Source organism: Emydura macquarii, unplaced genomic scaffold (assembly GCF_026122565.2).
Source record: "Emydura macquarii macquarii isolate MOO-44397 ecotype Brisbane River unplaced genomic scaffold, CSIRO-AGI_Emac_v2 contig_2768, whole genome shotgun sequence".
In the NCBI taxonomy this organism is placed as follows: domain Eukaryota; kingdom Metazoa; phylum Chordata; order Testudines; family Chelidae; genus Emydura; species Emydura macquarii.
The window spans coordinates 16,556,503-16,673,114 of NW_027132905.1; the positions used below are offsets into that span (position 1 = coordinate 16,556,503).

The 116,612-nt window shown below is 46.9% G+C and overlaps 1 protein-coding gene and 1 long non-coding RNA gene across 2 annotated transcripts; one reads left to right on the plus strand and one right to left on the minus strand.

The window, feature by feature from the left end:
- Positions 1 to 327: 327 nt before the first annotated feature.
- SH3PXD2B (SH3 and PX domains 2B) lies at positions 328 to 105,767 on the minus strand. The gene is made up of 13 exons (XM_067566351.1): positions 105,407 to 105,767; positions 88,583 to 88,663; positions 56,515 to 56,590; positions 38,457 to 38,533; positions 34,012 to 34,103; positions 20,538 to 20,563; positions 14,852 to 14,986; positions 13,113 to 13,217; positions 10,183 to 10,300; positions 8,118 to 8,344; positions 7,308 to 7,357; positions 6,557 to 6,682; positions 328 to 3,328 (listed from the first exon to the last, which is right to left on the minus strand). The coding sequence occupies exons 1-13, from the start codon at positions 105,476 to 105,478 to the stop codon at positions 1,802 to 1,804; spliced, it is 2,712 nt and encodes a 903-aa protein (XP_067422452.1). The 5' UTR covers positions 105,479 to 105,767; the 3' UTR covers positions 328 to 1,801.
- A 179-nt stretch (positions 105,768 to 105,946) lies between these two features.
- LOC137165358 (uncharacterized) lies at positions 105,947 to 107,944 on the plus strand. The gene is made up of 2 exons (XR_010923347.1): positions 105,947 to 106,755; positions 107,280 to 107,944. It is a non-coding gene; the product is annotated as an uncharacterized lncRNA (long non-coding RNA).
- The last annotated feature ends 8,668 nt before the right edge of the window (positions 107,945 to 116,612 follow it).

Consider the following 116,612-nt stretch of genomic DNA (forward strand, 5'->3'; position numbering starts at 1 on the left):
TGTTGGACTTTGCTTTAGATGGAATTCTACACAGATTCCAACAATGGAAACTCTATCTGCGGAGTCACTTCTGCAGTGCTTACTGCTGCACTGAGCATGGGGGCGGGAGGAAGGAAGGAGTTCTGATATGGCCAATGGTAATCCTCAGTAGTGAGTTTAAAACTCTTCTAGGATAGAAAAGGCCCTGCCCTGAATCCACAACGAGTTGAGTACTAAAGGAAAAAAAGTGAAGTGAGGGAGTTATAGCTAATCAGATGATATCTACTTTGCTCCTGGGATCAGCAGCACTGCAAGCAAGTGGGGTTAGGCCAGGCAGGCAGGAGGATGAATATGTTAAAACACACTTTATTTTAAACTGAAACCTCCAAGCACACCGACATATGCACAGACATGGGGACACAGCGGAAGTATCTCAAGAACAGTGGGAGAGACAGATGAAGAAACAGGCAGACTAGCCATTTCAGAGAGAGTTTAACAGGCCCAGCATGGTTAGGGGATGAGATCTCTTTAAATGGGAAGCAAGGTATCGACAACAGGCACTATATTCTCCCACCCCATGCTCTCCCACACCAAAGGAGAGCAAAACAAGGCAGAGCCAGGTCAGTGATTTAACCTAAGAAAAAGGGAACACCTGAGTACCAGAAAAGCCACAAATGCTCCTCATCCTTGTTCATCTCCAGGGGTTAAGCCCACACCCTGGATTGTACTAGATGATCCCAGCACCCACTAGTACAACTACCTTCTCGCTGCTGCCTGCCAGGCCTGGAGCAGTATGGCAATAGATCAAGGGAACAATTTCGTTGGGCAGTCCAGTATGAAATGCAGAGGTGAAGTCTGTGTTGGGAAGAGGGGCAAGCATTCTCACAGCACCCTTTTCTCCCAGTTTCATTCAAGACCTCTTTGCTGAGCCCACTGTGTAACATGATGCATAGTTCGCTCCAGCCACTGAAATGAAATGGGACATTGCTTGCCTGCATCACCATCAGGGTCCTGGCCCAGCACAGAGGATCTTCTATTCCATTAATATATCTTTTTAAAAAAAATTTAAATTATATTTAAATTAACACCCATCATTGTAGAGAAAACAACAAGAGGTAAAAGTACTGTGTTTGATGGTACAAGCAAGCAAGAAGGCACAAACTTAACTAGACTGTGACACATGGCCGTTAATGAGTGTGTCTATGCACACAAAGCTACATGGACCTGATTTTGCAGGACTATTTCTCCTTGTCCCCATGGTTTCCTATGGATCTCGCGTATGGCCAGACTCGGCAATATGGTGTCAGACATTTGACAGTGACCCTGAGCCATCGGGAAAAGCAACTCCTTTTGCTGTTTCAGATTTCATTTGGTGAGTGAAGCTGGCTTAATTTCTTTCCCTGGATAGAGGCTGAATTTTTTCTGGTTTCCCTGTATTCTTGGCAAAATTCTTGTATTCTAAGGCTTAGTGGGCACCAATAACTTTCCTAGGATGGGGACAGAATTGCCTTTGCCAACGTACGCCAAGAAGCTTGTTGAGAAACGACTTCCCATGCCCATCTACAGGGGCTGGGCTGCCATAGATGGACAAAGGAGGGAAGTATTTCCTGTGAAGGGAGGAGCAGACAAGAGCAGGAATGAAGGCTTAGCTGTGTCACGTCAAGCCTGCTTCTTGAATTCTGCCTCAGGAATGGCACAAATTGGAATGTACAGTACCCACATATTTTTTTAAGCCAGCCTCATGGAAAACTATAAATTAATAAGCTAATTAAATACTCGGGTGAAAGAACAGGAGCCTCCAACTGTATAAACCAAGGGCAGACTATGGCTTCTTCCTTAGATAATTGGAGGGAATCCAGCCCTCCCAACAAGGTCCCCCAGTTAGGACCTTGCAAAACCACCAGCCGCTGCTGTTCTTCTCACGAACTTCAAATAAGGTCCCTTCTTTAAAGCTACTGGTCTCTTCATCTCCTTCGAAATCTGCCACAGCCACATAGAGGGCTTCTTTGGAGATGTCTGGATTGGTGACGGGAACAGCTGTCCTCTCCTTGGCTTCCCCTCTCTCCATGGCCTTGGGCGCTACCTTTGGGCCTAAGTTGCTTTTCACCGTGGCTTCATCTTGGCACACAGCAGGCAGGAATGGCTTGGCCTTTGGTGGAACCAGCATGGGCCGGCCAGGCACCGAGGCAGCTCTGATTTCAGGCACTTCCCTCTGTGGGGCTTTCAGCTCTGAAGTGGGGCAAGAGGAAGAGGATATCACTTTCTTTGGAGGAGGTGGTCTCCTGGGTGGTACCACCGGCCGCTGAAGTGGTGGCTCTCTGGGAGTTGGGGAGCCACTCTTGGGCTCATTGTCGGCCGTCTTTGATGGGCCAAAGGGAGCTTTGGGTGGAGCCTCCTTTGGGATCTGGCTGTCCTGCTTGGTTGGGGGTCTGTTCTCCACACTCGGTCGCTCCTGAGGCCTGCCAGAAGCCTCTGCTGGGAGCGCACTGTTATTGAAGAGATTTTCACTAGCCATGGGGTCCTGCTCAGAGGGTTTCTCTTGGGACTTTGCAGGTCTGAGCTTGCTTCTGAGATTGCCAATGTCCAGTTTATCATCTGCCTGAGGTGGGTCAGTCCTGGGGGCTGCAATTGGCTTTGGCCTGATCTGAGGTTTTGATTTCAAGAAGAGATTTTGGGTCATTGGCTCAGACTTGTCCTCCTGGGGCTCAGCTTTTGGCTTAGGTGGCTTGACAATGGGTCGGAGGTTTGGTTTCTTCACTTCCTTGGCCGACACCTTGTGCCCACACTCCAGGCCCATTTCATTTTTCAGCTGGAACAGTTTGCCCTTTTCCGTTTTCAGCTCTGGCTTCTTGCTGTCCCTGGGAGCGGCTGTCTGCTTTGGAGGGATCATTGGCAAAATCATGCCTGGAGGCTTGGGTGGAGGCCTCTGCCTCTCCATTAACTCACCTTCAGATTTAATGATCGATTCCTTCCTGGGTGGGAGGCTGGGCTTCTCCTCTGTATCCTGATCAGAGATCTCCTCATACCCAGAGGCTAAATCGATGCTTTCCGATGGGGTACTTTTGAGAGCCTCTTTCCCCTTCCAGTCTTTGGCCCATTTCGTTCCACAGTCCATACCATTAGGTGGAGCTTCAGGCAGAGGCCTGGATGGCCCAATGGCTTCTTCATTAGCATTGTTCTCCACAGTTGCCTCGCCGAGCTGGGCCATCTCATTAGGCAATGGAGCTAGAAAGTTAGGTCTAGAAGCGTTGCTAGTTTTCTTGTATTTATCAATAAAGGTAGCTGGGGCCCAGCCTTCCTTTTCTTCAATCTGAATGTACCACCAGCCACTCAGGTTCTTCTCGATCACGTGGAAGAGGAACAAAACCATGAAACAAAAACAAAACAAAATGAATTCTTTGCATCAGTCTTCCGGGCTGAGGATGCGAAGGAGATTCCAAAACCTGAGCCATACTTTTTAGGTGATAAATCTGAGGAACTGTCCCAGATTGAAGTGTCATTAGAGAAGGTTTTGGAACAAATTGATAAATCAAAAAGTAATATGTCACCAGGACCAGATGGTATCCATCCAAGAGTTCTGAAGGAACTCAAATGTGAAACTGCAGAACTACTAATTGTGGTATGTAACCTATCATTTAAATCAGCTTCTATCCCAGATGAATGGAGGATAGCTAATGTGATGCCAATTTTTTAAAAAGGGCTTCAGAGGTGATCCTGGCAATTATAGGTAGTTACAGTAAGCCTAACTTCGGTACCAGGCAAATTGGTCGAAATTATAGTAAAGATCAGAATTATCAGGCAAACAGATGAACATGATTTGTTGGAGAAAAGTCAGCATGGTTTTTGTAAAGGGAAATCATGCCTCATCAATCTACTAGAATTCTTTGAAGGGGTCAACAAGCATGTGGACAAGGGTGATTCAGTTGATATAGAGTAGGTGGATTTTCAGAAAGCCTTTGACAAGGTCCCTCACCAAAACCTCGTAAGCAAAGTAAGCTGTCATGGGATAAGAGGGAAGGTCCTCTCCTAGATCAATAACTGGTTAAAATATAGGAAACAAAGGGTAGGAATAAATGGTCAGCTTTCAGAATGGAGAGAGGTAAATAGTGGTGTCACCCAGGGGTCTGTACTGGGAGCAGCACTGTTCCCCATATTCATAAATGATCTGGAAAAGGAGTAAACAGTGAGGTGGCAAAATCTGCAGATGATACAAAACTACTCAAGATAGTTAAGTCCAAATCAGACTGCAAAGACTTACAAAGGAATCTCACAAAACTGGATGACGACATGAAAATGGCAGATAAAATTCAATATTGATAAATGCAAAGTAATGCACATTGGAAAACATAATTCCAACTATACATATAAAATGATGGGGTCTAAATTAGTTGTTACCACTCAAGAAAAAGATCGTGGAGTCATTGTGGATAGTTCTATGATTCTATATTCTATTATTCTAATTCTCTGAAAACATTCACTCACTGTGCAGTGACAGTCAAAAAAGCTAACAAAATGTTGGGAATCATTAGGAAAGGGATAGATAATAAGACTGAAAATATCATAGTGCCTCCATATAAATCTATGGTACGCCCACAACTTGACTCCTGCATGCAGATCTGATCACCCGATTACAAAAGATATATTGGAATTGGAAAAGATACAAAAAGGGCAAAAAATGATTAGGGGTATGGAACAGCTTCCATATGAAGAGAAATTAATAAAATTGGGACTGTTCAGCTTGGTAAAGAGATGACTAAGGGGGGAATAGGATGGAGATCTATAAAATCATGACTGGTGTGGAGAAAGTAAATAAGGAATTTGTTATTTACTACTTCTTATAACACAAGAACTAGGGGGTCACCAAATGAAATGAATAGGCGGTAGGTTTAAAAGAAACAAAAGGAAGTATTTCTTCATGCAGCACACAGTCAACCTGTGGAACAATTTGCCAGAGGACGTTGTGAAGGCCAAGACTAGAACAGAGTTAAAAAAAGAATTAGATAAGTTCATGGAGGATAGGTTCATCAATGGCTATTAGCCAGCATGGGCAAGGATGCAAAACCGTGCTCTAAGAGTGCGTAACCTCTGTTTGCCAGAAGCTGGGAATGGGTGACAGGGGATGGATCACTTGATGACTTCCTGTTCTGTTCATTCCCTCTGACGCACCTGGCACTGGCCACTGTCGGAAGACAGGATACTGGGCTAGATGGACCATTGATCTGACCCAATATGGCCATTCTTATGGTCATCACATCTTAGGCTATGTCTGCACTGCAGCTTATGTCGGCATAACTTACGTCACTCAGGAGGGTGAAAAAATCAACCCCTGAGCAACATAAATTACACTGACAAAAGCGCCAGTGTGACAGCGCTATGTCGGCGGAAGAGCTTCTCCCACCGACATAGCTTCTGCTGCTCACAGGGGCTGGAATAGCTAAGCTGATGAGAGAGCTCTCTCCCCCTAGTTTAGAGTGGCTATATTAGAGTTTACAGCTGCATGTCTAGAGTAGCCACACCCTTAGAAATGCTTCACCAGCCCTCTCTGCACAACAGCTGCCTATAAACCAAAAGGTTTAAAAGGTGTGGCCAAGAAACGGGTGCTCACCCTCTTAACCTCAAACTATGAGCACTTAAGGGAGGCAGCAGATACAATGGGCCAACAAATAATAACAATACCACCTAGCTCTTCTATAGCACTTTTCATCTATAGCCCTCAAAGCACTTTATAGAAGGCAGAATTGTCATTATCCTCATTTTACAGATGGGGAAACTGAGGCACAGAGACTTTGCCCAAGCTCATCCAGCAGGGCAGTGGCAGAGCCGTGAATAGAAGAACTCAGGTTTCCAGAGTCCCAGTCCAGTGCTGCAGGCACTAGGCAACACTGCTGTCACCTCTACAAGCCCAGTATCAGAATTTCATATAGTCACAGGGGAAGTGAGGTTAAATCTAGTTTTTACCAGTGTATGTTGAGCCACATCAAAATACTGCACAGTTGGACATGGCTGGCACTGCAAGAGCAAATATGCTGGCAAATATGCAGCAAATATGCTGGCAAAACTGTAGCCCAGGCCTGTGATTAAGTGAATGAAAGCTCCATCTCTGGAGAGGGGAGGAACCTGCTTCTATTAGTCAAGAGGCTTCCAGCTGCCACTGGTGCAGGCACACACAGCATCCTGGCACTGGGCCACACACGAGTCCACTAGGGCACTGGAGGGTCAGAGGCTCCAAAATGCCATGAGATGTGCAGGATTTCCTCCATGTACTGGAGGCTCATGTTGCCTAGGTAGTAAGTGGGCATTTACACTGGCATGGAATCAATCCACCAGTGCACACATGGGGCCTACCACCAGGATTCAACCTCTCACTGGGGCAGCTGGAAACCAACCCAAGGGCTAACAGGACTTGGGAGTGAAGAGACATACGCCCCACCTGGCTAGAATCCACCCCACCCAAGGAAAACCTCAATGGGGGTTAATCAGAAGGTGATCCCAGACCCACTCCTGGTGAACTGAGATAGTGACTCAGAAGAGGAGAAGTGAACGGGAGGGAGGGAGGGAAGATGGCGTGTAGTCTCACCTCCACTTTCATTCCTGCCTGGAAGCTGATACCATCAGGGATGGTGGTCTGGAAGTCAGCAATGGTGTAGTATTCTTCTTCCACTTGGGGAGGGACGGGAGGTTTAGGCAGGTTCAAACCACGCGGCTATTGCAATAAAAAACAGACAATCATTCAACTCTCTCTCGGGAAGAGGTGTTTGAATGCTTACATAGAGGGCTCACATTGGCTAACCAGCAAGAGAGAAGCAGGCTGCCAAAGAGCATCACTTGGTGCACAGAGTACCCTCACAGATAGAGCCACTGAACCCATTTTCAGGCTGAATGCAAAATTGTCCAGATTGCTTTTGATGGCACATCCAACACAGTTACTAGCCCTGTTGGCTTACGAGCCCCAGGGTAAGGGAGCACATTTGCAAACAAACCGTGGCAAGTTGTGGCCTGCAGGAGAAACAATTCATTCACATCCAACCATCCCCTTGACTTGAAAACAAAACAACTAAGTTTTGCTTCAAGAACAAATATGACCAGATAAGTTTTATGGCTGCAGGGAGCCCTTGCCCCCGCATTAGATCCATCTGCACACAACAGAGCCGCTGCACATGTAGAGATCCCAAGCAGGGAGAGTGAAGGAACCAGATCCTCCCATTCCTTCTGCCCCAGAAGCTTTGTTCTCCTGGATTCAGAGCCAAAGAAGACACAAATGTTTCTGGCAGAGAGAGTTTTCCCCGGGGAGATGGCAGGGGGACAGCTGGGTCCAGGAGGACACTTACTATAGTGAGATCTCGGCGAGGAGGGGGCCTCTGCCTCATCTTTGGCGACTCTGTAGAAAAACAATTCCAGGTTCCATTGAGGTTCAAGGCACAGCATCCAGACATGTTCCCAAAGGACACATTTCGGAGGAGAGCAGCAGCGAGCCCCAAATCTAAATACAGGAGGGCTGCCTTCTGCTCTTCGCTCCCCACAGGGTGCAGCTAGCCTGCCCTTCTGCTTCTCATTCCTCCCAAAGCAAACTGAGTCAGAAAGTACCTTATCTGTTCAGGAACTACAGAGACCTAGGGCCTTTCCAGCACACCCAGCTCTTTACAGAGATGCCAGTGGAGCCCAGTCAGGAGTGAAAGCTGCAGGGTACAAGTTGGCTTGCATGGGGAGCGGGATGTTAGTGCCCTTGCCTTATCCACATAGAAACCTGTATTCAAACACTGTTCCAGTCATGAACCTTGCAGGAAGGATCCAGAAGCACCCACCCACAGCTGCCAAGGGGGAATGAGATGTGCCTCATTCATGAGAAAGGAGAACTGGGAGACTTGGCAGGGGGGGCGCAGAGCCCACATCTGACTCTGCCCCATTAGAGAGATCTCAAGATAGAGCAGTAACTACACAGAACAAGCCTCACTGGATCCCAGGCCAGTCTTGCTGATCCACACTAAGAGCCTCGTTCTCAACAGTCACGTCCAGACGTAGCGGCAAAGCGCCCAGCGCCCACTGAAGGGCAGCTGGCTTTCTCCTCTGTGCCCTGCTGCACTGTTCAGCTACACAGCCAGGCTGCAGGAGCTGCATCAAACACCCCACTGCCCACTTACTGCGTCGAATGTCTGCAGGGGGTAACGGTCGGCCATCAAACCGCCCATCTCTTTGGTTGTTGGGCCCGTCCTTCTCTCGGCCAGTCGAGTTCTGCTGCCGGGGAACACCATCCAGATCCAGGGCACAAGACTGCGTGGATGAGCCAGATCCAAGTTTCTGTGTAAACATCTCCCCACTTCCTTTCTTCAAGTAGGACGCAGGGGCCCAGCCCTCTTGACCCTGATACCTGTAACAACAGGAACCTTCCTTCAGCCCCCTCCCGTGGGGCTCTTGCCAGTGTTAAACTCTTTTACTCTGACACCTTCCTCCACCTCAGAGCTCTACCTGCTCCAGTAAGCCGACCCACTGACGTGCCCAACTGCGTTCGAGCAGGGAAGTGGCTGGGCCAGGGGATCAGTCTCAAGCCATACAGCTCTAGCTGGCCGGCTGAAATGCAGTTTGGGAGGTGCTGACTAAGACCCGTTTCCATAGGATACTGGCCTCGGTGTGAAATGAGCTTGTTTGGTTTCAGTCCCAGTTTCCAGGGGCCAGGCATCCACATAACAGAAAGCTCCGCCACTGACTGGCTCCCCCTTTGCTGGCAGCCTCAGCATAGGCATCTGGGACCCAGGGGGCCATGAAATCACCTTTCCTCGCTCACCGTCAGGAATGGCTCAGGTCAGATCAGGAATGAGGCACAGTGGCAGGGCAGCACAGGGGGGAACTGAACAGTTGCTGCTGCCCATTAAGTACCTGCTCTTTGAATTAAAATACAGGCATTCAATGTGCAGGGCTGTCAGTCTGGCTCCTGTCCCAGCACTAAATTCACATGACGTCTGGTGGAGAAGCCAACCCCACGCTCGGATTGAAAAGAAACATCCCCAGAGGACCTCTGCCATGTACCAGGGTCTTGCGCCAAGCTCTGGAGACCTCTCCCCGCTGGCTGGGGTGAAGTCATTGGGCTCAGATGGCACCAGCTGCTGAGCTTGTAATTGGCTTGGGCTTTTCACAGCAGCTTTTCCCAGTTTAATAAATCAATGTGCATTTTTTTGGCCTGGCTGCTGCCAACGCCACAGTTTCAGTGCAAGGTTAAGAAAGTCAAGGCGTCTTCCACCCAGCTCTGCACATGCCCTTTGCTAGCCTGCAAACACCTTCCCAGCCTCCGAGACTATATGACCTTTAGCCTAGGATGCTCAGAGATTTCTGGCCTGTGAAACAGGCTGAGTACAGCAGGCCTGGCCTGGATGACAGCATTCAAGAGAAACCTCATTATACAGTTGGAGGTTCTAGCCTGCATAGGTGGACATATGTACATTCACCAGCACACAGGCATTTGCCATGACAATGATGCATGCAGGAACAATAAGGGGCTGCTACAGAGTGGGCCCTTAACCACCACCCTTTTCCCTTTCCTGAAAAACAGACAGAGCAAGGCTGGCACATTAGCATCTATTCTTCATTGCTCTAATGTTAGTTCCTTTGGCATTTTAGCAGTCGTAATAATACTTTTCATTTACCTGACACTTTTCTGAAGTGCTCTGAGATCTAGGGATGAAAGATGGTCATGGATCATGATCATGGCACCCATTTTACAGCTTGGATAACCAGAACCCCGAGAAGTGTCTTGCCCCAGATCACACAGTGAGTTAGTGGGAGGACTGGGAACAGCACCCACAAGTGCCAACTCCTAGTATTGCTCTCTATCTACCTGCCAATGCGGTTTCCCTAACATATTGGACCAAAGCAGGGGTTCTGAAACTGGGGTTCATGAGGTTATGGGGGGGGGGGGGGCGGTTGTGAGTGGTCATCCCCCTGTGCTTGCAGGTAAGGATGCCTTGGCATGGGTGGGGTCATCACTTTTGTGTGGGGGTTGTCACAGCCTGAAATATTTTCAAAGGGGGTCCCAGTAAAAAAAGTTTGAGAACCCCTGGACTAGAGGATGCCACTCTCTAGGACTTTGGGGAAAGCCCCCCTCACAAACACCCTAAAAAGATTGTTCAGATTATTCCACCCACAGACTCAAGACTCCCCTGTGTATAAACCCCATTTGCATCCTGCAGGAATTAACAGGAAGGAAGATAATACCTGATTTTCCACCAGCCCTCAAGGTTTTTCTGGATCACCTCTACCACGGCTCCTTTGTCTAGGTTAATTTCATCCTCGTCTCTAGCGGTATATGGGTAAATGACCGTGTACTTCTCCTCTGTTGAGCACAAAGCACAGTGTCATAAATGGATCATTTTAGGAAAACCAAAATTCATTAGAATAGAAACCACGCTAAGAGCGCTCACACAGACATGCATACACACTCACTTGGAACAGGAATGAGTTCTGTATTTGTCTGTAAAACACATTCCTAAATGTCGATGGCTTTGCTTTGAAATGTACACACGCACACCAGTTCACCAACACACTGGACAGGGTCACTTAGTCCCAATCTGCATTCCATGCCGCAGGACAGACTTGGCCCAGGCAAGGTTGTCTTAGCCCTCTGAACAGTTCCCATTTTCACTCAGGGTTTGTCCTCTGTCATTTGTAAAGCCTCAAGGATCCACTCCATTCTTCGCTGCCTTGAATCCCTACATAACAGCCATGACCCCTTTCAGAAACCCAGCTCTCTTGCCACTCCTTTAGCCCACAGCCAACCTGGGGATTGTGCTTCAGGAAGTCCATTGCTTTAATCTAAACTTCCCGTCTCACATCCACCCGGTCACTGGACCAACCTGATGCGCCATGATGCTCTGTTAGTCATAGTTCAGACGGGGGCACCATGGAACAATCATTAAAAAACACATACAGAAATAACGTCTCATGCGGAGATCTCAAATCTCTCTACAAAGGTAGATCTGTACTAACAACCCTTCTACAGAGGAGGAACTCGGGCACAGAGCAGGGAGGTGATTCGGCCAAGGTCACATAAGGAGTGAGAAGGAGAGCTGGCAACAGATTCCTAGTCGGGTGCTCTATCTCTTGGACTAATCCACTGTGGGCAGGGATATGGAGATCTTATTTCTAACAGGGAAGGAGAAGCAAGGACAAACACCCTGCTAGCAATGCCCACTTTGTGAACAAGAGGCTGTTAGACCAACAAGCTGTCCCTTGTTTCCTCATCTCCCCCATGCTGTCCCTGACTTTGAGAGGCTTGCATTAAGCCAGTGCTGGAATAGGATTGGGGAAAAACTCAAAACCCAGAGATGCTGCAGCATCATGTTTCTCCACCCTACAGTTTTCCCACCTCTGTATCCCTGGAACACAACTGCCCACAGGAAAACTGGAAGCTCATTTTCTTTCTGACTCTCCACTCGCTTTGCACAATGAGTCAAAGCTAAGAAATGTCCTATCACATCCAGAAGCTCTGAGCTGAGCCCTCACCGCCTAACCTCAGCTAATGAGCTAAGATCCAGGGTCACAGCCCAGCGTGCAAGCACTGTCAAGCCCAGTCAAGCACTGCAGTTGCCAGGAATCCACATACATATGATGTCAGGAAGCAGAAACTCCAGGTTCAGGCCCAAAATAGATAGGCCTCTACTCAGAGAGCTCCGGGAGCAGCCAGCAGAGGGAATGTTTATAGATGTGAGCAGGTTTGACAATACAGCCAGCAGAAGGCAGCAATGCACAACCCGGCACAGCTGGAATGCAGAGGGGTGACACAAGCAGAGTTCACCACATGCAAGGCATACACACACCAAGGCTGCAGCACATGCAGACAGATATGGGCAAGGCTCCAAGCACAGAACAAAGACAGCAGAACAAGTCTCTACAACGTCCACCTTGACCCCATCCACTGGTGTACAAGTCCCCAAGAGTCCGACGGCGGCCCACATGCCTGGGCAGAGACCAGTATCTCCACGGGACTGGGAGGAGCATGTCAGGGAAGCAGGAGAGGGACAAAAGAGGACGTAAGGAGGCAGCACATCAGACCTTATAGACTTGCCTGGGGACAGAGGACAGGGATGACACCATGGAGTTGACAGATTGTACTCCCCTGGTTTTCAGGTCCTCTCCACTCCACCTCCTCCCCAGCCTGGGGGGTAAACCTAACTATGGAGCTAAATTAAGCTCAGACTTTCTTGGAGCTCCAGTTCCTAGAGAGATCAGGATTGTGTTGTATGGGAGACTTAATAAAGGGTGAGGCACTTCTGAGTTATCTCAAATAAAGCTTGAACCCTTATTATTCCAACCACATGTACCTCTATATTCATCTTTCTCCTGCCTGCCCCACACAACACTCTGATAAGGGGAAGGCCATAGCTCAGGGGTGGCCAAACCATGGCTCACAAGTCTCATGTGGCTCTTTTACAGTTAAAAAAGCCCCCTCTCATGGAGCCCCCTCTGCATTCTCTGCCTCTCAGACTAGGGGGCCCCACTCATGCTGAAGCCCTGGGAGGCACACCCCACGGGGCTGGAGCCCCAAGCCCCGGCAAGCACCTCTTGTAGGACTGGAGCTCCAAGATCAGGGCAGACGCCCCTAGCCCCACCACAAGGCTAAAGTCCTGAGCTCCAGCAGATGTGTCCTGGTCTTGAACTTCTGAAGTCTGTTGTATGTGGCTTGAAGGGTCAGTAAGTTTCACCATCCCTGCCATAGCTTATGTGAAATAGGACAGGGACAGGGCCCGGGTGCAGGCTCTGCTATTCTTATTAATAGCAAGTGCACAGTTACATAGACAGGGGGATCCAAATTAGGGCTTGTGGCTCAGCTCAGGTTGCAGGACTGGAGGTGGTACATATAGTCCCTCTGCAGGCGGGCTGTGGGGAGGAGACGGCCACTCATTCAAACCTATCAGCCTCCAACTGCTTTGCAAGTGGCACTGCTTGCTGCAGTTCTCATCTTGACTCATGGTGGGAAGATAGGTAGGATAAAGCCAGGCTTTGTTAAATGACCTGATCCAGGGTCACTTGTGAGTTTGTTGCTCTGGGTTCCATCCTGCTAAATGTGAAAGGTTTAAGCAGTCCAGGAAGTCCCAGGCACACTGGGAAAGAATGATGGATCAGCTCTTCTCAAACTAGCTTCTTACCTTCTTCGGGCTGCATTGAGAATTCATCCTGGACACCATCCTGAGCTTCCAGGCACGTAGCCGGGACCCAGCCTTGCTCATCAGATGTGCTCACAAACCACCAGCCTGAAAACAAGCAGCAGACCCTTTAGCTGGGAGCATCCCTTTGGACACGCACCCTCTCAACCACCAGCTGACAACTGTTCTCCCCAACCAGTCAGGAGTCTGCTCAACCATGCGCCTTGCCTGGTCTGTATAAAAGAGACTGGAAAGTGGGTCTACATGTGTGTGTGAACCCCCACCAAAAGGGCAAACAGCCGGATGAGCAGCACTGACCACCACAGGGATTTACAGTTTGAAGGGAAAGTGGTCAGGCTTTAAAAGACCACATTCCCTGCCATATGCCACTTGCAGCAGCAAAAATTCTTAAAAGGGAATGGACTTTAACATGTACAGTAATTTACTTTTCTTCTTTACGCTGTTTGTTTTCTTTCTACACGTTCCTCAGCTTATTATCCAAGCCTGGTCTAATTAGCAGAGATGAATGAATTTGGTTGCAAATAAAAAAATTCTCCACTGGCTCCCACTCCTTGTGCATTCATGGAAGCAGTGAATTTGAAAGATTATCTGTGGAAAGCAAATTCAGAACTCAAACATGAGTATTCTCACTGGAAACCTAACTAACCATAAGTCACAAACAGGACCATGTGACCTTGTGTGTCCAATCAAAATCAATCAACCCCACTCCATTATCAAACACTCAAGCCATTTGTTCAGAGAATCTAAAGACCAAACAACGCTTGTAAAAACAAATCTGTGAATAATTTAGAATAACAAGAAAATTAGAAGTAAAAATCAGCAGTTGTCCATGTACAATCTGCTAACAGAAAAGCAGAGCTGAAATCTGATTTTTATATATAAATTTAACTTTTGCTGCAGTGTCATCTTTCTGGTTCTCAAAAATTAGGAGCTAGTACAATTAATCTTCTTGTGTTGGGGTTTCCAAAATGTTCAAGCTATTTTCAGGTTTCTTTGTTAAATCCATGAAGTAATTTCTATCCCATCTGTAAGTGAATTCTCTTTTTAAACAAATCCCCAAAACTGGGCCTAGACCACTCAGCGTAGTTCCTTCGAAGTAATTAACTTGAGGCTTGTGGGTTGTTCGGTCGACTTCAGTGGGACACCCCTGTACTGCCGTCAGTGGCTTGCTGGGTTGGCGTTTCATTTTCCACTCCACCCCTGTCCATCTCCGCTGAAGTCACCAACAAGGGGGCTGACTGTGGGATGATTTGTTTCAGGTGGACATACGGGCAAAGATATTTGGAAACAGGAGCCTAAAGTTTGGCTCTTAAATCCACAGTTAGGCTCCTAAATAAGTGGTCCAATTCTCAGATGTGCTGGGCATCCACAACTCCAACTGAATCAGCTGGGCGCTCAGCACTGTGGACAGTCCAGCCCATAATTTAGGGGCCTAAATCTTGACTATATCCACTAGGCACAGCCATTTCATGCAGGCCCCCAACAGCCTTCAGATGACAACTTGCAGTCACTACCGACATGGGCAAGCTGAGAGCACATCCTTAAGAGACCCATTGGAGCTGTCTAGAGGCCCATTTGCTCAAGTTATTTTTATTTCCATGATGACACCATGGGACAATCAACCACGGTGTTGGGGACCCTGCTCTGCTAGGGATGGGGTGGATTCAAAACCCTTTTCCAGGCTACGTCTCTGGGTCTACAGACACTTGGACTCTCCTTACCTGATTCATTCTTCTCAATGATATCCACCACCTGACCCACGCACAAGCTGATCTCAGTGCTCTCCTGCTTCTGGTAATCTGCCACCACCACATACTGCTCCAGGACCATGGGATCTATCGATGCCAAGTCACCACCTATACGTGGGGAACAAAACACGATCTGTGCACCTAGTCACCAGTGGCTCATGACAGCACATACCACCAACCAGCTCCCTGGCTACTGCTGGCCTGCAAGAAGCTACAAGAGCAGGGCCCTTTGGACCCCAGCGTGAGAAAGGTGAGACAGTCAGAGCGAAGAGGAGGAGAATATGAATGGTCAGGTGAGATCAGTGCAGCCAGGTGAGGCCTCTTAACTTGCTCCCCACCTTTTGTCTGCACTCTAGAGGTACACAAGCAATCCCACCACCACAGATGCAAACAGCTGCCTGGTCTCCTGTGGTATTAACGTCATTGCAGGGAAAACCAAGGGAGGCTTTCACTGATGCCTGGATTCATTTCTGGACAGGAGAATTGGTTCCAATGAACTGAGAAGCAGCCTGAACCTCAACCTAGACATTTTGGAAGTTGGTCAAAGCTTAAGAGAATAGAGTAGCTTAAAATCTGGTTATTTTCTCACTGCTGCTGCCTGTCCTGGATCCAGGCAGAAATGACAAAATACCCCAAGCGAGGCTGTTCTGATGGGGCATCCCGTCCAGTTCTGCACACTCACAGGCCAAGATTTTCAAAAGCGACTAGTAATTTTGGGAGCCAAGATGAGACACCCCAAAAAAGGCTCAATTTTCAGAAAGCGCAGAGCATCTGCCCTCTGAAAATCAGGCCCCTTTAAAGTACCTTAGGTTGTTCACTCAAACTCACTAATCACTTTTAAAAGTCTTGACTTGGGGGTTTGGAAACAGCAGCTTCATGAGCATCCACAGGACAAAACAGAACCTCCCCTTCTTTGCCTGACTGCTTAACCTTATATATTTCAGAGACTTCCTCATGCCCCCCCACCCTTTGAAATCCCTCCACAGACTCACTCCCCTGGTTTGCTTTTCACTGCTAGTCCCCACTGCCCAGTCCTTCCCCCTGACTGCAGTAGAACTATATTTAAAATATACAAAAATAACCAAAGACAATACAAGGAAAGCAACTCACTGATGGAGGAAAAGAAAGGGGGGGAAAGTATTCACGTCTCACTCTGCCCATCCCATCCAACTCTTTTCCCATTGCCTCCCCTTATGATGTCATGTGTGAGTAGCTCTGTAATTTAGGGCCTGATCTAATCAGCCCTCTATGCACATAACTGCCAGAGGACTCATTTATCGAAGGCTTGCAGGGTCAGTCCCTTACATCAGAAACTCCATGGGCAGGGACTCTGTAGTCTGAGGCCTAGTGAATTTCAACTCTCCATGCTGGACAGGGAAAATGCAGCCAAATATGATCAATATGTGTAGGGAGCATAAGGCTTGCAGGAGACTTTTCACTATACCCCACTAATGCCCTGTACATGGTTAGCCAGTATAACTTGCACCCAGTGGCAGATATTAGGGTCTCTGCTACCATCCTTCATGGCCTTTGGCCAAAGTAAAATATGCAGAGTTATTTCCTGTGGTAACAACATCTGGCATTACAAGAGCTCTGAGTTTGCACTTCTGGAGTATGAAGCTTCAGCAAACAAGAATTTTTAAAAAACCCCAAGAATTCAGCTGGCCTTGCAGTTTAACATGTGCCTTCTCGCTCATGTTCCAAAGCATCTTCCTGCCCTGCTGGACGTGGGACGAATACGGACAGGATAAGAAGACAGCAAAATGCTCACTATGGTAAGAAGAGGCTGGCAGCTGGAGAGTGAGATATTTATACAACCAAAAGAACTAAAACCAAAACCCACCGTGCCCACTTCCCGGCAGAAAAACAAATGCAGAAAAGTTTTGGCCTTGCTCAGAATATTCTCAGCCTCTAGGGGGCAGTATAAACTAAGATGAGCTGAGTCTGGCCAGCAGATGGTGCCTGGAATGCATCATTTTGGGGGGGGGGGGGAGAGAAGGAATGTAACTAGAACTGGCAAGAGAGAGCAGGGCTATATTGATTTCTTTAAACACTTTTTCATTTGTTAAAATGCTCTGGAAACAGATCCACTGCCATTGCTTGATATTTATTACCAGTGCAGCTCTCTGTGGAACGTGGGTTCGGTGCAAATCAGTTGCATTTTGGAAATGGAGTTCTATTAACTCAGTTTGTTCTTATAGATCATAAAATTCTACCCACCCACATAAATGGCACAGCTGTTTGCCTATATGTTATCTGACTGGAGACAGTTATAGCGAGTGAGACACTGTGGCCAAGAGGACTGAAGATAGGAGCTCCCGAATGCTACTCCTGGGTCTGCCAGAGATTCCTTTTTCAGCCTCAGGCAAATCACTTAACCTTTCTGTGTCTCAGCTTCCCCATCTGTAAGATAATACTTCCTATCTCTCCAGGATGTGGTGAGGATTGACTAATATTTGCCAAGTGTTCTGGAAATGGAATAGTGCCACGCAAATGTTGTTTATTATAGCCAGAGTGTTGCTAAAAGCAGAATTTATAGATAAATACATAAAATTTAGATAAAGCTTGCTGAGGGGCTTTGCATATATTCCAGCTATTGTCCTCAAGTCTCAGATGAAAGACCCTTCCAGACACATAAATTCTAGCCATCCACCCCTCAGCAGAGTGGCTATGACATTACAAGGGGATAGGATGACCATCTACAAATCTCAGAAGGGTGTTTATCCCCAGGAGGAAATGGAATTCTGTAGGGAGTGAAGGTTATGAATAGGAGTATTGGCATGAAATGCAACAACAAAATATTTAGGCTGCATATCAGGAAAAGGAGACCTGTTAGACAAGAATTATCTCCCAAGGGAAGTGATGGGAGAACCTGAGAACTCGAGAAGTTTAAAACGCAACACAATAAACAGCCAGGAGACTATCCTAAAGGGAGAACATACTGTAGGGAACAAAACTGGCAATATGGTAATGGCCAAAGTTGGGGGTTTGGGGTGAAGACCTAGTCTATCCCAAGTTTCTGGGATGCTATGATCAATAGGCAAGAACCTCCTCTGTGCTGGATTCTTAACATTTAAAGGCTCCTCTGGGAAGCCATTGCTGTAACAGAAGTTTAAATGGAAGATGTATTTTAAGACAGTCCTAGTCAAAGGAACAAAAGGCAATTTTCCATGTGTCATGCTATAAAGTGCTCCAGGTGAGCAGGGCAGTGCAGAGGTTCAGTTATTGTTAATCGGAGCTTCCCCATGCCAAATACAGGAGGCAGTCACCAGGGTGAGTTAAAAACAACCCTCCAAAGTGAACTGAGTGTGCTTTGAGTTCTGGACCCAAGTCCTCTCCTGCCCTACCTGCCCCTTTGAAAGGTTCCTATTTTAAACTGAATGGAGGATTTAACCAGTCAATGAGGGCAGACACATCAAAGAGGGAAGAACCCTCTGTCCTGCTTCCCCAGACATAATTACATCCCTTGTCCTGGGGCTATTTGCAGCTTCAACAAGCAATTCTGGCACCTGCACTACCTATTAAACCAGAAATGGAAAGCAGTAAACAGCTGCAGGCGGAAGAGGTGGGAGTTAATTCCAGGAGCTCCTTCTCGTGGGGTAATTATCCACAACCACAAAAATACAATGATGAGTTAACAATAAAAAGTCCTATTCCTGGATAAGCTTGGGTCTCAGAAATAACCATGCCATAGTTCTATGGTGTAAGATGGGGGAGCAGCAGCTAGACAGGTGTGCCTGGGGGAAAGTTTAAGGTAAGTTCTTTGCAAAAGAACTCTGGGCCAAATAATTGTAACAAGGAATGCAGAGACTTTCATGAACAGGCATTTACAGACACAAGCATATGGTTCAGTAAGGGGGTGCTCACTGGGGCGACAGGTCCTGATCCAAAGCCCACTGAAGTTTTTGGATCAGGCTCATAGTGCTCACCTTTAAAGGTAAGCCAAGAGAATTAACTCAAGGAGGTAAGTACAGCTTCTCTCAGCTGGGCCAGGAGAAGCTGTCTCCTGTAAGGTGCTGCCTGTTGTTTTCACCGAGCTTAAGTCCCAGCTGTGTTCAGCTCAGGATGCACACACACGGCAAGCCCAGCTACCAATCTCAGGACGGCTAAATGGGTAGGTCTACTCTAGTGACACGCCACCAATAACCAGACACAGCACCACTGACTGAGAGTCACAAAGTCAACCTCAAAAACTGTGGAGGTTCAGTTCAGTTGCAAGTTTGGACACTTACCCAAACTACTGAGACCTGCCGACCCAGGCTAGGATTTTCATGAGAACATCCCCATTGTGACCCTGAGGCGTCATGCCTGAGAACAGAAGCTATCTCAGGAGGTTCTGACACTTTCACTTCCAAACAGAAGCAGGAAACAAAAAAGTGAAAATAGCATTTTGGCGAAACTCTTTGTTCACTTGCGGTTCTCCAGGGCCTTGGATATGGTGGGGGAGCAGAAAGCGCTGACCCACGGCAAAGCTCTGTCAACCCATCTGATATATCACACGCCTAGGCCCATTCTCCAGGACAGGGCTTGCCTGCCATCTGCAGCCCCACATTTCCAGCCCAAAACAAAACTTCTGCCCTCAGCCTGTTGGCCTTTGGGATAGTCCCTCCAATCTGCACATATTGTACTGAGCTGCACAGATGTTCAGTGTTTAGCAGGAGACTCTGGTATGGGCCTTACACATCCCGAATGGACAGTCACAAAAACCCACTGGATATTCTTTTCCCAGTCTCTCCCCATTCCCCCCCATGTCAACCAGCAACAAAACAGAGCTGTGGGGTGTGAGATAGCTTCTTGCAAGAGCCCCTGATTTCCCCACACAGAAACAGCCGGTGTCGCCCAGCAGAAAGGCAAAGCAAGAACAAGACCCAAGCGGGGAGCGGCTGTTACTACCTCTCTGAAGGAAAGAAGCCGTTCTCTGGATAAACCCTGATGAAGGAACAAAATGATGGAGAAAGAAAGCATGAGGGAAGGGGAAAATAAACATGGAGGTGAAGGTGATAGTGGGGATGGTTCGATCAACAACAAACAATCCTGTAGCCCTGAATAGGTGGAGAGCAATGTGCTCCAGCTATTCCCCTTCTGCTCCCCCAACTGCCCAAGCACATCCCTATTCTGAGGTCTGCAAGGGGGAATGGAAGAGGGCTGTTCCACTGTCCCCATGTCACCAGAGGATTCCCCCTGCCCTTTATATGCAATCTGCTCTAGAAGGGCAGAGGCGGTCCATTTGGAGGCCCCTATACACCTTCAGAGCCACCATACTGGAGGCAGAGAAGAGCCTAGAATTGGAGCTCACGTGTTGCATTGAAACACATGGATGGGCTGCTGGGAAATCAGCCTCCTGTTCACACTCATCCCTTGCCCACTCTCTCCCACCAGCATCTGTGGTGAAGCAGTAACTAAGTTAGGGAGCAGGGGAAAGGAAAAATCCAAGCAGAGAGGCACACTCCACTTCTGTGACTCCAGATGGAGCTCCTAAGAAGATGACCACCAACCTCTATCCCACCACTTATTGGTGCTGCAGCTGATCAATGGATGTGTACAAGCTGGTGTCATGGACTCTTCTCCCCATTCCCCCATGAGCATTGGACAGGTTACAAGGGCAGCAAGACAAAACGCAGGTGTTACTGAAATTAAAGAAGAAAAAAATTGTCCTTACCAGACTTCTTCTTTCCAATGGGCTCCCTGAAAAGGAGAGAAAAGGGAAAGATCAGCAAAGAAAGGGGATACACTGAGCCATCTGACTTTGAGCTAGCATGTATCAGTGTGGTTTAATGGTTAGAGCAGAGGCCTCGAGACAGCACACCAAGTTCTTGGTTTCGCCACTGACTCACCACACGACCTTCTGCAAGTTGCTTTTCCCCATGGAGGACACCCAGCATGATCAGCCTTTCAAGCATCCTGTTTTTCCCACTCACATGGATTCGTTTCAGGGAATCTTTTTACACAGTGAAGTTCAGTTCTTGAGAGGTTCCCAACTTGCCCTCTCTAACTGCCTGGCCTGGGAGACACAGCTCTGACATAGTGGCTTGGAGAAACTGGCCAGGAACTAGTGTTGCTCTGACCAAGACATTTCCAGCAGTGGAAGTCAAGCTTGTATGTCAGCAGTGACCCAATGTGAGATTTTAACACAAACAGACTCCTGCCGAACATGGACACAGCTGTGAAGACAGCTGGAGACTCACAGATTCTAAGGTCAGGAGGAATCATTGTAATCATAGTCTGACCTCCTGTGTTACACAGGCCGTGGAACTTACCCCAAATAACTCCCAGAGCAGATGTTTTAGAAAAATATCCAATCTCAATTTTAAAATTGCCAGTGATGAAGAAGCCACCACAACCCCTGGTAAATTGTTCCAATAGTTAATTATTCTTGCTGTTAAAAATATACATCTTATTTCTACTCGGAATTTGGCTAACTTCAACTTCCAGAAATTGGATCACATTATACCTTTCTCTGCTCTGAAGAACCCATTATTAAATATTTTTTCCCCATGCAGGTACTTGTAGATCATAATCAAATCACCCTTAACCCTCTCTTTATTACACTAAATAGATTGAGCTCCTTGAATCTATCACTATAAGGCATGTTTTCTAAGTCTTTAATCATTCACCTGGCTCTTCTCTGAACTTTCTCCAACTTAGCAACATCCTTCTTGAATTGGGGGTGCCAGAAGTGGACACAGTATTCCAGCAGTGGTCACAACAGATCCAAATGCAGAGGTAGAGATTCTCCCATATATGTATCCAATGATTGCATTAGCCCTTTTGGCCACAGCATTGCATTGAGAGCTCATTTTCAGCTGATTATTCACCATGACCCACCAAATTTTTTTACAGAGTCATTGCTTCCCAAGACAGAGTCCCCCACATCCTGTAATTATGGTCTATGTTCCTTAGTCCTAGATGTATGCATTTACATTTAGCCATATTAAAATGCATATTGTTTGCTTTGTGCCCAGTTTACCAAATGATCTAGATCGCTCTGAATCAGTGACCTGTCCTTTTAATTATTTACCACTCCCTCTTTGTTATCTTTATCAGGAAGGATTTTATGTTTTCTTGCAGGGCATTGACAAAAATGTTAAATAGTACAGGGCCAAAAACAGATCCAGGCGAGACCCCACTAGAAACACATTTGCTCGATGATTATTGCCAATTTATAATTACATTTTGAGATCTTTTTAATCCACTTAATGTGTGCCATATTAATTTTACCTCATTCTAATTTTTTTAAAATCAAAGTGTTATGTGGTACCAAATGAAACCTTACAGAAATCTAAATATATTACATCAACACTATTACCTTTATCAAACAAATCTGTACTCTCATACGAAAATATCAAGTTAGTTTGACAGGACCAATTTTCCATAAACCCATATTGATTGACATTAATTATTCTACCCTCCTCTAATTCTTTATTAATCCAGTCCCGTATCAGCCGCTCCATTATCTTGCCTTGGATCAATGTCAGACTGACAGGCCTATAATTATGCAGGTCATCCCATTTACCCTTTTAAAACATTGGCATAACATTAGCTTTCTTCCAGCCTTTTGGAACTACCTCAGTGTTCCAAGACTTATTGAAAATCAGCATTAATGGGTCAGAGAGCTCCTCTGCCAGTTTTGAGCTCTGCCGATTTAAAAATGTCTAACTATAGCAACTGCTGTTTAACATCCTCCTGAGATACTAGCAGAACGGAAGGAGTATTATCATCATATGATGAAACTACATCATCGGGGTTTTTTCCCCCAAACATAGAACAGAAATATTAATAGTACACTCCTGGAGGAGGAGCATGGCAATTTCTCAGCATGTTGAGATTCCCTCAGGGACAAGAGACAGAGATTGGGAATGTACTGGGGGAGATCAGATTTTTGAGTGACAAACCAGAACACATTGCTAGAGACTACTAGCAGGAGCAGGAGTACACAAAGCTTTTGGGAGCAGAGGGTCAGAGCAGGAGTGCATTTCACAAGGGGTGCAAGAGAGTTTGGTTGGTAGAGGGTGGAAATAAGGTAGCAGGAGGGTTTGTTCTGGAGTTGGGGAAGGTGTCGGCAGCATGAGGGGGGAGGGAAGGGGAGAGGATAATGACATATCCCCAGGCCTTCCAGTCTCACTTCCACCATTTTAACTTTACTAAGGAACTTGGGGCCAGCTAACTCAACGCTGGGGCCCATACAACACTGAGTACAATAAGGTCTAGGACATTTCAGCATTTAAAAGACAGCCAGGATGCCAGGGCAGGCCCAAAAAAACCAGCATGTTCCCAGTAACCTGGGAACCGGCCACCTTTAGCTGTAAGCAAATTTGTCAGCATCTTCATCAACTGCTAGTTGTCTGTCCAAGAGGGCGACCCTGTGCCTGACACTTGTGGTAACTACTGGTCTGTGGGGGCAGAGACTGTTTTACAACACATAGCACAGTGGAACCCTGATCCCCCACTGGGGCTTCTAGACCACCCTGGAATATGAATTAATAACAACCAACCTACCACTGGGTCACAGGTAAAAACTGGCTTTCCCTCTTCCCAATCCACAAGTGAATCCTAGCCCATCTGTATGAAGAAGTAGGATCTCTGCATATGATGCATCACTCCTTCTATCCTAAAGCAGGAGTAAGATACACGCATGTGCATATGCTTGCTTCCAAGGATGACAACATTCACAGGCCAACCTTGCAACACAGGGAACCTTCCCCAGACTCGCAGTTTCCTGACCACTGCTGGAAAGTGACAGTCAGTAGGCCCGAGAGTTGCTGAGACTGCATGAGAGGCTGGGGCCCCGAAGCATAGGGCGGCCAAATGGCCACTTCCTTTGCTTGTGAAGTCCACTAGCAAAACAAGCTCCTCTCCCCATTTGGTCTAGGGCCAACTGACGAGGCAGCTCCAGGATCAGTAAGAAAGGGAGCCAGGGCTGGGCTCCACTTTGTTTTCTATCAAGCTTATCAACATTTTAAGAACTTCATTACTGCAAATGTAAAATTTTATTCCCTGGAGCGCTGGGGTGATTCAGGGACTCAGTCTGCTGCCTTCAGAGACCAGCCTTTCATCCTGTCAACATGTGTTTCCAATCTGCTGAGTGAACGCAGAGCCCACGTCACAGCTCCAGAGGTACCCGCAAAGGAACTCTCCCTGACCCTGCCCTCCACTCGGCCTAGCCTGGCCCAGCTCTAAAAGGAAGAAGGTGATCGGAAGGAGAGGAGGGCTGCGGAAGCCACTCTCAGCCAAACCGCTACGGACCAACAGGGAATGTCTGCTTGTTAACCCTTCGTAGGCCAGGCCCTGATACATCTTCAGGTTTCATCTTCTCACGGCCTGCATGTACACCTCCCTGCCACAAATAAAGAGGGTGGCCCAAGAGTCACAGGACAGTTGGGATATCCGCTTGCCTCAGGCACGAACATGGTCTAAAGTCACAACACGGTGGGAAAGCGGGAGATCTGGAAGGGTTGGCCCTGTTTATTCTGTGTCTGACGTTCCCACCCTCATCACTGCTGTCTCCAGAACCCCAGCACCTGCGGCCAGAGAGGAAACACACACGGCCATATTTCCTTAGTCCAGTGCCCAAGGTGAGTATTCCTCCCCTCTGCACTGTTCCCACAACCGCTCACCAGGAGCCTCATTGCCCAGTCGCATCTCCCACTCCCCCACACTCAGACCATCACGGATTAACCCTCTCTTTGGCCCTAGGCAGAGACTGAAGAGGTTGCCTGACAAAGTGTTACCCTCTCCCTCTGGGGGTGGGACACCGGGTCCCAGGGATTAGAAGCCCAGATAGGGCAACACAAAACCAATGTTTCATCAACAATCATCTTCAAATTCCATTCCATCTTCTTCTTAACACCTGCCTGGTGCCCTTCTAGCCACAGGCAGATCTATCACTGCTCCCTGCCCATCTCTAGCTTCTTAGCTATAATCCTGTGCTGAGGAGTCGACTTCCCACCAGGCTTCCAGGCTTTGCAGACTGGGTCCCTGATGGAAGGCAAAGCCAGGTGCACACCAGCAGCCTGCCTACCACCAACTGCTACCCTCCTTCTCTGACAGCAGCTCAGTTTGCTAGGCATGGAGCTGTGGGGAGAAGGGAGGGAAGCAAGGCCAGCATTGCACTGCTATGAATGGATCTCAGTAAGCTTTTGCAGGAGGGCAATGTGCCTTTCCTCTGACTGGACAGTTCTGGAAGGGCAGAGTTACTAGCTTTTCCATCATCATCATCTGCTAAAAGTGTTACCCTAGCTCATCCTCCTCCATCTCCTTCCACCAGCTGCTCTGTCTGGATGAAGAGGGCTGAGGGGAAAGGAAGCTGCAATATCACTTTGCTGCTGGGATGTCTTTTGGCATGAACACAAAGAGCGGCAGGTCTGAACACTAGCAGCTCTGGCCCATCACCTCAGAGAGAACAAGAGCTCAGACAAGACAGGAAACAGCAATAAGCTCCCAGCATCCTGCAGCATCTCCCCTTCCCCCCATTGACTGGGGAAAGCCAGGTGGCAGAAGCACACACAAAGGCCTCCTAGAAAGCCAGAGATTCTTCTAATCAGTGAAAGGGAGGGGTTGTCACCCCTCTAATGGAAAATTCCTTTAGCCACATCAGTACAATGGCCATAGAGCCGGGCTGACTGGACCCAGCAATCAGGGCTGTAGCACACTTACCAGCAGCTCTTTAAATTGATGCACTGAGCCACAATAATGAGATGTGTGACTATAAGCTTTACTGATAATGTCTGCACTGCATGGGAATCCAGCCAGCACTGACTAAACTCCCAAAGTCCTCCCTCAAGATGGATTTTCTAGTTTCTTCTGGTTTCTTTGGTTGCTCTAAAGTCCTGGTCAGGAGTATAGTGGTGAACGTTCTCAGGACAACAAGGGTAGCTCCCTTCGTTTATTGTTTTAAGTCAACAAAGATGCATTACTTGGGGTTGGATGTATTCTGTTGAGTCCACTGCGCTTCCTGCTCCTAAAAGAACTTTTTAATTATTATTATTATTACCAATTCCCATCCTCCCCCTAATTTGGAGAGGAGGGGAAGTGTTTTCTAGGCATTGTTTTTCCTAGTGGAATAAACCTACAGAAAAATTGGAACTTTTCAGAGTAAAAGGAATCACATCATAATACAAGTGCCCTCAAAACAGCCATGAGGAAACGGTTCACTTGTTATCCTGTTCAAGTACTGCTGGTGCTAACAGAGTTCTCACAATATCTACCCAACCAGTGCAGACAGGGCTTTTGGACATGGTGGTGCCTTAACCTAAGGAAGCTGGTGTTAGAGCATGCGCCTCACAGAGTAAAACAGAATCCCTGTCCACATTGGGTAAAATAATCTGTGCTACAATCCAGCAAGCTATCCCCATGGTTAACCAGAGACGCAGCTAGCACGGTTCTGCTCTCACTGCAGACTTGGTCTAAACCGAACTCTATTCCAGTTCCAAGAGGCTGCCCTATTAGAAAAGGGACCACACTCTAGTCATGTCCAGTTCATTCGTTTCAATGAGGAGGTCCCAGTGCAGCATTCTGTCTTCGGCGGTAGAAGTGAGGAATGTTGGACTCTGTCCCATAAGGGACTTGGTGCTACTGCCACCACTGCCACCTAGGGGAGATCTCCTTTCGTTGAAGTGGTGGAGGCCTGCAGTTTTGGAGTTGACAATTCCAGTCCTTGCTCCTGGAGTACATGCACTTACACCCCAACATTGCTCTCTGTTTGCAGCAGAGGCTATTCGTTACACCAGCTATGACTTCTCTGGGTACCAGAACAGATCTCAGATGCCACTGAATACATCCAACTGGCCAATGAGAACCCTTTGCCAAAACAATATTAGTTACCAGATTAATGGACTCTACCATATTGGTAAGGATACAAGGATACCAAAATGATCTCTTCCACAAGACTCTTGCAGGAGGGACCCCAGCATCCTTCACAAAGATCCAAGGATCACTCCCTTCCCACTCCTGTACCCACTGGGATCTGGCCTGAGAAACTACATCCAGCTTGCCCCCCAAAGCCATGGCCTCATGTCTGAGGGGTGCAGGGCAGCTGCTAGCATTTCCATGAAGGCGGATAAGCACGTGGAAAGCTATGAGGGAGAAGAAAGAGAAGGAACACGCTTCTGGTAGAAACTAGCTACATGTTTGTAGCTGAGATTATAGGGGGAGGAGGAAAAGGTTTTGTTCCCTGTTCTAGATGAGGAATGTGGCGTCCATGTAGCTAGTGTTCCCTTTTGCTGCTTTGATCAGAGCTCAAACAGTCTAGCTTTACCTGCTGATTGCTTCCAGGGTAGTAGCCGGAAGCAGGAACTTTCAAGCGCAACATATAAAATAAAGTTTATACATTCAGCTCACATCAGCCCCGACTTTTATTGTGACTCCATTCTCCTGCTGGCTCTCCCACCTCTGATTTATTGGCACTACTTAGTGCCTGTACTCCCTGTCAGGCCGGCTGCAGGAAGCAATCATTTACTGTGGTTATCATTGCAGCTTCTATCAGACCTCGCAGCGCCGGAGCTTCTGAATTAATACAATAATGAAGGGCTGCTGAAGTCACCACCAGGCATGCCCGAATAGGCCTTCATCATCTAGTCAGGCCACTGCTCATTATCATGCGCCTTCCATCCAGGGCTGCTGCAGGCAACACCCACCAATTACAGAACTTTGCTCCTTCCAGAGCAGCTGCCCAAAGGGATTCTGTCTGCTATCTGCCTCTCAGAAACATCAGCTCAGCCATCTCCAGGCTCTCTCTATACAGGCCTCCTTGCACTCAGGATGGGAAGAAGCCATGGGTGCTACAGCTGGTCTCCCCTCCATACCCTGTACACCACACCAGCAACAAGCCCAACCCTATTCTCAGAGATTAGCTGTTCTTCTGCAACACTGCAATTAAATGGAAACTATCAGCCACAGGGTGACTTCGGGGGGAAAGCAGGAGACATTTACCAGGGCTCTTCGCTTGTATTTAGGAAGGGAAGAAAGAAGTTAAAATATTTGTCCAGGCTTTAAATGCCCTCAACTGCCCCACTGCCAGTGGAATTAGCACTGTGATGTGCATCCCCTCATCAACACAATAGCGTCTGGGGCACTGCCTCAAAACATCAATGATAATTTATGAGTGCCTAAGAGGAATTTAGCTAGTCAAGCTAGCAAGACTTACAGGAGTCAGGATAACCTGGCTAAAGATGAGCTGTTCCTAGTAATGCTGGGAGAGGGAAGGCAGCCCTGCATATCAGCTGCACACAAACCTTAGTGAAATGCTCAGCATTTGCAATGCAGGATTTTTAATGTAAGTGGGAGTTGGAATTTGATTTCCATTTACGATTCCACTGCCTTTGATGGCAAATGAGGGTAGGAGGCACTGAAGGGGCTGCTACCCTTAGTAGCTTTCAAGTTTCTCCAACCTTTATACAGTAGGCACAGAAGAACCCAAGGCAAACAATGGAATGGGAAATGCTAAAGAAGGCTTTGTATTAGTTATCCTTTGCCTACAATCTGATTGTGTGGTTAAGCTAACAGAGCTGTAACCAGCTGGAAATCTTCAGAAGTTCTAAATGCTAACACAAGGTGTCAAAAACTTCTCCCAAGGAAATTCTGCATTCAGGAGCTAATATTCATACACAGAAGGGATCAGTACTTGATTAGGGCAAATGGCTTTGAAGATCAGAATGGCCAACAGCCTGTGGCCAAAGCAATCTACACAGTGCTTTTCCCGAAGCACACTGTTTGCTCAGCAGCAGGGGAGGGATGCTTCTCATATGCCTATAAAGTAGGTTAATCAGGTTTGAGGTTTCTTTGCTTGCCACCACATGCCCACCAACCGCTCACAGCCCACTAGGCTAAAAGGACTGCTGTGGTTCTCTGACTGTATACAAGTCTGGGTGGCACCTACAAACACACGGTACAGGCTGGGAAAGACAAGTAATGAAAAGCAAAACTCAGCCTGCCAATCAGGCTTCTGGTTCAGGGCTCTGGTAACTGAATTCTGGTAACTCTGGAATTCTGGACATCCATTCCAAAGCCAGGACCAGCACAGATTTGATCACATTATCAAAAGGTCCAGGTCTACTTGCAGGTCCAGAGCTCCTCTCCTTCCTCAAAGACCCTACATAGAAGAGGCAGGAGCTGTGGCTGCAAATTAGATGCAGATAACACTTCAGAATTTTTAGCAAGGCAAACTCTGGCTTCAGTCCTTATCTCACTTCTTAAAGGGACTGAGTCATTAACGGCTAGTTAAAGAATGGACGTGCTTTGACCACTGCCCTGAATTGCAGGTCCTGTTTTAAAAGTTGTGTTTTTTATTAACACACCATTGTATGCCTGGGGAGCACAAACCAGCCTTTTAATCCTCCGCTTCAGAAGTCGTACTAAAGACAGGGTAAGGGGCAATATCTTTTATTGGACCAATTTCTGTTGGTGGAAGAGGAACAAACTTTCCAGCTTCACACAGCTCTGCAGATTGTCTCAACTTGTATTTAACTTAGACATGCTAGTAACCTTTTCCAGACCTGCAGAAGAGCTGTGTGAAGCTCTAAAGTTTGTCCCTCTTCCGCTAACAGAAATAGGATTGACAGCGTCGCTTTAAGAGTGAGTGTCACCCCTTATTAATATTGCTGGGATAGCAGAGTACCCAAGAGAATAGACCCTGAATGTGGAAGCCCCCTTGTTTGTGTATAAGGTGAGGTTAGGAGATAGTCGGCTCCTGGAGAATGGAAAGCTAGCAAGGTGACTAATCTTTTTCCCTGTTGCTTCCCTCTTGTACAGAGGAAAGGGGATTATTTTAACAATCACTTAGGATATTTCTTCACTGTAGAGTTAACCGGTTCCTGCACATTGGAGCCTTGAGGTTCAGCTGGTGAGGATCAAATTCAAATGCTGAATGCTTTAACTCAGCAATGTCTTGCTTCTTGCCCGGGATTTTTCCAGCCTCACTTCAGGAGCTCTCTTCTGCCACTAGAAAACTCTTTCAAATGAGGCAAGACTAGCACACAGAAGGATTCCCTGCAAGCAACCCTCTCATCCTCCACCTACCCAGCCCAGAGGCCCATCGCAGTTCTGACCTCACAGCACATGCTGGGAACAAGAATCCAACAACTTGCCTCTTTCTAGGGCTGCAGTTTCATCCTAACAATTGCGAGAAACCCCCACCCCCTTCCCTACAATCCATGTGGTGCTAGGTCTGCAGAGTGTTTATTCTGTCATGGTACTTGAATGCCTTCTGTCCTGATTGGCCCCTCCTCCCAGCCCCAACCAATCCCTTAGGACTCAGAGCTACAGCCATCATCCCTTCATTCATTTCACTGGGCAGAATCATATGCGAAATGAGTTGGGTGGGTCTCAGTGCAGGGCCCAATAGACAGCTGTCCATGTCATAAAAGCCTCCAATCATGATTGCAAGTGGAGAATCCAATAACTGGATGGGCGATGAGGACTCAACTCCCTTTTCACCCATTAGGAGTGGTCCCTCCAGGGTATGGGAGGAGGCTAGCATGCGTGGGGTAAAAACTCAGTCTGTTCACCTCCTCCAAACTGTTACAGATGCACCAGGCTCTGCCTAGGCTCTACTTCAGGCTTTGTCCCACTGTCCAGCTGGAACAAATGGGAGGTGGAGGAGAGAGGGATGAGCACTAAGGCTATTTTGACACTAAACTGTTTCCCCCTCACACACACATTTTCTACTTTTGCTGCTGCCAGCTATAGTATCATGTGTGCAGAGCAGTCCCAGGGTTTGAGCCACAGGTTAGAACACACAGTGGTTAGTGTTGGCAGACAGCATGGCCAGTCGACATTAGTATTCCCATCGCAGATAGCATGGCTAAAGCCTGCCTCATTGGTAGCAATGGTGGGAAATTGTATGGAAGAAATATCTTGTGTAGAAGAAGCCTAAAGGAATTTAGGAACAACTCCTGAGAGTGGAGAACCAACCCACCAAAGGCAGCAGCAAGAGGAGCACAAACTAGAGGAGGCTACAAACAGATAGATGGAGGAACGGTCACAACCTTCCTTCCTTCTCAAAATGCTACCTGCTGCAGTGACTAAATTCACCACTAGCATGAAGCGATCCAGCTTCATGGAAATGTACCTGCTGACACGAGCACTGGAATTTGGCTCCAGGGTCTGGGTGCTATGAAGTGTGGGAGATCTAGGGTGGATATTAGGAAAAGGTTTTTCACTAGGAGGGTGGTGAAGCACTGGAATGGGTTACCTAGGGAGGTAGTGGAATCTCCATCTTTAGAGGTTTTTAAGCTGCGTCTTGACAAAGCCCTGGCTGGGATGATTTAGCTGAGGTTAGTCCTGCTTTGAGCAGGGGATTGGACTACATGACCTCCTGAGGTCCCTTCCAACTCTAATATTCTATGATTCTAAGTAGGTGGATCTCTATCCCTGCCCACCGAGATACAGGAAGGTAGGTGGCACATGCAGCCCCAAAGACACAAGAGCTTCTCCTCTCACCAAGGACCAGACCCTGCTCCCATTGAAATAAATGTGAGTTTTGCCCTGAAGATTAAATGGGAGCAGGAACAGGCACTGAGATATTAATGAGAGAAGAAGGGGACTTCCCCTCAGCCAGAGGCTCCAGAGGGGAGAGGGTAGGAAATCAGGGGGCTAGTGGTGCCACCAGAATGACTGCTTTGCTTGGCACAGAGCGTGCTGACTTCTCCATTTTTCTCTTCCCAGCCACCACTGCACAAAAAGCCGCCTTCTTATTCCTTTCATGGCCTGGCTCCCTTTCAACTTCCCAGAGAAAGTATTTATCTCTTTTATGAATGATGACATCCGGCCAAACCTCAGGCACACCACTATATCGGATCCACCCCAGCCGTCTGTCACTGGCTTTAAATCACTCTTGATAACCTGGCAGCCTGTCCACGTGGGGCTGGCAAAATGGCTCCCACCAATCTTGCCAGGGGAGAGCCTCAAGGACTTTTATTAATTAACATTTTGAATTGTAGCTAATAAATACACCCGGAGCATTCAGGCTGGGATATGAAACACAACAGAGACGTCCTTGAGACACCACAGCAGCTCACTGCTGGAGGCAAACAGACAGGAGTGGTCCGTTAAGCCATTGTTAGTATTGTAAAAGCCTGCCCCTCCTCCTCATGAAAGGACAGGGAATGGGGAGAAGAGAGCACGCTGCCTCTGCTAATTCCATATACGGCACAACCTCACTCCCAAACTGCATGTCACCAGGAGCAGTTCATCCTGTAGCCAAACGTTTACAGATGCAAGCAAACACATGTGAGCAGGGCTGTGTATAGGTGCAGACCGGAGGCACACAAGCCAGAGCGCTGCAAGAGACACTCCAAGACTGAAGCTTTGTTTACATTTCGGGTCAATGCCTTTGTTCTCCTTCGTGTTTAGCTCCCTCAAATAAGCACAGATCAGGTGCAGAGAAGAAAGTTTGGAGCAGGGGAGAGAGATCTTTACATGCCAGGCCTGCAGGAGCAATACCTCCAAAGCAGAGTCACCCGCGGGCTAACAATGGAAACAGAGCTCCTTTTAAGGAGCCACCATCCCACGCTGTTTCAGATTTCTGGGGTTCTATGTGTTTGAATTGGCCCCTGGTTTTTGTTACAGCCACCATCCCCTACGCCAAGTTCATGTCCCACAGATAAGGTAAGAGTGGATAATGGGGTGCACAGCAGAAGAAAGAGGGATGACAATCCTCACACGCACCCCAAGCCACCATCTGTGAGCATGTCTCACCAACAGGTTCGCTGGGTGGATCTGACATTCAACTCCATCCCAAAAATGCAGCAGACAGTCCTGATTTTATTTACAAACTGTCCATCACGGAATCAGTCGATGTTGGAAGAATCACACAGACATCACCTCCCCCACCCAACACCAGAAACTGGGATGCCCCAAAACATTGGGAACCCCAAACCTCTTGCCCCAGAAGACTCCTAGGTGTTCATACCACCTGAGACACTGCTCATATAAATCAGTCGTCTTAGGTTTCTCACTCACTCCTGGGCTGCCGCATTAGCTGATGGATGACTGAAGGGGTGAGAGGTTAATTGGTGAACAATAGCTTGGGGAGGATGGATGAGAATGCCAGCTGACAGCAAGCTATTAGTTAATGGACTCTGGGGCCCCGGGACCAATCTAATCAAGTGACTGCTGGCTGGGGAAGGAAGGATGACAGGACAAGAAAATAAAAACAGGAGGCTAAGGAGAAAAATAAATAAATAAATAAACTAAAGGGGGAAGATACAAATGGAACAAGCATAGCACTTAACAGGAGAAATGAAAGACTCAATGTTCCTCCACAGAGAAAAACAAAATATTTTTAATCCCCCTTCCCCATACAAAACAATGTCAGCTTATTTGATTGTGCAAGAAAAGGCAGTAAATCATTCAATCTTCCTCCATTGCTCAACTTGAAGTAGAGCTTCATACACAGTCTAAATAAGGAGAGACAGCAATAGCTGGGGAAGAGAAGGAGGTTGGTGTTTGTTTTATGCTCTGGGTAATTAATAGGGGCTGGAACAAGTAGCTCATAGTCACAAGACTAGTAACTACACAGGGTTGCGTAAGACACGCAAGAGTCCCTGCACATGTTCCTTGTTTTGAATGGAAAGCAAGAGTCAGGCATTGTTGTGGATGGCCTAGGGAACTGGCAACGGGAGAGTCATAGAATCATAGAGAGTCTTTTGCTCTCTAGGCAGGAGGTTATTAATAAATGGAAGTTGCTCCTATCTGATGCCCGCTTGGCAGTTCCCACAGGGAAGGAGTTTGGGTTTCCCAGGTGACGGTATCACAAAAAGCAGCACCACTATTCGCATGAAGTGGCATCTGGGCCGGCAAGCTCAGCACCAAGGCCAAAGATTCAGTGGGTCCTGGAGAAAGCGCTTCCCCCTCATCACTAGCGGTGGACGTCCCACAGGAGGGTTGAGGCACACTGGTGGGGAGCACTGCGTGGAGAAAGCTTGTACAGCCCCAAGTTCTGCGGCTAAACAAAGAACTTCACTCTCTGAGGATCTCAAACCAGCACCTTTCATGAACAGGTGGGGGATTTGGTCATGGATTGCAGAGCCTCTTTGGAATGTCATGGTGCTTGAGGGGGCTTTATCTGCGGCCAGGGATACAACCATCGCCACAACAGTTCTGAGGCGCAGCCCCACAGCTCGCCGTAACCGACTTACTCTTTGGGGGGATTCAGGTCTTCGGGTCTCGTCTCGAAGAACTGAAGAACCTCCTCACACTGAGAGATGTAGGGTGGCAGCTGGATCAGAGCCTGGGAATGAAACACAGAGATTGATAATATGAAGCTAGAGACTAGTCCCAGGGTCTGGAAGTGCTTGGGAGGAGCGGCCTTCAGTGTGCGTGGATAGCCAGGCACGTACAGGAAAGGCAGCTCGAAGAAACAGGCACCATGACGCACAGAGTTGTGGCGAGAGCTATAGTGATTGCCACAACGCACCAGAATGGAGTAAGTCACTTACAGCCTGAGGCTGCATCTCTGTGTAAGATGACCGGGTGTAAAGGGGAGTAAGCAGTTCTTGATCTGCAAGCCAGGCTACTTTTGCCATTGTAACCGTTCGCCCCCACCATCCAGGGTATCCTCAGAGTCCCGTAACAGCTGCCTCCCCATCAAAATAGCCATCCTTCCAGTTAAGGCCTGGCTGAGACTCCCCAAAGCTCATCACTGTCCTGTGTGCAAAGAGCCACAACCCCACTGAAAGGTACAAGTAGTACATGCCTTTCAGGGCAATAGGGCCTGGCTGTGATGCTCCTGGTTAGGTTCAGGGCCTATGGGTGCTTTAGAGATCATGTAGAGTAGAGTCCTCTGCCTCTCAGAAACCCTCTGCTGAGCAACTGCTATTGAAGAAGAGGTTGTCAGAGGGGCAGAAGGGGAGCCCACAAACCCGGGATGAGAACATGAGGATCCGTTTGCAGAGCAGAGGCTGGAGAGCTTTGGTTAGTGCTATCATCAGATGACAGCCTTGGAGGCAGGAGTTAATGAACTGCACCTCATCCTTCCCCCTCTCCTCAGGAAGCCTTCTGCAGCCAGACAGATTTTAGAAGTGGGAGAGCGAGCAATAATGTAATGGCCTCTGCAGAAGGTAGAGGGGATGGTGCCTAGAATACCAACGGTTCCTTTGGGCCAGAGCCATCATTTTCTGTTCCTGTATCTGCCTAGTTGGGGCTGGAGGGGAGGCAGGCCTGGCCAGGGCTCTGTAGTACATATCCAGGCGAAGGGGACACATACAAGCCCACAGTGCACATTGTTTTTTTTTTGGGGGGGGGGGGAGGGGGGAGCATGAAAGTGACTGCTGTCACAGAAAGGTTTGAAAGCAGGGCAACCCTTCAGCCCTGCTCCCCCTGGTTGACTAACAGACAATCCTCAGCTTCACACCCACAATTCTCCCTCAGCCACACCCACCATACCCAGGGCCCTGAGGCAGGAATAGGAGCAAAACTGTAAGAAACTCAGTTCGCCCCTGCGTCAGAGGCACAGTCTTGTGTGCAGAGCCCAAAGATCAGGCCTGAGTCTTTATTGCCCCATCAGCTGTGCTCCCACAGCCTTTCCCAAAACAGACCTGCCATTACACAGACACTGATCATCAACACAACAGGGACAAGCAGAGCCATCAAGCAATGGGGTTGATAAGAGGCCTGACAAGGAATCAAGACAACACAAGAAATAGGATATAGAAACAACTGCCCACTCTGAATATTATGGGTGCAGGCAACTATTCAGGTTTCCTGCTAACAACATTTCCACTGAGGTGCCATCCACAGGAACATCATTTCCATTCCCGGTGCTCTAGGCAGAATCACTCTGACCCTGGGAAAATGACCCTCCGCAGCCCAGAGAAGGTTCCACCCTTAGAGCACTGGAAGTGAGGGCAGAAAAACACAGCTTGTCCTAGGAGAACAGAAACTAAGGGCCATTTGCCTTGCGGTTAAGTGCACGGCTCTGCCATGTAGGAGACTGAGAGGATTCATTGCCCTCCACCAGGCTAGGAAAGGCTGGGAACACTTTCGAGGTGATGTATTCCGTCACCCAACTCATTCTTAAGGGCAATTTGAAGAACAGCAAGCTCTAAAGGGAAGCCTATCCCATCTTGTCTGGTTCAAAGCATGGCAGCTGGGGCAAGAAGCCTGGCAGGGAAAGGTTATTCATACAGGACAGATAGGAATGACCTATTCGGCTGGATGATCTATTTTCCAGGAGCTGATGCAGGATTGCACTCTACAGGGCATTTTCTAGAGCTCTGTCCAGTTCATTTTAAGACTCTCAAGCGACCAGCCATGGGAGAGGATCTCACATTCACAACTCTTTTATCAGATATCCAGCCAACATTTTCTCTCTCAAATCTCCTAATGTTGTTACCAAGCCAGAGGAAAGGGTTATGTAGTGTAGGGCATAGGAGAAAAACTTGGAAGAAATGGGATGAAAATTTAGGCCCCCTTTAGAAAACCCTAAAACAAGCTACATACACTGTATTTGACTCAAAGTCAGATTAAAAAGAGCTAATCTCACAAGCTCCCTGATCATTTTTTGCTGCCCTTCTTTGACCTCCCTCTAATTTGTCAAGCTCTTTCTGCTAACAAGAGCGTATTCCGGGTGCAACTGCAATACGGCTTTATAAAGAGGAAGTGGTCGCTCCCTGCTTTGTGGGGAGATGCCTTTGCATGTTTTCAGTCCAGGATTTCACTGGCCTTCTTTGCAGACAAGAAAGGAGGATTTGCAGAGCTTTCTCAGGGAATGAACCCTTCCTCACCTTTTTCTCGGGAAGACAAAACAAAGGACAAGATATTTATCTAGTATTTTGTGGGGGATCTGGTTACGCTGTATCCCCGTAATGCTCAGCACTCACTAAACACCACCCTGACCACAAGCTCAGGGATTTTTTTTGCTGAGAGTGGATATTATACGCCCACTCTGGTGGTGCATGTGAAGTCAACCCAAAATAACAGAAATGCCAGGGACAGCAGGGACTGTGGCTGAGATGCAGAGCAACCAGCGCCCATGGTAATAGCACGGGCCAACTCTGCCATGCACACTTCTATGGTAGTGTAACCCTTCCTGCCCCACTGGCAGCTTCACAGTTAAGCAGCAGGAGCTGGAAGGCCAGGCATAGCGCACACTTTATTACTTGGTAATGCATTAACTGGAGGAGGAGAAAGCTGTTGTCTAAGTGGGTCATATAACATCAGCCATTATGTTCCAGTTATTAAATCAAATGGATTCATTATATTTTATGCCATTAACAGCATCTTTCCGAACAGAGAGCTGCAGCCTCTGATCACTTAGGGACTTTTTCCCTCCCTAAAATTAAATTTATGGGCAGACGTGTGTCTGTGAGCTCGCATGTTTTAGTGTCCCTGAAAACAAGGGACTGATGGCACTGGCAAGGCACCCCCATGACCTCCCCAGTTTTGACAACATGCCTCAAGCCTAGCTGCAGTTCATCTCTACTGTTCCAACCCTTCCTGCTACCCTGCGGTAACTCAGCCAATGCACCTCAGCAGCTTTGACCTGCAGCACCACATGTTAGCCCAGTGCTAGGACTCCAGACATGTTTCCTGATACATCTTGGTCTTGACCTTCAACACCCTTTGCTATTCCAAACCCAGGGCCCTTCCCTCGTAGCTTTGGTCAATGCACCCGAGTCTTAACCTGCATCACTCCCTGCAATTCTCTTCTATTCAGGTTCTTATACTGTGCACAACCCCATAGTACTGAGCACTGTGCAGGAGGGCATTAACCAAAGCTACTAACGTCTGCCTGTTGTGTTTATCCTCTCCCGGGAGAGAGGTGTTTGCAGTTGAGTGTTTTGTTCTAGAATTTTTATTTCTCTCTCACTCTCACTCACACACACGGGTCATGGGCTGAAGCCTGAGAAAGCTCCACCTTGTGCACAGAGGAGTTTTAACATTATTGTATAAAGTTCCATGTTGCCCAAGGAGCAAGGTGCTCCACTGCTGGCACCCCGCAAAGCTCTGCCAATACATGTCAGTCCATGCCACAGAACCCTCTCTTACCCCCTAAGCAGAGACGGTGCCAGTTCCAGTTCTGTGATGGAGATCCATCTTCTAAGGATGAGGACTGAACTCTGCTCAATAGTGATCACACTGGAAACCAGCTATCCCAACAGGATAGGCTAGCTAATGATTTTAACCTCTAGCCAGCAGAGCCCCTATCAAGCCATTTGCTTCTGGTTTGCAGCTGAGAAGGGATTTTTTTTTTTAATTAATAAAATGACATTAAAGAGAATGACTGTGGAGAGTACAAAGTGAGCAACTGAGTCACTACCACACAGCAATCTTTAGGCATCCAAAACCACAATACTGACCCCCCACTTTCCCTGAGACGGGACCAATGGGATGTTTTTGCATCTGCATGGAGTGGATGCACTGCACCAGACTCAAGTCCACAGCTACTCCCATGGCAGGAGGTGGTACATTAGCACAAACCACTGCTGGTGGAAGTGCACGATAAAAGATTTTATGGCAGCAACCCCGTGCACTGCCCCCTCCCAGAATCTGAACCAGTATCGCCAACACAGAGGGACCAACTCAAATCATGCCTATATCACAGGCTTGGAGACTTCAGTTTGAGGCAGAAAACTCCCTTTACCTTGCAGTATTCATCAATAGGTATCAGACGCTTGACTGCAACATCCCGGATGTGGCTTCTGCGGAAGAGGATCTTCCCTGCCGTGAGAAAGAGAAACAAGAGCAGTGTAAGTCATCATGGCTGTTCCATCAGACTTCATCATATCCCTCAAATCAACTGATCAGGATCTATTCTCAATGTAAGCAAAGACGGGTCTTGCCAAGGGCACCCTGCCCACACCGAATACCCTCCTTCTCACCCACTAAGCACACTTTTGGAGAGATGAACATGTGAAATTAGGCATAGGGCATGTCTATACTATACTACAGAAACTCCACTGGCATAATTAAGTCACCACAGCTATGCCAGTATAATCCCAGAGTGCAGATGCAGCCCACACCACCTCCTTGGGCGACAGTAACTATGTCCCCTTGGTGTATGAGCCTCACTTTCCTGAGCAATGTAGCTAGATCGACAGAAGCATTCTTCCATTGACCTAGCTGCCTTGACACTGGGGGTCAGGTCAGCATACCTCTGGTGCTCAGGGGCATGGATTTTTCATATCCACAAGAGCTGTAACTATGTCAACCTTCGTCTTAACTGTAGACCAGGTCACAGTTAACCCCTTTGTAAAGGCAAGTGTGGACACTCCCCAAACATTTGTTCCAGGCTACTAACATTCGCTTTTTACCTTAGATCTAAACTGGAGGTAAGACTGTGTAGTGTAGACAAAACCTTGGACAGAAGATGTCTCTCTTTGTAGCTCCTGAATAGAGAGGATCCCTACAGTCATACATGTGGGATTGCAGATCAGAGTCAGATCCGATTGGGCTTTCCTTCTTGTCTGGGGTTTATTTTTATTATCCTTGAAAGGAATCCTTCAGCTACTCCATTTCCTCCCCTCTCACTTGTGGCTCAGGCCATTTTTCTTTGAAGTCTAATGAGTCCTAAAAGCTTCAAGCTGCCTTTGCTGAGCACAACTTCTTCAGTGTTTAAAGAGACAGAGGCCACTAACAGAGATAATGAAAGAGATATGCATATACACAGAAGAGAGAAACCTGCCTCCACAATGAGCTAATACAGACACAGATCCCAATTCAAAGTGTCACAGCTCAAGTCTGCATTATCCAGCTCTTTTAAATCCCAGCTGTTAGCTGTCATATTGTAATTTAAAGCACTGAAGCTACTGCCCAATAGCTGGGACCAATAACACTTGTCTCATAACTTCCACCCTTCAAGGAAATTGGAGCTTTCAGGTTTGATGGTGAGATAATCATAAAGCAAGAGCCAACTCTACCCCTGAGTTAGGGTGAGTTTTAGAGCTTGTGAAAAGTGAGGGACTTGCACTATTGGCGGGGGCTGTGGACGCTACCTCCTTCGCCAAGCTCGGTTGATGCACCTCAATCCAGGTCTGCAGCCCCCTCCCCAGCAAAGAATAAGCAGTAGGATTTGTTTTTAAAAAGAACTGTACATCAGCATCCAGCTGGGAACTGAAATTAGACCAGCATCATTAACACCTGAGATATGAGATGCCTTTTGAATCCACTCTCAAGCCCCAGAAAGAGATTTAGCCCCAGCACTAGGATACCTACCTCCACTCATCTCTCCATCACCTCCACCCACACTTTGGAGTTACCCATGGTTTTCCCTACTTTCATTCCCCAACCCCAAGATCACCACCACACCAGCAGAGATTGGCCAGGGGAAGGATTTACCAACCCTATTTTCACTCACTCGAGTGATCATTGTTGAGCACCCTGAAATAGCTAGCTTGGAAAGTATTTACTGCTAAGGTACCAGGGATGGGAGGGGCAGGAACTACCAGACTCTAGTTTTTCCTTGTGAGTACTATTTTTTTCCCCCTGCAGGCAAGTAAATTATCAATAGTTTTTCATTCACATCAGCCATCAAGGTAATATCATGGATAAGCAAATTTTCTGCATGGATTCTTATTTTAATGCTGATTTCACACAAATGAATGAGTCAAAAAGGTTTTGTTGCCAATGATTAGAAATCAGAGTTTCATTTGTAAGTTGTCAGTGCACCGAGATGTAATTGCTAATGGGTACATTATAAATGTCTAAACCAAACAAACCTCTGGGAGGAACATTTAAATGTTTACAAACAAATAAATGGAGATTTAAAAATTATTCCAATGGCTGAATACATAAACCTCCAGAAATTCCCTTCCCTTCTCACGTTTGCTTTCCTCCCTGTTCTGATGCTTCTAAAACAGAAAATTTATTTTTTAATAAAAAAGTTGATTTACATCTAAATGCCTAATTAGCAAAAAAGCAGAATCTCTTCATACTGCCAAGAACAGTTCTGAAACCCTCATTTGTTGATAGAGAGAGAGAGAGAGACAAAATGTTGGCCTGGAGAAGTGATGTAGACCTGAATAGGCATCTATTGGAGGTCACATTGTACAGAGGACACCATTTGTTCTAAAATAGCAATCTCCATGTGGCAAAAGTGCTGTTCCACTGCAACCCAGCCCCACTACACCACTGACTTGGAGAGAAATGGTGGACTTATGGTTCAATCAGTGGGATGGGAACTGGGAGAGCTGGGTTCAGGATTTTGCACTGGGGCCTTGGACACACATCACATGCCCATATCTGTAAAATGGGGATAACAATGCTGCCCTGTGAGACTTAATTAAGTGGTTTGAGAGCCTCAGATGCTAGAGAAATCCATAGTATGAATACAGCAATCACAATGCTTCTCATCAGGTTCCATTCCATCGCTACCTTGCAGTCATTTGGCTGCCTCAGAGTTTTTAAGAGCCCTTAATATGGTACTTAGCTCATTCCCTATCCTACATCCTACCCATCTTCTGAGTGGTTTATTTCGTCTCCCCCCTTGCACCAAATTCCTTCATGCCCAGGGGAGCAGAAGGGCTGCAATAGGCACAGTAGTGTGGGATTAGCTTCTGTAAAGCCTGTGCCTTAAAGAAAATGCAGCAGAGAAACAGGGAGATGGGCCAAGGCAAAAAGGAAATTAACTTTGATGAATACATTGGCTTGTTGGAATAGGGCCAGAAGAGCAATAAGTAAAATCAAAAGGGTAGAGCTAGACACAGGTACATTGCAGAACAGGGCAGGATTACTGGGTCAGCCATTGGAGGATGTATACTGGCTCCAATCAGTAAGGCAATACCAGGTAGAGTTATTGGAAGTAACAAGTTTGCACTATAGGACACCAGTGGAGGAGGGGAAAAGGGCAGGAATTGTGTCTCACCAGTAGAACAGTTTCAAAGTTGACAACAAGGTGGCTCTGCAGCATGATGATAGACATGGACGTTGGAGACAAAGCAAGGAACACCATCTCCAGTGCAGAGCTCCATCAGGCCAGACAAGAGCAAGGACAACTCCTCCATGGAAAAGTTTTGGAGTCTGGCTCCTTGCTTCTTATCCCCCAAACTCAACAAAATTTAATTTGATTAGAAAAAAAATGAATCTCTTGTTTATAAGCATCTTTGGACAAGACTCTTTAGTTACTATTTAATATCAATGTCTCTGTGTAGAGATGCTTCTAGAATCAGAGAAATGTAGGACTGCAAGGGACCTCGAGAGGTCATCTAATCCCGTTCCCTGCACCGAGGGAGGACTAAGAATGATCTAGAGTGACCACCTATGACGCTAGGCCCGAAAAAGCCAAGCAACTTTATAAATTGCATGGCCCAAATCTGACCTTTAAAGATATATTATAGGAAAATACAATGGTGGTGAGGGTCATGCCTCATAAGTTGACTAGAGCTTTGATATGCAAGTGTATTGTTGGTAGTTATCTGATGCTGTTTACATATCCTCGTGTTAGAGGTTAGCAGTGTAAATAAACTGCTTTCCTGTCTATCACTGTTCTATGTTCAAAAGGAACATATGAACATTACATTCAAAGTTCCATCTAAACAATACTATTGTTTGTATTTCTCTTTGAAGTTTACGTAGTAAATAACTGTAAATGGTTGTAAATGTCCAATTACCTTGTGCTTATGTAACTAGTTATCGGTGTGCAAAGGACATAGGAGATGATACCGCAGAGTCCCAAGTAATCATCTATTAATTGTTCAAGGAGGCACCTGCTGTCAAGAAAATATCGGTCAGTCTGCATGGATCTATAAAAGACTCTAGTGGACTGATCCTTTTTATCTGAAATCTGTCCAAGCTTGTCAGGGAAAGTTTGGATTGCAAGATTGAGATCCCAGCACCAGCCTGGAATCACCCTGCTAAGTCTCATGGGAAAATTTGAACGAACTCTGCACATGGACTATTTAGTCTTCGTTTCTCTGGACTGGATTTTTAACAAAGAAGCTCTAAACAAGGACTGATGACCCCCAAGATGTTTGGGTAATTTCAGAGACTTTGCAATTTAAGAACTTTGCAACTCAGTTATAATCTCTACTTTGAAACTCACCTAAGAGCTTTATTTTCATCTGTGTATGTATACTGACCATTACTCTTTCCTTTTAAAAAAAAAATAAATATTAGTTTAATTAATAAGCATTGGCTTTAAGCGTGTATTTGGGTAAGATCTGAACTATTCACTGACCTGTTTGGGTAATGTGTCCGATTCTTTGGGATTGGTAGAACTTTTTTACATAAGATGGATAAAGATTTTCAGTGATTCCCATCATATTTGACTTAGCTGTCTAGATGCTAGCCCAAGGGCTGGAGAGTTTTAAAGGAACTGTGTTTTGTCTATTGAATGACCAGTGAGGTCATCAGAACCAATTTGTTGCTGGCTTGATATATTTTATGGAAGAAAAACCACCAGTATTTAGGGCTTTGCCTAGACCCATTCTTTGCAGTTTGCCCTGTTTAAGCTATCTCAACGTGGCTCCCTTGGAAGCCAACATCTCTGACAGATGTTTGTCTAACCTGCTCTTAAAAACCTCCATTGACAATCTGGCCAATTGGAAAGCCCTCTGTGTTTCCACTTGACAGCCACCCCAGACTTCAGTGATTATTAAGGGTTGAGGGTTGGGGTGTTTTATTACGTGTGTAAGTGCTTGAGCCTAAGTAAAAGTATACCTTCAAAGTAAGAGCATGCTCGTGTGGTGCTTGAGCCTACATAAAGGTATAGCTTTGTAGTAAGAGCACTATTGTGTTTACTGTTTCTACCAGTCCATCCATCGCGTGGACGGCCGTGTCTCCATTTGATTTATTTCCTGACACCACCTTGAACAAAGTAAAATCACCATGAGCTTTGGTTTGGCAGAACTCCAGGTAACAGAATGGAGATTCCACACCCTCCCTAGGTAATTTATTCCAGTGCTTAATCACCCTGGCAGGAAGTTTTTCCTAATGTCTAATCTAAATCTCCCTTGCTGCAATGCAAGCCCATTACTTCTTGTTCTATTCTCAGGGGTTAAGGAGAACAATTTATCACCTTCCTCTTTATAACAACTTTTTACATACTTGAAGCCTGTTATGTCCTCCCTCTCTTCTCCAGACTAAACAAACCCAGTTTCTTCAATCTTTCCTCATAGGTCATGTTTTCTAGCCCTTTAATCATTGCTGTTGCTCTCCTCCCGACTTTCTGCAATTTGTCCACATCTTTCCTGAAGTGTGATGCCCAGACTTGGGCACTTCTCCATCTGAGACAGGAATATAAGTGCAGAGTAGAGTAGAAGAGTTACTTCTCATGTCTTGCAACAGAATTACATTGTTGACTCATGTTTAGTTGGTGATCCACTATAACCCCTAGCCTCCACGTCAATGAAGGAAACAGGGAAACACCATTTTGTGCTTTTCCTGCAGATTGTGATTGGGTGCTTCAACTGGTAAGGTCAGCACTAGAGCATGCTACATTTAGAATTTACATTTACACTAAATTCCAGCTGTTTCCAAAGCTCACAATCACCAAAGAGCTGAAAGGAAATTTATATCTACATTTTCACATTTATGTACCTATAATTCATGCGTGCAATTAAGGCAAATGGCCAGTCAGTTACTTTGCTTGTGCAAGTGGCGAGAGACTAACTGTACAAGCAAATACACTAACACAACACAGGCACATTTTTGCATGTGTAATTATGAAATGCTAGGCTTATCTTCTACCATCCACACAAACATGGACTAAGCTGATCTTGGAGAAATGGACGAAGAGAATGCACCATGGTAAGTGATTGTTCCTCTGAGGTCTCCTTCCATTGACTGGCAAGCACTCTCAACTTCCACTGACCTCAGCGCCTTGCAGGTTTAGGCTCTTAATGATCATGAAAGTACCTAGCAGGGAACAATTTGATTCCATTTTACGGAACAATGGGACAAAAAGGACCATTCTGTGCGTGTGTGCGCAGATAATGCTATTTTTTAAAAAGTTCATTTTTATTTGGTTTCACACAGTTTAGGGACATTTATACTGATATACTGGTATAGCTGGTGAGTTATGATATACTGATGCAAGTGTAATTACCCTAGAGTATCACACATTTTTTAAAAATTAGTTTGATTGGGGGGTGGGGGAGGGAATTAAAAGTTATGCAATACGATCGCATCCACTTACAAAGAATGAAAACAAACACATTTATATCCTTACCCACATTTTGACCTGAAAAGTCCAGGTCATACTAGCTCTCATTTCATTTTCATGATGAAGCTCAATAAACCTGAAAAGGACAAAGCTGAAATATTTTTAATATATTTAATATATTTTTAAGACTTAAAAAGAAAAAGTCTTATCCTCACAGTTCTTTACTGAAGAAAACATGAGGGGGTGATGGGGAGGAACTGAAATTAATATTTGTTCCTTTACCAAGCTCCCTTGCCTGCGCTCTCACCCCACATCACATTTCACGTGCAGCAACAAACCAGCAAGCATAGTTGCTAGAGAGCACCAGGTCACATACATTGGTTTGTTATTGTAGAGTTGCTCTGGAGGGTTGAGCATTAGTTTTTATTAGGAAAAAATAAATCACCACAAATCGGTAACTGTTCAAACTGATATCAGGACAAAGGTAGAGGAAAGTTCAAATATGAGGCCCATAAATCTTGGGAAAAACCCAGCAACCCCAAAACAATACAATAAATACTTAACGCCTATACAGAGCTTCCCACACATCTCCAAGCGGGAAGTATAACTAACCCAGGGGGTTTTGCAATAGCAACTCACAACACATTTCTCCTCACACCCATCATCATGACAGGAAAAGAGCAGACGGAGAAATGGGGAAATCAGCATCTGTACACCATTTAGTATAGACTCAGAAGGTGTTTGAAGGACAATCTATGCAAATCTTTATTCTGCTGTTCTCCCCCTCCCTCCCCGACATCCTTTCAAATCAAAGCTAAGTATTGTAACTTTCGTGCACTGTACAGCACCCAGCTGTCAAGAGCTACCATTCCAGCTCCAACTGCTGCCAAAAGTTATCCGTACTACTCAGAGATTAAAGGGGTTTCTGCCAAAACAAATGAGGCTTTTAGCTACCTGAAGAAAAGATGAATTCAAAAAGAAAAGGAGCAGAACAAACCTCTGATGATTTTTTGTGCTGATTCAAGTATTTTTTTTTTTTGGTTTTTTAAAAAAAGCGTTAGAGTCAGCACACACACACAGATAACGTAGCTACTTGGGTTTGCATTTCCCTACCAGTGGGTTCTATGCACTTACAACCCACAGAGCTAAGGATGGTCGGTCAGAACAGCTGGGCGAACAGGAAGTTCTTAAAGGGGGACCAGAGGAGTGGGTAGCCCTGCTACGCACAAAACCCACCACGAAGTCTATCATTTGGCCACATCTGTGAGCTCCTAAGCCAGCATGAAGTAGCCCGTCTCTTCAGCCCAGCAGAGTCAGGGCAGACAGTGGTCAATCTCCGAGACACAAGGGGGGTGAGATAATATCTTTTATTAGACCAACTTGTGTTGGTGAGAGACACAAGCTTTCAGGCTTGCACAGAGCTCTTCTTCAGATCTCGGCATTGGACTGGAATCACAGCTCTGGCCATGCAGCTATTTCATACTCTCCCCCGCCCTCTCTGACGTTCCCCCAGGGCTATTTGATACAATCTAAATAGCTCTGAAGCTTCCTTCTATTTCCTTCCTTTCCTTAACTGCAATGAACTACTGAAAATAAAAGGAGAGAGACTTTATGGCTCTTTGCCCCAGAGGGATGGAGAAGCCTGTAAAATCTCAGGAGGGCACCCCTATGAATCCTAGGTCAAAATCAGCTGCAGTCTTGAGACCACACTCTCAGCAACTGGAAGCACCTTCCACTGGACACAGCTCACAAAGTCTTTCATCAAAAAATGATCCTTCCACTCCCACAGAACTCTGTCTCCTACACTTCACACACAGACCAATAGCTTCTTTCCACTGAACGGCTCCCTTCCTCCCATCTCATCCAGAAGGTGTCCCACACCTCTGCCATCCACCTCAATCCCCAGTGGTCATGCACACACTAAGGCCAGGGCCCTTGCAGATACCAAATCAGGAACTCTGAGTCCTGGGCTGCCACGAGAATCAAGGCTGACACATCACTGTCATGGAGGCTTTGTTTTATCCGCTGGCCACTATGTCCCTGCAAATCCCCATGACCGCACATACCCCTGTGGACTCTTCAACTAGTAGGTGGCTCTGAGAGCAGAGCAGAAGCCCCTCCCTCCCATTCACGCTGACCATCCTGTCTCTCTCAGATCATTAATCGTAATTGTGGGCGTGCTTTACATCCAGAGGTGGTGCCGGCGGGCAGGAGTCAGAAGCACTGGCAAAATCCTGGGAGCGGACAGTAGGGATGGTACGGAAAGAGGGAGGAGAGATGGCACAGGCAAGAGCTGTGTGTGGGTCTAAACCGGTCAGCTGGTGGGGGGGTGTCACTGAAGGTCGTGATGGAGATACATCTGCAGAGCTGTTGGAGACTTACACAGAAGGATCACAATCTGCCTTTAGAAGACATGCTCAGAACACTACACCCATCCCCTCTCTTCCCTGCCTCCCTCCACAAAGGTTCACAGAACACCCATAGCCACTTCCTCAGTACCGGAGGCAGGGCAGCGGAGGGAGGAGCCGAAAGCAGCAGACAAGCAGCTCTTCTGTTAGTAATTATGCAGCAGTTTTCAAATGCTGCTAACTGTCGGAGTTGCTGAGTCCTTATTTAACATTAGCTGCCGCCTGGCCTAGTGCCCAAACCCAGAGATTCACATGCACAGGCCTGCAGGACAAAGAGACTGCCCGATAACAAAAGAAGGCATATGCAGGCAGGGAGACAGCCGCCTTCCTGCACTTCCAACGGACTGCTCGGCAATGGGGCACTCCCAGCATACACAGGTCTGACTGGGCAAGTGTGACAGAGTGAGGCAATTTTCTTACGTTCTTAATGGTTTGCGGGAAGAGGGTGTGTGACTCGGTTTCCCTGTTCAGTGTTGCTTGTTTAACGAGGGGGTGGGAGAGGGTGTTTGTTGTTGCAGGGGACCAAGTGTGACCTTGTTTAGCAGGCTGGACCAGACAACAGCCTGGATGCTGTGGAACTTAGCAACCAGTGACCTGGAGGCTGCCCCATCTTGGAAGCCAGCCATTTCAGGCCACTGGGAGGACAAAGAAGCTGAGAAAAGAGGACCCTGGTGATCTGAAAAGCAGCCACAGCCAGTTCTGGCCAGTGGGGGCCGAAAGGCCGGAAGAGAGGGGGCCCAAGTGCTCTGTTTACCTAGAAAAGGAGGAGAACAGAGGAGGGGCTTTTGTGGGGGGTGATAAAAGATTGGTTGGCTAGGAGGAGGGGGCTCTTGGACTAGGGACAAAGAGCAGCCTGAGCCCATCGGGACTGGGACAGGACCAGTTGGACTGTGCTGAGACTTTCCAGGCTTGGAGGCCCTGAGAACTTCCTGTGCTATGTTGAGATGTTCAATAAACACTTCTGTTTTATGCTGGCTGAGAGACACTGCAGTCTGGAGACCGGGGTTGCATTGTTCCCTCTGGGTGTGGAGGCCCCGGGAGTGCAGAGCAAGTAGTCTCCCTGAGGGGGCCCAGAGTGAGAGACAGGCATGCTGGTGGCTCAGAGAGGTGCGGTACCAGGAGGCGAAGGAGTGTGTGACCATCGAGAAGGGCCATCACACTGAAGGGGGACCCTCCCAGGGACCACATGGAGCCGAGAGCGCACGGGTCCTGCAAGTCCGTGACAGCAAGAAGCAGAAACAAAAATGGGGGAACATCTTTCACCACCACTGTAGGGTCTGAGCCCTGGCCATACTACAGCTTCAATAGTTGCTGCCACAAGGGGAGCTGGCATAGTGGGCACCGCCAGTGAGCCACCACTGGCCAGCATTAATACAGCCAGAAAAGCTTCATCCCCAGCAGTTGAGAACCCAGGGAAACAGACATACCTTTAAAAAAAAAAAAAAAAAAAAAGTAAACTCTGCTGGAGTCATAAAATTTCCCTTCTCCCTTTACAACCCAATGGCCAGGGATCTTGCCTCCACAAACGACTGGAGGAAATGCCCTAGATAGCCCATCAAAGCCTCCTGGCTCTTGTTTGTTCCACTGATTTACTGAGCAGATAGTGCTGTAGCTGTGAAGTGACCCAAGGCATCCCCTTCTACGGCAAGCATACAATCTTAAGGTCTCGCCTATCCAGCTCAGGAACTGGGAAATGTCAGAGGTGAGGGTGGGAAGGGCTGACAGGCAATTACCCCCAGCGGTGCAGGAGACTTTTGTGGGCTGCCCGCCTGCCCCCAGGGTGAGAGATTAGCCCTAAAAAAGGGCCAGGGTAAGCGAATGGGGCTGTGTATTCTGTTCCATCCCATTTCACCTCTTGGGAATTCTCAAGCCACAGTCAGAGCCATACTGGGGAAGTGGGAGTGGAGGGAAAAGAAAGTTGCGGAGGCATTTCTGTCAGCAACATGGTTGTGGCTCCTAGGGAGCTGAAGGCTGTTATTTGATCCTGAGCAAGCTGGAGGGGCAGAGAACCATAAATGCATCACAAAGCTGATCAGAGCCGTTAAAGAAGCCAGATATTTTGAGAGTGGAAAAATGTCTGACTCTCCTTTTACCCTGAAGGACTCCCTCCGACTCGGAAAGAATTCGCTTCTCCACACCTTTCAAATCACATCCAGATTTCCTCTGACACAGGCTCCAATTCACTTTAAAAAGCACGCACAGTTGGTCCCCAGAAGCAGCAGCAGCAGCTGCTAGTTCCACTCTGTGAATGGGCAGGCATGTGGAGGACATAACACTTCCCACAGCCTCCATAGGAGCTTTGGACTTAGCAGCAGGCTAGCAAAATTTCTGAAGCAAGTGGATCCCCTAGTCCTGCAGTAAAAGGGAGGGACGGAGTTTGCATGGGGCTCCCTGCATTTATGTCTGTTCCTGGTAGCGCCATAAACATGGAGGTTTATAGGGATGTGTGCTGAGACCTAACATGATAGGAACACTCTAAAGGATCTCAGGGACACCCAGAACAGGGCCAGCTACAAGTCATAGCATGTTAGTGATTAGAGCGTCATACTGGAATTCAGTTCTACTCCCACTCGCATACTTGAGACTTGTAAAGGTGGAGAAAACAGGAGCACCATATAACCACTCTGGGAAGACCGAGGAAAAGACTCCCCAGTGCTGTATTTTCAGCCAGAAGGATGGATGGAGGCATGAGCTTCCAGAAAGGGAGGGTAAGAGGAGGGGCTCCAACAGATCTGCTGTCCATCATTCCCCCCAAAAACAGGCCTATATCAAGATAGTGAGACAATAAAATGCATTATTTAGGGTGGCTCAGTGGAGAATGTATTTCACTTCTATGCATTCCAGGAGATAAGAGTTGGAGGCAGACCTCAGTATTTCTGCTTCCTGGGCAGTGAAGAGGGATTCACTCGGGTGTATTGCCTCCACCACTGGCAGATTCATTGAACAGTGATAATGGGACTTCCTTTCATGCATCTAGACTGTGAGGAAGGAGCCCAGCAGGAGACCACTGCAGAGATAGAGGCTGAACAAGGACAAAGAATAGAAGGGAATGGCAGTCTTCTACCTAAGAAAGTCAGCGGGAATCCTGGCAAGCCATCAAACTCCGCAACTGATGTTGAAAGCTCAAAAAAGTGGAACTGCATGGAGAGATCTGCTTAAGACTTCACCAACAGTCCCACCCACCCAAGTGCTCACCATCTGCACAATGGCAGCAAAAGGTTTATGTGATCATATCCTCTAAGTTGTTAGGTTGGGTCTGACTAGTAGTCCGATCACAGGCCTACAACTCAGGAGCTCTGTTCTATTGCCAACTCCAGAGTATTGTGTCTGGAAACAGGGAATGATCATATTCATCTCCTAACTCCCAGGACCGTTGTGGGGAGCTATTAGTATCTGAAGATAAAAAGTTCCCAAAATGAAAGCATTGTTCTGATGCTGGATCAGAGAGGGATGGGTGAGGGGTAGAAAGGAGAGGACATTCTGCTTTTTAAAAAAATTGATCCTTTTCTTCCTTTGGAGTTTGCTGCTGTCTTTTGCTTAAGCTTCCTAAAAAGCAATTTCACGGCCAAAGTTAGCTGAGCCTCAAGCAACACCTCCTTGCAGAGATTCATGTTTCCAGAAAATCAGACTGGCTGCAATAGGCTCTGGGCCACTTGGATTGTGTAGAACGTGGAAGGCTCCACCTTCCTTATAAAAGCTGTTTCCTGAAAGATCTGGCACATTCTTCACACAACTGGCCCAACTTAGCTCATTTTTGTCTTGTTAATTCTTTCCTGGGGTCCCCATCTCATCGTCCCTCAGCCAGCAAGCATGTAACCCTTAGTGTGCAAACTTCTCCAGGCAGGGACTGGGCCTTTGTGTGTATATTGCACCGCACAGAATTGATACTCAACAACCAACAACTGTTCACTGGGGACTTTGTAGAGACGGATAGATTTCCAAAGCTTTGCACAATCCCCCGCATAACTCTTCATATTCATTACAGTCAATGCCACTCCATTCCTCCTGCCATAAAAGGCCGGGAGCTAGGCTTGGCCAGAGGTATGTCATGGGTCATGAGGGCAGCATCCCTCAACACAATAATTACGTGAAGGAGCTGTCATTGACTTGAGGCCAGCAAACAAGCAGCTAGGCGTCCACCTCCAAATTCTGTCGCATGGCACAAATGAAGTTTTCAGCATACTGCCTGAATGCTGTCAAACTCTGCACCACGCAAGCCTTGCAAACCATATTCTTCTTATCCTATTACTGGTATTACAGTAGCTCCCAAGACAGGTGAGTGCTGTCCAGAGACACAGCCAGAGAGAGAGAGAGAATCTCTGTTTCAGAGAGCCCATGGTCTACCCTTGTTCTTCCTCTCTGTTTCGCTTAAAAACTCAACTTTGCTGCTGTTCCATCTGTTTTAGAATGGGGTGGGGTGAGGTAGACTGAGAAGAGAGGGAGGGAATTACATCCATTGCAAGGATACTCTCTGGGAAGAGCTGAGACCTACTTTAAAGTCTGAAGCACCAAGGTCTCCTCTAGCCACTTCCAAGAATGAGTCAAATCCAAGAAGGAAAATAAAGATACGGGATTTAAACAAAAACAAAAGAAGAAGAACAAAATTCCTCTCGGTTGGATGCTGTAAAATAAGCATTAATAATTGGGACCACTTCCCCCTCCAGGAAAACATTCTGACAGTCAATAAAGGACGGGCATCTCCTCAGTTCCTGCAGGTGACCCTGAGTTCAAGAGAATTACAGCTTTGCTAAGAATGCTACAGGCAGCAGGATGTATAGGATAGCAGGAGAGATTTTTCAGGACTTCAGAGGTCACATGTCTAATGTTACCATAGAAGGCTTCCCAGAAAGCAGCTTATTTCAATCAGCCCATTGGAGCCAAACCACCACTGGTAATGAAACTCAGATGCTAAAATGCTCCTCAAAGGGGGGAGGGAAGAAAAGCAAGCTATAGATGTCACCGGTTTCTCAGGCCTGAACCAAGGAAAAAACCCAGCAAGCCTAAGTTTCACCATATATTGGATCCAGGAGTTGCAGAGGAAGTGAGACTCTGCTCTGCCTCACACCTGGCCCCTTCTGATTATGTGTCTTGATGGAAACCCCACAAATCTGTAGGTTTACAGTAAGTAAAACATGTTGCCATCTCCAGCTGGGAAGACGAGACCTGAACCAGAAGGAATGCAGCACAATTCCTGTACCCGACAACTCTACCAGTTACTAGGAGACTTTTCTAAGCCAAGCCAAGAGCTTTCTCAGGAGGGCAGACCCTGCCCATAAGCCACCTCATCAGGTACATAAAACCAGACAAGTAACTCCATAAGCCAACTCACTAGACAGCTACAGTCTCATTGCTACACATGCCAAACATGGCAAAGGGGGCACTGCAGAAACTACAGACCTCACGCTGCTTAGCAGCAACTACCCCCAAGCAAGAGGATTAAACAGCCCCGTGTGGTTAGACAGATGTGAGTCTGATGTACCTAGTGAACAGTGTGCAGGGGCCAGCTGGGACAGTGTCCCCCTGTAAGATGTTCACACCATAGCCACCCTTTGCTCTGTGCCACCACGTGAAAGCAGGAGAGGCAAAACCCAAAGATGTTCATTATCCTCCATCCCTATCACTCTGCTTCTGTGATGGACATGCAATAGCTACAAGTGTCAAGGTAAGTCTCTGGGAGGAGGATGGACAGAGTGACTGCAGCCTGTAGAGAAGCATGGGGAGAACATGAATACAGGAGAAAGATGTGCCGTTCTAGGCAGAGACTTTTGTACCCAGAATCAGGAGATGGGGCCTGTCTCCAGAGTACAACCTGCTTTCGCCTCTGCTCCCGTATTAGCTCCTCTTGTCACCTGGCAACTCAGTGAGGTGACTTGAGAGGAAGAGGTGTGAAGCACCTAAAAAACAAGTCTTTTTGGCATTTCTATAGCACTCACGACCTTAATACATAGCTCAACTGGTATTATAATACCTCCTCCTGAACCCAAACACATCATCCTCATGACCCTCTGGAACTATGTAGGCCTTTGTCCAAACATCACCACCACAACCAAGCCCATTTGCAATAGAGATGGACCTCATATTGGACATCCTGAACTCATGTGCACTTGGACTCTGAAGAGATTCAGAAACAGAACTGGTAAGATGCATCTCAGGCCTTCAGCTCTGGAATTTGCTTTCCCCACTTGCACTGGACTTTTGAAACCTTCTGGACACGCTGCAAGGCCCATCTGACTTCCACAGCTTTGAGGATCGAAGGGGGTCCTGGGACTAGGATGAGCTTTCTTGGTGGTCAGTGTCAGACAGGCTGTTTGGCTGTACCTGGAGATGGATTCTTTTTGTCTATTGCATGGGGGTCCAGGGCATGGGCTGCACACCTGTTACTGCCCTTTTATAAAGTCAAAATAAGTGCACACACAACCCATGGAGAGAGGTCAGTATGGCTGCCCTCTGTCACCTCATGGCTCAAGGCTCAGGCTCTACCTCCTGACAGCTCAAACCCTTTCACACAGTTGAAATCCCAGTGGAAAGTAATTTAATAGAGGGGAACTTTTCCAGTCTGAATGAGCAGCAATGAAATCAACGAGTGAGGCTGTGAAATGCAAAGTGCTCGCGGCAGCCTTTCTGGAGCCCAATCACTGCCTTTGAAAAATAGCAGCGCTTTGGTGGGAGCGAGTAAGGATTCTTCACAAGTGGAGAGCAGCCAATCTATATTCCCTATTTTTCCAAGTCATGCCCTCTGCCAATTTGGCTTCCCCCGCTGGCAGGAAAAAGTTGCACATTAGTGCCTTTTCCTCTGTACTAATGTCAGACTTGCTCTGGTTTTGCTGATGCTACAGTCAGGGGAGAAGCCAGAACCAGAAACGCCTCCATGGGAAACTCAGTTTCTTAACTACAAATATGCTCTGGCCCATTAAGAGGAGTAAAACAGAATCTTCATGCCGCTTGGAGGAAAGAATCGCCATTACATATGTCTACACTGCAATAGGAGGGTTGATTGCTTGCATGCCCACGCTAGCCTTAATCTAGCTAGCATGGCTAAAATAGCAGTGAAGACATGGCAGCATGCCGGCATGGGTTAGGAACACAAGTACATACCCAGAGTCTCCAGTGTGCTAGTACAACCCGCACTGAAGCCTGTGCCACTGCATCTTCACTGATATTTTTAGCAACACTACCTAGATTAAAGCTAGCGTAGGAACGTCAGCCCATGCTGCAGTCACAGGTGTGACTGCAGTGTAGACAGCCCTTAAATGTCTGTGTTTCCAGAAGACGTCATAATGACTCGCACTAAACATGCTGCGTTCATTGGAAGCGTTTACAGCATCACCTATTTTCATTAGCTCCTTGGAAAGAGAGTTTATGCAGTCACGTCTACCGGCTGTGGATGTGTGAAAGACTCTTGGAGCCCCCCCTCTGGGCATTTTAGGGCTCCCTTTTCAAAGGCAGCAGCAATGTGTCATACACAAAACAACCACATGCACTCAGTAGGTCCAAAATGGTTACTTTGGACACATGTATGCCCATTTGCATAGCTACCAGTTGGATTTATGGGGCAGCTACTGCACCATAGACACCCCGATTTGGAAAACTGACCCTTAACACTGCAGGAGAACGTCACAGCCGTCTGCATGTTTCCGTTGGACGTTTCTTGTGGGATTGCTTTTCAGGTCTCTCTGCACTTTAACTGGAGTTACACTCAACTCCAAACTGCGCAGTACCGTTCCTTGGGAACCTACACCACAGCTAGACCTGGGCTCTGTTGGGTGTGTCGATACTGAAACCCACTGATCTGTCCTAGGGGCGATCTACAGAGAGTTTGTGTGGGTGGGATTGCTTAACTAAAACGTGGGTGTCTTCTGGGGGCAGTGGCTACGTATTTACCATTCAGGATGGGCGGCATCCAATGCCTAAATCAGGGGTTCCCAAACTTTCTGCTGGCATGACCCCGTTTTAATGAAGTCTTTCCTGCCGGGACCCCAGAGAACGGAGAATCCCATTTTGAAGAACAATACGTCATCCTCCACACACTATGATTTTGCATGCACCCTGTGTGTGAGGTCACAATGCATGGAGGATGCCAGATTGCTCCACAAAATGGTGTTCTCCGCAGTGTGACCTCAGACATATGATGTGCACAAGTTCATGCTGTGCAGAGAATGCCAGTTAGTAGGGCAAAATGGTGTCCTCTATGCATGGGCGGTGTCTGGGGGGAGGCATGGGGGAGCATTGCCCCCCAAAATTTATAGGGTCAGCGCAAAACAGGCTGGCAGTGCTCCGGTGGCTGGGAGCACTTGGGCTGGTGGCGCTCCGGGGGCTAGGGCGGACCGGGCAGGGCTAGCCTGGGGGCAAGGTGGGTTGGCATTATACGGCGCGAGCCAGCAGCGCTCCAGGGGCGGGGGTGCTCGCTGGGGATGGCCAGCCACCAGCCAGCCTGGAGTTGGGGCGGGCTGGCGGTGCTCTGGTGGGTTGGGGTGGGCTGACGGCACTGGGGCATGGGAGCGTTCGGGCCGCCTGCCACTGGTGCTGAGGTGCTCCAGCACTGGGGCCACCCAGCCGGTCTGGCTGGTGCCTAGTGGTGCTTGGACCACTCAGGGTGGGCCCGGGGTTGTGATGGGAGTGGGGGTTGAAGACTCGGGACTTCGGGCAGAAGGGGCGGTGCCAGAGGCTAGCCTCCCCAAACAGACTGAGGCAATTCACAAGCCGCCCATAGTGGCTGTCCCCCCAAATTAAGCAGTGAAACACCACCTATGCCTCTATGCATCGTGATCTTGCATGCATTGCCCATTCGAGGTCATGTTCTCCAAGCAACATGATGTCTTTCGCCAAGAAGAGATTGCCATGACCCCATCTGCTGATAGTGCGACTCCATTTGGGGTTGCAACCCACACTTTGGGAACAGCTGGTCTAAATATTGCAGAAAGTCAGAGTTCAAAGCTGATTGTTGGCTGCAGCCGTGAGCACTGAGGGGTTTATTACTACATGTGCATATTACTAAAAATACTCCCATGTTCATTTTAATGGGGAAGATGCAGGCATCTGAAGTTTCAAATTCACAAATTATTCAAGACTCCAACCTTTAAATCATACAGCGTGGGCATTGGGATTTGGTAACAAGACCTTTTCTTGGTCCGTCCCCACCTGAATATATTATGTCCAAACCAGAGTTCACCTTCAATGGAGTCCATGCTACCCACCTGGAAGAAATGGGATGATCCTCTGTTTGGGGTCCTTCTGCCCTCCTTCCATTGGGAACTTGTCCAACATCTGCATCTAGAAAAAGGGGGACCACAAGATGGCATTTAAAAACTAAATGTTAAAGTAACACAAGACAACTCCTCCGCAGGAGGAGAGACTGCAATGAAGGCAATTCTCTGTCAATACAGGTTAGTCTTGGATGTTTGCACATAACCCCATTAATCGAGTTAGGCACCAAGGGTAGGGCTGACACCACGTCCCCACAGCAATGAGAGAAAAGTGGCTGCACATTCCAAGGGGCTCCAGCAATGCCAGGGCTCAAACGGCCCCCCCATAATTTTCTAGTCTTCCTTTATTTCCCAGCTGCAATTGGCATTTCACCATTTATGCGCTTATGCAGTTTGCATTGGACTCAGTGTGGACTGGGAACTCAACCTGCATTTTTATAACAACTAGCTTCCATCCTGAAGGATCTCAGAGTAACTTACAAACATACATATTGGGCTGAAAACCATGACAACATCCCTCACGACTACGGACTACTCTGAAAACCCTCTAGTAGATTGATGTAAAAGGACTCCATCCATTCCTGCAGTTTGTAGAGTTACAGGGTTTACAGGCACTGGCTGGGACAGCAAGGTGGGAGAGACCAGAAGAGTTAAGATTCACCCTCCTTATTGTAAAGCTATTGTATCACGACCTCTCTACTCCAGCATACATCTGGCTGTATCCTAAGGAGCAGGCTCTGTTACAGTACAGCACGCTGAGCGCCCTCAGCTCCCCGTGAGAGTGGACGGTACTCAGTTCCTCACAGTTGCTCCAATCATGTTGCAGGAAGGGATTCCAAGTGCATCATGGCGTCCATGGGCTGTGTCATAACCTGAGGCAGTTTAGAAGTAAGGACAGGGCTCTCTTCAGTCTTTCATTTATGTCATCTTGTCCAGTTGGATCAGTGGTCCTCAGGGGTGGAGAGTAACGTTCGAGGGGGTGCGGCAGGGCCTAGGCTAGCTCCCATAGACGGGTGAACAGAGAGAACCACTCAGCCCTGCTCTGCTCCCAGCTCCACTCCCAACCCTGGCTCCAGACGCAGCTGTGCCACGGCCCCCTTCCCAGCCGTGGCCCCCAGCTCTTGGCCCCAATTGCAGCCCCCAGCTCCTGCCACAGCCCCACTCCCAGCTGTGGCTCCGGTAAGAGGGGGTGCGACAGAAGACGTTTGGGGACCACTGAATTAGACAATTTGAGCGTGGCCTTTCTTCAGCAAAGGGAGAGTGTGCAGAAAAGGCTTCGTTCTTTCTTTTTTTCTTTTAAAAAGGGTGCGGATTTCTAAGACCTCTAGATGGGGAAGCACTTTAGTTCTCAACTTGTAAAATCAGCAGCATTGTGTGTGCATGCACACATGTGCACACATACATATGTATCTGCAATGGGGGACAAAAAATAGGGACAGGTCTAATTCCCTTGACTCTTCTATTAATGTAAGGGATTTTAGCTATAAATGCAGCTGACAGCTACCATTCAACTCTACAGTAAAGAGACACTGCAACCAACTTCCACTCTATTGCAGCCAAAGAACACATGCACCCTGCTAAGCAAGTCAGCATGGCCTGGGGGAATAAGCACAAGATTGGCAGTCAGAAGGCTCAGAGTTCTAATTCTGGCTCAGACACTGAGTCATTGTATGGATTTAGGCATGTCACTTAACCCTCCTTGTGACTCGGTTGCTTCCATTTGCATAAATGGGAGATAATGAAACTCTCCTATATCACCTCTGACCCCTAGCTCTGTGCTTTAACCACAAAGCCATCCTTTCTCTTCCCTCATTTGCACCAGTCTCCAATGGTGGAAGCACAGCAGTGTCCCAGTGTCATGTCTGGACTCAAATGGGCAACCTCTTGGTATTCATGTAGAAAAGTACAGAACTAAAAACTCCATTAATGGCCCAGTTCCACAGACAACAGAAATCCTATAGGGAGCAACAGGGCATCACATGGAAAATCTAAAGTCCATTTAATTTCGAGATCCATTTTCCATCAAAGCATTGTAAATTGGCACAGACAAAGGTTAAACTATAAGATGAAATATTACGTTTTATGCATCAATTAAACTCTGATGACCCATGATGAATACAATAAAACAATTGAAGAGTGTTGCTCTCATAGACTGCAAATAAGGATTTATCCGTAGTAACACCCACGGAGAAGAACAGAAAGGACGGATGGTCCGGTGGCCTGAGGCTTGGCAGATCTAGGTTCAATTCCCCGCTCCACCACAGCTTCCTGTGTGATATTACCCAGGCCAGTCTCTTTGCTGGAGTGCCCTCATTTGTGAAATGGGGATAATACTTCCCTATTTGGCAGGGATGCTGTGACAGATTAAAGCTCTGGTTCTCAAATTGGGGGTTGCTATGCTATGTGGGAGTCAAGGGCTGTGAGGCCCGACCCTGGACAGGCATGAGGCTGTGAGCTCACAGCGTTGCCAACCGCGTAGTTGTGAACCCTGACCCCGGCCAGCTGCAGGGCTGTGAGCGTCCTTGCTGCCTCCTGGTGAAGGAACATCATGGGAGGGGGCAAGCGGTGACACAGATACTGCTCACCCACCCCCCAATGTCCCCCTGCATCCAGGTCCCCTTTTCCCACTTGAGTTGTGCTGTGAGGCGACTATCAGGAGGTGCTGCTCCCTGTTCTTCCCTTATGCAGCCTAGGTGGGGAAAAGGGACCCGGATGCATGGAGCGCTGGTGCTGCTCTTCACTCCCCCCCCCCCCCCACACACACAACCCCCTAGGGGTGCGTGAAGGAGCAGCATTTGAAGGGGGCAACCAGCAGCAATACCAGCTGCTCTGTGCATGCAGGTCAGTTTCCCCAGGTGGGCCCGCGGGGTGTGTGTGTGCAGGGGTTGGGGCAAAGCGGGAGTAGAGAGCTCATGAGGGCCAAGTGGAAAGGAGGAGTGGGAAGCTCCTGGGGGCGGGGGTGGCGCCCCTGAGGGCCGAGTTAGTGGGGGAGGGTGTCCCTGGGAGCCAGGGGGTCACACTCAGGGGCTTGCTGTGTGAAAGGGGTCACCAAACACAAAAAGTTCAAGAACCACTGGATTAAAGATTGTGAGGTATTCCAACTGTAAAGTAATGGGGCCATGTAAGTACCTAAGATAGGGTTTTTAATTTGTTTTATAAACAACTACTTGCAGCACTTCAGTCACTGTGAGAGAATATTAAACCTGTGATGTTTTTGTAGGACCTAGGCAGAAACAGTGCCATGCTCCCCTGCTGGCTTTGCAAGCAACAGCAGCAGTCCACAAGCACTTTCAAAGTCTGTGCTACTATTAACTGAGGTGCAGAAAACAAACAAAAAGTAGCAGCATTTATTTCAAGCTCCACGAGGAGAAACGTACACAGACGCACACTACAACCTAGGTAGAGAACGGACAAAAAGCAGAAAAAACAAAGGACAAATCAAAATCAAAACAATTAAAAAAACCATAAACAAAAAGTGTTCAAGTACTCCTTCTAAAATGCAGATCTCAAACACAGACACACATATGTTAATCGGGAAAGGGAAATCCTTAAAGGCTCTTTTCAGGTTTGGACTTTATGAGTTAGCAACACAGCAATAATCAGAGATTGCTGGGACGTTACCAGAAGGCACAAAACGGGCAAGGCTGCGTGTGGATTCATTTCCTCAAACAGAGTGACCACAGGCCTGTCACAGTAAGTGCCATTCCAGAGTTATTGAGCGTGTAACAGCCGCCTGTTGTTCCTTCTCCTCGTGAAAATAAAGGATTACACAGCATCTCCATTAGCCCACATTACAGCCTCATTGTGTCACCGTTAACCAGAAAGGAATAGAATGACTGTAACCTTCTTCTTCCTGTTTGGAAGGGCTATTAAGTTGATGACTGACACAGAGGTAAGTGATACAAATCAAGCCACCGATACAGCGCATCTGATTACAGTTATGTAATACAATACTCAGCTCTCTCGAGGCCTTTTCATCTCACATTTTTGAGATCGAGCACAGCGCTCCTGAAAGAGAGAGAGACTAATAGCACGAGAGCCAGGCATGTTGCAGGCGGACCCTCTAGCATTACTGCAGTGCCCTTCATTCTTCCATTCTTAAAATCCCATACAGTTCAGCTATGCCACTTCAGTCTTGTCTTGCAGCACCCCTGCTATTCCAGATCAGGTTCTCAAACAATAGCTGCCAGTATTGCAAATTTGTCCCATATTCCATGATGGATTTCCTGATGTGCCCACGTAGGCGGATTAGAAGATCATCAGACCACAGAATTTGGCAGCCACTTCCAAGTCCTTACAGGATATGTGCCCAGATCAACCAAGGTGATCTCTAGAATAATCTTCAGACGAGCAAAGAATAGCCAGGGTTAATGGGCAGCACAAAGGAGTGCTGGAAGAGCTGTCTGGACAAGGAGCGGGCAGGGGTGTTACAGGATTGGCCTACAGCATCTCCTACTATTCCGGAGCTGGGGTGGGGAGAAGCCTGTACGTTGTCTGCCTGCATTACTCCTGACTCTGGTCAGTATTGCACACGTCCTAGATTAACAAAAGCTAACATCTCCCAAGTACGGAAATGGAAAAGCCCAAAATTCCTGGAAAGAGGGGTAAGGCCTTGAAAACATTAGCGAAGTGAAGAAAGGGTGGGGAAAAGGGAGGGTGCAAGTCAAAAGGATCGGTCACATGGAGTCACTTCTGCCAGCTGCCACATCACACAGCTCTCGAGAAGGTGGCAGAGACCAGTTCAGCAGTTTACGAGACATAAGCCCGTGGCTGAAGAAAAGCTAAACACCCATTCCAAGGAAAACAACCCCAGAGCCGGCTCTAACCGCGGCAGGTGGTTTGTGTTAGCAGATAGGAGGGCGCATGTTTGGAGAGATCCAGAGTCTTTCAGTCACGGGCTGAGAGATCATCCTTTACAACACAAAGTCTTCTAGCCAAACAGCGAGGAGAAGAAAGAATTTAACTCGGGTGAAAGAGAAAAACTGCACAGCTGGCAGCTGCCATTAGACTCCAGGGGAACCTGGTTGGTTGGTTTCAAGGAGGGCATGTTTTAAAGCTCCCCCTCCCCCCCCAAATCTTATCTGAGCAGCTCGACTGCATTATGATGCTGGGCTACAGCCTAGCAGAGCCCCAAGCTGCCATCCAAGTGTCTTGGCTTAAGTGTCCAGTGCCCCAGCTCAAAAGCAAGGATTTTGCAGAGGTAGCATGCTCAGCATGGAGTTGGGGGAGGATGCAGATTGCTCTGCCCCAAAGCCCCAGGAGGCAGCATGTTTGAAGAGGGACTTTTCTACTCTTTCAGAACTGAGAGCTGGATAGGATCTGGACAGGTCTGACCGCAGAACACCCTGCTCCCAGGCCTCAGCAGACTCTCCTTCGGAGGGAAGGAATTTGGAATTGAAGAAATTCAGTATGGAAAGACTCCTGCAAATGATTTCAGCACATCAGGGTTTCCATCCAAGTTATGCAAAGAAAGTGGTAACATCGCATTCCCAGGGCAATGAAGTGCCAAAGCCATCCAAGATCCAAGGCAGAGGGAGTAGAGAACAGACTGGAAGCAGGCATACACACAGACCCCTTTTGAATGCAGCCAGCCACCCAGACCCTGGGACAGGGCACAGAGGCTAAGAGACACCCTCCCTCTCAGCAGTGAACTCAGCCAGCCCAGAAAGAAAGAGCCAGGGAACAAGATACTAAAATCCACAATATAACACACTATTAAAGTGTTTGCAAACAGATCTTTAAAAAATATTAGGAACAGATGTCATTTAGTGCATTTACAGATATCTGTTTAGTTAATGTATTATGCAGAACTTCTAACATGGCACCAGACTTAATTCTTGTATGAAATTGCAATATTTGTAACTACATTGTAATACTTGTCATGCTCACCTTTGTTTGGGGGAGCAGCTATAAACCCCCACCTAGTCTAAAAGCACAACATCCAAACAACCAATTTGTCCCCTCCCTCTCACACACACACACACACACACACACACACACACACACACACACACACGAACTGGACTCACCAAGGGCACATCTACACGGCAGTCAAGGAGTACAACTGCAGCTTGTGATGATACACACGAGCTAGCTTTAATCTAGCTACGCTCGGATACCAGAGCGGTGAAGCTGTAGCCACGTGTGCTTCAGCACAGACTAGTATCACGGGTAATTATTATCCAGGGTTCCAGTCAGGTTTGTGCAGCGTCCCTGCTCCCATACCAGAGCTAGCTAGATTAAAGGCTAGCTCGGGTACGTCTACACGAGCTGTAATCACACCCCGTTACTCAGTGTAATCATACCGCGCAATCTGATCACCCCTGCAAGCCCTCCCTCAAAGCTAACAGTCACATGGACCAATGCTTCTTAATGTGCAGAGACATTTTTATAGGAGATTCGAGAAGGAGAATCTTCGCGACATACACATGCATCAGCCTGGGGAGGCGCGCTCAGTACTGCCTTTCAGGGGACCCAAGCTCAGTAACCAAACAGGATCTCTTGTTCATACCACTGGCCAGCAGTGCCTGGTGTGGCCATGTTACTCATAGCCGCAAGAAAGACCATTACTGGTCCCAGTCTCTCACATATGCCAGGCCAGAAATGCCCAGGAGTGCTTCATATAGTCTTGCAGGAGACCCAGATCGAATAACCATCCTGGCCTTGACTCCCCAAACTGGGACTGAGACAGACATAAGTGTGTTGGGTAAGGGAATGCCTCGTGTTGCCCAATAGTGAGAATCGTCCAGCAAGCAGAAGATGAGGTTGATGGTAAGGAGATCTTCAGGGCTGTGAAAGGGAACCCTCCAATTCCTGGAGTAGAATGGAGCAAGAAGCGTGCCATCACACACGTGCATGCACATTGGTCCATAGAACCGAGGCAAGACACCAGATCCAGACACCAGGGAGCCATGGTTCAGGGCAAGAGAAGTGTTTCATTGAAGAAAAAAGAATGGCGGGTATGCGTATACAGGAGGTCATATCCTGCAAGCAGGGATGGGTGGGGGTACGGGAGGTGTTTCCATCAGCAAATTAACTCAGACCAGGGGAATCAAGTTGAAAGTAAGCTATGCTCCTTCCCGGCTTCTCTAACACAATGGAGGCCCAAGCAGTGCCCTGTGCAGCAGCTGACGCAATGCATGCCTGTGCCCCAGACGTCACTTTTGACATCAATAAAAAGCTCAACAAAAAGCTGCGCTGTCGGGTTCAGTGAGCTGCAAAAGAGTCACAGGAAGCCCTTTGTGAGTCACAGTCGCCCCTCGCAGGGGAAAGGGGAAGCAAGGAGAAGCGCAGAGTGGTGAAGAGGAGAGATAGCCCTAAGCCAAACTAGTTCTTGTCTTCATTCTGAAATTCAAAGCTCAGGCCTGTCCAGTGAAGAAGGGGGCAATGAAGAATGGAGTCTGGTTCTTTCGCAAACTCCAGGAATATTGGCCGAGACTTGGGTGCTTTGGCAAATACAGCAGTCACTCTGTGCTCAGTGACAGTTCACATTTGCCTCGATCGTCCAAGCCCCCAATTATGGAGAACACTGGCTAAGGCACTGATGTTCTGCTTCTCCCCCAGTGCCCTGGGCTCTTCCATCTGGGCAGCTCCCCAGGGATGGGTAGATGGGATGATCTCAGTGTAACATCTCTCCCTTGGGGAAGGTTCCAGACTTCTACTTTGGAAAATAATTGGAAGTGTCCAGGCAGAAAGTCACCCATTTCATTTGTCACTTCTCCTTTCCAGGGAAGTCCCCTAGAGACACGTTGTGCACAACAAGAGAGCACTGAGTTGTAATTAGGGCAAAATTAGGGGACTTAAAACATCTCAGTTTGGGAAATTCCCACCTGACAACCCAATTATCACTGTGTTGTAAATCCAGAGCATTGGTCAAATCCATACTTCTTATGAGAGGAAGATTTTTTCCCAGCATGCAAACTGGTTCCACTGTGAATCATGTAAGGTGTCCCCGCAATACCAAAATGCAGGGGAAGAGGATGCAGAGCTTACAGGTCTATCAAGGAACTGAACCGACACTGTGCTTATAAGGTCTGCCCAGGATTGGTGGGCTGAAAAACAACTGCCTGGCCTTAGAGAACAAACACTTTGCAAACGCATGCCTGCAGGTCAAGAGACTCCCCATTCCAGGGCCAACAGCCTCTCAGGCATCTGTCCAGCAGACACTCTGAGGGAGTGATGACATTTGGCAATGGCTCAGATTCTATTGATATTTAGTCTTTTCTCCTTCCCTTCACAAGCACCTTCTGTTCATCATGACTGCTTGTGAAGAAATACACAGTGAAGGCACAACCGTTCTGCAAACAGGAAGACAGGATAGTTTTGGCCATTTTGGGGGTGATGGGAAAGGGAGGGAGCAGCATCACATCCAAATTATTATTATTATTAAGTATTTCAATACCCACTACAAGGACCCCATTGGACTGGGCACTGCACAAACACATTGCTCATTTAAAACAATCCGAGCCTGCTGTTTACCCAAGACTTTGATCAAAAGTGTATCCAAAAAGTGCAAATTTACCAGTCACTAGAGCAGTACGTTTCTCTCCAACCCCAATTTTTCAACATGTAAAAATCCTAATTCATTACTAGGAGGCAGCAGCCCTGATTCACTCAGACACAGGAAATGTCACCATAGAGGCAGGATTGTGAAAATTCCCAGGAAACTTTAAGCACTGCCTGGCAATAGACAAATAGGAGGTAACTGAGGTCAGAAAAGAGGGCTACGAACTTTGGCAGTAGCCTCCACTGTGGAAGGAATTTCCTATGAAGTCGTAGGAAACCATATACCCACGGAAGTATTAGCTGTGCTAAATAGCCAGCCCAACTGTACGGAAAGTGTCTGTGCCCTTTAGCAGGAAATGGCCTAGTGCAAGGGCTGTGTTACCTCTAGGTGGCAATCTCTGGAAATACACCAGCAAAACATCAAGGCAAATCTTAACATCCAAGTCTGCGCAACCTTGACTGACAGTCACATCACTTTGACAACCCCACTCTCAATTAAATCCCATACAAATCAAATCTATTAGCCTAAGCTTTCCACAGTTTTCAAGCTGCAAAGCCATCAGGAGGCTGAATTAACCGCACTTGCAGTATGAATCTGCACATAATGCAACCGCACATGACTTTCCCTCTTACAGTCTCTTCCCAGGCTGAATCTGCCAACCCTGCATCAGCCAGGGAGATTCCCCAATGCTGGGGGGATCCTTAGCTGCCTGGTCAGGACAGCTATGTGGCCTCTTCAGGCCCAGAGCAATGTAAAGGGGCAGTGGTGTAGAACAGGTTCTGCCCTAGTGTCTTTGCCCTCTCACTAGGTGAAAGGGCAACTTGTCTTATAGACTCCTCAGGGTAGAATTGGTCTCAATGTGTGTGTTTGCACAGCACACAGCACAATGGGGGCCCAATTCTGACTGGCCCCTCTGGGCATCACTACTATAATACAGAGAAACGATTAATAATATAAACTTGACAGTAAGGCAATTTACAATCCCCGCGCCCTCTCCATGTCCCTGTATGTCCTTGGGTTACTCTTTCTGATGTTTGAGCTTCATTCAGTTCTTTCCACTTGACCCACACTTTGCAACGCTTCCCAGAAGGGTACCTGTACTGGCTGGGCGTCAGGCCTCCCATTCCTGTGGCATGAGTGTGCACAAGCTTAGCCCAGCCACTCTAGCAGAGAGCTGGAAAAAATGCACAGATGCACATTCTCCAGCCCTAGAAGTGGTGATTTCATACCCCACTGGCAGAACTCAATGGAGAGTTGGGGGAGGGAAAGGTGAAGTCATACAAGCCTCCACCTTTCCCCCTTCCACCCCAAGTCTGAGAATAGGACACAACAAAAGGTCTCCAACAGCAGCCAGGCAAAGAGCTTCTATTTTACAGAATCAGAGACTCCTACAGTTAAAGTCCATGCAAATTTCTTTAGCAGAAACCTCCAAAAATGTCTGCCAAAGCCATTTATCAAATTCAGCAACCAAGAGATGACAGGCTCCGGCATTCACTAGGGCTACCCACAAACAGACAGAGGCTTCAAAAGATAGGAGGGACTCAACCACCACCAAAACGTCTCAGCCATAAAAGGTTGGCCAGGAGGCTCACCCACCAGCACTGAGGCCTGAAATCCAAAGCCATGGCAAGTTACCAGTGGTCAGCCTTTCATTCACCTCTAAGGTCACGGACTCCAGCTGGTAGTGATGACAATTTAGGACCAGCTAATGCTGTTTGAGCCGCTGTCTGGTTTCTAATGAGACAGGGATCCCTAATCAGGAAGGTCATCACCACAATCGCTCATTTAACAATTTCAGCAAAGAGGCCAAAGACTGAAAAGGTCATGAAAGCAGAGATGGAAGTTCCCTCATCTCTAGAGACGGTTCCTCCAGATCAGGCCAGGGAGGCAGGAGAAGCTGCCAGCAGCGACAGATGATTACAAAGCAAATGCAGTAACAGAACACATTTCAGGAAGATTGCAATTCATTTTTTAAAGATTTGTAAAAAGCTACAGATCTACATTTTCAAAAGCAACTAACAATGTTGGGCACCCAATACGGGATACCTTAGAAGGACCCTGTTTTCAGAGGGCAGGTGCTCAGCACTTTCTGAAAATCCATCCCCAATAAGGTATCATGTTGGCTCCCAAAAATCACTTTTAGCCTCTTTTGAAAATTTAGGCCCAAGTACCTAGTCCTAAAATACTTCATGTTCCCCCTCCCTTGGTGCAGCAGGTTCTGTCTATATGTGAAGAAAGTGACTGCAGCATTTAAAGAGAATCCAGAATCAGATGATTCTGAGAAACAAATACTCCATCTGCTCCCAACCAATCACAGCAGCAGGGTCATTAATACAGTCTCTTTTCAGAGCTGCTGGTTTCTCTGCCTCTCTTTCTCTTTTAAGTTTCTTGGGTACTTTGAATTTATAGCTTTTATGTTTGGTTTGGTGGAAATGGGAGCATAAGTCCTGGAAGCCATAATTCTCTTTACAGTAAGTTATTAATTCATCCTCCATTTCACTTCTGGTAATTGCGCTGCAGCTTCTAGATGGAATCGGGCTCTGCGTGCAGGTCCCAGACTGTACAAATGGGTATTGAATACTGCAGCTCTAGACCTACACATGCTGGTTACAGGCATTAAAGACATTTCACACAGAATAACCAATCAATAACCCATGCATAATTCACCACAGCACCAAGCCATGGGAAATGACTCTGGCGGGAAGAGATGCTTGGGAACAAAGCAGCAAGGCCCTGAGGTAACTCATTAGATATTTCCAGTCTAGTTTGCTTCCTTTCCCCAATGCCATTCTGTCACCAAGATTTCCTTGAGAGAGACAGTCCCAGTGCTACCCAAATTGGAAAGAACTCCATCTCTCAATGTGGAAAAAAAATCAGTAATCGGGCCCTGCTGGGAACAGGAACCAAAGACTCATGGGCAACAGCTCAACTTACTTTAATTGTCCATGACAGCAGCAGTATTTGTGGCAACAACACAAGGATTTCAAAGTATTATTAAAAGGCACTGAAGTAGAAGAAGCTCCTCTTTGAGAAAATTCAGGAGAAGAGAATCAGGAAATACAGTTTCCATTATTGAAATTATCCGATTGGTTCCAAGTATTCTTCCCCTTTCACATCCAGGGAAACTGAGGCACCAAGCAGGGATATGACTTGGGGCTCAAGATCTCAGGGAATCTGGGACAAAACTCACTCACACATTCTCACACTCACACAGAATCATAGTGAGCTAAGACAGCTTTACTCCTGAATGAAAGCATCAACAGAGGGATTTAATTTACATGCACTGACCTCACATGTTTAGTTGATGCATCTTAACTTTCCCAAGTGTGCGTGTGTGGACAAGCCCAGTCTCTTTTCACTCACACAAATACTGTACTCTAAAAAAGCACTTAACTGCTGGCCACATGCATGCCAGAATCACTTAGGAGGGGCAATTATTCCATTCCTCCCTCCCCCCCCAGATACTTCATCATTCTCCCCACCTCCATCCCATTTCTGTCCCTTTTCAAGTATCTTCCCTACTCCAATGTATATCAAGAGTTAGAAGGCTGGCTCACATTCTTTCCCCAAAACTCATTACTTACAGCTTTACACTGATGGCAGGCCCAAGTGTGCAGAGACACAGCAGCTATTGAGCCCTCTGCATGGACACCCATTAAAGGAACATGAGACCAGGGGGGCAGGGACATTGAGCCCCAGATCTTCAGAATATCGAAAGCAGCAGTTCTATTACTTAGGGCCAGTCTACACTTAAAAAACTTACAGCAGCACCGCTTTATCGGTACAGCTGTGCCACTGTAAGAGTGCTTGTGTAGCTGCATTATGTCGACGAGAGAGCGCTCTCCCGCTGACATAATAAAACTACCTAAACGAGCAGCAATAGCTATGTCAACTTCTTCATTAATGATCTGGAGGATGAGGTGGATTGCACCCTCAGCAAGTTTGCAGATGACACTAACCTGGGGGGAGCGATAGATACACTGGAGGGCAGGGATAGGATACAGAGTGACCTAGACAAATTAGAGGATTGGGCCAAAAGAAATCTGATGAGGTTCAACAAGGATAAGTGCAGAGTCCTGCACTTAGGACAGAAGAATCCCATGCACTGCTACAGACTGGGGACCAACTGGCTAGGCAGCAGTTCACCAGAAGAGGACCAGAAGGTTACAGTGGACAAGAAGCTGGATATGACTCAACATTGTGCCCTTATTGCTAAGAAGGCTAATAGCATATTGGACTGCATTAGTAAGAGCATTGCCAGCAGATCAAGGGAAGTGATTATTCCCCTCTATTCAGCACGGGTGAGGCCTCATTTGGAGTACTGTGTCCAGTTTTGGGCCTCCCACTACAGAAAGGATGTGGACAAATTGGAAAGAGTCCAACGAAGGCCAACAAAAATGGTTAAGGGGCTGGAGCACAAGACTTATGAGGAGAGGCTGAGGGAACTAGGCGCGTTTAGCCTGCAGAAGAGAAGAATGAGGGAGGATTTGATAGCAGCCTTTAGCTACCTGAAATGGGATTCTGATGGAGCGAGGCTGTTCTCAGTGGTAGTAGATGGCAGAACTAGGAGCAATGGTCTCAAGTTGCAGTGGGGGAGGTCTAGGCTGGATATTAGGAAAACGTTTTTCAGTAGGAGGGCGGTGAAGCACTGGAATGGGTTACCTAGGGATGTGGTGGAATCTCCATTCTTAGAGGTTTTTAAAGTGTGGCTTCACAAAGCCCTGGCTCGGATGATTTAGTTGGCCTTTGAGCTGGGGGTTGGACTATATGATCTCTTGAGGTCCCTTCCAAACCTAATCTTCTAGGATTCTATTTCAGTGGGAGATCCACACAAGTGCCTATGCCAGCAAAATTTACGATGCTCAGGGTGTGTGGTTTTTTTCACACCCCTGAGACAAAAGTTTTGCTGGCATAAGTGCTAGTGTAGACAGCTAGAGGGCACAGCTAGCCAGAACAACAGTTGCATCAGTCTCCTCTTCCCAACCTCCTACCCTCTAACACAGCAAGACTGTTACGAAAGAAGCCCTGTATCCTCACGCTGAATAGGGAGATGAGAAAAAACAGAGGGGCCAATTCTGACTTCTGTGGAGTTATTCCTGATTTTACACCCACATGAAGTCAATGGAGTTGTGCAGGTATAAAAAAAGCAATCAGGCCCCGCTGGTTTAACTAGTAAGACGGTATAAGCATCCTCTCCAGGTGAGAGAGACACTATGTGTGGCTGGCTTCTTAACCGTAGTGTGTTCAGCCACCCTCTCACATCTGACAGTGTAGATCTTTGGTTATTAAAAAATATTGCTGATAAAAGAAGCCCCTAACAGCAGCCGCCTAACAGCTGGAATTCCTTAATTCACAACACAAACCAGGCCAGTTCCTGTGTGAGTCCATCCAACAGATGTAAGCACCTTGGGCTGTTCCAGCTGCAATTTATTCCTAAATCGCTTGCTCAATACGGAGACATTCAAGAGTCTCACATTCAGGAGTTCAGTTAAGTTTTTAATTCTGTGTGTTTTTTTCCTCCAGCCACACGATGACTTAATGGTCTCACTGAGGACGTGATTGACTAACTAACCCGCATCTCTTTTATTCCTTGCCTTAGCAACTAGAGAGTCTCCATCTCTCATCAGGAGAGTCTGGCTGGGTGGTCAGGATTGCCACAAGTTGCGCTTGTATTCCAGTGTTTACAGAGGGAGTGGGATAAAAAGCGCTGTGCTAAGCAAACCCAAAAGCCAGCCACAGAAGGAAGTCTGTCTGCAGACCATGGATACATATGAATGATCTTCCAAAGAGCTGTCTGCTCTGCTCACACCACAAAGAGAGCTCCAGAGTCCAGCACTGCCACCTCTCAAATTCCTTTTAATTTAAAAAAAAAAGGTGAGGAAGATTCTTGGGCCTCTACAGTTTTGATGTCTACTTCTGATGGTCTCTGCCTAAAGAAAAGATGGCCAGGAAATTCAGCTTATTGCAAAGCCAGTGCACTTCCACTAAGTGACATCTGATGAAAGAGGGTGGTCTAAAATCATTTCAAAAGATTTACTGCACATAACAGATAATGCAGTGTTAGTTCTGAGCAGACCTGGGATGTCAGGGTCAGACTGACCACAGAGCTGGATACAGGCAAAAGCCATAGGGACTCAGAGGAAAAACAAGATAACGAGCCCAGAGTATGGGCTCCTTGAACCATATAGGGATTAGAGAATACAAAGGTGACTCTGGACCGCAGACCTGGGGTTTTAGGGTGTGAAGAATAGTCAGAGAATGCAAACAACCTTGCAAAACTTCATGGAGTTTAAATATTGAACACACAGATTAATCTCCACCCCCACACACACCCAAAAAGGCAGCAGATATTTAACAAAACAAAAAGAAAGATACAAAACAAACCACACATTCCTTTGATTGCATCTGTTTTCTTCAGGCCTCACAGAAAAGCAACCTGGCTCAGAGAGTTCTGTGCCACAAATTTAAAGTGTACCTAAACCAAGCCGTGCCAGCCTGGAAAGCACCTTCTTAAAAACCTTGAGGGATGTTAATGCTCCTTTCTGAGAATAATTTAAATCACACAAATATTACAGACAAACCTGGAAAGCTTTTAGCTGCTCTCAAAGGAGCAAATTACATAGGATCCTTCCCTAAAACAATTTCCAAGCCCCAACACTCATTCCAATGGAAGGTGACTGAAGAGACTCATTTTTCATCCTGAAAAATCAAAAAGCTGTATTTAAAAAAAAAAAAAAAAAAAAAAGCCACAAATTTTATATAAAATTCTCTTCACCCATCTCTAAATTGCAGCCACCTCTAGGGTAAAGATTAGATTAGATTAGAATCTGACCAGAACAAGAAAAAAACAAAACAAAAAAACAAAACACAACTGACCAAGACAGAAAGAAATGAATAAAAAGCATTTGCTCTAAACAGAGCTTCCATGATTTCTGGTGTGTTTCCCAATTTACGAATTTATCGTTTCCCAATAAAATTCATAGAACAATATGCAAAAGCGGCAGAAATGAGTTTACTGTGTTTGCTGCTGAATTTTTAATAAAAGCTATAGCACATGAAGAGCCCACTCAGTGCAACTGGACTTCACTGATCAGTAAACAAAACAAAACCAAAACAAAGCAAATCAGAGGGCCTAGAGACCATCTGTCGGTGGTAAACAGTGATGACTCCATAATCATACCTTTTCTTCAAGACTGCAATGGAAGCAGTCACTAGAGCTGGTCAGGAATTTTCCAACAAAGTGTTTTCATCAGAAAATGTTGATCTTAGAAACAGTTCACAGACAAAGGTCTGTTTTCGACGCATTTTTCACTAGAAAAGTTTTTTTGTGGGAAAAAAAAGGGTAGGAGTGGCCAGAAAGTTTTCACATTTCCTAAATGAAAAATTCCAATTCAAAATAGCTTTTCATTTGGAAATTTAAGCTAATTATTGTGATTAGGAGGGGGAAAAAAAAAAGTTGAAATTGAAATGAAATGTTTTCTTTAACCTTAACCGAACTTCTCCTCTCCAGATTTATGGTGCACAAAAATTTGAGGTTTCGACTTTGTCCCAAATGGGGATATCTTGAAAATTTTCACAGGACAGGAAAGCTGTTTTCTGCCCAGCTCCCAAAGGCAGCTTTACAAACTCACTTTCTTTGCATGTTTGTGCTCGAACACAAGAGGAGGCCTCATGAGCTGCATGAGGGAGGACTGTACATGTGTCATTTAAAACTTGAATTCTCTAGGATTTCATCCAATATGGTAGGATTCTTTTCTTCCCCAACAATTTAGTGCTGTAAAACTTGCTGACGGTTTTCACACTATGCAAAGTTTCCCCCCATATTGCATGAGCATAGCATGTAATCAGCTGCTATCCAAATCCTGTGAAAGGGATTCTTAGAGCTTTAGGCAGATCCAGAATTTAATGGCAACATGTTCAGCATCTATAAGAAAAGGCATCACAGCCAGAACTGGTCAAAAATAGTTTTTCCCCTTCTATTTCACTGAAAATTTAAGCAACACAGATTTTTTTCCATTTTCATCAAAATATTTCATCAAAAATTCTGTCGTTTTTTTTAGCCTAAACTCAACTTTTTAAAATTCATAATAGCACCATGGCGCCTCATGGGAGTTGTAGTCCAGGTGTCTTATGCTCTCATTCTCCTATATGGGCTGGATTCCCTGTCCAGACTACTACCATGATGCACAATGGGCAAGCACACCTAGGATCTACTCCCTCCCCTCACCAAGAGGGGAGAAAGAGGTGCATCATGGAGGATGGGGCTGACTAGGGAGCCCAATCTTTAGAAGAGATGGGGAACATAAAGCACCCAGACTACAACTCCCATGAGGCACCACCAATTTGAATTGCACTATTATGGGTTTTGGGATTTCAACAAACAATAGAATTTTTTCACAAGTGAATACTTCTTCCAATGTTGTTGCAAAGGCCACAAGATATGGTTCCAGTGAACCAGAGGTTATCTGCCACTCCTAGGTTCAAAGAATGGGAATTATGAACAAGCCTTGGTTCCTTTCAGAGAGGGCATCTCAGCAATGGAAGCCCACATTCCCATCTGTACTTCTAGCACCTGAACTGCAATCCTAGTTTCCACAGTAAAGCACACCAATTACCAGCGGTAACCACTAGACTTGTGGATGCTCTCGTGGTAAAACAGCTGCCCAACTAGTTATGGGAAGTACAGCAGAATGCATTCTATTTACTAACCAAATTAGCACTCCAGCAGCAGAGAAGTTGCAAATCTGACTCCAGCTAGCCAGAGAAGGAGTGGACATGGGACTGGAGAGAAGGACTGGCTGCTGGAGCCTTTGAGCAGCAGTCATTGCCAGCTCTTTGGCACTTCCTTACATTTTCCCCTCTCCCATCTGTTTAGTTAGCCTCCCCGCCCCCACTCTTCATATTGCCAGCCTGATGGAATGCATGAATCACTGAGGAAAGGGCAGATCCAACACCCTCATCTTCCCAACAAGCTCTCCCCTTAATCCAAGAGACAAAGCAGCCTCACAGGCTCAATGCAGCTGGCTTCTGCTGGCCCAGAGACTGAGAAAGGCAGCAGACCTTCCAGATTGCTGTTGCCCCCCTCCAGGGAAAGATTACTTCCATAGATCTTAAAACCATATTTTAAAAAGTCTCTATTCTGGATCCTATAGATGGGAACAAGAAGCCAGACGGATCTCAGGTTGAACTTGTGTGGAAGATGGGCAAGAACACAAAAGGAAGCTAATAAAGAGCATGGGCTCCTGGGCAGAGCAGAGAATGGGGTTATGTTTTTCACTCTTCGCCAGATCCACTGGGTGACCTGTGGGAAGTTAGTCATTTCACTTCTCCAAGCCTCATGTCCCTCATCATCTGAAAGGAGGAGGATAAATAATACTAACCTACTGCACTAGGGGGCAGTGAGGTCTCAGTAGTGTTTTTACAGGCCGGAGATCCTCCAATGAAAGGCTCTAGAGAAGTATTATTAATAGCTGGCACTGGAGTGACAGAGGATAGTGTCACATTAGGCCTTAGCTGACCTGGCACCATCAAAGGAGTGGCAGGGAAAAGGAGAGATGAGTCAGAATTCAGGAGTACTGAGGAGAGGCTCATAAAGGAAGTGCTACAGAGCAGGGTGTCCACTATGTGCTTCAGTGCCCACTGCATCACAATGGAAGTTTGTCCCCTTATCTCTCAGCCTTAGCAGAACCAATGGCATGCAGTCCCCTGCTCTTTGGGGGTCCTGGTCACTAGTGGTCAGTCTGCATGCCTGTGAGTGACCAAAATGTCAATCCATGCTACTCTGGCTAAGAAGTGGGGTTAAACTGTTTGAAAGGACTTTGTATTCCCATTTTCATTCCAACAGGTCAAAGCCACTTGGTGTCAACAAGAGATGTTGACATATTTGATATCGTGGCATGTTTTAAAATTTAAACAAAAAAAAAAAAAAAGTGACCCAACCTTCCCTCTGCCAATATTACCCCCCCCCCCCTTCAAGTTCTCAATTCTCAAGTGACCTATCTATATATTTTTCATTTTCACCTCACAAAATCTAAAAATAATGCTCTGCTAATTTTACAGACTCTTTTATAAAGACTCTCACTTTTGGGCCACGGATGAGAAACTTGCACCTAACGGGAATGTTACATACATAAGGGTGAGAATAAGCGTCTAGAAGAAAATTGTTCCTTCACCTGGGAGTCTAGTCCTGCTCCCACTCATGGCATGACACCCATTGACTTGATGTAGCATCAGGTTTTTTTTTGTTCTGTTTTTTTTTTTGGGGGGGGGGAGGTAGGAGGAGGGGGAAATAATGCATCTTTTCCTTTTGCTGCTAAATGATACAGAAATCCTTCCCTCCAGACCTCATTTAACATCATCTCAGTCAACCACATTTGGTCCTATATATCGTTTTACTGGGAGGGGAAAAAAAGCCATCATGAACAGAAGCTTCATATATTTGAGTCTTCAGGTTAAAGATTGTCCTGCCCATGAACTCTCTCCTTTATCTTTTTCCATATACATCTTTTACTGGTCCATTGTTATTGCAGTGATCCAGATCAATGGAATCTCTTTGTCTTCCCATTTTGCTCACATTGTTCAATACTCTAAGAAATTGTGCAGGTGTCTTGGGTGTGACAGCCGGCAAACGCAGAGTTTATAATCTGGTGAGACATTTTTCCCCCTCCCACCATTACTACTGCTTCCCAAAACTATGAGTTTTTTTCTTCCAATCAACATGTAGCAGTAGCTATGTTCACCTCTATTTTTCCAGTACCTCTGTAACTTTCATTTTGTTATGAATTCTCTAACTTTAAGACAGTAGCTCTGAATGACTGAGCATTCCAGCTATATAGGAGAGCGGAAGTATTAAATATCCATCTCAATGTGTTTTGTCTTGTGGTCTAACTGTAGACAGTAAGCTCCTTGGGACAGGGACCTTTCAAGGAATTTTTAATGCTCCCACAAACACGTTATCTGGGTATCAGACCTTGTCTATTCCTGCCAGTATAGTGCCATGCAAATAGCAGGAAGGATGGGTCAGTGGTTAGGGCACTAGCATACGACTAGACAATTCCTTGCTCTAGCATAAACTTCCTGTGTGACTTTAAGCACATCACTTGGGAAACTGAGGCACAGAGGCTATCTGTAAAACAGGGGTAACAGCCCTCTCCTACCTCCCAGGGGTGTTGTGCATTAAAGCAAGTGGGGGAGGGGGGGCACTAGACAAGTTTGTGCACTCCAGATTATCCTGTTCAGACTCACCTATAATGGTGTGGCTGAATGTCCTCTAAAGCTTCTTTACTAAGCAGCTGTGGGTTGGAAGGACATTAGCTCATCCTCTAAATTGCTGCTATGAGACACACAAAAAATACACCACTCCCCAGCAAAGGAGCTTAGCTCAGTCTCAGAGGAGAGTCAAAATTGTTGTTGTAAGCTGCCCCCATCTTCCAGCCTCCTCCCTATGTACATTACACCAACACTGACTCCACTCAGGCTCCCAGGCACTGAATGACGTTTAAGTTGTACCATGTTACCCACAGTGCTGGAAAACAAACCACATATAGACACCCTACCACCTCCTCCTGCGGCTGCTCTGCCAGATTTTCACCGGGGGGGAGGGAGGGGGAGACTCGCACTGTTGAATGAATGGAGTGTGGTCCCATAAATGTGCCTTCCTCCACATTATAGTTAAAGTAGCAGCTCCCAATAACACATCTTCAAGGAAGAGAGCATAACTCGGGACAGATGTCAGACAGAGGCCACATGGCAGTCAAAGGCAACAAAGGATGCTAGAGCCACTCACCTCAGATATTAGACAGACAGACCCACCTGGGAGCTGTACATTTGTGTGCTGTAGCTGGTGGGCATTTGAGAGAGGGAGAAATTGAGGGTTGTGCAAATGGCTTGTGATCATTCAGCTGCATGGATCAAACATCACTTCCTCCAAAGCCATTTCCTTCTAGCATTGCTGTATTCACCCCCTGCACATGCTGCTCACTGGAGCTTCTTTATTTCCAGAAGGAACGTCTCTGATGTTTCCCAGAGGTAGGCATTATTCCCACACAGCTCAGAGTACCACTTGGCTGCAGGCAGAGAACATAGCAGCTAGTCAGAATGCCAGTCAGAGCCAATTATAACTCAACTGACCTGCCTTGGCACTAACTCATTGATAGAATGCGCTCTCCCTCTCTGAGCTGCCAATGCCAGAAAGCTATAAATGGAGACATTTGGAGAGAAAATATAGGCAGCCAGCTTTGAACTAGATTGAAATACAGTGAACTAGGAACACTGTATGGAGGAATAGAATAGAAGAAAAAAAAAAAAAAACTGACTAGGACCTTTGATCTACAGTTTTAATAAAAAGGATAAGAACAGTTTCTTTTCAGAGACAGATATGGGCCTTCTTTAATGGATCGTGTTCTATTTCGATTTGGGAAATTCACCATTTATGCTGCTGGATATAAGGCTCACAGTGAACACAGAGAACCAGAGACACAGAAGGAGCAAGAGGAAGGAGACTCACTTCTATCTTTGTAATAGGATTTTACTGCATGTTGTAGTTGGGCTTCTCTTGCTTCAAGTCATATCGTTGCTGGCTTTTATAATCTGCCACCCCAGGATATATCCTGCAAGTTTATTCTTGTGGTTGGGTGAAGCTAAACGCTGCACAAATGGCAATATTCTGGCTTGAGAGTCTGCAATTTAGTTGAATTCAGTAAACCTTGGGGAGGGGGGAAAATGAACTAGTGAAACAAAATTATTTTCCTCCTTCCAAACTATGCTACTGAAAGAGTGTATTAGTAGTTTCAAGGTGCGAGAAAAAATCTATTTCCCTCCCACCCCAAGAGAGACCTACTGTGGCAAGGCATCTAAAGATGCTCAGCCAAAGCCCAGCAGAAACTGCCACCACCATGCCCCACTTGTTCCAATAGTTGTGATGGTGGCATGGTCTGGTGAGAGCTGGAAATCAAGTGTGAGGAGAACCAGGCTCTTTTTCTGACGGAGACTTGTGCGACTTTGATCTTATCCCTTTACACCCATGCTCCTCAGTTTCTAGAGCTGGAAAATGAGGATAATATTTACTCCACCTTTGTAAAGTACTATGAAATTCTCAGACAAATGGTGCCAAGAGTATTATTGGCTGGAGAGGGAGACGTAGCAGAGCCATAGGGGAACTGGGAGAGGAAAGGCAATGAATACCACATCATTCCCTCCAGCTTGTGCCTGGAACTTCTGGCACCGGAACAGGAGTCTCGTTTTACTGTTTCAAGAATCCAGTACCTGTAATAGGATGACAAGGACAAATCTCCTCATGTGCCAGTGAGCGGCTCTGGGCCACTTTTAATGTAGCATTTTATTGAATGCTGTAGCTGAATTTTTAAAGACGTAATATAGTTTTTTTTTCCCCGTGATGTGTTTACATGCAGCTGAAGAGTCTTTTTGGTAGGGCTGATCCAGCCTTTCCGCGCAGAGGACTTGCGCAGGCCCACTGCCATTGGCCAACTCTTTCGTAAGGCACCATTTCAACCATCTCTCTTTTTAAACATGAATCCGTTGGCTTGCAGGCACAGTACTTGCTCCAAGCTGAAATAGCTCCAGGTGGGTCAGCATTGAAAGTTTCCAGTTAGGAGCTTAAAAAGGACTGGAAGTGTTCAGACCAATGTAGAACCAGGAAGAATACTTGAAGCAGACAGAGTGGAGTGAGGAATTGGAGCCAAAAAGATTTTTAAAATTTGCCTAATTTTATCCACCCTGCCCTGCCCAGCTTAATTGTATGGCAAACACAATCTGAATCACATCCCTCTTCCTCCCCTTGCCCTCAGAACGGGATCTTAATACTGACAAGCCGTCATATTGGATCAGACCCAAGGTCTATCTGGTGCAGTACTCTGTCTCTGGCAGTGACAAGTACCAGTTGCTTCCTCTGAAGTATCAAGAAGTTTCAGCAGGAAGTTATGGGATAACTGCCCCTGGGGAACATATTTCCTACCACCAGTAATTACAGGTTGGCTTCTCATGGCATTTAACTGCATGCCAGAAAAATTCTACTGCTTAAATGCTAAGAAGCCAGGACCCTGATCCACCGTCTCACCTACTCATGTTGGGAGGGAGGCCCTATACAGAATAGAACTACCTAGAACAATGAAAGCCTCGTGACCCCCAGCTGTGCTCAGGAATCCATAATTAGGGATACGCGGAAAAGTTGCTTGGTTTTCTTGGAAACAAGATGCAAGCTAATACCTGTTTCAAACCAGTGAATTGGCCTCCTATTGCTTTATGAGGCAGTTTCAATAGGGTTCTTTAAAAAATTTTCTTGAGTCCTTCCTAATTCAACATCTAATGGAAATGCTGTGATAATTGAAAGAAAAAAAAATTGTGGGCTGGAGCTTCTCCAGAAGGCAGTGCTGGAGGAACACCTCATGGTCACATTCAGATAGAAATCCTTCAGCCTTGGTATACAAAAGAGAACCATTTAGGTATCTTGTTACCAGTCCTAATGCCTGTTAAAGTTTCCACCATATCTGCCAACCTTCATTAGAGTCCCAAATACCATTTATGTTGCTGCCTGTATGTCTTGGGAACAGAGTCCCTTTGCCCCCAATAGTTCACACCTGGTGTATCAAGTGCCACAACAGAAACCTTAGCCATGTTCTAAGAAAACCATTTCTCCAGCCAAAACAGGCAGATTTAAGACAGTGGGCAATTCTAATTAAGTTTCTATTTGATAGATACTGGTCTGTGTGTGTAATAAAGAAGCTGATTAGAGGGGAAAAACAAAAATCCTACACTGAGTGATGATCGACCTATATAAACAGCAAGGACTTGTTCTGGGAGTTAGCAAATAGCATGCTTGCTCACACACAGGGACTGATGCACCATTTCCCCTGAAAGCGTCCAGCTACCTTGTGACAGGAATCTTCTCGTCTCAGAGTAGATAGCCACCTAATTACTCCTGGGCATCTGGGCTCTGATCCCTAAATCAAGCATCCCTACTTGACACAATACTTAAATGCTCTCCTAAAAGGAGGTTTTGGCAAACAGTCTCTCAACCTACACGAGGAATTCACATAAGGTAGCTAGAAGTTCAAGAGACCTCTGCCTCCCCAGCTTATTTTAGGAAGCTTTCATATAGTGCTGTGTAGTTTTCTGAAGGGAGGATTCTGGAAGAGAAACCCAAACACAACCACCAATCCTTGCAGTTATCAATAACCCAAGAGTATACCACAATCTTCATCCTCCAGAGCATCATCTGCCTTGCTGACATGCAAGCTACTGGCGGGGAGGAGAAGAGAACAGGAGAAGAGAACAGTGGTACTCATGGGGGGGAAATAAAGGTGAGTGTTTTTCAACAATTCATGCTGCTAAACCAGTCGCAGTGGAAAGTTGTTTCCTGGAGGAAACAGGTGGTAATCGGAGCGGAGCAGAAAACAGACCAAAACGTTCCTTAAAGGCCTCGCTCACATATCAGCTTATTCAGAACCTTTACATTCATCACACAGACCTCGGAATGTGAGCTAAGAGAATAACTGATAACAGTAGCAGACTGTCATCCTCTCTAGTGCTGATCGACACAGGGCTCGGAGACACACGTTTGCGAGTGGGTTTCCACAGATATTTGCAGACAGCAGAGGACCGGTGAGACTCAAAAATCTCAGGTTCCATTCCAGGCTCAGGAGGGGAGCATGCTCTAGTGGGCACAGACTTCTACCCATCCCCCCATCTGTTGCTACCCCTCACCCGCATTCCCCATCTGCTCCGAGTGCCAATTTCCCTCCCCAGACTTTTTGTCCAATCTCAGCCCCCCTCCCTTTGCTCAGCCAGTACCAGTTCTCCTCCCACCCCCCTCCTGGCACTTGTCAGATCTGTCTCTCCTTCCTTCTTCACCTCCTTCTACCCACTCCATTGGCTCCCAACCTCTGTCCCCAGCCAGTCCCAGTTTCCCTGGCTCTTTATCAGTATGCCCCATGCCTACTGACTCCACTTCTTCCATCCCTGAACCCCAGTTCTCACTCCAGCTCCCAGTCCTAATTTCCCTTCACCCCCTCCCTACCAGCCTCAATTCCAGTCTCCCCACCATCTCCCACCCCCAGGCTCCTTGTCCCAATCTACACACACCCTCCTCACCCCCAGCTTCCCAATCTGACTCATCTCCTCTGTATTCAAATCAGACAGCTTCCTCCATGTTGCCTGGTCATGCGAAGGGTCAGCACTGAAAGAACAGGGAAGACGGCCTCCTCTTTCTCAGTTCAGGTTCCCAAACCTGCAGCAGCCCACAGTTGCAGCTGCAGGAAAAGTCTGGTTTAGCCCCGGGCTGGAGCATGCCTAGTATGGATGGAATCAAATAAATAGAGGGCTGAAAGGGATATCGAGAGGTCACCAAGTCCAGCCCCCTGCACTGAGGCAGGACCAAGTAAACCTAGACCATCCCTGAAAGGTGTTCGTCCAACCTATTCTTCAAAACTTCCAATGACGGAGATTCCGCAACCTCCCTTGGAAGCCTGTTCCAGTGCTTAACTGCCCTTAGAGTTAGAAAGCTTTTCCTGACATCTAATCTAAATATTCCTTCTTGCAGATGAAGCCCGTTACTTCTTGTCCGACCTTCAGTGGACATGGAGAACAACTGATCACCATCCTATTTATAACAGCCCTTAACATAACAAGACTATTATCAGGTCCCCCCTCAGTCCTTTTCCCCTCAAGACTAAACATGCCCAGTTTTTTTAAACCTTTCCTCGTAAGTCAAGTTCTCCCAACCTCTCCCCTCTGGACTCTCTCCAAGTGTCCACATACTTCCTAAAGTGTGGTGCCCAGAATGGGACACAGTACTCCAGCTGTGGCCTCACCAACTATAGTTGGTTAAGCTACAGCAAGTTTCTACTAAACATGTGCAAAGTGACTTTTTTCCCAGAAAGGCTTATCACTTGGCCTACATGTGGGTGGATTTTCATGGGGATGGCACAAGGCAAATCCCTGACAGCAAGGCCACTTCCCCTTTCAAATTTCAAGTTGCTGCTCAAGGGGGGGGAGGGGAGGAAGCTACAGCTTTTCAATATTTTTAATTCAAATGCAATTCAAATTTTTATTAAAAAAAAAAAATCTGAATTTTTTAATATGGGCAACACAACATATTTTCCCTCATTCTCAGAAACAGCTGAACTGTTTTGGCTGACATTTTACCAAAAAAATTCAAGCCCTGCCAGACACCCAGCATACAAAATATCTGCCCAAACATTTGGCAAAGTTACAAAAAATGTCCACAGGTCTTACAATGGAATGGGTCAGGAAACTTCCTAATTGGCAGTGCTACCAGGCTGATCTATAAAACAAACCATCGTGTCTTCCACTCCTCTCCTTTAAAGCCAATTTCCACAGCACCATGGGTTTAAAATAAGAACACCAGGAAACATGTGTGATAGTAGGGAAGGAAGAAAAACCAGTTTCATTCAGCAGAAGTAAAAAAAGAGTATTTGTGTTTGGGGCAGACAGCTTTCTTGCATTTACAAAGCACCCTTTACCTGAGAGATCCTGAAGTCTTTTACAATTCTGCTTTCAGGCCAAGGTCAGCTTTTATCCCCACCCCAACTCTTTGTAGCTGCACTGTTCTGTGCCCCCCCCCCCAAAAAGTCGCACAGCTCTAGTTGTGATGCCAGTGCAAGAGAAGATGGTGACTCTTCACCTCCATTACTTCACATCTACTTTACAAATAAGAATGCAAGGCAGGCTATTAAAGAAAGGGGAAACAAGTTGTGTGGCAGTGACAGACCAGCAGATGAGAACTCTGAAGACACTGGGCTTCTCCTATGCCCCTCCATGCCCACACTTGGGTGGAGGAGATGGCCATATCTGTTTTGGTTTGGCAGGGAGCTGGGTCTTTGAGCATCAATGAAAGACGAGAGGGTGAAATGAAGGAAGTGACCTGAGCTCCAGAGCTCCCTTTCCTCTGGCTGCCTAACAGCTGTTCCCTGTTTATTTACTTTGATATTTCCTTGGTTACCCAAACAGCAGCACACAGTTTAACCCCTGCCTACACCAATGGCTGTGCATTTGCAGGATTTGTCTTTTTCATTCTGCTGCGAATGCCATAAAATGGGGATCCTGTAGAGTAAGGAGCTGAGCACAAGACCTCTAAGGTGCCCTTGCAGTGCCAACTGGGTCCTGCTCCCTTGCACCCATCTGAGCCATTAAAATGATTGCTACTTCCATTTCCTCCCACTGGCTCTCTGTGGATTTTAATTTCTGCGCATTCTTCATTGCCCTCAATGCCTGGAGATCCCAATTCTCACTCCCTTTCAGATGGTTGCAGCCAATTGCTGACCATCTGCAAGATAACGGCTCTGAATAAGGTACCTTAGTCAGACCCAAGAACGCAAAGCCTTTGATTTTTGACCAGCACCTGTCTCACACAACCATGCTACTCTTAAAGGCTCAAATAATCTCCACGAGTCGGCATCTACTCCTGAAAAGTGGAAGAGCTTTCAAGCAGAGTTGAAGCAAACTGGCCCTTCTGAGCTTGCTTAGCCATTTGGATTGCCCTCCAGATTGAGCCCCACTAGGCAGACTCAGATGTGCAGTAACCAATTTATGAATGCATTTGGGTTTTAATGTCAATAATCCCTAGTATTTAGGTGGAGGTCCTTCATTCTAGGGCACTGATCCATGAGATCCCTGGTCTTGTGGGACCAAAACCATACAGCTACCTTAGACTGGATGCAAGTAAGTCAGCAGGGGCTGGGACTGCCTAGTTCTGCTCTGCTTCCATGCACAAACCCAGGAGGGGCTAAATCAGCGAGTCTGCTGGCAGTCATTGCAGCTGCACATAGATCACTTTATAGGACTTCCCTTCTCATCTGCACAGAGCTGGCTCTAGCGGCTCAGTTTGCGTTTTGGCTCATAAAACTCAGTCAGACCCCTTGGCTCATCTCCACTTGGAAAAAGCCACTTTCTTGCTTGGCCAGAATTAGGGGCTTTGGTAAGTTTCCTGCAACCCCGTTCCACTCTGGCTGCCACTTCCTGCTGCCTTCCACTCTCACATCTATGTTCCCCCCCCCCCTCCACACACACACACACAGGGATAATTGCTGCAGCCAAACACCCTCCAAGAGTGGAGAGCAATAGCAATGTTTTGCCACTTCCCCACAACCACCAATCCTGGAGGGGAAATGACCCAAGGAATCAAGGGTCGCCTCAGTCACATTGCAACAGCAACAAAAAGTAACTGCATCATCACCATGTGGTGTCTGGTCATTAACTAACCACTTGCATGTAACTTTATGCTTCAAGATTGCTGTACAAGTGAGAATTAATTCTTATTGCACTTGAACTGCACTCACTCTCTCTGGGGTGGGAGCTTTAATTAGACACATTCTACAGAAGAGACAGCTGAAAGAGAAGTTAAGTGGCAAAGCTGGTTTTAGAACTCAGGACTTCCTGGCTCCCAGCCCTCTGTGTTAAATTCATTAGACTACAGCTCACTGCCTCCCAGACAACTTGTATGGCTACTGTCAAGGCTCAAATTCTGACCAAGTATTTCCCAGATCCCTGGATCTCAGGGCTTCAGCTCCATGGGAGGCGCTGGGGCTCCAGCGGGTTTGGAAATATTTACCGGAGCTTTGCTCTGGACGGCTCCAGCTGCATTTACACACTTCACACAACAGACCAGAATATCAAGAGCCAGTTTTGAAGAATTTGGTAGCATCAGAGATGCTAGAGCAGCGTGCTGGGCATAGACAGTGTTTAAACTGTAGTCTATGTCTAACCCAGCTCTAAGGAACAGTGACGTGAAGCCATTTCTGATAACTCCTTAAACGGAAGTTCATACCAGATCCCTATCAGAGCAAAACCAGGCAAAGAGAAACAACAATGTAATCCTCCCCCCCCAACCCCCAAAATAATAATAATTCCAAGTATCAGAATCAGTTTTACAGATTTGGGCACAGAGGAGGGGAAATTATGGGACAAAGCCCAGCCTCAGCAGATTGATCTCCTCAGATGTTTTCGATCTTCAGCGGTAAGAGTAATTTGTAATTGGTTTTGCCATGGGGGCACCAGAAAAGGTGGGAAAGAGTGACTGAGAGGTAGATTAAGGAATATCCTTGCATCTAGGGCCTGAACTGAGAGGAGATTTTCTTGGAAGCATCCCAGCAATATCCTAGCAGTATGATCAGTGCGGCACAGGAATATCCTAGGGATAGCACCGCAGCAGCACTGGGGGTAGAAGCAGGCTCAGGAATCTGGGGAGATGAATAAAGTATAACACTATCCTCATGGAACCTGAACACTAAAGTTTCTCAGGAAGCTTCAGGGAAGCCAATCCTTCTCCCCATTCACAAAGGGTAGAACATTTAAGGGAACATACCCTGCAATATCTACCCCTCTTGAGGCTGTAACATCCCCAGAATGTCTGCTTGGGAAGGTGTTTCATCAAAAGCACATAAGGAGCATTAGAGATCAACAGGGTGACACACCTGTTGAAATCTTAGCTGTATAGGAAGACACATCAGATTGGATGTGAAAGACAGATCCTAAAACAAAGTTCTACGTACAACGCAAGACAGATTGAGGTGTCATTGGACGTGGTGGTTTTGGAACATATTGACAAACTGAACAGAAATAAGTCACCAGGACCAGATGGATTCACTCAAGAGTTCTGAAGGAACTCACAGATGAAATTGCAGAACTACTAATTGTGGTATGTAACCTATCATTTAAATCAGCTTCTGTACCAGATGAATGGAAGATAGCCAATGTGATGCCAATTTTTAAAAAGGCTCCAGAGGTGATCCTGGCAATTACAGGCAAATTAGTTGAAACTATAGTGAAGAACAGAATCATCAGGGTTCTACCAAATTCACAGTCCATTTTGGTCAGTTTCATGATCAGGGGTTTTTAAATTAGTCAATTTCAGGTTACCTGAAATGTCAGTGTTGTAACCATGGGGGTCCTGACCCAAAAGGGGGTTGCAAAGCTGTTGTGGGAGTTGCGGGATTGCCACCGCCACAGCTGTGGAGCTTCCTGCAACCGGAGGAGGCTCCTGGAGGTGGGTCTGATCTCCCCGGTGTTGCTGGAAGCTCCCCAGCCAGGGGCTCCTAGTTGCTAGCCCCAGCCAGGCTGGGGAGAGACAATTTCCTCTTCCTCTGCATAGCCACTATGGGGAGTGGAGGGGTGAGAGATCACACCCACCACCAGGTACCTCCCCCAGCTGCAGAGAACTCCATGACTGTGGAGCCACAGAACTTCCTGCAGCCAGAGGAGGTTCCTGGAAGTGGAAGTGTGTGATCTCCCCTGTGTTGCTGGGAACACAGCAGGGGGCTCCTAGCCGCTAGTCCCAGTCAGGTTGGGGAGGGACCGGACTGCCTCTTCCTCTGCACGGCTACTCTCAGGGGCAGATCAGAGCCACCTCCAGATACCTACCCCAGTTGCAGAAAGCTCTGAGGCAGTGCAGAAGTGAGGGTGAACAGAAAAATATTATAATGCTATTATATAAATCCATGGTACACCCACACCTTGAATATGGTGTGCAGTTCTGGTCGCCCCATCTCAAAAAAGATATATTAGAACTGGAAAAAGTACAGAAAAGGGCAACAAAAATGATTAAGTGTATGGAACAACTGCTGTATGAGGAGAGATTAAACAGACTGGGACTTTTCAACTTGGACAAGTTGATGACTAAGAGGGGATATGACAGAGGTCTATAAAATCGTGACTGGTGTGCAAAAAGTGAATAAGGAAGTGTTATTTACTCCTTCTCATAAACACAAGAACCAGGGGTCACCCAGAGAAATTCAATAGGCAGCAGGCTTAAAACAAAAGGAAGTACTTTTTCACATAACACACAGTCAACCTGTGGGAACTCGTTGCCACGGGATGTTGTGAAGGCCAGAACTGTAATGGGGTTCAAAAAACAATTAGGTAAGTTCATGGTGGATAGGTCCATCAATGGCTATTAGCCGAGATGGTCAGAGATGCAACCCCATGCTCTGGGTGTTCCTAGCCTCTGTTTGCCAGAAGCTGGGATTGGACGACAGGTGACTGTTCACTTGATGACTGCCTGTTCTGTTCATTCCCTCTGAAGCATCTGGCATGGGCCATTGTTGGAAGACAGGATCCTGGGCTAGATGGACCACTGGTCCGACCCAGTACGGTTGTTCTTACCCCAGTCCTCCCCCACTTCAACCATTTCCAAATGAGGAGTCCCAACATTTTCATATGTTTGTTATATCTAGATCTATATTTATATTTTAAAGTGTCTGAACAGAACAAAGAAACCTGCCACTTGAGAATCATTTTCCTGCTCCCAGCTCAGACTAAGGCTATTTCCAAGACTGATTGAGCGATCATGCTAAAAATAGCAGTGCAGCTGTGGCAACATGGGCAATGGGACGGGCTGGCCACCCCAAGCACAATTCTGTCTGAAAGCCTAGGTATTTACTCAGTGCATTACACATAGCAGTGCAGCTGCGGTAGCAGCAGCGACAGGACAGGCTAGCTGCCTTGAGTACATATATAGGGTTTCAAACAGGATTGTACTCAGGGTGGCCAGCCCATTCCATTGCCCATGCAGTCATAGCTATACTGCTATTGGTAACGCACTACGTCAGAGCTAGTGCGGGTCTTTCTACGAAGCTGGAAATTACACCTTCCATCTCCAGTGCAAACACACCCTATATGTAATCTGTTAATTCAGTCACATCCCCAAAAACCCTCCACTTAGGATACAGTAACAATTTCTATGGGAAGAACATTGCATCAGTCAAAAAAAAAAAAAAAAAAAAAAAACCAGACTGGGATCTCATAGTCCAAGTCACAAGGAGACAGCAACTGATTAAGAAGAGAGGTGTTTAGCATCCACAGCTGGCCAATGAAGAACATAAAGACTCCATCCATCCAGTGTGAACATTCACCCTGAACAGGACTGAAACTAATTACTGTCTCAATGCAGGGCCCTGAAAAGACACTGAGAAGCAACTTTAGTCTTCAGAATGGTCTCCCTTCAGGATCTGATTCTGTCTTTCTGATAAACTTTAGCAAGTGACCTTAACTCTCCCCAAATATCCACAAGAGATCAGAGAGAGCAAACTGCAGTTTAGACACTGAAAGAATGATATCCCCAGATTGAACAACATTAGATGGACTTCTGGAAGGTAAGAACTACCCGCTCTGTAAATCAGACATCTAATGAGGGAAATAGCAGAAAGACTTACAGTATTGGTACATGCAAAAGGTCCAGGGTTTCTGTCATAAAATTAGGAATGTCTCCCTAGCCCTCTGGGCTCTTGTTTCTCAGCCACTTTCACAAAGTGACAAAACCGTGTATAACCAACTCTGCACAGTTCAACTACAAGACAGTGCCAGCCAGTAGTTTGGTTTTCAAGGTTGTGGGGTTTTTTTTTTTTTTAAATGCAATATTTACACAACAAGACATATCAACCTCCTAAATTAAAACATGACCAGTCTTTATAGAACACAAAAAAACCACAAAAAAAACACACAACCCTTAATGTAGAATATAAGATATATTCCCTTGTACAGGAACCTCAAAACCAAAAACACAAGGGTTGACAAGATTCTTACCTGCAGGTCAAAGAATTTGCTGTACCGTCGATAAATGACTTCGGTGGAACCATTGGACCACGTGACTTTAATTATATACACCTGTGGAGGACAAAGAAGGAGGTTTGAGAAGAGTGACCTCAGTAGAACAACCCACACCATTCCTACAATATTGGAAGTTAGGGCAGCTTGCAGAGACCCTAGGGCAGATCCCAATGCAGGAAAGCACCTCTATTAAAAAGTGACTTAAGCACACACTTTAGTCCCACTGAAGTCAAAAGTTAACCATGTGCTTCAAGTCCTTTCTTGCAATGGAGCTTAATGAATAATTTAGCCAGAAGACACCAAGAACAAAATGTTCAGTTCATAATTGTGACCAGGCCCAGATGGTTCACAAGCTGCAAATATGGGCATTAGTCACTGAAGAGATTTCAACAGTTCTGTAGGATCACATAAACATCAAATGTAAAATAAAACAAAGTCATGCCAACACCAGACAGGTCAACAGTTAGTAGCCATACCATCACGCCAGGCGTCCCAAGCCTGGTCAAAAGTGACCTGCAGAGACCTAAACTGTGGCCACTTAGGATATGCCTACACCCTAGGCTTTGTAGCCCAAACTCCAGCTCCAGCCACAGCTTCAAAAACATTGTTTACACAGCTATTTTTAGAGCAGTGGCAGGAGCCTCACTTATCCAAAAGTCTGCTGACCTGAGCTGGGAAGCTTGCTCCCAGGGCTGCAAAATGCTATGTTGAAATACTCTTAGTGCACTAGATGGTAAAGCACAGAGTTGTAGCCTGTTGAATTCTCATGATTCCAACAAGTTCAGAGATCACTCTACATTTCCACTAATGGATCTGAATGCCTTGAAGTTTGGTTTACTTATAACTTGTTTCAGGTCAGTTATCTTCCTGTTCCATAAAGTGATCTGTAATTAATTCCTGTAATTGTAGGTTATTCAAGGTGCCTGTAATGAACCACAGGTTTTTAATTGGTAGTGAATGCAAAAATAGTAATTTTGCTTCATCTGCCATGGCTGTGGTAGTCAAATAATGGAATTAGGTGATGATTTGTTTAGTACTTTACATATTTCACACAAATCAAAGATGACCTCTGGGGTCCTGACAAAGTGCCAGTGTAGCTCTTGGTATTGCAAAGTTTGGGAAGCGGTGGCCAAAAACAAGTTCACTTTTCCCTCTCCACCCCACTTCAGCATATGTTCACATTATGCTGCCAGAAATTCAAAAGCCCGTCCAACAAAAAATGCAGACAACTTTGGGAAGACCCAGGTTAACAGGAGTGATAAAACTTTAGATGATGCTTTGGCAAGAACATGGCTCAAATATAACTGAATTAAAATATAATCCATTACATTTTTAGATTTTTTCCACCACAGAGACAGCCATCCATTCCTCCAGAATGGAATCTGACCAGCATCCAATGTCACTATTAGAACCTGAAACTAAGACCAGGGAGGAAGAGAAACACCTGATTATTTGGTCCATCAGATATGCTTGGATGTCCAGATACTATGGTACCCAATCTGGGAATAAAGTTCTTCCAGCATCTCAGATTGGATTGTCACTGTAAGACTAGCCAAAGTCAAGAGATCAAAAGAGTCTAAGGGGAGCTGAATATTCCTAAAGGTGATCTCTTCAAATTAAGATTTAAAAAGATGCCACGTGAGGAAACGTCTTCCCGTTCTTTGGATATGGGACTTCACTCCTTGTAGCTTCAATCCAGCAAATTTTTACAACCACCTTTTATTTAAGAAAAGGCACTGATGATCATCCCAAAATTTAACCTACTTCCCCTTCCCTCCTCACTTTATATGGTGTAGTGAACAGGTTAGTTACATGCACCATTGCCCTAGATCAGATGGAATCAGAATTGCAAGTAGTGCCTAAGGGACCATGTTTCACTTCTGCTGACACCATGAAGTGCCGAGTGGCCCTAGAATGCGGCATTTGTGACAGCTATAAAGGCCTTGATGAACACAGATTGGTCAACATAGGTTTACAACATATCCTTTGTGGAGGTCAATCCCCACATCCAAGAAGTAAAAAAAAAAAAAAAAAAAAAAAAGTGCTGTCTCCATGCAACTCTCAGCTCCAGTCTACCAGCCAGTACGTTACAGTGCGCACCTTTCACTGATCAGCACCAGCTAACTTGAACAAAATGAGACACGGAGCCCACCAGTTGGAGATCAAGAACGCAGCATGCCTCTCTCTAGCCAATAAAGCGTTAAACCTCCTCCAGACCACTTCCAAGCTGCTTTTAGTTTCCCACCAGGGTCTGCAAGGCAGCCAATATGACATCATTTAGGTTGGAGGCTCTGCTGATATCCCAGCTCACTTCCATTCCATAGCATTTCACAGTGTTATATCACTGCTGGCTGGCTGCCTGGAGAGAGCCTTCCACTGAGGCTGGAGGAAAAGCCAATTTTTCTCCATTGTTTATTCCTATCCTGCCTTTATTTTGGAGTCAACAGTTTATTACACTGGGATTTTAATCCAGTTTTGGGAAGTGATTTACTAGAGCCCAAGCGAATTTAAAACTCAGAGGGATGATACACCAAGAGTTTGGGTGGATGTGGGCGCAGCAGGCTTTGTAATTAAGAGGGTAGGAATATTTTTCCCTCCTGCCCTCTTCAACCATTTCATTTATGTGATAGTCTTCACTGAAATACCTGGATAACTGAAGTGTACACATTCAATTTAATGGCAGGACAGTCCCACATGGTGCCCCTGTTCCCACTTCAACCAACAATTTGCAGAAAGGGAAAGTTCTCTATATCTATGGAAAATGCTGCTTTATCAGCTTCCCAGCAGGAAGATGGCTTTAGAGCGCTTCCCTTGTGAATATTCCCCCCCTCATGCCAAGGGTCCTGTGGTGCTGAAACATACATGTTACTCTCTTCAGAGCCTACCCTATCCCCCTGGCAAGGACTACGCTCAACATCTATCCCAGCCCCTGCGGGCCCAGAGGACAAGAAAACCAGACTAGAAAGCAGACATTCAGGTGTCCCTTATGGTAGGCTCTCTCATATGACCTCCTGCGCATCACACAATCCCTTCCACCCCTCTGTATTCCTGCAGATGGAGCTCAAAATGAGAACGTGCCAGTGGAAAGTGGGACTGAAAAAAAAAACAAAGAAAACAAGGGAACTGCCAAAAATGACAAGTTGCTAGAGAGATGCAAATGGCATTTGGCCAACCATAACAGAGCTGTCCATGAACGCTGCCAGTCAACTATCATGTTAGAAATGACTCTTGCAACTGGAGGGGGAAAATGCTGGCAAATAATAGCGAGTCAAATGCCTTCCTCCAGCCCAGAGGGAGATCCATTCCCCCAATGGGACCATGTAGCACGGATGAGGAAAACCTTAGCTAGGTCTGCTGGGAATGGTACTCACAAGAAGCAGCATCACATAGTAACTGAGAAGTTTGTCAGCTGACTCAAAATGCCAGAGTCATCAGAAAAGCAGAATGCATGGAACTAAAAATCCCAAAGGAAAATCAGAAGCAACCAAGCAATCCCAAAGCCCAGCACGTCTCTGAAAAGGGTGTCCTAGCATTTAATCAGGAATTCACAGTTCAAGTTGTCTCTCTTCATGGCATGTTCAACCCAGATTCCCACCCCACGCCCAGCCCTACACTCAAAGAAATTCAATATACAGGGAGCATTGTCTGAGGTTATGATTATTCTTTTAGATACTGCTGGTACAGGATCTTTGCATTGCCAGAAACTAGACATTTGATAATATACCTTGATAATATACCTGAAGTGGCTGAAAACCATAGATCACTTCACAAACATATTTTGCCTGAGAGCGGTTTCCTGGCCCCCTCTCCCACATCCTCAGTTTATAAAAATAGGGCTAATAGAGGCAGGCAGTTCAAGTGACTTGCATAAGGTCATCCAGTGAGTCAGTGACTAAACAAAGAACAGCTCCAAAGAATCTTGATTCCCAGGCTCCTCCTCAAAATGCCAAACTATACTCCTTTCCCTGGGGTTACTACTTATTCCATTTGGACTCTAGGAGTCTCTGCTGGAGTCCTTATCTAAGTCTGAAAAGGGGATATAAAGAGCACACACCCCATATCAAGCTGGATCCCTCAAGCTTTGAGCCAAAAGACAGAAGTCATAGTAGGACATACAGCACTAGTAATAGGAATTCTCCCTTAGAAGCACCTTTTTTAAACAGTGTCCCAAAGTCAGGTGCCTATAGACACAGCTCCCGACAGGCTTCAGGCAGCCCATATCCCCAACTTGTAACTCACCTGGGCCAAAACTTAGCCTCTGATGTAGATGCAACTTAGGGAGTTCTAATGTCTCTAATTTCATGCTACAGGTCTCAGAGGGGAACAGGAGCAGGCCACAGAAGTCTCCACTGTGTCTCCAGACAGAGATGAGGGATTAAGATCTGCTCTATGCACACTGGGTGTGATCCTCTGGCTCATGTCAAGATGCCCATGGGTTTTCACCCTTAACTGAATGCCCCTCATTTATGCTCCCACATGGGCACAATCCTCACTTCCTTCATCTTTTATTACAGCCACACATAGTTACTAATGGAGAAGACACTTGTTCAGACTGACCCAGCAGAAATGTGAAATCTCTTATCTCCATCACTGAGCTAACCCAGTGACCAAGCAACTAGCAAGCTATACCAGTGACTTGCAGCTGCATCTATAGGAGACAATGATCACTACCTCACTTGTGTGTGCCAGAGTAATCCCCAGCTATTTCTCAACAGCACCAGAAACCACAGATACTTGGGCCCTCAGCACAGCAGACGGTACCAGAAAACCCTCATACCTCGCCTCACACCCCTAACTCCTACAGCCAGATCCAAATGAAAAGCACTGTATATTTCTTCCCTTGTCCTTCAGAGAAGTTTAGAGCAGCAATACATTTAGGGCTGGTCTTCACTGCACTGTTAGCTCAAGATAGAACTCTGCTTTTGTCCCTAACTGGACTCCCATCCGCACACAAAAATCTCTAGCTAGAGCGACTTGGCCCAGGGAGATCTGAAGCTGGGGTGCTGGGCTGGGAAGCTGGTCTGGAGCCGGTAACGCGGTAAGGAGGCAGCAGCTTGAGTTACAACTCATCAGCTGCTGATCCAATCACTGAGTAGCGCCAATGTAGTTTTGCAGTGTGGTTGCTCTCACAATAGCTAGATAGAGTGGAGTCATTTGAGTGCACTAACTCGAGCTACCCGTCAAAGTAAAAAAAAAAAAAGTTCTTAGTAAAGGTTTCTCCTGACAGTAAAGGTTTCTCCTGACTATTTCCTTCCTCCCCCATCAAGTCTCTTACAGTATGGAAGCCCTACATTGTAATTAACAAACTGGCTAGTGCATAAGTAGGCTTTTGCCCTCTACTGCACAGAATTAGTGCTGCTCAGCTGAGAGTCATAGCCCTTATGCTGCTAATGGAGATTCTTCCTGAGCTCACGTGGTAAGGGCCTGTGTGTTTCAAGCAGGGGGAAGAATGTTCTCTCCCTGCAGCTGCGGCGAAATTCTGAGTGGCCATGCTTTGCACTGTGCTGCACACTGTGAAGTCACAGGTGGCCACAGATGTGTCACAGTATAGTATTGGCTGCCTAATGCAGAGTCCCTTCAAGTTCACACCATGCCACTCAAGAGGCATGGTAATATCATTTACAACACAACGCTATTGACACCTGGAATACAATTTCCTAGGTCAGGCTCCTAAGAAAGATGGTGTTGCTACTCTTGCCAGCGAAGAGCGTTATAGGTCCACAGACACTCGGCATGGTTACTCACACAAAGCCAGACATAACAACCTCCAGCAGAGAGAAGCTGCCTGCAGAGTCATGGGGGTTTGAGCCTGTGTGGTCCTAGGTCCAGAGAGACACTACATACAATAAACCTCTGTGGAAAAAAATCCACATCTTTTTCTCCAGCAGAGGGAAAAGGGATCAGCCCCTCCATCTCACCCCTGCGCCAAACACAGGGAGACAATGCTACACTCTTATCACTGGGAACGTTGACTTGCTCTGCACTCCTAGGAAGCAGTGGGGAGAAGCAATCCAAAGGGGCTGGGGAACCAAATCAGTGGAGAGAACTGGCCAAAACAGAGCAGTGGTTAACAGAAAAAATGAAGGAGCAAGAAAATTATAATACGAAAAGAAAGAGAAGGAAGGAGACTGGAAACAAAGAAAATTCTTGGCTGTGTACTGCTTGCTTTTGGCCACCGGCCATTGGTCTCTGAGCCCTTTTCCACAGCAGGAGTGCAGGGCTATGGAGGGGAAAGCAGAGATCTATCTAGCTTTCATGTTGCAGGACAGTTGTGAAGCCCATCAGGTCCCTCTCTGGGGCTAGTGTCAGGGCAGGAGAGGGGAGACAATCTCATGGCTGGCTTTGGAAGCTTTGCTATTCCCTTGCTCCTGCACAGCCTGTTTCATGAGCCAAGCAAGTGAGAAGAACAGAAGTTCTGGTTCAGGCAGCAAAGACAGCACCAGTTTGGGGGGAGGGAAAGGAGAGGGAAGAAATATTTTCCAGCAACAATTGCAGGGCATCTTGATCCTCAATGTTCATTTTAAAATTTAGACAGATGGAAATAGGGAAGCAACAGCGGCAATGCTGCAGGACAGTGGGGAGGGGAGCAGTCAGGAGACCAGGGGATGAAGATGGGCACAGCACGGTAAGAATCATGAGGAGTCAGTGAGATGAGGAGGGATAGAGCAGCACTACAGGATGCCAACAAGTGAAAGCAATCTAATTTCCCACTTGCTCTGGAGTCTGCTGGACTATATATCAAACACTTAATTGCTTGGATTCACCCCTGTTCCAATACCTTGTTTAAACTCCCAAGGAGTACCAGATCTCCATATTTTGTTGCTTTATAAAAGCAGATGGGGTGAGGCATTGTCTGAGCGAAAGAAAAAGGAACAGCTGGTCTGAAAAGCATATGCATGCACACTGTGATCAGAGACCCCCCGGCTTCCCTCACCCTTTAGGCAAAGATTCCTCGGTCCTAAGACACATGCACTGGTTTGTTTGCTATGAGTCACTGAAGGTCAAACATACGGGTTTTCTTGTTTCCCATTTCCCAGTGCTACATGGAACAGATGAAAGATAGAGAACCTCTTAAAAGACAGACTGTGTGGGAATCTCAATTTAAAGATCTAATGTCCTTGCTGGTGTCCCTTTCAAATAATTTCATTACTGTAATTTAACATGAAAGCCACTGACTAATTCTGTTTCTAGACCCAAGCGCAGAGCTCTCCCAATAACTTCCAAAGGTTATGTCTTTGACTAAGTGGGCTTGCTAAAAATTGCAATGTGGCAGTGGCGGCTCAAGCAGCAGCACAAGCTATCCACCGGAGCACAGATATCCAAGGTCCCAGGCTGGATGGTGCTTGGGGAATTAGCCCACGCTGCTGCGGTTGCATGGCTATATTTAGCGAGCTAGCTTGAGCAAAGTTAGTGCTGGTATCCCAACACGTACTGCCATCACACCTCCTGATTGCAGCATAGACGTACTGGGCAGAGTTTGGCCTTTTACAGTTTGTTGTGCTAGGATATTTTAGGTAGGCAGTGTTAAGATAGACAGCCAGGAAAGCAAAACAAGTAGTACTCTGCATTTCTATGTGTCTTTCATCCAAGAACGCAAAAGCACTTCAAAACATTAATTAAGCCTCAGTCCAAAGGGGGAAGCAGGTAAGGCACATGGAGAAATTGCTGCAGTGGGACACCGAAGCTGTTTACTTTTTGTCCTAGTCTGTTGTGTGGTGTTAAAGAGGGGTCCAAACCTCCGTGAACTTGGGGAGGAAGCCTGTGCTCCAATCAGATTAAGGTTCCAAATGTCTTGCCTTGGGCCCACCTCTAACGGGAAAAGAGCAACATCATAGCCAATTGAAAAGAAATGTCATATCTTGCAACGACGCCACAGCTGAAGACAACACAAGAAGTTGCCAAAGGAGCTCCTAGGAAGTTGTGAAGGAAAGAACCTTTGAGCCATCCCATGTCCTTTCCCAGCAATAATCTCTTGAGGGAAGAAGTCTTTCCTAACATGGAGAATCGAACCCGCTGCTTTCCCAGTTTTTTATTCTGGGACAAAAAAAGTCTTAGTTTCCTGTGTGGCTCCTGGATGGATTTCTTACCAATAAGTCATTGTTCAACCATGTATTTCCCCAGACTAAACATACCCAGCTCCTTAAATCTTTCCTCATAGGACATTCCAGCCATACCCCAAGTAAGCATGGTCATTCTCTAGAGGATTCTAAGACTTCCAATGCCCTTTTTAAGCTACACAGCCAAAATAATCCAACTGTACATGGCAACTTGGGGTCAGGTTCCCCCAGGATGCTATCCAATTGACCAAATTTGAACCACAAACTCTTATTTCAAAGCACTTGGGGCACAAGCTCTCCAGACTGCCACTTCTATTTCTGCAGGAGGCATCTTCGGTTCAAGACATTTGAGCAACCGAGAAGTTAGTGATTCTTTAGATCAGCAGTCCCCTTGCTCAAAGAAGTCTTCATTTCTTCTTTAAGTATTCTAGCTCTGGCTTCAGATTGGTGTTATGCACATTTTATTTGGCAAATTAAACCCCTAGTAGCTGGTTTGCTGTATATGGTAAAAGCTCTGTGACTGCTTTGCAGAAAAGTACCAATTAAAGCTTTAATACTAAGGGCTTTAGATCCAATGATAATTTGCCTTAAAAATCATTTTTAATACAACATAGAAAAAATACTATAGATTCTAAACATCAAGAGCCCGATTTTCAGGCAAATTTTGGCATGCAAAACACATGCACACCCAGTACTTTTTGAAAGTATCTGTGTAACTACATATGCAAATCAGGTAGTTACACAGATCTGCATTGGCATTTACCCAGGTTGCAACAGTAGTCATGGTAACTGCACTTGCACATGTGCGCAGACACATACACACTGCATGTCTAATTTGCAGCTATACACCTAATCTGGACACTAGTTTTGTGGGACTCTTCCCATGCACACACAAACCAATATATCATTATGCTACAGTGAAATCTAAGGAAAACAAAATCCCCACACCAGTTCTGTAGAATGCACAGTTTTGATTTGCGCTCTGCAGCAGCAGTTTACTGAAGATCATAACCTCAGAGGAGTTCTAAAAGAATTGAGGAGAATGGGATCGTACAGACTACGGATGCAACGAGGTTACTGACCAATATCACAAAACAAGTTAACTGCAGCTCCATTAAAATGAAAATCTCTCTATGTTTACTTAACAGAAAAAAAAACTAGATTTGGTAGGGAAAGTTTAGTTTCAGGCTTCTAGGAGGGTATTACAAACAATAGGACTATAAAAAGAAACTGGGCAATATCCTTTAAAGGAAAATTGAGTCGATTTCAACTGCAAACTACAGATTTAACAAAAAAAAACAAACAGTCATTTATCAGAACCCAAGACTTGGCAGGGCAGAGGAGGATGCCAATCTACCATTCTGCCGCTTGTAATGATTATTTTTAAACTGCGCTCTTGGACTTTGCCTCTTGCGATTTGCAATGGGGCCTTAGGACACACTCACTGGCAATATCCCCTATTGGCAGAGTCCTGAAACAGAGCTGGAGTCTCTTACAACACTGTTGGAATGGCAGTGTCACTGCCGGGTTACTGTCCCATTGCATGAATGAAAGGGAGCCACTTACTGCACTTGGAATTTGGGCTAGAGAACTTTGAAGCCCAGTCAATCCAGCCTGAAGGAGTGCAAGCAGCCCCTTCAGCTTAGAGAGAAATTAGCCTCAAGAGCCTCTGCAAAATGATAATATTTTAGCTACTTCCGCTCCATTTCCAGACACAAAGAGACAAGTATTAGGAATGCTCACCCAACCGAATGGTCTGATTGCATATCAACACTTAGGGATGTTTGGCTAATAGAGAAGTTGGCATGCCAGCACCGCAATACTGGTTTACAGCTGGCAAAGCGAGTTCGAGGCTCATAGCCTTACATCTTGTTCCAGGGGTATGTCTACACTACAGCCTAGGTCGGCATAATTTATGTCGTGCAGGGGCGTGAAGAAAAAAATACCAACCCCTTGAGTGACATAAGTTACACCAACATAAGCGCTCATATGGACAGCACTATGTCTGCGTGAGAGCTTCTCCTGCTGACACAGCTTCTGCCGCTCGCGCAGGTGGTTTTATTATGCCGACAGGAGAGAGCTCAGCATAGTTGGCACAGAGCGTCTTCACCACACGTGCTGCAGCAGTACAGCTGTATCGGCACAGCTGCGCCTCTGCAGCGCTGTACCTATAGGCATGGCCTGAGATTCCAACTTCCCTCCCTTTCCCCGTAGCCTGTCTGCTAGTGGGAACAGGGCTAGTTTGACAGACATGAGAGACAGATGTGCCAGGAGGAATCGCCAGCTCAACAACACTGAAGAAGTGGAAGCCTTCCAGGATCTTGGGGTTTACCACAGGGAGGGGAGCAGGAAAGAGGAAGGTACCTCCTATGTTTGGATCTCAGGCCAAATCTTACTAGGCTTGCTCACATGAATGGGCCCCATCGAGGGGCACAACACTTCACACATGCAAAATGCAAGCAGGATTGGACCTTTTCAGTTTTACCCATTGACTGAACCCTTTTGAGTGCCGCTGGGCTACTTCTGAATCATCCGCACTGGCCAGGCACTTTCGGGGCTTGTCTAAACTAAGATTTAAAGGCGTGATGTCCACACACATTAGCTAGCATGTCTGAAGAGACTAATTAAAGACCATATATCTTGTCCACACATATGCTAAACTGGCAAAATTAAAGCTTAGGGAAGTCTGCACACGACTATTCAAAAATGTTAACTGACACCACACATTTTATCCTAGCCTAGCCTATCCTAAGCCACTTGGGGAGGAGGTTGAGAGGTGCCTGATATCACTCAATGATCTTTCCAACTCTGTGATGGGTTCTGAGATGACTCATGAACGTTCCTCCTTAGCCAAAAAGAGAGCAGCCAGATGTGATGTGGGGTCATGAGGGATTAGAAGTGGTTGGAAAGATAGGCTCTATAAGGGATGCTGAGCCCTTCTCCCTGGAAACTACTGTGTGTGTCATGTCGACCAGCAGAAAGAGAGTTGCAAAATTTCCAGAAGAAAAGAGCTCTAGCATGTATGGTTAAGATAGAGGCAGAGGGATGTGACCGACACGCATGCATGCACACACACGAGAGTTAGTGCACGTGCCAGCAGGGCTGCGTGGTACTATTTCACTCCCACTGACGAGATAGCACAGACTCACCCTTCAAAGAGGGAGACACCTTCAAAACAGAAGGCACCATACTTCTGCCAAATGGGAAACAGAGCTGAGGACATACAAGCTTTTGTCTCTGGCTGCACAGCATTGCACCTTCTACTGTGTTCAGCTACCACGGTGATGCACACTGCATAAGAACCTGAAGGGAATAGGTCTCTCCAGACCCCAAAATCTGGGTAGGAAGACCAGATGAGTCCTCTCTTGACCCGACTTTATTGAGGAACTAATATCCCCACTGTCTGAGCAGTCTCAGTGCAGGTAACACAATGGACCCTTTGTCCAAGCTAAGTCAAGTCTTTGTTCTAAGAGGGGCCATAATCTAAATGTCATGGGTCATTTACAGGTCAGGTCACAGCCTGGGGACGGGGGAAAGAGTTCCTTCCTGCTCATATATGATGCTAAGTGGCTGCCCTTAGGGGATACAAAAAAGCAGGTTTATGCTCAGAAATGAGACGCTTGAAAGCAAAGGTTTAGTATTTATATTTTGTGGTTGGCTCTGATTTGCGCTTTGCCAGCAGATATAGTCAAAAGCAAGATGACTCAGCTGTGTTCATCCCCTCCTCTTTAGCTGGAAAAAAAGATAGGTTTTGATTCCATATAATTAACTGGCTTTGTGAATCTGCCTGGTTTCCAGTGATCGCGTCAAACAAACAGGGACAGCACTCTTATCATTCACTCTAGCACCAACACAACTCTAGGAAGCACTGCTTTTCGCAAGATTGTAGCCACCACCTAGGCTCTGATCCAGCTTTGAGCCCCCTTGGCTTGCACTGTTTCTTAACACCATCCAAGGAGAACTACTGTGGAGGATTAAGACAGGATGTTCAAAACTTGGGTTCAAATAAGGGAACCTTCCAGGAAGCAGTGAATGGATGAGCATCAAGTGGTTTTATTCAGTCAATTGCCAGGAACTGGTTAAGGAACACAACTTCCGTTCACGTTCTCTTCACAAACCAGCAAGTTTCAGGGCAGGATATTCCACCCCAATAAGGGGTTTATCCTCCAAACTGCACATGTGGTGATGTGAATTATGCATACCACAAGCCAACCAGAATCCCAGCAAAATGTCCCCATTTTCATTCCCACCCCCAATAATGCTACCAATCCTCCTGACTCCACCTGATCCCCTGGGACTTTCCCTTTGTGGAAGTATACAGCAGGCAACAAAATGACCCTTCTGGCTGATTAAAGAACAGAGTAGATGAGTTCCAAAAGGACCCCTCTATCCGGTACTCCTGGAATGATTGGTGGCAATCACACAAGGATCAGGAGGGGAAGCCAGGATTCGGAGGGATATGGAGAATTCCCAATGCCAGACCAAAAAAAAAAAAAAAAAAAGGCCTGAAGAATTAGACACTCCTGCAGGTATCGATCACACACACTAACGGAAACTGACACCGGTTCAATAGTTAACTTGGTCTCCCAGTACAAACAAACATAGAAACCATAGGAAGCTAAGTTCCTCACGTATACATTTTCCAGCAATGATGATGCATCATCTAAGAAAGATGAGCAAGCGTGGTCAAAGAAAAAGAGAGAGAGAGGCAACAAGTTATGAGTTTGGGGGCAGGAGGAAGAAAGGCAAAGCAAGGTTTAGGCTTGCCTACTCTGGGGTGAGGGAAGAAGGCTTGCGTCTGTCTGGTTATAGCTATGTTACCAGACTTCTGGTTTGCCCTTGCTGTTTGCTCACTGACCCATGGTAGCTAACCTAGAGGCAAGAGTAACCCAGAGAGAGGTGTCTTTTTAAAAGGTAGCATTCCTTCTCAGAACTTCAGGGTGTCACAGCTCAGTCATTATTAAAATGCACATCAGCGGAAAAAGAGAGTCACTCAAATTCCTAACTTTGTAGCCTAGAACATACAGGAGGTTCCTTATGTGGTGCAAAATTAACAGTGAGCCACTGGATTGTCCCCTTTTAAAGTTATGCCAAGGGGCAGAAGCTAGCTTTAATTTGTTACTTGTATCATATTTCAGGGCTTTTCCATGAAGTGTCCACAAGGTATTGGGAGGTCCCTGGTGTGTAGTTTACAGGGCATGGGCAGCTCACAGTAAATCCAGGACAGAACCCTCTAACTTCATTTCACAGTCACACTTGGGCGGAGACAGGCAGCACAAACAGGTTTAATTGAACTCCTTGATTGCTATCTAGAAAACAAGTCTGTACCCAGTTTCGAAACAAAAGGCTGGAGCACAGCAACTCAGAGCTCTGCAACTGGTGGATTTTAAAGGCAGTGTTAGGATGACCAGACAGCAAGTGTGAAAAATCAGGATGGGGGTGGGAGGTAATAGGCACCTATATAAGACAAAGCCCCAAAAATCAGGACTGTCCCTATGAAGTTGGGACATCTGGTCACCTTTGTGTTACCCCTCGGTGCGACGGAGGCTGGTCCTGGAGGGAGTCACCAAGATCGGAGATCTCCTGGACTACGACTGGGGGGACCTCCAGGCGCTGGCTCAGCGCATGGGGCACTCCACCCTTCGAATCCCCCAGCACTTTCCATCAGGCCCCGGCCCCATGAGCCCACCCAGCCACCCCCTTCCCACGCACCGAGCCGGCTGCATGACCTGCAGCCAGTCCTCTTTCGAACCATGCCAAGGGCCCATCTTTACACGCTCATGCTCCATACCCTTCATTTCCTCGCCCTCATGTCCCGTCCTGACATGAAGTGGCAGGACCTGATGCCACCTGTAGAGGGCGAGGAACCCCGGTGGGCCAGTCTGTACTACACCTTGACCCCACGGCCCACCGGGGACATCAGTTGGCGGCTCCTTCATGGAGCCGTGAGCATGGGCGTGTTCCTGGCACGGTTCACCCCTCACCTAGATACCTGCTCCTTCTGCAGCATGAGGCAGACCCTGGCGCATGTTTACCTGGAGTGCACCAGGCTGCAGCCCCTGTTCCGGCTCCTCCAGAACCTCAGGTTCTGGCTGTACTTTTCCCCGCTCTTGTTTTTATATGCACACCCCGTCCGTGGCCCCACAAAGTCATGGGACCTCCTCGTCAACCTTCTTCTGGCCCTGGCCAAAGCGGCCATCTATAACACCAGGGAGAGGAGGTTGGATGGGGGGGGCGCCCTGCAACTGTGGGGCCTATTTCCGTTCCTCTGTCCATTCACGTATCCGGGCGGAGTTCCTCTGGGTGGCGGCCACTGGCTCCCTTGACACCTTCCGGGAGCAGTGGGTGCTGTCCGGGGTTCTCTGCTCGGCGTCCCCTTCCAGTTCCCTGTTTGACCCTTTGACCCTCACGCCCCTTCCTGTTTTTTCATTTGTTGTCCCCCGAAATCAGTTGAGCCCTGGGGGAGGAGCCTTTAAGCCCGCCCACCCACCCACGCTGTTACTCAAATAGTACCAGCACTGGTCCATTTCGCCTGGCAAAAGGGCAGCCAGTTCCATTAGAAAACACAGGATTGTCCTAATGGCAGTTTCTGGGATTCTCTTACACCCAACTTGCCAGGTCCCTCTCCAGCATTATTATCCTTCCATTGGGAGAGGAACTGGGAAGCAAATCACAGACACTGGGAGTGCAAGTTCCCACCGTTAACCATAGCTCTGTCTGCCAGAGACGTGCCTGGGGTTCTATTATACACTGTGCACTACACTAGGTTTCCCACACTAGACTGGACTAAATCCAGCATCCCAGCTCCAGCAGTGGTTAATGCTAGATACCTCAGAGGAAGATGAAACATCTCTTCCACCCCACTAGCACAGCAGGTTGGGGAATTCGTTCCCAATCATTAGTTAAGCACAGATATGCACAACACTGTACAAGACATAAAGGCAGAGATGATCCGTGCCCCCAAGAGCTCCCAGCTTAAGAGGAATATACTGAAAATCGGCAATGGAGCAACGTCCCTAAAGGATATTATCAACAGGGCATTATGAATGGAAGCAACAATCTGACTTGTGAAACAACAGTCGATGCAGATTGTATAACAGCCACATGGATCAGGACTCAGGGGTGTGAAAAGTGCAACAAACCTCCACATTCTATACAACAACATGGCTCCACAAAAGCAGTTCATATCTGCACCCTGCCAAATCCGGCACTGCAGACTCCCATGTCATTCTACAGTCCCGGTCCCTCCTTGTTCTCCTCTGCCCCTCACACTTGCAACAGCCACCAGCTTCCTGCCTCCCATCCACCTTTCCCTTTTCAGACCTTCCTCATGCAGGTCTCCTCAGCCACTCCATCCCCCATGCATTAGCCATTGCCCTGGACAACTTGATGGGGCTAGATTACACACTCCTGGGGAAAGGATTTATTTTGACATGGTCTGTTAAGCATCCTGCACATTCGCTGAGCTAAATAAATAGTTACGACAGGCCTTCAACACTGGGTAGGTGGAATATTAGAGAGGACAAAGCAAGAGGTCCATTCAAAGGCTTCACAGCCATATCTTTCTTCAATTGTGATGACCTAAGGCAGGAGTCAGGCTGCAAGAGACTTGCTCTCCAGACAGAATCTGACAGCTCCGGAGCTGCTGTGAGCTGGTCAGGATACATTTGTGACTAGGATTTACACAGACAGCAATTTATGCAGAGTGGAGCGGGTAAGGAACATATGAATTCAAAAGGACTCCCTTGCCTTTGCCCTTCTTGGGCTACAGAAATCCAACGTACACTTTTTAATGCTAGCTTCACACATGCACAGAGCTGTACAGTGGGCATGCTGCCTCCAGTATAAAGCAGGACAATTCAGCCCACAGCTGAGATAGCAGGATTGGCTGCACAGCCATCACTTTCCTAGCCAGGGAGGCAGCTGCTCTCCAGACTTGCTCCAGCGGCTATAATTTAAAACAAACTTTTAAAAAATGACTTCTACAATTCTGTGCCAGGAATCTCCTCCTCCCACACTGGGTCAGTGCATCGGGAACCAAGGAGTCAAACTTCTCTAGAGAGGAGGTCCCTGTGGCAAGAGAGATGTAACCCTTCCCGTCCCAGCTCAGGAGGGGCCAGAGGGAACAGTGACCCTACAACTAGTGCTGTGTGTGTGAAAGTGCCCTGCCTTTGTTTACTTAAGGCAACACAAATGGAAAAGGGGAGGAGGGGTGGGGGGGGGGGAAGAACCCCCACACACGCCACCAGTCCAGGAGGTAGCAGCTTTTTGCACAGGAATACACCCTTTTCTAAGTGACTAGACCTAGTAACAGTAAGAAATTACTGTAAATGCAGCTAACAGAATATTGCAATTGCAGCAGATTCCCTGATAATCCAACGTGGAAGGGGGAGAAGGAAAGGGGGGGGGGGGGGGGGGGGGGGGGGGGGGGGGGGGGATTTTTACACAGAGTAAAACTCGAAAAGCTACCCTGAGCCTAAGAGGATCCCCTTTGGCAGAGAAGCTATCGCTGAAGCCAGCATTTTCTTTCAGGACTTTACGGAGTCCCACAAGGAAAAGGTTTGCGGGATCCCAGCCCAGAAGCTGCAGGGAGGGCTGGTTTTGTTCTGTTGGGAAACAGTTACAGAAGGTCAGAAACCTTAAAGTCCTCACACTCCCTCCCCAAAGGGCCTGGGGATGGGTCTGGGACCGGGTGCTCCATGCCCAGATCTGGGGGGCCGGAGTGGGGAGGTTAGACACTCACATAGTGTTTGTTGGGGGTTCGCCTTTTCTGCACGTCCAGCACCTTCACCTCCAAGATGCTCCTCCTGGGCATGGCTCAGTCTGTCCTTTGCAACAATCCGGCCCCCAGAAGCAGAGGGAAACGTACAAATAATCCTCCGGGCTACAAAGAAAAGAGGGGGAAGGAAAAAGAGACCAGGGCTTGATGCAGCACGGCTCCTGCCAGACATACAGCGGCCAGGCCCGGAGCTAGGGAGCAAGCGTAGAGAGGAGGAGGGTGAAAAAGAAATGTCCCCGCCACGAACAGAGGCACTCAGCTGGGACAGCAGCCGCGGCCACCTCGCTCTCTCCCTCCCCACAGTTTGCCGATGGAGGTTGGCGGACTCCAGTTCCAGCCCACCCCACCCCTGCTGGAGCAGCCTATCCCGCCCAGGCACGGGCACTGAGTTATGTGCTCAGACCCAGCCCAGCTCCCGGGGCTCTTAAAGGGCTACGAGCACAAGCGAGGCTGGCGTGCAGAGCCGCCTCCGCAGCGGCGGGGTGTGTGTTGGAGGGAGGCGGCTACGTGCCACTTCCAGGAAATACCCCTGCGCCCTGGGCCGCTTTCCCCGGGAGCTGAGCCCCGGCGCTGTGGAGATGCACGGGTTGCACACACATGGCACGCTGGGGTCTTTGCATTTCCCTGGCCCCGGCGCCGTCCTCGGCCTGGCTTTGGGATCCTCCTTCCCTGGAGGAGGCAGGCCGGCCACCCCGTCAGGGTCCCTGGGGAGAAGCAGCACCCAGCAGCCTCCAGAGCAGAGGCTGGCTTGCAACCTTTTTTCACTGGCGGACCCCTAACCCATGGACATCTTAGAGACAGTCCGATGTCCCCTCCCGGCTTCGCCACTCACAGGCGGGACCCGCTGTTCTAGGGCAGCGACAGCCCCTTCGCCGACCCTCAAACCCACTGCTCCAGAGCGTGGGGCAAGGGACCCTCCCCAGTGACCTCGGGGGGTATTCAAAAAGAGACGGTTTTAGCCACATGGGTTGCCTCAGCTGGCCCCAGCTTCCTTTCAGGCAAGGCCGAAGGGAGCCTCACACAGCAGCTAAAAGCAGCCGCGAGTCCAAAAGCAAAGGGCCTACGTCGCCAAGGGACGGCACCTTCCAGTCCTCGTCGGGGAGCGCAAACGAGGTGGCAGGAGAGACAAGCTGCCAGCCTGGGCGCAGGGCAGCTCTTCCCCAGGGAGCCTCTGTGCTCACCCAGCAACGCTCTCCCTGCGCAGGGGGGCTAACGCCCTGGGTCGCCCTGTATTATTACACGCCCTGGCAGCGCGTGGGGATGGGAGGTGCGGATCCCAGGATGGCCCATAGAGGGCAGCTGCGAGGCTGCAGGTGAGCCATGCTTAGGGCCGGGGGTTTGCATCGACTTGATCCGCTCAGAGGCATTAGTGCAGCCAGGTCCACCGAGAGCAGTTTTGGGCCCCAAGGCAGAACAGTCCCATCTGGCCTCTTCTGGCCCCCAGTCCACCCCTGCTCTGCCCCAGGCCTCACCCCTCCCCCACTCGGCCCACTCACCGCCATCTCCTCCTCCCCTACTTGGTCCCCCTCCTCTCTTCCACCTTCTCCCTTCCCCAGGCAGTGAGCGACAGCTGGGGGGCACAGGGGGGCTGAGTGGCAGGGGAGGCACACGATGAGCAGTGGCATAGGGGGGCGAGTGGAAGGGGTAAGGAGCGATGCGGCAAGCAGTGAGCAGCAGGGCCTGGCGTGGAATGGAGGTGGAGTGGGGGCAGGACCACAGGCGGAAGAGGCCTGTGTCCTTTTAAATTGCCAGGCCCCTGGGTAATTGCCCCCTTTACTCCCCCACCCCGTTGGCCAGCCTCAATGCAGCTAACAAATCCGGTTTGTTTGTTTTTCAGGAGGCGGCAGGGAGAGTGTGAGGCCACAGGCGTGAAGGGAAGGCCTGGAAGAACAATGAGTTGGCTCCACAGCTCATCCCTCCAGCTGGGAAAGCCCCCCACGTGCCCCCATCCTGCATTTACACAGTGTACCTCTGTGCATGATTCCGGGGGCATGGGGAGGGAGCATGGCCTGCCTTAGAGCCGTCCCTAGGGTAGGGCAAATCGGGGTGACTTTGGGGGTGAGAGGCTGCTACCACGTCCCGACTTCACCCCACACAGTGCGTCCCACCCTAGGGACGGCCCCGGCTCCCCACTTCCCCTCCCCCGTTCTGTGTGTCTGGACCCATATCGCCCATCCCACCCTCCAAATTCGCTTATCTGGCCTCTCAAAAATCATAAGACCAATGTACAAAATCAGGAGATTTTAAAACCCACAGGCACCAGGGCCTGTTTTTCTTTCTGCATAACCATGAAGACTAGGAACGTACTTTGAAAACAAATGCTGAGATTCTCCCAGAATCACCTCCCACCAGGAGCTGGGGCTTTCATAAAAAGAACAAACATGAGACTTGCACTAAAATCATGAGAGTTAACAATGGTGCTGTCCCTTCCTTCTCTCTGTGCCACTCCCGCTCCATATACTGCCCCATCCATGCTCCATGTGCTTGCCCCATCCTGTGCTCTAGTCCCCCAGCAATTTGTCCCCCCCCCCTCAGCTTGATTCTGCCATTTTCTGCTGTGTTGCTGAGAGCTCCTATTTGCTGCTTAGTCTACAGCTCTCCTCCTTCTGGCCCCATTCTGCTTGGTGTGGCCATTCTGCTGTCCCTGGAGGCATCACTTCTGTCTCTCCTCCCAGACCCAGTTTGACCTTTATCCCACACAAACCCCTGCCCTCACTTCTATTACCATAAATAATACACATCAGAAATTCATAACCAGGGAACAGGTTATAGGATTTTTTATTTGTGCTGAAAGAATGACATCAGCTGTAGGGAATGAATCCCATAGGCTGAGGCTTGTACCCTTGTTTTGTGTGTGTTCTTCCTTTTCATCTTTTGTCAAGGCCTTCAGCAATAAACAAACAACATAAACATCAGAGAAGCAGAAACATTAGAGATGGGAAAAAAGACTATTAGGTCCCATATTGTCCAACCCCCCTCACCCTTCAAATGCAATATTGCTCCCTCCAGTATATTGCCTGGGTCTAATCTAATCCTCTACACTACAATTCCCTTCCAAACAAAACAAAATCCAGCTTCATTACCCCAACCATACAAAGATGAGAACTCAGAAACCGAGTCTGCATCCACAGAAAAAGCCCCTTTCTCTCCTTCAACACAGGGCTATAACAAACCAAAAGCAGCACAGCATGGTGCTCTCCAAACTGGAATAGCCTTTCCCTCTCTGATGGGAACAAACAGCACCTTTGAAATTCCCTCTGCACATGGAGATTACCCCAGCCTTGTCCATGATAAACTGGCTGCATCTCAAAAATGGGAGCATGGCCAATTATAGCCACTTCCTGGCCATGCAGCTCTCACGGTGGCTCAGGCACCCATGTTTGACTGCACCACAGGAGAACCAAAAGTCTGTTGCCTGCCCAGGATTCTCCAGGACCCAGCAATGAATTTGTACCACTGCTTTCTCAGTGCCAGCCTGCGTCTGTGCCAGAACCATGCTACTCTTAGCCACAGGGCATCTTCATTCCATTATAAAATAACCCAAGACCTAGTGCTGGCACATCATTAGCTTCCAAATGAATTGAATTTCCTGACAAACACATCTCAAGCCTTGGCAAGCTCCTCATACCGGGCTCCTTTTACACAGTTAATTCTGCTACACTGGCTCTGGAGGAGAGAGTGCTGTTTCTTAAAAGACGTGATAGATTGCCACAACTTAGTTACCTCCTGCTTGGCTCATCCTTCCCACACTCTGTCCCAGAGAGGCAGCAGGCATACCTTAGCCAAGGGGAGGAAGGTAACTGCAGAAAGGGATGAACGTCCTCCAACGGGGATACTTGCTGCTCCTCTCCATTCATAGTTGTTCCCACCTCGTTTCTGTAAGGAGGGGGCTGAGCTTTGTTTCTCTCTGTCTCTGAGGTCTAGGAGTGTGGCTGACTTTCCCATATGTGACTCCTTAGCACAGGAACTAGGAGATTTGGCAGACAGTCATGGCAGCTCTCAGGCATTCCCATGCACCAAGGTAGCAATGGTGGCGGAGCCTAGACTGGTGAGGGCCCGGGCAGCTGAGAAATGCTAGCTGAGAGCAGGTGGCTGGTTGAGAAATTGTAGATCTGCAGCATGCAACACTGACCTCCCAGCATATAAGAGTTTTATTTCCTGCAGTTCTAAACTGCTGCATAACTTATTGTTAATGGAAGCAGGAAGGTCAGTTTTAAACCCCCTTCCGCCCTGCACAAAAGTTGGAGCCCAGACAGACTGCTTCACATATCTGAAGGATACCAAGGAGCTCCCCAAGGGCTCCTCAAACCTGGCTTCCCAGGACACAGAGGCCTACCAGTCTAGCATGGAGGTTTAGCATTCCAGAGTGGAGCATCAGTCCTGCTCAAATGTTTGGTCCTGTCGCCTTCTAGTGGCTGAAGCCTTGAGAGGATCTAAATCCCAGTTCCAGGATGGCACTTCAGCTCCAGAGCTAAGGATGTTTTATTGGGACAGCCGGGTCACAGTTCTGCCTTTCCTACTGACCATGGAATTCATGGGGATGGAATTTCTCTCTCTCTCGCTCCCCTCCACAACCCCCCAAAGTAGTTGAACACCAATTGCTTATGGAGCAGATTCACCCCTGCTCACTTTTTGCAGACTCACAGCCTTCACTAATGGCCCGCCTACTCACAACTGAGCCACCCCCATTAAAATAATCTCATCCACGCTCCTTGATGAGGAGAGGCAGGGTATTAAGGTTGCTGGTGGGAATCCATGAGAGGCAGAGCCTTAGGAAAAGCAGAATAAGCCTAAATGACAACAACCCAGGCTGAGGGAGACCTTGTTCATCAGCTTGAAGTGGCCCAGAGTTCACAAAAGGAGTTTTGTTTAGAAAAAGACAGGGGAGAATGTGCTGGGGCTGCTCTTTTCATCTTCCCCCTTGCAAGGAGGGCACAAAAGCCTCTTTCACTTCTGGGCTGACGACATCCTTCTTGGATTCCACAGGCTCCCCGCATAGAGATGCCTAATGTTGAACTATTAAAAACAAAGGAGAAAATTTAAATGAGCTATTTGGCCCAGTACCCCTCCTTGCTACGATAGCAGCTGGGAGCTACTAGTTAAGGGAATGGGGCAGCTGCTTTCTTTTGCCTTACCTTCATTCTTATATGCACAGAAATATCTGCGCCCACCCCAGTGTGATGCTCTTCTTTTGGTGAACTTTCCCCAACACCCACACAGAGCCAGCTACTGCAGTTTATTCTTTTATTAATTAAGATAAATGTTTATCCACATAGGGGCTTGTTAAAATAAATCCCTGTGTATATCTCTGCACTCTCTCGTAAACCCACTCCAGTGCACCACTTCAGGGCCATGGACGCTGGCAGGAGGCCAAGAGAGTGCTAGAGATCAATAGGAAGCACTCAGCATCAGGAGTGCTGCACAGTAATGTTATTTTGTCTGGGATGCTCTTTGCCAGTCTTACAGTCCACCTAAAGCGTTAATTCTCTGAGGTTACTGCACATAGGTACTTGCTGCATTTGTACTGGCTACAAGTGGCAAAGGAGAGACAATTGCAACTAATGCTGTAAAGCTGCACCTGTGTTTTAATTAACTAGCCTGGAGACAGCTGTGGAAAAGAGTGGAGTACGGCTTTGTCTGCTGACCAGATTGCTTCTAGGGAAGAGCAGCCTGGAAGATGGTTATAGAGCACTTGTGTGAGCCGGGTTGAATCCTGGTAGTGTATTAAATAAACAACCATACGTTTAAGGAAATCCAAGTGGAGGTTTTGTGATCCCCCCCCATGTACAGATCATCAGTCATTAACTTCACAGAACAGTCCTTAGTTTTCCATCAGCCTTGGAACAGAGAACTGAAGGGAAATGTTGGGCTCGGGTATAAGCACAAACAGCATTTCATTGAGCAGAAATTAGTTTAAGACAATACATCCTAAATTCCCAAGTGTAAAGTAACACCTTCCCACTCAAGAACCAAAGGAAAAGAGAAGTGGCTCTAGAATGAGGAGTACCACGTTGTACTAAAGTGCTTCCAATCACATAAATAAGTTATTTGCACTAGCCGTGATACAAAGTAGGTAGGTATTGCCCCTTGATAAAAGGGGAAATTGAGGCACGAGTCACGGTTAGATCCCAGAGGTTTTATGCTTTGGCAATACCTCTGCATAGACAGCCGGGGTATTAGAGCAGCGGCACATGATGAGGAGTGTCACAGTCAAAATTTAGGAGCCAATGATCACATCTCATGTTTAAAGAAAGGCTGCAGTTTCTGAAGTCAGGCACAATCACCACACAAAAGAGCCTCTGCACACCAGGTATGAAAAGTCAAGATCTCTCCAACCTCCATTCCTTCTGGTGAAGAGGAGTCCAACAATTTAAAATAGGAGGATGAAAGATTCTTGGTAAATTATTAATCCAACAGGAAGATGGCAAATGTGTTGTGCCCTTAATTGCAGTAGGCCCAAATTGTTCAAGTTGCATCATACTCATTCCAAAGATGTCACTGTGTCAGGTATCAATGATTTACTGGAAGGAGAAGGCAGTACTCCAGCGTCAGGTCTAAACTGCAGTGGAAAACTGTACAGTCTGGCTGGCAGGGCACTAGGTACTTTTCCATCCATCCCCTGTTGTAGGAACTGCAGAGTTACAGGTATGTTTTAAGTGTATTTAAATGTCCTTGGTTCTCCCTTACTAAAAGCAACACAAAGGCACTTCTGTTCCCCACTGCCCACCACACATACTAGCCAAATCTACAAACACCACCACAGTGCCACTTTATGTGGTAGAATACTACTTACAGCATACGAATGGGGCTGGATCCCAGTACATTCCTGGATAACAGCCACACCCTGTAATGTTGCCCTGAGTGCTGACTGAAATCACCAGGAGAAGCAGGATCAAGCCCAAAGCAGAGAGGACTTAGCTTCCACTAGCTTGACTCCTGGGCCATTGTTTTACCTAAGCAGAGTGGGTGCAAGTGCCAGGTCAGAATGGTGCCAGGCTGTGCCCACTTTGCACAGGTGTCATATCACAAGGGGAGAGGCCCTGGAGAAGCAAGCCCTACGGCTCTGACATTCAGTCCTCTATCAGATGGGAAATCAGTGGCGACCCCAAGGGTGTGACAGCCGTAGTAGATAAGGGGAGCATCAGGAATTCCCTAACGGCCATTAGAAGCAACACAGCGACTCCAAAGTAAGCAGAGGCAGTTGTAGGTTTTTTTTGTTGATGATGATGAAATATGGTCAAGAAATAGGAAAAACACCCATCAAAATTTTATCAAAACTGGCCAATTCCAGTTTTATATTTTCACACACAATGGCATGAGCTAGAGCTGCACTCTTGGGCTGTCCTGCCCAATGTTTTAATGTGAGTACCACCTAATGGGCATACGGAGGAAGTGCAAGTCATCCCCTGCAAAGAACGTGGGACTGGCAACCAGATGAGCCCTACTAGATTTCTTAGGGCTGCAATCACAGAGGGTTCGTCAAAAGCATGAAAGAGGAGCTGCTTCCACTACTCCAGGAGAGCAGAGGGAAGTCCTCATGTCACTGAACAGCAACTCCCAGGGAAAAATAATGAGAGACAGTGACATGTTTCATGCTACTACTGAAAAATACAGCAGAAGGAAAACAAGCAGGCTCTGACCAGATTTGACTTGACCTGAGCACCAACTAGTTTGGTCTTCAAGGAATGTAACTGGTTAACAATGGAGTACAGTAGAACCTCAGAGTTATGAGCACCTGGGGAATGGAGGATGTTGTAACTCTGAAATGTTCGTAACTCTGAATAAAACGTTATGGGCATTTTCAAAAATGTACAACTGAACATTGATTTAATACAGCTTTGAAACTTTACTATACAGAAAAAAAATGCTGCTTTTAACCATCTTAATTTAAATGTAACAAGCACAGAAAGTTTCCTTACTTTGTCACATTTAAAAAAAACAACTTTATTTTTTCCGTAGTTTATATTTAACACAGTATTGTACAATATTTGCTTTTTTTTGGGGGGAGGGGGGGGGGAGGGACAGAGGGGAGGGGTCTCTGCTTCTGTCTGATTGCATACTTCTGGTTCCAAGTGAGGTGTGCGGTGGACTGGTCAGTTCATAACACTGAGATTTTACTGTAGTTGTAAATAGGATCCTTTAAATGCACTAGTCTTTAGCGTTCAGGTTATTCCAAGAGCAAATGCCTACAGCACAGTTTGTCTTAGGATACCCTTCAAGAACGGCTGAAGGAGAGGCAGAAATGGTGTAAATGTTAGATACAAGATTCAGACACCTTGTCCCTGTAGGGCCAATTATTTTATAACACCTCAAGCAGGGTAGGAACTTGACAGAAGACAAAAGAATTTTTTGTGCAGGAAACACCTTAGTTTTTAATTTGGTGTTGGGTGGGAGGGTGGGAGATAAGGATATATTTTTAAAATTCACTAGAGTCTCTTTCAACATTTTCATAAAAATAAGTTTATCCAAATGTGTAAATCTGGCCCAGGTTTTTGTAAAAGAGATAATTTTATAGGTTCATCTATTCTACACTGGGATAATCTGAATGCTGATTAGGAAAAATGATTTCTGCCCAACGTTCCCCAGGACACTGTCCGCCCTAGTGGGGAGGAGCAGCTAAAAATAAGATGGTTTGCTAGATTCTTCTACTCTGGTACTTGTCACATCATAACTGGAGCATTTGCCTGCTGATGGTAGCTGTATTATATGGAAGGGGAAGCCAGGGAGTCTCCCAGTATTTGTGATTACATTTTTCTCAGCATGGTGTGCGGTTGTTTTTGGCAGTGTAGCTACCCCTTCTTCCTCACTTCTTCTAACCCCTGCTGGGTTCCCATACTACAGACCAAGATGGCAGATCCTTACGCCTATCATGGACAGAGATCGGATGCATGTACCCAGTGGCGTCTGATCTCTTTGTTATACCACTGGGGCCATAACCCCAACTCTTATTCAGACATCAGCACACAGGCAGTTTTTCAAAGTAGCTTTGCTTTCTATTTCCACCACATACGCTATTGTACAGAAACGCATTGTGTTTCCATTATAAAACTATACAGTCTCAGCAGAGAGCCCCTCCTCCCGCTTGATGGCAGACTTCAGGCACCAAGGGGATATATAAGATGGTTTATCATTTGAATTTATAGCAACATTTATTAAAAATGATGTTTAAACAGGCCCTACGGCCTGTTACAGACAGACATTTAGACAGAGCAGATCGGAGAAGTGAGCAGTGTAGAAGCCACAGACAGCCCTCCTAAATAAAAGACAAAGAAAGAAGCATATCACAATCTCTTACAATGTTCCCAAAGCCTGAGTCCACCCCCACAAAATAGGAAACCCTGGTGGAGTGGTTAAAGGCACAGAACTGGGCATTAGTCAACATGGTTTCTATTCCCAGCTCTGTAACTTTGGATTAGTCACTTAACCTCTGGGTCTCAGAGATGTAACCATACCCAGTGTAAGAAGCTGGCATAGCCAATTCTCAAATATTTGTAAAGGGTTTTGAGCTCCTCTCTAAAGATGTCATAGCACTGTTACTGTTATCGTTGTGTTCAAGGAGGAATACAAGTCGCATTGGAAGTGCAGTTCTCCTTTCTGCCAAACAGTGTCACTCTTTAACTATTTTTAGATTAGCATCAGTAAGCCCTTTAGAAGAGCTCCAGCCTGAAGCCCAGAGCTGGAAGTGGGGTCTAGCTTCCCTGCAAAGATCTAGAAATAGAAAGTTGCTATACGCAGCAACAGCATTTTCAAAGCAGCCAGCTCCATTCAGAAAATGAAAGTTCTACTTTGCAAGGTTGATGCCCCAGAACAGGTATCAGAATCCCCTCACGGTCAGTGAAATCCAAGAATACATACAGAATGCCAGTGCTGTCAATCTGATGCCACGTTTGGAGAGTACACAGAACGTTAGACACACACACCCAGCATCTCGCTTCGTTACTTTATTAGGTATTATTCAGAGCGCCTGCCCCACGGAAGACACTTTACATAAATATTTCCAAAATTTTTTTTATTCAAAGCCACATAAAAATGACACCCCCGCCTCACAACACTCAAAAATAAGTTGGTTTTATTTACCCTAGAAAAAAGGTTACTTTCAAAGAGGAAAAAAATCTTGCCCTAAAAAGGAAGAACAAGAAGCTTCCTTTAAATGTTGCAACTTTAAAACGCACTTTGCTGCTCTCCTTTTAGAGACAAGTATTGCACTTTTGTAAAGCTACAGTGCGCGCCTGTACGGCAAACAAGAGGCAGCAAATGGCATCGGACAAGAGTTCCCACCCCCCAGGTTAAGAAAACTAACCTGTAACAGGTTCCCAGCCACAAATAAGATGAATTGACAAGTGAACGACTATTGATTTACAAAGAGCTGGCACATCCTATTTAAGCTGGAAGCCCCCAGAAGTTGCCCCCATCATCACTGATGCACAACATACAAATCAAACTCTTGCTCTAGTTAGGAGTAAGTCTAGGTTTGACTGACTCTTCAGCACAGAGTTCTGAGAAGCATTTGTCTAGAACATGGTGTTCATGCTTTGACATTTCCTCCTCTGTATTTCCACAGATTTAAACTGGAAAAGTACTTTTTTTTCGGTATTCCAGAAAGTCCTTCCAATGATCAACATTTCAGTCTCTCTCTCTCTCTCTCTCTCTCACACACACACACACACACACACACACACACACACACACACACACACACACACACACACACACACACACACACACTAAAGATGAGGGGGTAGATTCCAATCTCAGTGACACCGGTGATTTCACAGAGTTCCTGTAAATTTACGGCAGCAAGATTGAACAAGAAATGGCCTCAGGGCTTCTGTAATACATTTCTAACACGATCAGAAGGCTCAAGTCAACCCAGGCCCTTCTTCAAAAACAACTCATCTCATTCATTCCCACATCAACTCCCAATCTGGTAACATCACTGTACAGGATGATACATCATGAAGCTACAGCTGATACGCAGGGAAATAGACCAGCTATACTGCATATAGAGAGGGACACCAGCCATTTCTGAAAAGGTCCTGTGTGGTATGCAAAAATAAATGAGGACCCCAGGTCTCAGAATGCATAGTGCTTTGAACGATGCAGTTCTTCTGTGTGCATTTCTTTTTCAGTTGAAGTATCAGTCAAGACTCCACTATGTACAGCTGGCTGC

Coding starts and splice junctions, on each gene's coding strand:
- SH3PXD2B (XM_067566351.1), bottom strand. CDS start 105,478: ATGCCCAGGAGGAGCATCTTGGAGGTGAAGGTGCTGGACGTGCAGAAA. Junction 13,218..14,851: donor CATTGAGAAGAATGAATCAG/GTAAGGAGAGTC, acceptor GCTTGTTTTCAG/GCTGGTGGTTTGTGAGCACA. Junction 6,683..7,307: donor CTCGCCGAGATCTCACTATA/GTAAGTGTCCTC, acceptor TTATTGCAATAG/CCGCGTGGTTTGAACCTGCC.